Source organism: Typopeltis vanoorti, chromosome 17, assembly GCF_054136105.1.
Source record: "Typopeltis vanoorti isolate ZY-2024b chromosome 17, IOZ_Tvanoo_1.0, whole genome shotgun sequence".
NCBI lineage: Eukaryota > Metazoa > Arthropoda > Arachnida > Uropygi > Thelyphonidae > Typopeltis > Typopeltis vanoorti.
In genome coordinates, this window is record NC_143565.1 from 57,214,684 (window position 1) to 57,358,862 (window position 144,179).

The following is a 144,179-nucleotide window of genomic DNA, read 5'->3' on the forward strand; positions in this document are numbered from 1 at the left end:
GAATCGTTAAAACATTTAAGATACGAATGATTCCGAAATTTAGGGGAGGGTTCCGACCTCCTAGTTCAAACTATTTGAAATTAAGCTTTTAATGCAATGACTGGAACGCGATCATGCCTTCAGCGTAGTCGCAGTCGTTATATTACAGGAAGTCAGAAGAAGAAGATACATGCCAAGAGTTCTAGGACAAAATGTGCGTATCCTTTTATTTTCAAGATGTGAGTAGAAAAAGCTCCGTTGTAACTGTATGAACTCGATTCTTTCAGAAGATTTCAAGGCAATGTCAGATGTATTCTTGAGGAAACTGCGAATCTTTAAATATTTTTTATTCTGGGAATATTTAAAATCATGAAAAAATTAACTATTTCTCGAACTTCGTGCACAATACACAACACGTGATCTTTCTTTATTTTCGAAATCAGTAATAAGTTTTTCTTTGATATCATTTCAGTGTATTTTCGGTTACATCGTGCTTCGCTCAAATCGTTGCAATGTCCCGAGTTGTTTGTGAGCATGACGTCGTCTCTTCTCGAAAGACACGATTCAACCTCACGAAAAGGAAGATTACTTTAAAGAAGGAGTCACCAATCAGTTCTTTGCAGAACATGCGACAGCGTACTTTTTTTTTTTTTTTTTTTTGAAGTGAGTCTTCTTGTGTAGATGTGACAGACAGAAGAGATATCGTGTTATCTTACAGATCTTGAAATTCTCTTTTGATAGCAAAATTTTCCAAGCATCGCTACTGCTTCAAAGAAATCCCAGACTGCAATAAGGGATATTCCGAGCCAGACACCTATATAGCCGCCAATGTAACCAAGGAATTCAACTGGCTGTAAATAAATATAGTAATCAGATGAACAGATAAGATATATTCTAAAATTACGAACAAAGTAACAAACCAGAATTCATAAAGTTCGCTTTAAAGTATTAAAAAAGTAAACAAAAATAAAGTGGATTTTCGGGACACATGAGTGCCCATGCAAGCGTGCGAACCACCCTCCAATCATACACTAGTGGCTAGTAAAGCAACTAGCGTAACAGTTGGCAACATGCCAAAAATGTTGTAATTATTATTTCAAGTTCTCTCTCTCTCTCTCTCTCTCTTTCTTGCATCAACAACCAATCCCAACTGTGTTTTTTAATAAAATTTCGCTAATATTATTATATGTTTACTAAACTTATACTAAACACATAAACTCGATATTATTAGATCTATTAAAGTGTTACAACAATAGCAATGATAAGCTCACACTTTAATCGAAAATATGTTGCTAGCTGAATCAATAATAAAACATAGTAAATGAATAATTTAACTTTGTTCATTATGCAAGATTATGGTTGACGTTGTTTCTAGGGGATGGTCATCTATTTTTTAATATAAATAAATAATTTTTATTTGCATTGTAATACTAATAGTCATATTTGATATTATTTATAGAATTATATCTCGATTTATTATATATTATCCAACTATATCATATAAATATAATTATATATCGAATTATTACACATTATCCAATTATATCATATAAATATAATTATATATCGATTTATTATATATAAAGATCCAATTAGAAAATCCAAACATAGAGCAACTGCTGTCTAGTTGGATTTTATTTTTTATTTATTAGTTGAAGTTTTTATTATTATTATTATTATTATTCCTGATACCTCCAAGGAGTCCGAAGACTCATCGCGGGAGGACATCTTCAACTGTCTCTACATCTTACCTCTACTACGAATCAACGCCATCTACCGCCCACCTCCAACACTACCACAACTAGTAATTTTTGTCTGTAAATTGCGTGTGTTCTGAAGGGCCGATTTGTATGTATGCGGGATGAAAAACCCGAGTTTCCGGGAGAAAAAACCCTGCTACCTCCGTATGAGATCGGCTAACTCACCATCGATTGAAATCGACCAGATAAAGATTCCTCCCGTCGCGACGAGAATCGAACTTAGGCCTATTCCAATCGAAGGGCGCAATGTACCGTCGTTCTTCCAATTGCGCTACGGAGGCGCTTAGTTTGATATTTGGAATCTTTACTAAACGTTTTAGACTCTTCTCAATTTGATTTCAGTTTTTTTTTGTTTATTTTTAAATTTCATATTATTTTTTTTCATAATTGTTAGATTTTCTAAAATGACCGTATAATTATCTACAAATCTAAAAATCTTAGATAATTTGTTTAATTGACTTTAGTATATTTTGCTATCCTCTATAGTTATTTGTTTTGGTATACATGTGGCGCCATCTCTTGGCAACACCTACAGTACAGAAATATTTCAACATGTACAGATTAGATTAGTTCGCAATAGAAAAAGCATTTAGTAGCTTCTTTACGTCTGCCCGTTACCCATTAAACGACTCCAGAATGGTAAGGAATTTAATATTTAAGACTCTGAATAAAAATTTCTCATGAATTTTAATTTTTATTAAAATTTGACAGTAAATGGACTCGATGAATCCTTGACTCCCTGGAGGTCGCTCTAATAATAATAATAATAATAATAATAATAATAATAATAATAATATATTATTATTATTATTATTATTATTATTATATGATGTGGATATATTATATCCGCATCATCATCGTCATCATCATCTAACACTCATTAAGACGAAGCACAAGTATAAAGAGGGAGAGAGAGGAGAGAGATTATAAATGCTACTAACTTAAACGAATTCACCTGCTTGACTGTATTTAGGCCTAATAGCACTTTGTGTATTAATGACAGTAACAAAAATTTGAAATATCCATGCAGACAAATGTACAAATGTCTAAACTCACCTCATACTGTGGCTTGTAATTATACACGATGACATTGGGATCTATTATAATATTGATTACGGAGACATCCGGAATTCTACAAGAGGAAAATGGAAGACTGTAATATTGTTACTACTAAGAGGTTTTGTTTTTTAATTATCGTAAAATGGAAAAGAAAACAGAATATTTTAGGAGAAACATAGGAATAAAGGGAACATTAAGAAATAAAAATCTTATAATTAAATACTTTAGTATTATCACTCATGTAATCAATTTTTGAAATCATTATAATGTGTTGCCAATCACGTATCTCCATCAAAACACAATTCATGTGAACATAAATTTTACGAAATATATTTCACATATCTCATGAAGTGGAGTAACTAGGGTGAGTAATGACTATCATATTTTAAAATATCTAAACCTGTACACACATGCATATTTCTGAAATAATTATCTATGATCTAATCTACTCCCTCTCCACTGTAGTTGATTATTTCGTTATTTGGTTTTTTTTTTTTAAATAGAGTGGAGTGATCTGATTTATGTATACTTACTTTTTAGCCTCGCTCAAAAACATTTCTTCTGTGTCCACAATAGCCTGTGTGAAGAATATTACAATGAAAACATTAAAATAGACACCCCCATACATTATTACATGAATTTACAAATGCATCCATATCGAATAACGTTTGCTTATTGTGGACAATACTTACCGAGCTGTTTATCAACTGAGTTGCTTGCATTTGGACATCATACGCTACAGAACTGTAGAAGAACAAGGACGAGTAATTATGATAAAAAAAGGCATTGAAATATTTATTACAAATTCATTAATTTTATTTTGTTTTGATATATGGATTGACTTTCATAGATAAGAGATTTTATTCAAGAAAATAAAACAAAAAATTTAATTAAATAAAAAAAGAAAGAAAAAGTATTTATATTTCAATTTATATTTCATCTATCTGAATGTAGAAGGTGCAGGGGTAACATACAAAAGTGAAAAAAAAAAACAAAAAAAAAAACATGTTCGGTCACATTTTGGATGGCGCAGTTCGTATAAAAGATACTCCTAACGAAATAATGCGCCATATTCTGAGGAATTGCATTGCATGCTAAGAACGACGGTATGATTTCTAAAATAAATTAAATAATTAATATAAATTAAAATAAATGTTATCATCTTATTCTGGTGTTCTGCCTTATAAACTCTCACTTACATACTCATTAATCATACATACAAATATATCAAATATATATATATATATATATATATATATATATATATATATATATATATATATATATATATATATATATATATATATATATTCGAAAAAGAAACTGCCGGAAAGAATTCACTCAGAAAACAAAAACTAGCTGCAAAGATCTCACAGGAGTTAATGATAAGGCTAATTAATGTACTGGTAGCAACACCCAGTAAAAGCAGGGACTCAGGAAATGAGAAACGGCAATTGACCAGATAGGACTTAATAATGGCCTTTCTAATTAAGCATTTTTATTTCAGGAATCATGGGCGTCTTGAGTCATATTGAGTTTCATATGGTAGAGGCGCCTTTGTTCCCAAGGACAAACTTTTATTTTTCTTTTGCCTGTTTCTTCTTCCTTATAATGTGTGGGTTGAAGAGAAAACCCGATATTCACAGATCTCCTCGTCCTAGAGCTAAGTCTCGTTACCGAATCGAATAAGTGTCACACACACACACACACACACACACACACACACACACACACACACACACACACACACACACACACACACACACACACACACACACACACACACACACACACACACACACACACACACACAAAATTCTTCAGTTCTGGTATGAGGGGGTGTTCTAACTGCGCGTCCACACAATTGTTAGAATTTAAGTGGCTTTAAAAAAACATCCTGTTTTGTTTCCTTCATCCAGCTGTTTCATTTTTAGTGAACTGTAGAATATTGTATATATATATATATATATATACAATATTCTACTACGGGTTATTGCATAATAATGGAAAAAAAAACAGCGATCAGTCACAGAATTTTTTGAAGTATGAGCGTTTGAGTGTATTGACATCACAACCGATTATAAGGTGTCTATGGTCACTGGACAGGAAGAACAAAACACAGTGATAGCAAAGTCGACATTAGTAATCCATCAAGAAGTGGGCGGACAAAAACCGGAATTGATGATTTCTGTAAGGCAAAAAACTGAACTTTTAATAGAATAATTCAGAGATCACAAACCATGAAATTGGATATTTAATTAGATTGAACAAATTTAGTCGTTACAGAATTGGGCTACAATAAAGTAGGGCAGTTCTCTAAATAAAGCCGGCCAAAAATAATTCAATATTTATTACATGACACCTCCAGGGAGGGCACTTACTCCACAACTCTCTGTCTCCACCACTCAATCCACTCTATTTTCATCATCTACACTAACGCTATCTACTGCCCACCCCCACCACTAGTATTTTCACAGACAATCACAAACATCCACTGTCACGGTGGGATTCGAACCTGCAGCCTTTTGGCTGGAAAGCAGATACGCTAACCACTCGGCCAATCAGGCCAGCAATATCAAAATGAATATCCAAGAGACATATCATGGAACCCATTTTGAAATTAGAAAAGCCGTGTAATAAAGTATCCCAATTTAAAAATGGACATCTGTAAATTACATCAAGGATATCCCTTTTCAATATGTGCATTCTATACCACCCATTCAATCCCCTCCCCCCCTCCCCCAAGAAGCCGTTATCCATTTTTTAACCGCTTGAATCTCACTGAGGCACGGATGTTTCCAAAGCTTGAGGTTTTGAACGATTTTTAAGCCAGTCACTTAATGTGATTCCACTAGCTTCTTTACCGGAGGCACAGGAAAATAGGATTTTTTTAAGTACTGGAAACTCAAAGTTCCAAAAACTTTTACTATGGAATATTTTGATTCTACCTGAAATCACACTATTTCAGTCAACAATATATATCTGTTAGGCTTCAAGGCTAACAAATGGTGGCCATCGTCTGTCACACTCTCTCCCCTAACATCTTTGAAATCATCAACAGCCTTAGGTTGGGCCATTTGGTGAGAAGTTAGGTGAGTATTGGATCAGTCTTCAAAATGTTAGTTACTGGTGAAAGAGCTTCGCCTTCTCTCTTTGGAGAATTGGTGTAAAATTAATTTTATAAAATCCCCACTCTCATTTTCATTTTTGTGAACAGTAAAAATGAAAATAAATTTCTTTATTTCTTGGGTCTTAATAATGAAATAATGGGGGAATATACTCACTAGCATGGCTGAGGACAATTTGTTAAGCAATCGATATCTTCCTCATTTAACTGAGTCAAACATATATCTTCATCTATGGTTCTATCTGTTAAAAGAACGAATGATAAAGGAAAAGGTTTTATTAACTTAAATCAGCAAAAAAATATTAACAAAATACTTTTAATATAAAATTCATTCTAAGTTAAGTTGCAGAATGAAAATGATATAGACAACATCTATAAAAGACAATGTTGTTCGCTGATGTCACGCGTTAGTTTCTTGTTACCAAAATATGCATAAAGCTATTTATCTATAAAAAATAACAACATAATTTTAAAATCGGTTTTAGATGGCGCGAGTGGTTTTGTCTGAAGCAGATTTCTTTTCTGTCATTTCCCCCCTTTCTCTGCGCTAATGTTGACAACTATGATTGTCTCTAAACTACATCCGTAACACACATTAAATATTTAGACCTTTATACTGGCCGCCACCTTAAATGGACCAAACAATGTGATGTCTCTTATTAAATACCTTTATAAGAGACATCACATTATCTACCACCAAACTGTTTTATATATAATCATATACGAGGAGGGCTGAAAAGTTCTTAGAACTTAGAACAAAAACGACTAGTACTTTTTTTTTCTCTCAGAGGATTGCAAATGATGCAGCAGCGTTGTAACAAGTGTATAACACTTCGTGGGGAATGCAGAATAATGCGTAAGTTACATGGTTCTATCCCAATTACTTCATGGTGATTATCACAACTTTTCAGCACACCTTCGTATATATCGTACATACGACGGTGATCTGAAATGTTCTCGGCCTCGACCACAGATGGCAACACTATCGGCAACATTTTTTTCTCTAAGTTGGTACATCTGTCATAAGCATCCGTGGGAAATTGCAAGTCATTCTATCAAGTAGTTTGTTTTATACAGCTGTCTGAAGCAAAAGTGTCGTCTCTATCCCCTGAAATGGATAAAATTGAGTGTCGTGCGGTTATGAAATTCTTTGCAAAAAAAAAAGGTTTAACGCCAAAAGAAATTCATTCGAAGTTCATAAAAGTTTATGGGCACTCTTCTCTTTCGTTTTCAACAATAAAAATGGGCTACCGAGTTTAAACGTGATCGTACCAGCCTTGAAGATGATCCACGTGAAGGACGTCCAAAAAGTGTAACGCCAGAAATCATTCATCAAGTACACGATATGGTATTGGATGACCGGCAAGCCAAAGTGCGTGAAATTACTTAGACTATAGGCATTTCAAAAGAACGTGTAGGATATCTTTGGCATGAAGAATTGCATATGAAATAGCTTTGCGCAAGATATGCCTCGCTTGCTCACTGCAGATCAAAAACGCACTCGCACGAAATTCTCTGAACAGTTCTTGGAGCATTTTAACAAGAATAAAACTAATGTTTTGCATCGATTTATTACTATGGATGAGAACTGGATTCACCATAACACACCAGAATCCAAACAGCAGTCAAAGCAGTGGACAGAAACCGGTTGTTCAGCGCCAAAGAAGACAAAGTCGGTTTCTAGTATTAAGGAAAGGTCATGACGACGGTGTTTTGGGATGCTAAAGGTATTTTGTTTACTAATTATATTGAAAAGGGTAAAACAATAACCGAGAAATATTATTCAGATCTTTTAACCAGATTAGACGAAAAAATTCGTGAGAAAACACCCGATTTGCAGAAAAAAAAATTCATTTTTCATCAGGACAATGCACCTGTCCACAAAGTTTTTTTTGCAATGGGAAAATTAAGGGTCACTCTGATTTCTATCTCTTCCCAAAACTAAAACTCTTCCTCGCTGGTCAGCGTTTTTCTTCGAATCAAGAGGTGATTACAGCTGTAGAGCTGTATATATATATATATATATATATATATAATGTTCGATGGGATAAGGTCAGGTCTCTGCGCATGCCACGTCAGTCGTTTAACAGTCGTTATGGAATGGTAGCATGGTATGCTACCATTCCATAACAGCTGCAGCTTTGTGGCATGGGGCATTGTCGTCTTGATAGTAGCATGCGTCCGTTCCATAAAAACTCCACAGAGTAGGCGGCACCTGGTTATTTAGAATATCAAGGTACTGAGCTACCTTCATGGATCCACGGACAACGACCAGTGGTCGCCCTCCAAACCAGCTGAATGCACCCTACACCATTACTTCTCCACCACCAAGCTTTACTGTGGGTACAACACACTGTGATAACAAGCGTTCACTAGGCTGCCTCAACACCCTGCCATCAGACTGGAAACAGGTGAATCTTGATTCATCGCTCCAGCGTACCGTTTTCTAATGGTCAATTGTCCAGTTCACACGCTCTTTGCACCACGCCAGACGAGCCACATTGTTCGTTGTTGTGGTGTTGGCTTGTGTGCTGCTGCTCTTCCGTGGAAATCCAGTAAATGGAGTTCTTTTAGTACAGTATCCCGAGCACTAGTAATTAATGTTACTGGCGCTCGGGATGATCTGTGCAGATTGTAGTCGTTTTTTGCATGCCACCTGTTTTAACACCCTTCTGTCAGTCATTTTTGGCTGACGCCATGGGTGCTTTTCTGCACTAGTGATGCCAGAGCGTCTCCGCTTGTTGATCACATCGCCCACCGTTGATTTCGGATGCTCCAGTTGAGCGGCAATGGTACTTATGGACTTGCCACCAATGTGACAGCCCATGATGACACACTGTAGTAGTTGAATACCACCTGTATTCAACTTCTGCGATGAAGTACTGGTTCCTACTATCAGTACATCGGCTTTTCTGTTATGAACAAACCTGGAATGTTCCATTACTTCAAATAACAGCGATGTCCTGACAGTTATTGGTAGATTGTGTATGTGATTCACAGTACTCTCTGGGATGAGTGTTTACACTTACTGGAGGTGTCACACAACAGTAATAATTATAGTAATATTTTTTAAAATCACACAAACTTTATTATTCATACCTACTATTTGCATTATAGTAGGTATGAATAATAAAGAACATAAAGAACATAAAGCATAAGTCATATACAGTACATCTATATTGTAATCAGAGCCGGTGCTAGGGTCTTTGACGCCCGCATGCAATTTCCATCTAAGCGTCCCTGTAACGATCCGGGAGTGTGTGGTTCTTTTACGATAATAAAAATTTAAATTATTTGAAATTTCTTAAATAAATTTTGACAGAACAGCCACACGTTGGTTCGCTAAATGTAACGAACCGGGAGTGTTGACTAGAGAGGATAATCGTTAAAAACCCGTATATTCAAAAAATTCTCAAAAGTTAAAGCAAATTTTGATAAAGTCACTTCACTTTAATCGTTGAATATAATCTCACCGACCCGAATCGCTAACAAAATTAAAATGAATTTTAATTAAAATTAAAATTTATTTGAACTAAAGTTTAAAAAATTCTTGCATTTTACAAGTTACTAAATTCTTAGTGACTTGTAATAATTTTTATAAGTGGAACTATCGTTTAGGAAATTAAGAGAAACTCAATATAGATGAGAAAATAATAAAAGAATTCAGAAATAATTAGAACATTTAATAAGCATTCAAAAAATAATATCTTTACAGATTAAAAGAAAATAAATTAAATTACACAAATATACTTGAAATTTTTTTAAATAACATTTTAGGGTTTTTGATTTCATATTCCAAAATTAGAAATAATGGTCTTAACGTCTAATTCCGCACATATATAATTTTCAATAGCTATTAACGCCAAACTAACAAGCCTTTTTTGTGACATACTTCTTCTTAAGTAGGTTTTAATCAATTCCAACTTGGAAAAGGAAAGTTCACCACTCGCTAACAGTTAAGGTTAATAGTATTCTTAAAGCAATTTAAAAGTTAGGGAATTATAAATTATTGGACACAATAAAATTAAGAATATCGAAAGGGCTTTTGAATATTTAAATTATCCTTCCGAAAAATATCCCGGAAAGTACATAACTCGTCATATAGTTCTATTGCATTTACGTTTTTATTGTCGCAGTCCTTCTAGAGAATCTCTAAATCGTCACAAATTTTTCGTAAATCTTCGTTATTAATTTGTAGTAATCTATACAAGAAATTGAAATTATCATATCTTTTAGTTATTCAAAATTTTCTATTAACGAACACATTGCAACGTCTAGAAGTATATAAAACACATTCACTCTAGATTTATCTTCTGGCGATTGTGGCGTTTTGTCATGATGCTCGTAGTCAAATTGTCGTGTCTTCTTTCGTCGTCGGACTTCCGTACCAGTTTTAAATTCTTGTTGTCCGTCCACCTCTTCACTCAGTTCTTTTTTTAGAACTTCTTTAAAATTTGTATCTGATCGATACTCTTGTAAGAATATTTTTAAGTTTTCGATAGATTCTCGAACAAGTGTAATGTTCATATTTTTGTCTTGAAGCATTTTACTCACAGGGTTTATTCTGTTAAGTAAATCATGCCAAATTATAAGACAGCAAATAAATTTGTAGTCCTTTATTTTAGCACATAATGTTTGTGCTTCATGCTGAGTTTCTTTATTAAAATTTTCATTATTTAAAATTTCAAAAAGTGCATCATAAATTTCTCGTAACTGATATCGTAGAGGGCGGATTGCATTAATTTTACTTTCCCATCGCGTTTCTGATGGTTGTTTCAATGTTAATTTTTTAAAACTTTTAAAGGATTGCCCAACGTTTCTAAGGGAATGAAAAGAATTGTATATTTCTTGAATAATTGCAAAGAAACTGATTGTATCTGCATTCACTTTAGCTGCATCGTTAATGATTAAATTTAGCAGCACATGGCACGTAAAAAGCTAGAGGAGTTTTCCAAAATATGGATTCCAAAATTTGTTCGAAAGCAAATTTTGGAACCCATATTTGCTCCATTGTTATACCCTTGACCTCGCATATCTTCAATGGGAATGTTCCATTATTCCAGTTGTTCCATTATTGTTGCACATAAACCACGTCCTGTGGAATCTGATATATCTGCAAAACCTAAAACGTTTTCCCTTGACAATTCCATTGTCACAGGAAACAAGCGAATAATAATGGTCATTTGTGTTGTTTTACTTGCATCAGGTGTGCAGTCTGAAATTATGGAATAATATTTAGATTTTCGAATTTATAATAAAATTGCATCCCTGATTGCGTTACTTAAAGTTTCCAATATTTCATTTTGACTGTCTTTACTCAAATAGTGTACCCTATTGTATTCGTTGTAGGGCCCTTTCAACATGAGTTTCCATAGCGGGATCAAACATAGCAAACAGTTCGACTAATTTTAAAAATTTGTCGTTACTCCTTTCTGTTAATTTATCAGATGATCCGCGAAAAGCTAAATTTCGACTACCAAGGAATTTTATAATTTCAATCAAGCGTTCTAAAACACTCGTTTAATGTTTCTTTTCCATTTCATACAAGCTTTGAATCTAGCAATCAATAGTAGTTTTCTTTGTTTTTAATTTTTATCAGGTTCCTTCCATTTAAAGAAATTTTTCATGTGAGTTAAACTAGTCTCATGTCTATGTAAAGTTGTACTTACATTTCTCAAATCGTCATAACCTTCGACAAGACTCAGTAGGTGCAGAAACGAAAATTCGTTTCTGCACATAAAAACTGTTCACCGTTTCACTTTAGATAGACTGCAGTAGAAACAACATTCTGCAGGCAAGCATTTAGCCTGCTCTAGCTGCAAAATTTTGTAAACAGCCAGCTGATCAAAGAGGCGGCAATATACATTTTTTTAAAAATTTTTATTCTGTGTATACGGCCTCATTTATTTTAATATTGATCATTCTAAGAATTATTTTGTTTTTATGATAAAAATTTTGTTTCTTAAAAATTAACTTATGAACCGTTCCCTGGCGGCGGCGCCCGCATGCACCGCATGCTCTGCATGCCCGCTTCCGTCGGCCCTGATTGTAATCATGTATCATCATCATCATCATCAGCAGCAACAGCATTTTCTGTTCACTGCTGCAGGAAGGCTTCCCGCAAAGTTCTGTTTGGTAATGTATTTATTATGCATTATTTTTGTTTTGCCTTTGTTTGTCTGTTTGTGTTTGTAATCGTGTATGTAAACAATGAAACTTGAGTAAAATTCTACTGTTTACAATGTCTGTGCTAAACATGATTAGATACTGCGTATATGTTATGTATCTACAGCTTATATTTTACTCATATAACATTATGATATTAAAAATGATAATTCTACAGAATTTTTTTTAACAAATTTCAGTGCTGATAAGTAATTCATTCTCTCTCTCTCTCTCACCCACCCACCCACCCAACACACACACACGCGCGCGCGCTCGAGCTAATTTGGAACGCCACGATGCGTCACTGAACTGAAAAGCCTAAACTAATATATTGCATTTCGTTAAGTTTCTAAGGTATGTAGGGTGGATATTTTTCGTTCATAGTATTAAGGCTGCAGTAGTTTGTTCCTGTATTCAAAAGGTAGTTAATTTAGCATATCTGGGATGTAGAAGCTTCGAGTGGCCTTTCTGTAGTGATTATCATATTTATGCGTGATATAATCAGTTGTCTGAAGTCTTGTCTGAGTTCTGTCACAGATTTTGTTCATGTTGATATGACTTACCGTTTGAGGTTTGAGCCTCTGTAGCTCATTTGGTTTCGACCGATCCCATTTGTTGGAAATACCTCGGTTCGAATGCGGTATATGGTGCGAAGAAATTTTATGAGGTTTTATTTAAAGGGTCAATTAGTCGGTCTCATACGGTCGTGGAGGATTGTCGTCCTTCAAAACAGGCAACAAATCTTCACTGCTAACACACACACACACACACACACACACACACACACACACACACACACACACACACACACACACACACACACACACACACACACACACACACACACACACACACACACACACACACACACACACACACACACACACACACACACACGATTAATGAAAACTGCAAATTATTATTATTATTATTATTAATCTCGTGACACGTGGTATTGTTGTCTAAATTTTTGCATGTAATTTACCAGAAAGAGATAAATTGTTAAAAATTCAAAAATGAAACTAAAAAAGACAAAGAAATAAAATAATGCTTGGAGATACGTGAATTAAGTTGATAATATATAATAATAAAAAAACGAAATTCTCCAGGAGATACTTACTAGGAAGACAGCGTTTTTCCGTGTAATGAAATAATTGTCTAAGTCCAATACATCCACATGCTTTTACGTAGAGATCTACGAAACATTGATAAATGCAGGTCTGCCAAAAAAAAAAATAACAAGAGAACATTAGAAATGCCGATGATAATTAAACTGAGTTCAGTATAGTAAGTAAATAATATTAAGTAATGATATCAAATACAATAAACTTATTGACTATGCTCCGTTGATAAGGAGCAAGAAGGGTCAGTGAGTTCATTTTTAAAATGAATTTTTCAGGATACGTACGGAACACGTTTCAATATAAATTAAAATCAAGTAATGTTTTTTCTTTCCTCAGAAGGATGTAGAAGTCACTGTTTTAGTCCTAAATTTTTGCAAGTCGTTTTGGCAGCCCACCCATATCGTTCAATCGCCGCTGTCAAGCACATTTCTACTAAAATAAGTGAAAAATAAAATATGAAAAACAGACTTTATTTTCCGCATTTAATAATAAGGAGTTTTGCCTTTAGACGCAATTACTATTTCGATGTGTTGAGAAAGTCTGCACTAATTTCTATCGAAATTGCATCAGACTATTCGTCAATCTGTGGCTTTGTCACCATTGCAATGATCTGGTGTTATTCTTTGTGATGTGGAAGATTTCTGTTCCTCGGACCAGATGTTATATGTTTTGAAATATGCTATTCATCGATACGTATTTGTTGCTGTTAACTTGTAGGCTGCAGCTTTTCCATGAAATTCATGGCAAGCAGCTCAGTTATGTGATGAAATCACTCGTTTGCAGCGTTTGCATCTTCAAACACAGTTGTTGTTATTGTTTTTGTTTTTTTGCTGGGGAGTAAACAGGCTTTCTAAGGGAGTATCGGTGTCTACAAGTCAGTATTTTAGGACTATCAGGTGTTTAAGCATATGCCATTTGTGGATTTTAATTTCGTCAGCATGTTTCTAATTATAAATTGGGAATTTCATTTTCTGTCCAATAGCCGATGCAGATAATTTCGCCCAAACGACATCTGATTACCAATCCTTTCGAAATGCTGTTATTTCTTTCCACTTACTCATCGTTTGACGTATCGAATCAAAACGAAGACCACCGATATCGCCAATGTCATTTATAAACCACAAAAATTATAATCGGGAAGGATTACATGACTTTTATTAGGTATATATTGTGGTATATTTGATAGAGTATATATTGTCTTTGATTTAAAAATTTTGTTTCCATGAAGAGTATAAGAATAGCTTTTAAATAAGCCCTGCACTGGTCCAGCAAACAGAACCTACTTCTGCTGATAGGGGTCCTTTTCCTCCACGCTGCTTCCACAGTTTCCTATAATCCATGCAATTTGAGTCGTAAGGAGAAGAAAGTAGCTTCTGCTGTCTCTGAAACGAAAAATAAAAGAAAACAATGTATTAGATTATATCAATGACTTTTAAAGTGAGGCTCTTTAGATAAGTAAAAATAATAAGAAGAAATTCGAGAAATAATGTACTTCAAATGGGACTGTGAAATCTAGTCTCCAGTCAACATTCGGATACTTTTCGTACATCGAAATGTAGAAAAAATTATCCAGATTAGATATACATAGAAATGACCAACTAATATGGATAATGTTTGAATGGGTTTCATAAAATAGTTCAAAAACTTTCCCGGAGAGAGAACTCTCTCCTACTTACTGGAGGTTCAACGTGGATTGAAAAAGTACCATCTTTGATCTCAAAGTGTTATCTGAGTCTCCAGTTTATCCTTACCCTTAGCCAACCCTTGTTACTAATGCACTCTAGATTAGCAACCTTTCATGGGTGTAATTATAATAAAAAATCAGCTGCTAGTGTGGCTGATCAAGAAGTTAAAGTTAGTTTTGAAAATAAAAAATCCCAGTGTGAATTAATGAATATTATTATATTAAAATGTAAGCCAAACTTATTATATTAACATTTTTTAAATTATAAATCCATTTAGTAGAAAATAGGTGGACAATAAGCATAAATACTAACCGTAGGACGAACTGTACATGTGTTGTTTATAATTGTACAATTATAAATTGTATAATTTATAATTGTACAATGCACACGAATTTAACTATTTCTTCAGGATACATCTCAGTTTCTTTAGGAATTTCTCTTGTTTTATGGCAGTACAAGATATATTATAGTTTATCATTTAGTGCTTTTGCAGCAGAACGATATTTCGACGTTTTTATTTTATTTTATTTTTTACGTGTTTCTCACCTATAAAAGCCTGCAGCCTTTAATTTCCACATGGGTTTGGCAAAGGATAGATAACCCAGAAACCCAAATCTAGAGACTGGTACTTTTTCAAGCGACTTTAGGCCTCCAATGCATAGGGTGTAATGGATGAGATGAGATGAGATGAAATGCATCACCAAATTCACTCTGTAATTAGAGCAAATAAGTGTCAGTAAAGCTAATATCAATCATTACCAGTTCTAGAGATGTTTCCTATATCGCAAATGAATAAGTTTGTAAAAGCTTGAGAGAATATACTTACAACTTTCAGAGTCAACGAATATATTTTTCCAGGATAAATTGTATGGCCAACAATGAAAGGGTTAACAAGCATATAAGGAGAATGGATGGCAATTGCTGCAGAGACATCTCTATCTGGACGGAAATAGTCGTCTCCAGAAAATTTAATGCCCATTCCGAATAGGCGGCTAGCAACTGGTAAAAAAACAAACAAAAAACAAACTTGTTTTATGATTAATTTCAATGATCTACTTAATACATTGCAAATGTCTGATAACTATATAACTATTGCTAAGTTTTAAGAAAAGATATACAAATATAGAGTAGGATAATGGCAAGAATTAAACAAACATAAATTTGCATATTATATTACAATAACATGTGTATTTTTTATATTGCTTACATTTGTACACCCCAACATAGTTCTTCTTAATTGTGGAAGCATTCATTTTTGAGAAGAGAGTATAACAGTTTCTTAATTCCTCGGTGGTAGGTGCAAAAGTTGTTCGGTAATATTCGCTGAAAGAATAAAAATGTTTAAAGAATTTTGCATTTATCAAGATACGCGAACGGGCGCGTATACACACGCACGCATACACACGCACACATACACACATATATTTATGCACGCCACACTATTTCTTAGACAACCATGCAACTGAGAGCACACTTACTTTATTTAAATGTTAATTTTAATTGATTTTTTATACTTATTGACAAATTCTTGTTTTATACCTTAGATTTTTGCGATTATGTGTGTACATAATGTTTAAATAAGAATGAATAACTGTATTTCCGAAAGACTTAAGCAGCGAGAGATTCTCCTTTGGGTCTGATCACCATTTCCACCCTTTCTTACATATTCATCCACCAGTTTGTGATAATACGAACCAGTTATATTAGAGAATTACTCTTTCTATATTACCATTACACTATTGTTGGATTCAGTGGTCTGGTGTTACTAAGCTCAATTTTACTCCGAAAGTGTTTCATTGGTTTTGGACAGGAACTTGCGCTAACCACTCTAGTTTTTCCCACATCTAAAACCCTAAAACCATGTTGTTTTAGTTCTGTATAGCTTTGTACCTTGCCGTGTTTAAAAGGAAATGGATTATGTGCCATAAAACCGCCACAAAGTGAGACACTGCATTATCTAAAATGTTGTATTGATGGTCATTCATTCTGGAACCACAACCAAAAGTCCATACCATGAGAAACTGTCCCACTCCATTTTGTCTACACCATAAAATTTGTCAGTTGTGGTGGCGCACTTGTGCTTATGTCCCAAGAGACACATATGATAAAAAACACCCATATTCGCTCATCCAGTAGGAAAATGATCAGTGTGATTTATAGCTTCTTACCACGGACTTCCAAAGTTCTTTTGCAAGCCACATCCAGTTTAGTTGGTCGGTAGGTACTGTTGATTGCTGAATGGTGATTGGCTTACGTGCAACTATCTTTCGAAGAAATCGAGGGAGACGCTCTTTAATTTTATATCACCAACGTGAGTTCCTGCTGACTTCTTTGAACTGGCTAATCCATTTCCACATCGGGATGCCGAGATTTCCCAAACTCCCTTCCGAGAGTCCTTTAGTCCTTAGGTGTTCCATTCCGTTAGTTTTATGAAAAGGCGCCTTCACATGTTCATCGCTAGTTGATAATATTGCCTGCAGTTGACTTTGGGCGCTGAAGTATTTTTATAGTATTAAAAACGAATAGACCATTCATATAATATATGATAACACCTCTTTCAAAATAATTAATTTTTTACGCCCTTCAGTAGCTCATTTTAGAGAATCCTTAGCTTGAATCCGTATGGGAGGTGAAAAGCCGTTGAGTGAGCTAATTTCATAAGAAGGTGACAGAGGTTCTTTTCGTTCTGCAAAATAGGCAAAGCGGAGAGAACAAAGTTGTAATAACAACCAACCCACCCACATGGAGGCTGGATGTTATCCCTAACTGGGTGGATGGGTGTTCGTTGTTTATACCGTAATTTTGTTTAAAGTAAACTAAATCACCTCCCTGTGCTATTGATAGTGCACCGGTGCAAAGTGGACTCAATGCAATACACATGTTTTGTCTTTTTTTTTAACAGTCCAGTCCACGTGTGAAGAGAGAAATATACATATGCATGCTTAAAATTTCCCCAGAGAGTGCACTACATATTATTTCAATGTATGTAGTGCCCATTTAAGTGGGGTCACTGATATAATCCAATTCTTGTTAAAGAAATTTCCGAGCTATCTTACGATACTAAGCAAACTTCTTAGTAGTTAGTGCATTTAGTTAACATATGCTTTTAGGAGAAATATATCGAAACAGGAATGATGATGTAGAACTAAGTAGCATCAGATCATTGTTCAATCAATCTGCAAGTAGGACTCAGATTTCAGTTTTTCCAATCTTTTTCCGAAAAGATTGCGCCAAACAAATTATCCGTGAGGTAGCCAAAATTTTTGAACTGACTGACATTTGAATTATAAAAAATAAAAATCATAAAAAATTAAAAGACAGTAATTAAAAATCATATGCACGAGTATACATTTTTAGCAAGTGTATATATATATATATATATATATATATATCCTGAGAAGACAGCACACTGATCTTTTTTCCAAAACCAAATATAAATTCAAAATTAATTAAATGTTTATTATTACAATGGTATTCTTCCAAAGGAAGAAAGGCAAACGTTTGAATATTTTTATCTCCATTAAAGTTACATCAAAATAAAATTAAAGTAAAATCAAAATAAAAGTCGAAATGTATCTGATTGCCATTTCTTGAAATAAACTTATAACTTTTCAGATTACAAAATTGCTTATTTGACAGCTATGTTTTATACAACCTAGACAGATCAGCTGCTAGAGCGGCTAATCTAGAATAAGTCTACTCAAACAGTAATCCAGTTTTAGATTTCATTATCGCAGGCATCGAAATACTGAGAAATATGGTCCTCTATTCTATAGAAGTGGCCCCGATTGTTCTTATAGAATAAGATTATTCTAGATTGCGAAATAAACATGCTATTTATGCAGAAAAAATGCTTGGAGTTTTAGTGTGTGGAGATAAAACTTTACCTCTCAATGAAGCTATCATTATCGAAAAACAACGTGACACCGATGTCGTCAGAGGTGTGACCAAGTTCCTCCATTTCGTCTGTCCACACTTCAGATTCGAAGTTCACGTAGGCCGGCAAAGGAAACTGCAAATTAACCAAAAAAAAAATGATATAGTGTATACTATCAACTCAGAACTTGTTTCATTAGTACGGTGGTTGCTCAAAATATCAGAACCAAAAGGGAGTCACAGAACAGATATCAATAATAACAGCTTTCAAAAATGTTCGACATCCTCATCATGCATGCATAAATCTTACCTGAAGCATTTAATAATTGCTCTGCAATTCTAACCTTTGATTTCATTTCCCTTTTTTATACATGAGCACTAGAAGAGCTCTACCCCATTCATCTCCTGTCCAACCATCTGACTGGGTCTTTTGAATTATGCAGTGTAGCAACTGTAAAACTTTTATACCTTCGGGTCGAATGTCGTCTAATCCAAATGCCTTTCCACATTCAGGTTTGTGATTGCTATTTCTATCTCAGGTATAGATATGTACCACTGATTGATTCAATAGGAATGCAACCGGGAGTACAGATCCCACGTTGGCTTACTTTCTAGAAATTTTTAGTATCCTTTCCTATTTTCCATAACTGCCTTCTTAATTTCCTGAGTGGACTATTTTTTATTTTTCCAGATATATTCTCCACTCCTCTGTGGCTGAACAGCCAATGTTTTCTCCACTTTGCCACTCAAGGTGGTCTGAAAAGTTTTTGGCATCGACCATAGATACTATCGACAAGATTTTTTTTTCTTAAGTTGGTACATCTGTCATAAGCATCCAATTGCAAGTCAGTTTCACCAAGTAGTTTGTTTTATACAGCTGTCTGAAGCAAAAGTGTTGTCTGTATCCCTTGAAATGGGTAAAATTGAGTATCGTGCAGTTATGAAATTCTTTTTAAAAGAAGGTTTAACGCCAAAAGAAATTCATTCGAAGTTCATAAAAGTCTATGGGCGCTCTTCTCCTTCGTTTTTGACAATTTAGAAATGGGCTGTCGAGTCAAACGTGGCCGGAGCAGCCTTGCAGATGATCCACGCGAAGGACGTCAAAAAGTGTAACAACACCAGAAATCATCGATCGTGCGCGATATGTTATTGGATGACTGGCGAGTCAAAGTGCGTGAACTTGCTGAGACTATAGGCATTTCAAAAGAACGTATACAACATATTTTGCATGAAGAATTGCAAATGCTTTGCAATTCTTCATACACCCATCTTGCGCAAAACGCTTTACGCAAGATGAGTGCCACGCTTGCTCACATCAGATAAAAAACGCATTCTCATGAAAATCTCGGAATAGTGCTTGGAGAGTTTTAACAAGAATAAAACTGATTTTGTGCGTCGATTTATTACTATGGATGAGACTTGAATTATACACCATTAGGATTAGACACCATTATACTCCAGAATCCAAACAGCAGTGAAAACAGTGGACAAAAGCCGGTTGTTCAGCGCCAAAGAAGACAAAGTCGATTCCATCAGCAAGAGAGATCATGGCATCGGTGTTTTGTGATGCAAAAGGCATTTTGTTTGTTAATTGTCTCTTGAAAAGGGTAAACCAATAACCGGAGAATATAATTTCGATCTTTTAACCAGACTAGACGAAAAAATTTGTGAGAAAAGACCCGGTTTGCAGAAGAAAAAATCATCTTTCATCAGGACAATGCCCATAATGGTGGTTTGGCAATGGGAAAATTAAGGGATCTGCACTATGAATTGTTGGAAAAGCCACCCCATTCCCAGATTTGGCTCCCTCTGACTTCTATCCCTTCCCAAAACTAAAACTCTTTCTCGCTGGTCGGCGTTATTCTACGAATCAAGAGGTGATTGCAGCTGTAATGGGGTGTTTTGCAGATCTTACTGAGAACCACTACAGGGACAGGATAATGGCGCTGGAGCATCGCTGGAATGAATGTATTAGTCATAAGGGAGATTATGTTGAAAAATAAAAATAATTTTGAAATTATAAATTCGTTTTTTCATTGTTAGGCCGAGGACTTTTCAGATCCCCCTCGTATAAAGTTTAGTTAATGTCTCTGAGCTCTCATTTATTTTTGATTTGAGTTAACACTGCTGAAAACTGTTCGACTTTGATTATTTTGAAACTATCTTATACACTTTTCTTTTCAGTGTGATATCCGATTTTAACTTGCTCAACACTAAATGTGTGAACAATTCCTACACTTCTCGAAAAGTTTAACACAACTTGTGTAAGCGGTGTAACTTGTGTATTTTCAATGAAATAGGACAAAATTTGGTGTGGTGGTGGTGGTGGTGGTATACAATATGAGGTGACAGTAAGAAATGTCGGACAAGTATATAGGGTTATACGATTACCTAAAAAAGAGATGACATTACAGAAGTCGACACAGGTTGATCGAAAATATGGTCAAATAATATCATTACGGCGTATGATCACATCTAATGGCTAAAATTGCTGGTTTCCGTTAGCTGGTTTCCATTTCAACAGTGCCAAGATAGACGAATCGGCGCTCAAACTCCTGAGCAATCTCAGTCAGCCCATTCCCTGTCCTCTGTGCCTCATGGATAGCCTGAAACATCTCCTTATCACCTCGATGAAACTTTCTCCCGGAAAATCAACTCATTTGAAAGAAAACAAGAAACGATTCACAATTAGTGTCACGAAGATAACATGCTAACTTCCCACAAAGCCAGCAAGTTTCGCAACCTCATTACTTCGTCGGTCAACACGATTGAGGAAGAAAATGAAAAGTACAATGCAATCATGCAGAAGTTCCATTCCGAAACAGAAAATGTGCCAGGGGTATCAAAAGGGCCGAAGGCCGGATCTGGCCCGCAGCTCAATTTTATATAAAAAATTTATTATTTTTTTAATATTAAATTATTCTGTTAATATATACTTATAGAGGTTATGAAACAGTTTATATTTAACCCTTAATAGTTAAGGGTTAAAGATAAACTGTTTAAGGCTTAAACGTTCGCTGCGGAACTGTGTTTACATCGAGGAACGGACGCGCTAACTAACCTGCGTTAAACAAAGTATATAAGTATACACATGTATACTTGTCGGTGATAGTGTACTGCTTTCGCTAAAGATTATTTTAGTTTTACAAATTATTTTATGTAAAAATTTTCTACCTGCCTAACTTCATTGTGCCAAAGCAAAGAAAAGTTGTTGGTGAATGTAGAATAGTGCAAAAGAAAAAAAAAAGGACAGATTTATACTTATTTTTGTCAAATTGGACGGTAAATCAATCTATTTGATTTGTAATAATATAATCAACTTTCTGTTACTAAAGAGTACAATGTGCAAACGACATTATATAATTAATCATGAAAAGAAATTTAAAGATTATACTGGAAAGATTCGCGAACAAAAAATTGTTAAACTAAGCACTCGATTAGAGAATCAGCAGTTTTTATGTACTATGAATAGAGTTTTTAGGAATAATTATCCGTATCCGGCCCACGAGATCTAGTTTATGCTTCAATCCAGCCAGCAAAACTAAACGAGTTTGACACCCCTGCGCTATGCTAAATAACGACATTTGGAGGCTCGCTCGCTGAATGACGTAACTTTAAACCCAAGAAAATTGTCAGATATCACCACTTCGGGATCACGATTAAACGTAGAGACGGAACGAACATCCCGCTGGGTTGATTAATGGCCTATGATAACCAGATGAGCACATCTGCGTTTATATTGGCAGTAAACAACAAGTCGGAATTCCTATCCCGCATCATCACGTGTGTGAGCCCGGCCAGTTCTTACTTGCACCCAGCCAAGACCGGGGATTGTGACAAGAACTGGAAATGAAAACGACAAGGTCGAGACGAAACAGGATAACCAACTATAAAAAAATGAATATTAATGAGAAAAGAAAATTATATTAATAACCAGCGTGGAAATCGAGAACTCAGACACTGCACAGGGGACGTGTAGGATCCATGCAGTCAACGGAAAACTTCACAGATCGTTCCAAATCCATTTCACGTGGTCTTGGTTCAACTTCAATGATGTTCGCTTCCACCTTCACTCTGAAAAATCTCATTTGCATTTCCTAACAGAAACTTATACAGTATCTCAACCTTCTTAAGCAGTACTCATCTTTGCTTTCCCCAATTACACATTATTTGATTCCTTTTGCCTCAGAGGTGGGGTTTGTGCATATGATCGCTCCGGTTCACCATTATAAAGAGTATCCAACCTAGAAAAACCCGATTTTTCCCTCATTCGGTTGAAAAATTACTGTATTTCATTCTATGAAATTTATCTACATCTCTCTACTGCCCTCCTAATGCCAACAACTATTAAGAAATTTTCGGTTTTCTTTCAATAAATGTCGATTTTTCTTCAATCCATCTTTACTAACAGTAAAGCTATCTTTGATGGAGACTTTCAATGTTCATATGATCAGTGGACCTTCCTCTTCTAACTGCACAGATTAAACAAATAGAGAAAAAGAAACATTTACCCAAAGATCCAATGCAAATTGTTCACATGCCCAATAGAATATCAAACAACCACACCCACTCTTGATATCCCCTGGAACTTTTCCTTACTTGTAATCCATCTAAATTCGCAGTGAACGTTGTCACAACTAGTTCATATCTCCTCCATGGAGAAACATGTACACAATTACTTAAATGTATTCGTACACGTCGTATAGCATACACGAAAGCTAAGTGACATGATTTTCGCAACTTCTGCGCTTCATTTCCTTAGTCAGACTACTGTTTCCGACCACCCGACCAATACGTATGCGACAAACGAATCACCGAAATAATTCTTGTCACCATGGAAACATTTATTCTCCGTTCCACCCTAATTCCTGTCCCTTATCTAAGTACCACATATATCTCAAGGTGATGAAAGAGAAGAGTTAAGCATAGCGTAATCGGCTTGCACATCCAAAACTCCATGTACTTCAGGATACTAACTCCACTCTGAGTGCTTATTTTTCTGATGCTGCACGGATGGTTCTACTTTCTCTCCAAATCTCCAAATCTCCAAATATTCAAAATATATTTATAGCTCAAAATGAGACTCGTATGAGAACAGTACTGTATTGCATTTGTAAATGTTCCTGGTGAGGAGTTCAGCACCAGTGGTTTATGGTTAATGGTTTATAAGCAACTGACTTCCTTTCGCAGAATCTATTTGAACTGTTCGATTGAAAATGTTTTCACTTGTAGCCGCAACAACGTCAAGGGAGAGTTGGTGACAGGACATCGTAGAGTTTCGTTTTGCTGTTCTGTATCTAATAGTAAGATGTAGGGCTTCGTCTTTCTGTTAGACCTAGAACATGTTCTGTTCTGGTTGATGTAGTCCTGGGGCTACCATGGCTCAGTTCTTCTTGTAATGATTTCTGTTTCCAGATGTGACTAACCAACTAAGCAAACGAAAACATGGGAATGAAGTGATATGGTCGTAACCCTTATTTTTATGGCATGCGTAATTTGCATTGAGTGAGAGGCTGTCGAGGGTTATATCAATTTCTGTTGTAAAGTCGGAATCGCCAGAATGCCTATTATATCAAATATTCGCCTTTGGAAACAATGTTAAAGATAAAATGCTTATGAAAAACATTTATCCCTGCTATTTTGAGCAGACGTATCACGCGATCTCCTGTCTAATCTTGTGATCTGAACCATCGTGAAGATATCGCTATCAGCAATAACGTAGTCAATGGGACTTCTTATTTCTCCTGTTCTCTCTACGTGAATTATTGAACAGCTTTATGGCGCCACAAGAAGTTAGTAATAACTAGCCCATGTCCTGAACAGAAATCCAGCAAGACTTACTATTATTATTAGTTTTTCTCTTTAGATCTAGATCGTGGTCTAAGAACTTTTTCTAACACATGTTTATATGTTTACACAGTGTTCATTTCCTACTCTGCTGATTAGATCTCCAACAACGACCAACTTTTCCTTTCTTTCATTATGTCAACTCATCGCTGTTGAATCGAAAATTTTCTCCACTTCTTGGTAGAACCTTCTCTAGGACCATAGGCAAAAATAAACCTTATAGTCCAATTTCTCATTTTGGTGGTCATCCAGATCTCGCTACTTGATATTGCTTGCCATTTAAGAAGATTATCATCTTGTTTAGTGCTGAACACTGTAGTTACTCCTTACATTTTCTAATATGTTTCCTAATTATAGCCTCTTGATTTATTTGTTATTTAGAAAAATCTAACCTATTTTTCTCTTTACCAATTCGAGTACAATTGGACACCAATTATGTTTACGTGATACTTCTATAATTGTTTTGCAGTTCTACTTTTTTCCATTGATAATTCTTACATTATTGTGCCTGTCTTGAATTTGACTGTTTTTGTAGTAGGGTTTGTTCAAGTAGTTAGCTCTTTTATGTTTGTTCTAGTTACCTGGCGAAAACAATGAGATGAGGGAGGTCATTGTGTAGTCAAGCGACATCTCAACCAATATGGAATTTCAACGAGTCGTACCATTATTTTGTTTTCGTTTAAACCAATGCAGAACATAATTTAGTTGGCAAAATCATAAATTACCAGCCCGTCTTCGATCTAGGGGTAGGACAGAAACCTACTTACTGGGATCACCATGAGAGGATGAAGATTGGACTATAGATGAGTAGCTACGGTAGGTTATCCGCACGTATCTTGCTTCATCACTTATGCAACTCATCCAAAAAGATTTGAAAAGTAGAATGTTATAGTTTTCAGAGCGATTTACAGCCATTAGAGCTCTGGATGGGAGATTACAAATTTTTCGCGTTTAGAATAAAAGCATAACCATCTTTACTACAATAATTTGTAGTAATCCGTGACTCCGATCTACAAGACACTGTTAACCTATAGAGACACGTATAAACTTTTTTAACAAGCAGTCTCACGAAACCACTTATTACTTAACTAATGAATTAATTAAATACTCAGCAAAAATAACTGTAACATAATTCAATTATAGTAGCAATAACAGAATTAGTAAAAAAATGCATCATTTTTAACTTCTTTTACAATGTGTTGCAAGAGAACAGCAATGTTGCAACAAATATTGTAACAGAGGCGTCTTAACTCTCCTCAATAGTAAATTATGCAGTTGGTTTTAATGAAGGTACTTTGGTTTTGCTTCCCAATTTCACCGAATGGAAAAGTACCACTCCACCACACCATAAATAAACTTTTTGTAGAGAGGTATACGCAATATTTATTACATTTTATCAGAAAATGCAAGCATCAGACCTTAGCGTGTAATTTTTATTGATCAGTTTTCATTAAATATTCAAAACGTCAAGTTCAGATCATTGAGAGATGCTATTAGAAATTCTGTAGGTGATTAATTGTCGTATATCATCCCAAAGGAAATCAGTAACTCTACTTTCATGGTACACTTACAGGCACGAAAATTATTAGTTAGGGAAATGGAACAAGATCAATTTCCTGATACACATCAGTGAACATCATCTTGACATAAGGAAAAGAAACTATTAACTTTTTTTTATATTACATAGTTCGGATTTATACAATATGAGAAATTTCCTTAAAGAGATGTCTACTTTAAAATTCTTTTGTCAAAATTATTAAAGTAATTTGAATTACTTATTTCCTAAATATATTTTCATTTACATATATTATTCGAGTCTTTTACTACCAGGGTGAGACTGACATTTACTTTTAAAAGAGTACGACTCAACAACTTTTCTTTTTTCTTTCTATTTAAAAGAGTTCATTGTTTCACTGAGGGATTTTTACAAATGAAAATTTATATGTTATTATACATTAGAAAGAGAAACGATTATCAGTAGATATAGCTAAACAAAATAATAATTCACCACGTTTTAATTTATCATTTAATCAATACACTCAATCAGTTATAATAACGTTAATTAACAAATCAACTGTAATATTTATTGCTTGAAATAAGGCAGAATTGGGTTTTGGACCAATGAAGTTGACAAGTTTGTCCTAATCCCAATGGAAAAGATTGGTGTTTAAGGCATTACGGAAGATCTTATAGTTTGTGATATGGACACTGCAAGGTCTGTAAAAGAAGAAACGTACTTATTATTAACGGCGAAAATGAGGATAGGATACGAGATTAGTGATAGAAGGTTATTTATAAACAGGAGAAAGAGAGTTGTTGAATTTTCCTGTCCAATGCGAGTAGCATGGAAGAATTTATAGGTCAGTCTAGCTTAAGTAGACGCCTTATTTTCCAAAGGAAGTTAAATAAATAACCAGTCATTTTATGTAAAATGCTCACCTGAAGTGTTTCGGATTCATTGACACAGAAACGAGGGAACCGAGCACAGAAACGCTCTCTGTTTTCAACGGGACCACACCTATCGGGATATTTCTTGCAGAACTTGCTTCGACGAATTCTAAAAAAATAAGAAGTAAAAACTAACTTTATCTCTGTGCACGCGAGGAAAATCGCAACAATGTGAATTGTCTTAGTTATTATCATTAAATTTTTTTAAATTAATTAATATATCATTAAAAACTCGGTGGTCATTTCCCAAAATCTGTGTAAATTTTACTAGAAAATTGTGTGGGGAAAAAAACAAAGTATTAATGAATACTTCCTATTATTCGTTAGAATATTCAGGTGTATATAAATTATTTGGCAGAAATATAGATTTGATATTCATCTCAATACAGAGATGGTATTTTCTTCAAGAATATCGTTAAGGCATAGCCAATCGGACTAATTGAGTTACAGAGCAATTTATAGTATAGGAACTGAACAGTAACCAGCTGGAGTAAATTTGAAAAGAGCCTTTATTTATTTGATAATTAATTCCTAAAAGTGCAGGTTACTCGCTAAGCACCAAAGCAACGTCATTGAAGCCACCATCTCCTCTCCTTCTTTTAACACGGCAGTTAGGGATTGTTATTTGCACTGTGCTGCAAAAAACAGATATATTTCCATATACCAGTTATGAGCATATTTTTTGTTCATGAGCTAGATATCGAGTGTCCATTAAATACATAAAAGAGAATGTTTAAAGGAATTATGTCCTTCAATGGTTCTTTATTTGACTCAAAAACCAAAGAAATAGAGAGAGAGAGGACAGAGTTATGAGAAGAAGCGAAAAAATATTTAATGAAACGGTCTGATATTAGAGACTGGTGGATTTTGTATGAGAAAATTCGATTTCTTGCACTGCAAAAATATTGAAGTTGATAATAATAAATTGAGTTTAATCGTCTGTCCAAGTGTGAGCAAACAAAGTTTGCGAATGAAAATATCTTCAGGACTGGGGTAAGTTAGTACAACACCGGGCAACTCGTAGCCAAGGTGGACCAAGCTAACATCACTCCTATCTCAGTATCTCCCATAATGCGAAACATTGTTGTTGTACTACCTTACTCCAGTCCTGAAGATATTTTCAGGCGCAAACTTTGTTTGCTCACACCTGGATTTATTATAGTCTAACCAAGTGATAATTTCATCAACTTCAATATTGAAATAAACTTTCAATATTGAATTTGATGTTTTCATATGATTTATCTACACATGAGACTTACGTATGGGAAACATGGGACTTACTTATTCCCTGAATCAATTTTTTTTTAAAAAAAGCACTTTAAACTTATTTTTGCATGCCTCGTGGGGCTGCAATTCATTGTTTTATTCGTAATTTAGTCAGTATCGATCAAGTCTGGTAAGACCCCTATTCGATTCCCGTAGTCACGAGAACCTTAATTAGGGTTTTACAACCAAAGCGAGTTAACAGATTACATATGGATATGCTTTCATACGGAGAGGGATAAATGTACAGGAAACTCTCATCCAATGTCCGGAGTTTTTCACTCAGCGAAATACGTAAATAAGCCACAGAACACATGTACCGCAAACTAGGTTAAATCAAAATGCCATCATGTGATTCTCCCTGATTCATGATAGGTACATAAACAGCTCCGCCATCAGGATGCTTGTGGTAATGGCTAAGAGAAACTAAGGAAAACGAGAAAAGCAATAATATTAAGAATTTTTACAAGACTGACCAAACTAATGACAGCCTAGTTGATAGAGCAAACAACGTACTACCCACTCCTCAACCAACAGGTTACAGGTTTGAATCCGCCGTAGAATGGCTGCTTATGAATGAATGCTCGTAGCCAAGGTGGACTGTGTGATGAATCTGCGTGAACAATTCATATTATTAACTTAGCAGATGATTTTCATAATCTAGTGTGAAGCACCAATCTCTACTTATTGGAGACAAAGTACCTTGAAAAGAATAATCTTTGATTTTAAAGTAGTTAATCCCAGATCTATTAGCCCATTTCGCACATTTCGAGTAAATATATTACAAGTTTCCAATCGTGGGTTGGATTCTTATATAACGATTTATATTATTTTTTTAAAACAATGCTCTTATTTCCTCTTAATTATTTCTTTTGATTAATATTGTATTAGGAAACGGTAATATTTTGACAATGGAAGTCAGTATTCTAACGGCATTTGCTTGCAAGTAGTAAGTACAACATCAGAAGTATTCCGGTTACGATTAGATCCGTAAAATCCGCCATTAGATCTTTCTGTAGAGACATATCTCTAAGAGTTCTTCGAATATTTTTCATAATGTGGTTCTAGGATTTTCTTTACTTCATTCTGTGAAATGTAGACCATTCTAAGAAGTCACCATATACGGGCAAATTATGATTATGTACTGAAATTAACCGTAATTGGGTCATTTGCTTAATTGTTGACCTTGTGTCTGAATATCTTGCTTTTTTCAGTGCCCTAATGAATTACCACATACTTCTGGTAAACTGAAGATGAGAGAGAGAGGAGAGATGAGAGAGAGAGAGAGAGAGAGAGAGAGAGAGAGAGAGAGAGAGAGAGAGAGAGAGAGAGAGAGAGAGAGAGAGAGAGAGAGAAATGGACATAATTACTTGTAATATTGTGCTTTGGCTCATTAGACGTTGATAGGTGGAATCATTGTCCACCCGAAAACGTAGCAGTAGTGTCTGTTGTATTATGGAAAAGAAGCATAGTATCGGACGTGGAATATTATTACACTATTATGAGATACTAGACTCTATTGCCTTTCTAGCGTAATATATATATTATGCATAATATATATACTCCGTCTTATCAAATGATGTTAAATTCAATTCTAAGCGATATTAACGTTGACTGTGCGATGAATCTGGGTGAACCCAATTGAAATTTTCTAAAATTTATAATTTTATCATTTAGTCTTGGTGGGTGGTTAGGAAATAAATATTTCTGATTTTATTTTTGATTTATTCAGTGACATAATGAGTTATTGGTACTTCTTTTAAACTGAACGAAAGAGAGAAAGAGAGAGAGAGAGAGAGAGAGAGAGAGAGAGAGACGAGAGAGAGAGAGAGAGAGAGAGAGAGAGAGAGAGAGAGAGAACACAGCTTGTTAATTTCTGCAAAAGCGCCCTCTTTTCATTAGAAGGAAATATAATTTTTAACAATAAACAATTCAGTAAGCAAAATGGATATTAGATCCAGCATTATTTCAAAGCCGAATGTAGAAACTATGAAAGTTTCGTACGGTAAGTTAACCAGTTGACCAGAGAGCGGGAATACACTCCCCTGCATTCCACTTTGCTTAAATAATTTACATCGTCGAACTGAACCCTTTTGGCTCTTTATTTTAGTAATTACTTTCACGTACCGACCGAGAGTTCGCTTATAAAAAATATATTTTTTAGCTGACATTTCAAGTTCCTTAGTACTGAACGGGAGGTTTTGCTCTCTTAAGGATTCTGCCTGGTCGCTGAGGAAAACCCACCAGTTCGAAACAGCTGTCAGGCCAGTGAAACTTTCTATTTGAGCACAGTAATAAAAAATTGGACTAATAAAAGACGAATATGTAGACGCTTGAACGGCGCCTACGTCTTTTAAGCAATCCACACTAAGGTAACTTGTGAATGCCGGGGAATGTATTCCAGTAAGCTCTCTGGTCAACGTACCTTACAAAACTTTCATAGTTTCTACATTCGGCTCTGAAATAATGCTGGATCTAATATCCCCTTTACTTATATAATTTTGCATTACCTAACTGAAGCCTTTTTGGCTCTTTATTTTAGTAATTACTTTTAAGCACCGAGTGAGAGTTCGCTTACGAAAATTACATCTCTTTAATATTTCAAGTTCCTTTGAACGAGAGTTCCTGCTCTCTTAGCGTTTCCCTTAATGTGGAAATTTGAATCTCCTGTTTTCCGGCGTGACCCGAGTGGGGCTTTGTCCGTGGATGCTTTTTCCTGGAATATGAGCGGTTATGCTCAGTGGTAGAGTGAACCTGTCACTAAGTGGAACCAACACTGAGATGGACGATCCTTCGGTGACTCGTTTAGAGTGATTTGAGAAATCGCATGATTTTTAGAGAGACCTTTACTTGTACAATGCCTGGTCTCTGAAGAGAACCAACAAGTTGGAAACAATTGTCAGGCCAGTGAAACCTTAATAAAATATACTAATAAAAGGCGAATATATATGCACTTGAACGCGCCTATGTCTTTTAAGTCGTCCACACTATAGCAACTCGTGAATGCTGGAGAGTGTATTCCCGTAAGCTCTCTCTGGCCAACTTACCTTACGAAACTTTCACAGTTTCTACATTTAGCCTTGAAATAATGCTGGGTATAATATCCACGTTGAAGCCTTTAGGAACTTTAGTTTAGTAATAAAAATTCGACTTTAATCTGGGAGTTAATAAAAAGATGGCAGCATGATCATTGTGTCAATATAATATCATTAAAAGAATATTGTACACATTTCTTCTTTCTTTATTACTAAATGGTCATCAGTCCTCAGTGGTTCAAAGTTTTTTCTTTTTTTTTTGCTTTGCGTTCAGATATCTTTATTATTATTATTATTATTATTATTGTCAGTATTATTATACAGGCATCCCTTAGAGTCCGAAGCATCATTGCATGGAACTCCAAACTATCCATACATTATCTACTGTACCTTTCCATAAACTCATCAGTAGCACTCAGTACTGTCTCCGGCAACTCATTACACTCATTCATTCATCCATTCACCACTCTCCAGTTGAAAAATCTAGTCCACACACCTTTGTTAACCACACATTAACTCAGGTTCCAGAGAAGACCTCTTGTTCTAGCACTTCTAGCCAGTGCTGAAACAATTTCCCTGCATCAATTCCATAAAACTCTTTTAGTTAACTTGCTTCTATCGTATCCCCGCTTTTCCGCATATCAGCGAACTTTTGCAACCCATAAACCCTCAATCTATCCTCATAGCGATTATTCAACAAACCACTCACCATCTTGGTCACTCGCCTCCGGATCCACTCTATTGCTGCTTCCTCATCCCCAAGAAACCCAGGGGACTAGATTTGAGCACAGTAATCTAGTTGTGGAGGTTTCAGGGCCTTATAAGGAGGAATTATAACTTCCTTGTCTGTCCTTATTAGTGTGTTCTTCAATAGCCAAGTAATCCTAAGAGGTACCTTGGAATCCTTAGACATACACTCTCTAAACTTCAACTTTTTTATACTACTACCCCGAAATCTTTAGTTTCATGTATTTCCTGAAGTATAGTTCCATCAATATAATACAACTTGTAATCTGTTTACCCCAAAATGCACATCTTTACATTTTCCCCCATTAAACTGATATCCATTATCTTTTGCGCATACTGTCAACCTATTGAAATGATTTTGCAAGCTCTCCATATCCTTTGATTAACCACCAGCCGTTGAATTTGAAACTTTTATTTCACGTACAAGTATGCTACTACAAATACTGATCCGTTTGAATTCCATGTTGGTAGAATGTAGGTTGGGAACAGCCTTCATTAAATGTTTCGGTCAATTGCTGCACGCCCCCCCCCCCACACACACGGCGTTCGTTTCTGATGATGAAAGCCTTGCGGCACAACACTTGTCATATGCTTTTTTTTTGGAATCTATCCATCAGTCACTCTCGTATCCATATCACCAGTTCCATATCCATTTCCATCCAGTTTGTATAACAGGGTTCCATGTGTCAAACTCTCTTTGCAAAACCAGCAGTATCATCATGTCACCTGTCACTACATAAAAGTAATTAAATTACTAAGCCATGTCCTTCCCTTGCTAAACTTCCCCCCAGAGTATATTATTATATCCATTTATTCCTGAATTCTGTCTTTAATTTACATTTCCAATAATTTTAGCACATCACTCCTGCTGATTGATCTATAATCTGCTGCAGCAGTCTTGGAGCCTCTTTTATGCAAAGGAACAATTTGCTCACCTTCTACTCCCATGAGGCTTTGCCATCTGTAAGTTAAACAACTTAATAAAACGAATTGCCAATTTCTTAGAACATTCGTGTAATACTTGAGCTGATATACCATTCAGTCTCACAGCGGTATTTGCGTTGAGATTCTGCAATATCTTAAGTACCTCAGATTCACTACCTCTATTCTCATATCAGTACTGTCCAAACGCTGAAATACTCTCTCGCTTGGGTGATATACCTTTTAAGATAATCACTCTGTAGCTCCACTATTTCATTTGCTTCTCTTACCTCGCTGCTATCAGCTTCCGCTAAAGTTATCCTTCCAAACTCATTCTTTCTTTTACTTTTCAAATAAAGAATGAACCATTTGGGATTTCGTTTGGCATGCTCGGCAAAGCTCTGCTCCTAATCTGATTTTTCCGACCTTACTATGTATTTGTCGCCTCTCTTACCAGAGCCTTTTACTGCTGGTGAGCTTGTTGATCACCTTTCTCCTTATCCTCGAGAACATTTTTTTTCTTTGCAGTTCCTGCTTAATGATATTATTCACCCATATGCTTCTTATCTGATTTATCCCCCTGACCTTTGTAATGCATTCTTGTATTGCTTCCTTCGGATACCCTTTGCCTATCTCCAATGCATTGCTGACAGCCTTCCCTGGCAGGGGTTTTATATCATGGTGCTGCTTCAAACTGCCTTCAAAGCTGGTCATAATCATCTGCCTTATGGTTCCGAATATACCTCTTCTTAACTGAAAATTCCATGTTTCGTGACCTGCCAAGTCATGATTACATTATCACTCTCACCCATTCGAAGGCAATGTGTCTTCCGCTTTAGTTAGGGAAAGATCTTCTGATCCTATGACCAATAAGATTTTGACAACTTGTACAGAATTTCGGTCATTTTCTTAAGTGAGATATAATGCAGCAGATAAATATATTAAATTTCTAAACAATTAAAAAGTACATGCGAGGTAGCAACCGTTTATTCAAATGGAAGTTCTAATATATAAAACTACCATTCTGGATTTTGTTTTTTATTTATCAATTAGGCTGAAAGTTCATAAATAAAAATGAAATAAATTTCCAAAATCAATTAAAAGCGCATTGCTGTTCACTTACCCGTTAGCATTGCAAAAGGTTATAGCTGGCATCTCCACATGTTTGGGGTAAACCAAATCGATGTCGACTATCGAAGGATATTTGAAGTAGATGCTGAAGTAAGTCACAGACTGATAGATGAATCCTGCTAGACATACCAATAACACTACCACTCTTACTATTCTTCTACAGACGCTGTTTGTACTGACTATTTCGGGAACGCCAGTTAGCATAGATTTTTCTAGAAGGTGCTTGGCATACTCCGTGGTTGTGTCTGCCTTCACTGAATTGGTGTCCTCTGAGGCCATCTGAAACACACCAAAGCTGAAAACGTTAAGTTCATAAGGAGTTTTATTCCGTTCTTCTCTTCTAGAATAGTGTTATCTCAATACCATGGAAAGAACTCTTATTACTCAAATATTAAGAAAAACATCTCAACGATTAAGGTTATTCTCTAAGAGAGATCTAAAACAACTTTCTCTGTGCTGTTCACACGCGAGCTTTTTTCTCTGAGATAACTCGCTAGAAAGAGTCATTTATTTTCCCCCTGTCGAACGCACTGACAGTTCTTGATGTGGTAGTGATAATATAAGCGGAATTTTTTTTTCATATTGCTCGGAATTGCCTTTCCGCCTCGCATTATTAATTCATACAGCTCAAGACGTCATTAATGAAATGACGTATTCTCATGGTGACTTTTTATCCACCCCTTACATTACGAATTTGGCAGCATTGTTTTTATTATAATTGAAGGTCTATTTTTTTTCCTGACATGCGTAAATTGTTCCTCCTTGAAATCGTTGTCATGGTGACGAGCTACACCTAGAGGTCAGTCCTAGAACATGTACATATGGTTTAATCAGTAAGTGCATTTCCTGCCAACTTATCCTCTTCCTCTACGATGCTTTTTAAGAATTTTATTATTCATGTTACCATCTGCGTATTTGTAAACCGTTCTATGCTAGCAAAGTTTTTGTTTACCTTGATCTTAAATTTCTGCAGTTTGTCTCCAGCGATGTTTAACATTTATTTATTTATTTTTGGTACCGTTCTCATGTAAGTTTAGGATGGATTATGCCCAATGCATGTTGCTTTTTTTATGATGAAACCTTATATATATATACAGGGTGTTCGGGATAAATTTGACAGTTTCGTAAGGAAAAAGAAAATCTTCTTTGTATCTATTAAATTTAATGAATTGACAAAAAAACATTACAGGCAGAGTTAATTACAATACTATCAACAAGATTTACTCAAAATAACCACCATTAGCATCGATCACAGCTTCAATTCTGCTTCGGAACCTCGAACAAGCTGATGCTACAGTCTCCCTGGGAAGGGCCGCAAAAACTGTTTTAATTTTATCCATTAACTGGGCTTTTGTATTACTGGAAGTGCGATTGGTGTCTTTTTCAACTGCGCCCCATACAAAATAATCCATGGGGTTAAGGTCTGGGGAGTTTGGAGGCCAAACATTTGGACTGGTGAAGTCGTAGAAATTTTCAGACAACCATTTTTGACTTTTCCCAGAGGTGTGGCAAGGGGCCGAATCCTGCTGCCATACATACGGCCTACCATTGGCTACCCTTGTTATCCAGGGCTTGACTACAGTTAGCAACTCCACGAACAAAGCCCGAATTCCAATGCCAGGGTTCTTCAACACCTGTTCCTGCAGATTTGCGAGGAATTCTGCTGTACGAACGCAATCAGATCGTCTGCTAGGGATCTTTCTTCTTGCTACATCCTCGTAGTCACCATTGCAAGTCTCTAGTTCATGCCTGATTGTTTTTACTGTATTCAGGGAGCATTGGGCAGCAGTCGTAATATCCTTATTTTGATGGCGGGCACGAATCATCATGATACAAGTTATTCTCTTCCATGATTCAGGTGGGTTCCAGCTATCCATCCTTTCTGACATCTTGTATATGAATGAAGAAGGGTCCAAACTTTTAAATGAAGAGAAGTGTGTGTTAATACATGTAACTTACGGAAAAATATAATTAATTATAAATATGTCAAATTTATCCCGAACACCCTGTATATATATACAGGGTGTTCGGGATAAATTTGACAGTTTCGTAAGGAAAAAGAAAATCTTCTTTGTATCTATTAAATTTAATGAATTGACAAAAAAACATTACAGGCAGAGTTAATTACAATACTATCAACAAGATTTACTCAAAATAACCACCATTAGCATCGATCACAGCTTCAATTCTGCTTCGGAACCTCGAACAAGCTGATGCTACAGTCTCCCTGGGAAGGGCCGCAAAAACTGTTTTAATTTTATCCATTAACTGGGCTTTTGTATTACTGGAAGTGCGATTGGTGTCTTTTTCAACTGCGCCCCATACAAAATAATCCATGGGGTTAAGGTCTGGGGAGTTTGGAGGCCAAACATTTGGACTGGTGAAGTCGTAGAAATTTTCAGACAACCATTTTTGACTTTTCCCAGAGGTGTGGCAAGGGGCCGAATCCTGCTGCCATACATACGGCCTACCATTGGCTACCCTTGTTATCCAGGGCTTGACTACAGTTAGCAACTCCACGAACAAAGCCCGAATTCCAATGCCAGGGTTCTTCAACACCTGTTCCTGCAGATTTGCGAGGAATTCTGCTGTACGAACGCAATCAGATCGTCTGCTAGGGATCTTTCTTCTTGCTACATCCTCGTAGTCACCATTGCAAGTCTCTAGTTCATGCCTGATTGTTTTTACTGTATTCAGGGAGCATTGGGCAGCAGTCGTAATATCCTTATTTTGATGGCGGGCACGAATCATCATGATACAAGTTATTCTCTTCCATGATTCAGGTGGGTTCCAGCTATCCATCCTTTCTGACATCTTGTATATGAATGAAGAAGGGTCCAAACTTTTAAATGAAGAGAAGTGTGTGTTAATACATGTAACTTACGGAAAAATATAATTAATTATAAATATGTCAAATTTATCCCGAACACCCTGTATATCCCGGTATCTGTTATCCTGTAAAAAGGCAAACTAGCCATAAACACATATTTAATAGATTTAATATACTGGTATCATGGACTCAGCTGTTTCTGCTTAAATGAAAACTAAAGAATTCTAAATGGGATTCAATCCCAGGTCTTTCCAACTAAAGGGAAGAATTGTTCCGACACTGATCTCGTAAAAATAGTCCATTCAATGGGAGTTCATCTTAAAAACAATTAATATAAAAGTAAAATTAAAAATAAATGATTAAGAAGAATTTTTCGCTGAATTCCTTTTCATAAAATTCATCATTGAACGGTTATTTTCTTGAGAAATAGTTTCAACATTTTCACTGAAAACTGCGTGACCTTACTTAAGACCAGACGTAGATCTTAGATAAATGCTTTTAATGTTGCTTTTATTTTAGAATATTCTTCTGTGAGCTATACCTGCTGCTTCAGCGTAACACTGATGATTCTTCAATTCGTTTGGGAATGTTTCAACTAACGTGACAACAGTTGTTGTTGCCAGAGGAGAGAATATGACTTGCAATTGACTGGAAATTACCTTGTTAAGCATTCATTTAGTTGTTGTTTTTTTCTTTGTAATAATCTTAAGGCTTTTGAGAACTGCTAGTCATGAAGCCTACCCTATTCTGAATTACTTGCTCTTAGCTCTTTTAAAGGTACTTTATGTACTTTCAAAAGAGCTGGTGAGATGTAGGCCAATAAAGCTATCTGAGATGGAAAAAAGGCGACCGACCAAAGGATTCTGCTGTTCCTGGGGGATTTGTGCTACTCATAGGTGTTACTCATGGGTGCGTACGTATTATCGTGGAAAAAGAAACAAAAAACGTATTTACTTCCTAGTAACGCATTAACAGTGGTCAAGAGACTAGTGTTAGCTGCATTTACGTGTGTTATCGCTGATCACCAGGTTAACTAGTGAGGAAAATGTTTTTCACCAGGTAATTGCAATTTTTATATCGATGTTACCCATACATTATGAATACTTTTCCTTAGTTAAGTTGCATTTTAGATCTCAGGCAATGTTCTTGATGAAATTTCCCTTCAGTTCACTTTTTGCTTCAGTTTGATTTGTTTGATGGTTTGCTGTTTTGATGAATATCGATTTTCATTTAAGTTGATGATTTATCAATTTAATTAACTATATCTCGACGAATTATTTTCATTGGTTTTTCATATCCAAATACCATATTTTTTCCAAATCCATCTAGCAAAAGTAGTGCAGTAAAAGTATGGAAAGGATACAGTTACTTGGAATAATTTAAACCACTAAAATATTTTTTTATGAAGTGTGTTTAAAAACCAGAGTTTCAGTCAGCTTTGATTTTCCAGAAAAGTCTGTTTTTAACCAAGCATCTCAAAAATTGTGTCAATTCTCATCCGTAGAACTCATACTATTATTACATACGATGATGTTGGTATTAGGGTTTAGGCTCAGAAGATGGCGACAACTATGCATTGCTCTCCCCCCCCCAAAAAAAGCCTTGATTAATTGATAGCTCTGATTTATTATCAGTGAAGGCTTGAATGATGGCTTAGAGAGTCTAACTTATCTTTAAAAATAGGGTTGAAGAAGCTTAGCCTTCTCTCTCTCTTAGGAATAAATGGTGTTAGAATTGTTTTTATTTTTCATATTTCAATCCAAAATTCAGGTTACTCTTTTCACATAATTTACACATTTACAAGATCATATAATTTAATATTCTCTTTATTCGTTAAGCTTAATGTCCTGTGACTTGCTCACTGCCCAGTGACTTGGATTCGTGGAAACTTAATGCTCTGATAGGACGGGTAATCCTCTCTGCATAATATATTATGGCTGTTAATTTCGGTTCTGGCCTGTTTGCCAGGATCAAAAAAGAGGGTTTACGGGAGTCAGAACTCTGCCATCATCACTATAGAGAATGGGGAACTCGCCTTCAATTGAAACGCCATTCTGAAGGGTCTTTGCATCTTCGACAGGAGTCGAACTTTGATCTTTAGTACTTCAGGGCATCGTCGATAACGACTTAGCCATGGAAGATCTAAAAAAATTCCACGTACTGGAATAAATATCTTCCTTACAATAAAAGACATTTATCTTTCATTGAATAGGGTTTTACTTTTACGAAATGTTTGTTTACTCAAACATTTCGTTTGTAGTAAACAAAATAGAAAGGAACCATTTCTGTATTATCGTATGACTATTTCATATCACTTCATGATATAAAAGCACAGCGAAGAAAAGATTTAGAAACAATAAACATTCATATAAGCGGCGCCGCTTCACTTTTAATTTCTAATGTAATGATAGCGACTTAGGAAAACTATATTGAAATATATATATATATATAAATTAGACGAAACAGGAAAAAAAACATGGGTTTATATTTGTATAAGTTTCTTCTTTTTGAACTTACTTTATTTTCAGATTCATCGCTCCAAGCATCTCTTTTTACTAACACCCTTTTCTGTTTTAATTTCCTGTTCTGGTTGGTAGAGTGGATATCGCCTCTGCTTTCCATTTCGTTACTAATCGCCCCATCACTATTTACAAATTCTCTTCATCTCTTTTCTAGAAGTTATTTTCCCCTTCATCACAAACGGTATTGACAACGCTTTGTCGTGCTAGCTTTTTTTCGTTGTCTAGATAAGAACTGCCTTTTCTATTCTGTGTTTTTTCCCTCTTTTTCGTCTTTTAAACTGTAACAGTAGGCACAGATGGCTAGACAGTTATCATCAGAACATGTTTGATGATACACAATATTATTTTTGATCATTTCCATATATTTTTATAGGTACATTCATAACTAATGGGTATACATATCAGCCTGTGGTTTTTCGAAGTTAAAAGTGTCTACTTCAGCTCATGCGCATACTAACAGAAGATTAAACAGTTCACTATGAAAAGTAGAAATGCTTTCAAGAACACGTGACGTGATGTGACTATTCATTTAAAGAATCGAAGTTTTACGTGACGCAATAATCGCGCAACTATTCACTTACCAATGCTCAGCATGCACAGTCATAGGATCAGGAACTGGTTAACAAGAGAGTACTATGATGGATTTGTTACGTTTTCTGGTGAGATATAGGCCAATAAAGCTATCTGAGATAGAAAAGACATAAGTGATATATTGTAGAAATACGAAAAGATACACAATATTTAATCTAACTCCATAAATGCACTACTAGTAATCATGTTCTTCACTTAGAATAGATCTGAATGTACGTGACTCTCGAAGTGCGAGTGGCAGTTCCTTGAAGCGTGCGCAGTTACCAAGGACGAACGGGATGGAGCAGGTGTGAATATAAACAAGCACAGTTAGAAACGTTGGCAAAACGCTCTGAGGGGATACAACACTTTTTTTTTAACATGAAAATATATTTTTTAAAAAATCGAAGAAATCAACAACCCTTTTTCTTTTTGGTTTGTTCACGATTTTTAAACACAAGTATTTCGCTTATTTTCACAAGACATAATATCTTATTTTCCTTCATTGTTCAAGCTTGGATTTTAGTGTATGTTACGAAACACGCCACACACAAACACACAAGAGAAAGAGAGAGAGAGAGAGAGAGAGAGAGAGAGAGAGAGAGAGAGAGAGAGAGAGAGAGAGAGAGAGAGAGAGAGAGAGAGAGGCTCGCGAAAAGTAAGTATCAGTAATTGTTTTGAAGTTGCAAAAATGATTGCAAGTAGTACGTTTATTAAAACAGATCACTCATGTGAAATTTGTAGTAGACTTTTATTATTATTATCGGCCTTCTACTACGCGACTTAATTCAATTTAGGGTAGAAAAGACACACCCATAAATCACCCAATTCTTACATTCAGCCAAATTAACTTTCGTGTAATACTATAAAATATCTCCGAGAGATTTGTTTTATATTTGTGAGAGAGGAAACTGAAGTATCTTCTGAACTTTAAAAAAAATTCCTTCAGCCATGCAAGGACACACACACACACACACACACAAAATGTGCATTTTATTAAAACATTATGCTTTAATACATTAGCTTATAGCCATCAAATATTAGTTCATGTACTTGTGGTGAAATGCAAACAAGACGTAAGCTTCCATAGCTGAAGAAGAAACGAAAGTTAGAAAAGTAAAAGAAAAGAAAGCCATACCACGTAAACTTTTGTGAAGTTTACGCGGTGTAGCTAACAGCTGTCAAAGAAAATCGGTAAAGCTATTCCACAATGAATGCTATCGAATTGGTAATGAATGAGCAAATAATTTGCTGTTGATAGTAACTTAAAATATGAATAAAATGAGAGTGGAGGCTTCCTCTTATGAAGGTAACGGAAATGTGGAAAGAGTACAAAGAACTTGAGTTAACTCAAGCTCTTTCTACTCAAGATGCTGATTTATTAGTTGTTTTAAAACGGAATTCGGAATTTTATTTTACGTACTCATAATTCAACACCGATATGTATTCTTCTTTAATTTAACTGTGCATAAAAATACGGCATGGTATATTCTTTTATTTATTTAATTTCTCACTCAGAAGAATATCACTAATTACAATTGTATTGTTCAAGGTTACGTCGAATATTTAAACGAGATTTTTGTTTTCTGTCAATTTTATTGAAGCTTATTTTTAAAAGATTTTACAAAATTATGCACTTTAGAGGATAATGAGATTTTATGAGATTTTCCTTCCTTATAATTTCCAACTCAACATTTTCTTGATATTTTATATTTGCATTATTTAATATAAAATATGGGTTGATTTTTTTATTATATATAGAACATAGAAATGCAACTAATAGAGTTTAATATAAAATGTTAAAATAAACTAAATTTTCTGAGAAACCCTCTTTCTAAGAAAGGCAAGAAGAGAGTAATTCCATTATTGTGTAACATTTTTTCATTCCTTCATTGTGAATTAGTAGAAATAACGGATTTTTTTAAAAACATAATTTAATTTAAATAATCATGCATTCTCATACATTAAACATTTATTGAACTCCTTAAGCAGCTGTAGCAAAGATCTGCATTTTTTTCAAAATAAGATACAATTTCATATCACAAATGTAAGCAGGCATACTTTTTTTCCCGTTCAAGGAGGTCCTGTTATCTTAATAGACTGCAGGTGCCTTAAAGCAAGTAACGTTATGATTAGTAAAGAGTCCATTTAGATAAAGTACGCTCACGACACAGCAGCTATTTATAGAAGACTTTTTTAAAAGTAACTCGTAAACACACAAGAAAAATCTTCATCACTCTCATGAAAATTTCTTCGTACACCATAATCTCCCCAGAAGCACCACACTCTCTATGAAATCGCAAACAGCCACAAGAGATATTCCTAGCCATATTCCTATGTAACCTCCTATGCAGCCAAGGACTTCAACGGGCTGGAAAGAAATGAAAACACCTCGTAAGAAACTACAGAACTTGCATATTTTAACGATTGTCACTTAAACTCAATATTTTCTTGTAATATACTTCGCAAAGAAAAGAGACGGCAAATTAATATGTAATCACTTTAAGGCAATTTCCCTTAAATATCAAATTAATGGTATTAAATAGTCATAAGAATTAGGTAAGAAACTTACTTCCAAGTTTCCATTATTTAGATTACGAGAGGTTTAGTGGCTGCGAAAAGAATAGCCGTTATTTCAATAATAATATTCAATGAATATTAATGCTTTGTTGCCAAAATATAGCAGTACGTACTCTCAGCAAATAACATTTATTATTATTATTATTATTATTATTATTATTATTATTATTATTATTATTATTATTATTATTATTATTATTATTATTATTATTATTATTATTATATGTGGCAACTCCAGGTAGGCATACGAACGTATTAATTCCTTGGTGCTCATCATCATCATCATCATCAGCAGCAGCAGCAGCCATTTTCTGTCCACTTTATGGAACGAATATATGGACGAATGGTCTTCCCAAAGTCTTCTATTCGTTCCTGTCACGAGCCTTTCTATGCCACTGATTTCCTGATATCTCTTTAAATAATGTACCTACCATATTTTTCCTTAAAAATTTCTCGTTTCCCTGTCCAGACAAAAATACAATCCTCCACTTCTCACTAAAACTCGTTCAGATACAAACCATCCTAAGAAATTAATCACTTCATTTTAAACGTGCTTAATCACTTTTAAAAGTAAGGTAATTTGAAGAAGCAATATTTTCTCTATTCTGTCGAGGTAATTGGAGGTCAAGCTGTGTATAGCATGGTTTGACACCCAACTTATTAATGGAATCTTCCACTTTGCAGTGTCTATTAGGAGAGTGTTATAATACATTAATTTGAGGCTCGTGTGCATTTATGTGGTCCAGCAATTATTAGTGGAATATTCCACTTCCCTGTCTCACTTACTGAGGACCTGAATGAAGCAAGTTATGAATTGAGCCTACAACTTAACATTACATTTTTGACATTAAGATAAGCTACTTAAGGTCTTGTCACTCCATCAAAAGAAGATGAAAAAAAAAAAGAGAAGAAAACTGCCTTAGGATGTTTCTCTTAGCCATGAAGATTAAGTCATATCTAAAATCGTTTCTTCCGTTCTTTTGTGCATGACTGATTGCTTCGTGTAGGTGGATGTAAATAAGTTGTAGACGAACCGAAAAAAAAAGAAATTTATTTTTATTTTTAGCTCCTCCGTAGAGCAATTGAAATAAAGACGATGTATCGCACACACTTCGATTGGAAAAGGCCTGAGATTGAGTAGTAAGGGAGACCGTCAGATATGTGCGGTGGGTAGAGTAGAGCGCCCTCCGGCTATGAGTCCTTGGACTCCTTAAAGGTGTCATGTAATAATAATAATTTTAGTTGTCACCTATTAAAAAAGGCGACCTGGTCGAGAAGAGTTGTTTTTCTTCTTGATAATAGACATCACTATTTCGTGACGTCTATGAAATTTCACACGTCACGAAATATAAGGCTTAATAACAAAAAATAGTCCTTGGTGCTTGGCTGGATTTCATTAAACATAAAACAGTCTTAGTTTCCTGAATGGATTGCATACTCTCTCTTCAACCAATAGGCTGTAAGCTAGAATCCCACCGTCAGTATAGATATTGGTAAATATCTTTAATGGGAGATATATTTCGTCATCTGGTGATGGACTGAAACGCCAGCCTACTTATTTAGATGCGTGTAATAGTCTGAAAAGTTCCAAAACTTCAAGTTTTAGCCGCTCTATAGCTGAGTGTCCCGATACCGCATTATCTAATCCTTAGTCCACTCACGGTACAAATGCGAATCAGCTTAATGTGCTTTTGAAGATATTACCGATGATGTGTAAATATTCTACACACTATGCGAATTGCATTATCATGTGACTGTTTTTTTTGCACGAGACTCGAACCTGGTTTTTTACCAACTATAGGACACGTTCACTATTATTTCGACTACAAAAGTGGTATGATTTATTTTATTTTTTTAGAGATTTTCTCCATGTTTTGAAGGTTTATATATAACAATCATAATATCATAATATCAACGTGATATTATGATATTATAACAATCATAATATCACGTTGATATTATGATTTGTAATATGATCATCACTTTCTGCAGCAATACACTTCAGCATTAATATCACCACTGCTGTTGCTTATAATAGTGATTGCCACTGCGTATCATCATATCACTACGGCTGTAACAGCAATTGTGATATTACTGCTGAAGCTAATATTGCTGAAGAGATAACACTATGAACTGAAAAATAATAAGTTATGTCCCACTTAATATAAATGATGACATATCTAATTTGCAATGATTAGTAAAATCTGCAGTACTGTTATTTCTTTTCAAAAATAGTGTCAAGGGATATACCAGAGTTATAAAATATCAATCAATAGAAAATTTACAATTCAGCAACGTCTGCAAATTTAAATCTGAATTATTTTGAATAACTACGAAATACGTTTAATTGTAGAAATAATTTGAACTTTGAATTATATTATTTTAAAACAAATCGATGTGGAGAGAGCGTACCTGAAACTGTGGGGAATAGCTGTACAGAAATATATTTGGATCTATGTATATATTAATACTTGAGATGTCTGGCCATCTATAAAATAAATAATGAAAGAAGAAATATTGAATTTCTTTTTAATTACAAAAAAATAAAAATAAAATAAAATATTAAAATGACAACATTTACGTCATTATTGTAAATTATGCAAGAACAATCTCAAAATTACTGAATGAAATTTTTCATTTAAAATCAGAGGATACAGTTGTTGCCATTTAGGTGGCAATAATTGTATTCTCTGATTCCGATTTTCTGGAAATATTGAATTTTATGGTCTTCTAACTCCTTAGAAATCAATGTTCATTGGTATTTACATACACATTAATAGAATTTGTATTGAGTTTTATATTCTATCAGAAGAATGTATGCATTCCTGTTACAATGACCAGTATACAGAGATCGTAAAGTATTTGGGATCCCCTCTTTGATTTTTATTTTGATTTTATAATACTCACTTGTCATTAATGAAGTATATTTCTTCATCGTATTCATCTTCATTCTGTAAAGAAAAATAAAACATTACGTTTTCGAAAATAAACGAAAATTATATGCTTTAAAATTGCTTTCTTACCTGGTAGACATATCTTGAATTGTCCATTAGGTCATTTTCTTGAACATCATAATCGTATAATACAAAGCTATATATAAAAAAAACGGAAGTTAGAACCATTTCTTTATTCAAAAGAGAAATTCAGATTAATGGCTCCATTTTTTTAATTGAATTCCCGTGCGACTACTTCACCTTACATTTTACTTTGAAGATAAGTGTGTGTACTTCAACGGAACGTTCACTTACTAACATGGCTGGCGACAGTTTCTCAGACATTTGGCAGTGTCGTAAGTGGAACGGCAGATGGCGCTCTCATCTATAAAGAAACAAATGTGAAAAGTGATGAGTAAGTTTCAGCAATTTTCTGGAAAAAAAAATTAACTCTTGTTTTGCCGATTTTCCACCTCATTTTATCAAGAAAAATCTATATATTGCAAAGCACTCAAATATTTTGTTGTCAAAATTTATTTATTCATGTAATAAATAAAATAAAAATATATGAATCTTAAAACATCACACAACCATTTAATCTAATAAAGAAATTAATGAGTTAATATTTTAAATTTTACTGATAAATGATTCGTTGTTTAGCATAATTTTAATATTGAATATTATTAAGGCATATGTACTGTAACTTTAACGAAATTCTTTATCTTTTAATACCTCCCAATTTTGGGTTCAGCCTATATACCTTCTTTAAGTTTGGATTCTAAATTTTTTGGAAATTTTGCAGTTTGGAATGCGGATTTCTATTTGTCCAATGTAGAAAAGTTTTTAATATGACCATGTTTAATATGCAATGCAGCAGAAATACTATATTGTATATTCAGAGGAAGATGATAGGAGATGCCGATTAATTTCAAGTTACGCTCCAGTATTTATGACACACTTAATCAAATAGAAGGATAATTGGGCAACCATGGAAAAGTGTTTAATCCTGTTCCACTAAACAGTGAGTTAGTCATTATTATCTCTGATCTTAAGCATGATTATTTCTAACCTTTCCTTTTAAAAAACAAACCTTCCATTCTTGAAGCATTACCTTATGGTATCTAATAATAAATACTGTTCAGCAGAGCCAGAAAGCTTAGGTATTTAGCCTTTATAAGTTTACCGACTGGAAGAGGAAACCGATCTATTAGCTACTCTTTGTCACTGAAATAATCGGCTTTATACACTTTTCTGATCATATGGAAAAAGTTGGAGTTCTGTTATTATTAGTTTCAAAACTATGACGAAGTGTAAAATGTCATAATTATTATATTCAACTGAACGAATGTAAGAAATTTTCAGAAATTGTTCAGGGGATAAAAACCAATAAACTACTTCATTTACTAACGACATTTAATCGAGCATAGTAATATAATGAGTACTCACTAGGTGGACAATGGCGTTCTGTATAATGCAATACTGCTTGAAATCCGACACATCCACACTTAGCCAAAATCTGATTGACCACACACTCATAAATACATGCCTGAAATTAAATAATATCAGGTATATCAATTACAATTAAAAATAAAAGTTTTGTGAAATGTTACTTAAATATGACATCTTTTAACCACATCTGAACTACAAAGCAGGAAATTATGAACTCCTACTAAGAAGTATACTGGATTGAGCGAAATATTATCGTAAATGATACAATATCAGAATGTGACCTGAGAATTCGAAGAATAAATAGGGTAGGAGTCAAATGGATGCGTAATCATATCAAACTAGAGATTCGTAAGAAAATGATGATGTGGAAGGAATATAGGGTACATAAGGATGATGTCCGTTATGAAAATTATAATCAGAATTCTTATAATTCTGCTCATAATAATAAAATATTATAATTCTATTGTTATAATTCTTATAACGATATAATTCTTGGAGGCTGTCTTTAGCATGTAGAGCCAGTTTCTTTTCATACTGAGGCCTTTCCGTAGAGCGGTTGTGACTTTTCTGGGTTGAGTATGAAAAGAAACTGGCTCTGCAAGCTAAAGGCTAAAGATATCCATATCCTCAAAAAATTCTATCGTTATACTGCAAGTAAAAAAATGAATATTAAAGAATAACTCTACTGAATGCAGATGATGTGAGGGTGACAGATACAGAAAGCTATCAACCTGGTGTATAAAACATTGAGTTCACTTCCACTGCTTCACTGGATGAAGAAACTCAGGTGTATGAAGAGCAGGTATTAGTGCTGATGCACAAACTGAAAAAGAATTCATCAGTAGGGACTGATGGGATATCAGCACGGGTGCTAAAAGAGTGTTCAGCTGAACTGACTGTTCTTTAGAACAGTCTATATAATTTGAGTCTCAGAACAGGGAAGATTCCGCAGGAATGGAAATAACGTATGGTAATTCCATTGCATAAGGGTATTGCAAAGATTGATATATCCAACTATCTACGAATGAGTGTCTTAGGGGTGGTGGTGGTGAAGATTTTGGAAAAGTCAGTCATTGCTCGCATTCAGAAATGGGTTGACAGAGAATCTCCTTTGCAACGAACATCATGGGGTTTACTAAGGGAAGGTGATGTTTTGGCAACTTCCAACATTCTATAATAATGTTACCATTGAACTAGACAAGGGGATGGATACACTATGATACTTTTGGATTTTGCTGAAGCTTTTGAGAGAATACCTCATGGACGACTGTTGCAGAAATTAGAGAATATAGGTTTGGATTATAGAATATTAGCGTGGATAAGAAGATGGCTGATTGACAGATATCAAAAAAGTAGTATGTGTGTGTGTGGGGGGGGAAGGTGTGAGCCTGCAAGATTTCAGGTAACCGGCGGTGTACTACAAGCAGTGTAATAGTGTTCTTGGTCCACTGTTATTCAATCTATACATTAATGATATTGGGAAGGATTTGACAGGCGATATACAGTTATTTGCTGATGACTCAAAGATAGGTAGGGATAAACAGGAATGAGGCTGATATGCAGTGCTTCCAGAATGATTTTAATATGCTAAAATTGTGGGATTGGGAAAATGGCTATCAGTTCAATGTTAATAAATGTAAGGTGATGCATGCACTTTGGCGTGATATCCAATGTTGTATTAATTTGGTGGGATTATACTAGAAGGAGCTGATAAAGCTAGGGATCTTGGAGTGTTAGTAGATAACAAGTTGAAGTCAGGGGCTATGTATCAAATATTGCAAATACAACTCAGTGAATAATTGCAATGCTAAAACGAACGATGTCATCTTGCCTCTTTACATCTTGCTTCTTGAACTAATGTGAGCAGGTCTGCTCTCCTGGTTTCCATTGTGATTTTGATTCAGTGGAGAGAATGCAAAGGAGAGTGTTAAAATGATATCAGGATTGTGGAATACTGATTATTAGGAGAAATTGGGAATTTGTGGACTGCAGACACTAGCAAACAGGAGAAAAAGGGGTGATTGAGACTGAAAAACTGCTGAAGGGATCATACAGGATTTCAGTTGATGGAAAGTTTTATTTTATGTAGGGTGAGGAAGGACAAGAGGGCATTCTTAGAATCTGAAAATGAATCCCACCAAGAAAGGTGTGGAGATCTAGCTTTTTCTCTCATAGCGTGGTACGTGGTTGGAATGGATTGCCATTGGATGTTTTATGTACAAGTAGTGTGAATGAATTCAAGAACAAGTATGACAGCTGGTGCGTATAATATGGCCTCCCTCGATGAGTCCCAGACTTTCTAGAGGTCTCTCTTAATAATAAAATAATGTTAGATCTCTAAGGTATGATGGTCTAGCATTTTTCATTTTTTTCTTCTACGACTTTCTAGTCCGACAACAGGAGGAAGAGCTCTCGTTGGCAGACTGCTAAGAAGAGTCAATTCATGTTGAAGGGGAGAAATAGATAAGGCGATGAACGAATTGGTCAACAACACACGAAATTATTTGCTTTATAGTTAAAATTTTCCAACTGTTTTATACAAGGAAAATAGTTACCACTTTAAAAACTACAATGATCATAAAAGAGAAGTTAATTTTCCGACTTGTAATAATAAACAACTCATCCCAAAATACGGATTGATTTACTCTATTATCGGTTTGACATGCGCAGAAGTGTCAAAGGGCTCGTATCTGTGGGCGCACTATATTTATTTCTACATATTGATATTGTAAGAAACTACTGATATTACTTTAGACAGTGTTTTCGTTTGATTAACCAGATTGCTAATAAAATATTTTCATCTCTTGTGATTATGTTTATTATATAGCAGGGTAATTAAGGTAGTAAGTCAGTTTATGTTCGATTTTTCCCTTGATTTAATTTCGCAATCAGTAGATTTGCTGAGTAATATATGCATTACTAATATTCACAACTAATTTCCCTTCCGATTTTCAGCAGTCTTAGCTTTATTTCCCTATACGATGTTCAAAAATCCAGTAGTATTTACTTCAATTATGTAGGAAGTTCAATTTCTTATTAGAGTCAAGATCAAGGTAAAAGTCATTAAAGTATAAATTTGTCTCACATTAGAAAGAAATTTAGGTTCACGTTTAAAAGATACCAAACTCATATCACTGACTTCTTACCTCTGAAGTGAGAGGACCTTTTCCTCCACGTTCCCTCCACAGTTTTCTATAATCTAAACAGTCGCTATCATAGGGAGCAGGAAGCAATTTCTCTTCTGTCTGAAACAAGTTTGAACAGCTAAATTAAATTCAACAATTATACGGGATTATGCTAAAGTAACTTCAATATAATGCATATGTAACATAGAGAAAAGATAAAAATAATTAAAATAAAAAATAAAAGGAAGTTAATTCGAAAAATGTTATTAAACATTATTATCCTACTGCCACTCCATAATTTTTCCCCAACTAGTGACGACTAGGCAATGGCTGTTACGGTGCTTTAGAAGAGGCATATTAACACCACACATCTCTAATAGAAGAACATCGAATTCGTCTGCAATTTTCTGCATTTTTTTGCTGATTCATGAATGCCACATTACCCAGTATCCGAGATGGGCGGGATAAGAATGCGCTTTGCATCGAACGAGAAATTAGCGGTTCAAGTATTTCCTAATATCTATTCTCCATACTCCGTATTGGGGAATAAAATACATTATCAGATTTATTCATGTTTTATTTTATTCTTCAGTAGTATGGTCGGCATACCGTCGATTCAACGTACAAACGAACGATTTATCAAAACTCGAATCGTGTCTTAAATATAACTTTTAAGGTTTTCGTGGTGAGTTATCCATTATGGCTTATTTTGTATGAATCACGAATAATAAGAATCAAGACAAAAAATAAAGAAGAAATTGGTAAACGGCTCATTTACCACAACGTTAACACTGTAGGTAGAATGAACTTAAACTAAATGGTGCACATAACCTCGAGATGTCAGGCACATGACTCATTGTTGCGTTGTGTTGTATGACTATCCTATCCTATCCTAATTAACAGCAATGCAGGTCTTTGAAGTATATCGACTAAGAATGGCTTAAAATGAGGTCTTGGTTTTTGTCACACGAGATTCCACAACGTATCGTCAGTTCTCCATATTTAGCAAATATGTTTATGGAATCATTTAAAAGACAGACAGTCCTCAATAGATACCATACAAAAAGAATTAGCTTCGTAGAAGATATATTCATCATCTGACCATACTCTGAAAAATTTACAATTTTCCACAAACCACTTCACAGTGGGGTCGAATAAAACAAAATCATGTTTTTGTAAGTTCTTATTTCAGTAGTGAACCATGTCGCACTTTCGTTTGAAGTATACAGAAAAAAACTTGAACATCGGACGATACTTTACTTCCCACCATCATCCGGTGCAGAAGCAAGGTCTCATCAAAACACTCAAAGAAAGAGCATGCAAAATATCTAGTGATAAAAACAAAAGGAACAGGAAAAGAAGTATCTTAGCAAAGTACAACTAAATAATGGCTACAAATCTTAAAAAATCATTAGTAACATCTTACAAAGACCATTACTAATCTAATAAATATTCAGAAGCAAGACAATTACAGAGCTGCAGAGCAGACAGCGAAAGGGCGTGTTTGAACAGTAAAATTTAAAAGTTGCTTTCACATTTTAGTTTTACTGTTTAAACACATCCTTTGTTGCTTTCGCATTGAGAAAAGCGACTAAGAAAATGCTGCTACGATCACCCAAACAGTCTCATTCTTCTCTCAAAAGACAGGAGTATACAAACGTTTCTTGCGTGCAGTATCTACTACGTCGGACAGACAGGACAATATGGAGAGAGATCCGAATGAAAGAACATGTCGTAGAAACAAGCAGCGGGTGCAAATTGGGATATGATTCCACCGAAGAAAAACATTAGGTACTTTAGCAGCTCAACATGGATGTACGCATATTCAAAGAAACCACCGAAACGGTACATTGTCTCAACTCAGTGTAACAAAAACCAACGTGCCATTTTAAACCTGATTTGGTCAGCATCAAAGATCTGCATAGCTGGGAATTAGGATACAATAGTCGTAATATAACACAACGCAAAAATAAGCCACTCGTCTGACATTCGAGGCTATATTTGCAATTTAGTTTAAATTCATTCCATCTATGACAGTTGTTACTTTCGAGACTACCTTTTTTTTCTTTTTCTTTTTCCAACTTTAGCATCGACGTTATCGCAAATGACTTGGGTCTATGAAGTATTAAATCACAATAATTCTGGATCGTACATTTTAAATGTAGTTTTAGATTCAAGAGAACTTACTATTTTTAAATTAAAAGAATAATCTCTTCCAGGGTAGATGGTGGTGCCGTGTATGAAGGGGTTAATGATCTCATAAGGGGAATGAATAGCGACAACTGCTGCGACATCTCTATCGGGACGAAAGTACTCATCTCCAGAAAAGTTGAGGATCATCGTGTGCGCTTTCGCACGGACTACAAAATAAAGAAAGCATACAGAATGCATATCACACAACAACAATAACATGCTTCACACGAATGCACATTCTCTCCTATATTCAATAAAAACAAAAGAATTTGAATATGTTGAAATGACTTACATTTTTCCACTTTCACATAGTTTTTCGTAATTGAGGAGGAGTTCATCTTTGAGTAGACCGTATAACATTTCTTCAGACCTTTATAGGATACCAATGTACGGAAAATTTCCAGATTTTCACTAGAACAAAAAAAAAGTCCTAGGTGTTAAACTATAATTATCCATTTCGTATTGTAGGTTAAAAAGCAACAAACTCTTCGGTACATTTAAATTTCACAAATACTGTGAGTCATCTACATTCCTTTTTTATGAGATCTGTAACAATCACGCAATATTTCATTGTTACAGATATGCCATTTTCACAGATATCAGAAACGCGTCATTGCTTCTATCGATGATTCATTTATCATATAGAAGAACTTGCTCAGGCTGCATTGTAAAGTAGTGTTTTATTTATTTATTTATTACGTACTGGATAAATATTGCAACTCTGTTTTTACCTAACTTCATCCGACGGGTAGTGCTTCATTTCCTCAGTGGTGTGCCCCAATTCATCAAGATCCCCTTTCCAGGCATCAAGCTCAAAGTTTATGTAAGATGGCAAAGGAAACTGCAAATAAAATGACTTGTGATGGTCGATTTAATACACAAGAGCAAATATACATAAATATTTCATGAAAAAAATTAGTTTTGCAAATACTGCAACGTATAAAATTACATTGAAACAACAACAACAATAACAATAAAATGTAAGTGAAGTTTTTACCCTCCAACACTTCATGGTGTTATTTGCTTTGGCTAATTCCGATCTAGTCGAACCAAAAATATTGGTCAAGACTCCATACAAGCCGAAAGTGAAAGACCATGAAAGTCATTAAATTTTATTTCAAACATATCCGAATTATATAGCTATAACTCGTATTTCCTCTTTTTGATTTTTAATACATTACAGTTAATATATAGCAATATTTTAATTTTAGAATATAAGCGAATAACTTTATTGGCTAAATATTCAGCTGTTTTTCCCAAAAGTAAATGAAGAAACCTACCCACCTGTAACGTTTCTGAATTGTTGTTACAAAATCGTGGAAACTGACCACAGAAATGGTCTTTGTCTTTATCATGAAGAGGAGCACACCTTTCTGGATATTTGTTGCAGAACTTTCTTCGACTTATTCTACAAAGAACGATAATAATAATCAAATTTTATTTCAAACCTACATTTTAAAACCCATATTTATGAAAGGAATATCCAGATTATTGCATTGATTTAGATTGCCCAGTTAACATGTTCATTGCCAACCACGCGATATCGCGCGGTGCAAGTTCTCACCAGACGGCCGATCACGCGTTATCGCGTGGACGTCTCTAACTAAATAAAACAAATAAAAAAAGTTGGCAACCACACGAAATTCCAATTTTCAGCTTGGCAATGAACGATATCGCGCGATCACGCGATGCGAGTTCTCACCAAACGGCCGATCACGTGTTATCGCGTGGACGTCGCTAACTACATAAAAAAATAAAAAAAATTTGGCCACCACACGAAATTCCAATTTTCAGCTTGGCAATGAAAGTATTAAATGATATGTAATGATGAAATAATATATAAAATTTTCTTTGTCCACATTAAGAATAGAAGATATATTAAAGATGAAATTAAAATTCAACTTAAATTTGTCTCATTGAAATAAAATGTGTTAATTTCATCAGAAGAGGCCCATTTGTGCTTAAATAATGATTTCATCTGCATTTCAAATCATATTGTTGCGCTAATGATGAACGCATTTTAACGATCAACAGATAATTAATGCGGCTTTCTGAAATCAGCCATAAAATATTTCTATATCAATAATTGACAGTACTTCTTGGTGTCATTTCTTTGATGGAACACTCAATGATACGCTTAGGCTAACTTACCCATTAGCATTGCAGTAGGTGATTGCGGGCATCTCCACACGTTCAAGATAAACTAGATCGATGTCAGCCAAGCAAGGATATGTGAAGTAGATGTTAAAATAAGACACTGTTTGATAAATGAAACCAGCTAAACATCCTAACAAAACGAGAACTTTTATAACTCTTCTGTAAATGCATTTAGTTTTTACAATTTCAGGAACTCCTGTCAACATTGATTTTTCCATCAGAGCCTTTGCATAATCCTTCGTTGAAGCCATTATTAGAACTGATCTACAAAAATTACGCCTCTGGAACCTATTTAATTAATCACGTCGATTATTAAGGATTACGTGTAGCAGTTTAAACTTTGGAGTTTAGTTTTGGAACTAAAGTTGGTATGACATGTGATCACCTGTTTCTCCCCTTTAAGACAACTAACACAATGAAGCTCTACGGCAGTTTCATGAGCTACGCCAGCGACCGCTGGTCGGAAACTATACGTGTGCTTTTTCATGACTTAATTATGATAAGTAATTATTATAGAGTGGTATTCTTGGTTATTTTAGGCAAGGTTGAAGTACAGTGAATAAGTAAATCAGCAGAAGCGCCCAGTTTCTCATCATTTACATCATAAATTGTTTATTACCAGCGGAACATGTAGATGGAATACATTTTGCACCCATTAGTTTGTTTATTATATTTTATTCATTCGCAAATGGATTGCATTCGTTATCAATATGCATGCAAGACACATTCGGAAATGAGGCAAAATACTGGTATCTAGTAGAGCATTATGGGATTTTGCTTCTCATAGAACTAGCACAGCCATAAATTAGGAATTCTGCGAATTATCAAAGATGAATATTTGTCAATATTCTTAAAATCCTTGTTGTCTGTTTAAGATATCGATCTTTGAGGAGCCTTCTCTGAATACTGCACAAGGTTGTAACGTTATTTAATACCTGAATTAATCAATCAAGAAAAAAATAACATACATAAACATCTAGTATTCAACTCTGTCGAACGATATCAACTCTAACTCCGCACTGGCTCGGTTATACAGGCGAATCAAATAAATAAAAAAATAATGAAACCGTTCTATTCATTAACGGTTTGTTGGGTTTTATCCAGATATGCGTTTTATCATTTATATAAATAAGTAAATAATGCGCAATGCTATCTTCGAGCGGAATCACCTGGACTTGTTTAGAGTACAGGAAAGGATCTTCATATTTCAGCTGAGTGCATCCATGGGTAGATTTTAAATAGCGAATATCTACACAGCGAATAGATCCTGATATCCTGTACAGGATATAAACTCCAGGACTATAAATTGGTTTAGTTGAAAAAAAGAATTCGCCAGGCTTATACGTAGGCAGCAGCATTTGCGTCCGGAAAACTTCTGGTTTTATCTTTTGCAAAAGCGGTAATAAACTCACACAGTTGACAGACATAAATACTCCCATGGAAAGTTTAGATGTTTTGACATAATTAAAAAAAAAACACGTTGTTTCAGAATTTATAGAAAATTATTGCCATGTATGAGAGGGTTAAAAGAGAAGAAATTGGCTAATTTTATATTTGAACACTTGGAGGCAAATGTTATTTGAGAATACCTAAAGTGGAAGGTTGTTACCAGTTTTCCAATCAACAGGCTGCGGTTTCAATCCCACAGTAAGCGTGATGCTTGTAATTGCTTTGAAGTGGAAGATGGATTTCTTCGCTTTGTGTGAAATCTTCTTATTGGAGGCCTGAAGTGGCTTCCAAAGTATATGTTTGATCTTCGGAGTGGGGTTTCTGACTACAGAAAAAATAAAACGATAAAGCAAAATACGTAAACTGTTCGGTGTACTAACGCACTATACACTTATAACTTTTCATGGTTCTCGGAAGACACCTAAAAAGATGGAATGAAGAAAAGATAGAGAATCAGGATCGCCAAGTTAGTAGGTTTGGCAGAAATGAAAGGAACTATACATAGCAGTTCTGCTAAATACCTATGGAAGTATGAGTAGAAAACACACAGTGCAGAAATTGTTTCTGTGGGACAATGGATAGAGAGAGAGAGAGAGAGAGAGATTATTCATTTATTTTTATTAAAATAACAATCTTATATAGAAGGATCGCATTGATTCTCTGTAATGAGGCCCAGAGTTCACATGCTCATTGCTTATTGAAATAACGTATGATTACAGGTAACACTTATTCTCATGTAACTTGAGAACAAGTGTTACTCTCATGAGAATAACACTTATTATAAAACGATATTGCAGATTATATGCAAATAACAGTTATTGTAGGATAATATTATAACTTGCATGAGAATAACGCTTACTGTAAGACAATATTACAAATTTACGTGACAGTAATAGTAATATGATCATTATTTACATTGTTCCGTTAAATAGCAGGAAAATCGTTTACTGCCTCCTTTTTTAGGAGGGGATAATAATGCCGGTTTCAAGTTGAAAGGTGGATTGTGATGCAGTCGCCCTGCTCAGCCAGGAGTTGATTCCCTTGATCACGATCTTGATGGAAAAGATCTAGGGTGTTCTTCTTGTTGTGATGATGATGATGATATTAATGTAGGATACGACTTCTCACCTTTTTTTTAAAGGCTGCGATGAGATGGTCAGCTACCTCTCAGTGAAACTGTTTTGCTATCTTGTCTTCTGTGTCGAAGAGAGAAAGTGTATATCACTGCTTTCGCACTGATGAAGAGAGAGTTGCAGGTCTAATGGTTTTTTGACTGTACGTACAAGATTGAGATATTCCTCTTCTGAATAAGACAACTGCAGGTTAAGGTAGCCGTTTCCCCAAAGAGCAGATTAATTTGCTATTAAAGGGGCATTCTAAGTAGTTGTTCCAGACTGTTTCATCTTGGTAGAAGAAGCGACAGTTACCCGAAAAATCCAGGTTGAATTTGTGTAATATAGCAAGAATGGGAAGGGTATTGTACCACATTCTCCTTTGAATGTCAGCACATCGGATTTCGTGGCTCTGGTGCAACAAGGTAGGTCCAAGTGAAATGGTGTTTACTGGGATGACACGGGGTTTATACAATGAGATTATTTGGTTGGATTATTGTATTAGTGTTTTGTAGATTTTATTTACATTAGAGGGTGCAAATCTCTCCCATGCACTGCTGGCTTTCAGCAAAATGATAGGCACTGGATCTTCTGTCTCGGGAGGCCTGAACCTCTCTTTCGCTATTCTATCACGCATAGCTACTTGAAAAACAGATTTCAGAGTGTGTATCTGCTCGGTTTGATTAATGTATTCCACATTTGTGAGTGATTTTGGAGAGTGCCAGTAAGCCCAGGAGAAAGAATGTCACCCAAGATCTTCACGTCTTGCCAGAGGAAAGAAATTTCTCTCTCTCTCTCTCTCTCTCTCTCTCTCTCTCTCTCTCTCTCTCTCTCTCTCTCTCTCTCTCTCTCTTCCATCTTAGAAGGGCTTCTTTATAGAAATTTGTTAGACTCACTGCACGTGCGCTGTTGTCATTCTTAAGGTTGTGGAGAAAGATAGACCTGTAGGGGCAGAACTGAAAATACGTTCTGTGGTGAGTTTGTGTGCCACTTTCTGTTTGCTGGGTATTAAGGAAAAAGCGAGTGCGAAGGGTTTTAATCTTGATATGTTATGCTAAACTTGACTTCCATTAACCACACGCCTGTGGTCAATGGAAGTCAAGTTTTGTCCTCCTTCTTTAAGAAAGTACTTAGCTTGGAGTAGGAAAGCTAGTTTGTTTGGTTTCATATGAGTCGATAGATTGTTGACTGTATTTGTTTGACAGATTGCACTGGTGGCGCCAGAATCTTTAGTGTAAGCCAAAGGACACTGGTAGCTATTTGATTGACATTTATTCCTCTCCCTCGAAAGGAGGAAGAGGCTCGTATTGCTGCCCACTTTCCCAGTACTTGCTTGAAATGTTTGATGAGTGTAACGCCGTTTTTATCCACGTAAGAGGGTGTGTTTCCTATGTTTACATAGGAAACACGTGTTTACACACGCGAGTCGGTTTCGTTTTTTCCATTCGCCCCACCACAGTCCTGTGATTTTATGTGCATTTAGTTTGGCTCCTGAGGCCGCTTGATAGTGTTAATATGCTCTTTGTATGTTATGGAAATCTTCCTCTTTGCGGGTTATAACTGTACCATCATCAGCATAGACTGGTAGAGTTATGGCTTGGTGAAAAAGTGACCAGAAAGGGACCAGAAAGTAAGATAGATAAATAGGGAGAGACAGAGAGAGAGACATAGATGTACATTAGCTAAAAGGTCATTTTTTGGGATGACATCATAATTTTTTAGCTGCATTTAAGCTACATGTGATATATATTTAAGTCAGGAAAACTAGAGATAAATATCAGCCAGGAGGATTCTAGTCTTGACTGGTGATGTAGATATTATTAAAGGTAACTGGATGTGAACGTGCATCTTTTTTGTAAGAAAAAAGAAAGAAAGAGCTCTGAAGATGACCAGGATGCCTATCAGTCCACTTGAGGATGGTGTCACTATCAGTATTTAGGGCACTGGTAGCAGAAACTTGAAGCTTGGGATGCTTAAGCACAGCAAGGTTTTTCCAGTGAATAAGAATGCAAAGTCAGCAAAATTATAAGAAAGGTTAAAAGTAGTTTATGTAAATGAAAAGGACAGGTGATATAGCAGAAAACTGAGACCGTTATTTGCAGAGAAAGGGAAAACCGTCTGCTGTTATATACAAAGTGAACAACCAGAAAGAAAATACTGGTGTCGAATCGCGAACAGATTAACAGTTTTCCATTTTTCGTCATTTTTCCATTTTTGTATTACTGTGATTATTGGATTTCGAATTTTTTTAAATTTGGGTAATATATCTCCAGTTTTCATTCTTTATTGATAGATTATTGTAGGGTTTATCTTCATTGCAAAAATAAATGAAGATTAGCAAGAGTGTTAGCCATATATAGTCTGAAGTCGTGAGCGAAAGTTTTTATACTCACAAAGTACTCACAATATTGTTTTTTAAAATAAATAAAATTGAGATGTATTAAAGTCGCAGGTTAAAAATAAGTATTTTAACAAAATCCACCTTTACAAAAAAAAGTCAATTCTTCTTCACAGTTTGGAAAATTAATATTGCAGTTAGTTTGTTAGTTTTCAGAACAATTAGAGCTAATAATCTAATTATTGTTATCGTTTCTAGAGTAATAATGCTGAAAATAGGCAGAGGAAAATCTGGAAAAATAGAGAAATCTAGATTCGTTGATACCCTTATCTAAAATCAGTGGTGTTATTATGCTATAGATTCTTAATAAAAAAAAGGAGAATAACAGATATCCATTTTTATTTTATAGCAAGAAAGAAGAAGATATTTGGCCACGAAAACTCCAGAAGTTAAGAGAGCATTCAATCACAAAGTCCTTTCTGGAACCTCAGTGGTTTTACTCTGATAATATTATTCTAAATCTTACTTCCAAATGGCAACATTAGGTGCTTCTGTAAGTCATACCAAAATTTGTTTCCTTCTCGGCATTTGTAATCGCTCGTTCAAATAGTATTTTGAACCTCATGAGGGTGTGTATGTGGTGGTGGGGGGTCATGTGGTCCTAATTTAGTTAAAAGTTAAAGTTTCTAATACCTTGGGAAGGCATTTATTTGTTTACGGAACATAAATACAAGTTTTTGAAAGAAGACTGAGAGAGAGAGAGAGAGAGAGAGAGAGAGAGAGAGAGAGAGAGAGAGAGAGATTATTCAAATGACTGAATTCTGTAATATTAATGAAGAGTATGTGGTGCAAATCAATTTGTATCTTCCAATGACATTTCTAGAATTACCATTACCAACTAGGAAGTTCATTTAGGCAAATCAGTTATTCAAACTGTGGACACGCCCATACAGTTGCGAGACATACTAGCTGAAAATCATCACTATTTGATGTTGCTAATGGAAGCAATTGAAATCCGGCATTATGAACAGTGGCAGCCGACGGAGAAGCAGAGAAGCGGAATCTTCTGCTATAAGGTGAGTTAGCGAGATTTGGTTTACATGTTTTTATCGAAGCAGTGGATAAGCAGTTAAAGCAACGGTCCGTAATGTCTACTAACTTTATAGAACACAAATAAGTAGTAATACATCAGTACTATGGACCTAACTATTTAATAAACGGAACTGTGGTATTTCTTTTGGAGTAGGGACGACGTGAAAAAATTACTGACACTAAGGGAACCAGCCATGAACCGATGAAGTTTGGGAACCTTTGTGTTACTGGGAGAGCACTGTATTTTCAGAGAAACTTAAATTGCAAACATGTGAGCAATGTAGGGCCTTCCTTTAGTTCTAATTCACATTTTCATCCTTCAATGCATACTATTCAAAAGTTTTGTTTAATAGTATCACTCAGGTATTTTGGAGCATTGTTTTCATTACCATGACCTGTTAATTCACCATTGTTAGAAGAACTGGTGTAGCTCCTCGTCAGACGTTATATTGTTTTTTCCAGGAGTGCACTATTAGGCTATGATCGTGATTCTCTCCGATAGTTAAACTTTTTCATATTATTTTCCTTTATCGTAATGGTATCTGAGGAATAATATGCTGAATTTTTGTATTGGCAAAACCATGGGTCTTTTGCACAATTTAGAAAGCGTTCCACTGTCAAGACATTTCGAATATTCCTTGATTCCGTTCATTAAGCGCTATAACGAGTGGTCTGAGTCTATTTCTGGAGAATCAGCGCCATATCATTACATTTTTGCAACCAATCTTGACATTTAAAGGGCTGAATTCTAGACTTAAAGCATTCCAAAGCTGCCTGTCACAATCATACACACCGATTCCAATTGGAAAAGGATATATAGGGCGATTTCTTGCTCCACCACAGAATTCTGATATTGTTTGTATATATCAATGCTCTTTGCTCTAGTGTAGAGCCTTCATAGCTCAGTCGACATAGACGAAGCTCTTTAGTCAGAAAGACCTGGGTTCGATTCTCATACGGTGGTACGGAGTTTTTTCGCCGGGAAACTCTGATATTTCGTCCCTCAGAACAGGCAAACTGGCTCCGTGAACACATACGAATTACACTCAGGAATATTTAACACCCAGCCATAGGACTGATTCGTCAGCTATGCGGGGTTTGAGCCCGGATAAAATTAGAGGGAGGGGGAAATTGAGATGGTGCCGTACCTCCCCGTAACAGGGCTCCCGGCCGTTGTATCATTATACGAAAACTCCTCTTACATTTTCCTCTTCCTGTCTCCACCTAAAAAGGTATACACACACACACACACACATATATATATATATATATATATATATATATATATATATATATATATATATATATATACAGAGAGAGAGAGAGAGAGAGAAAAAGCGATTGCTTAAAAATTTAGAAAATTCGAGTATATAATCATCTGGTATCTAAAATGATATATTTAAATATTTATAAAACGCTTTTGTTTAAATAAATAATTTACTTTTTTTTTCAAGTTAAGTAGCACACCTATTTTTTTCTAATCACAGATTTATTCATGAATGGTGACAATTATAGTAATAATAATCACGGGTGGAGAATCAATCGACCGTGAGATGCGATGATTGATTCATTAATGCCCTTGGGGATGATGGATAGCAACGCAAAGCTGTACCAATGAAGTTTCACTGAGGTTCGGCTGTTGCTGTTACCCACTTGGGCGATGAGTTTTTGAGTTCGCTCTCTTAAGGTTTTTGCCTTAAGGGAGCACTTTGAGTCTCCGGGGAAGGTGTTCTCCGGCACGGCCCGCTGAGGGGCTTTGTCGGTGAATTATTTTCCTCGGAATTTGAGCGGTTCTGCTCGGTAATCGAGTTTCACTGAGTAGAACCAACGCTGAGATTTGGACGGTCTTTCGCCCACGAATGAGTGGCCTAGAGATCGTCCGATATTTTTGAGATTGAACCTTTACTTACATAGTCGATTGATTCATTCAATCCAATACCCTTGGAGGGTAATGGATAGCAATGCTGTAGCTAATGAAGCTCTAACTGAGGCTCGGCTATTGCTGTTATCCTCCTGCCATGATCAGAGCTTTAATAATAGCTCAATAACCTTATCCCTACACTGTCCGCTACAGATAACTGGCAATATGAAAAGCATTTTTGATTCGCCCCTTTAAGCCAGTCCTTATAAGGACTATAATAATAATCACTGTCATTTGCAGTTGATTAGTTACGGCTGAAACTTTTTTTTTTTGCCGCGAAGTCATGAAACATCTATATCACAGAAAATACAATTTTTTATACTAGCATAGAGTTTTTGATCATGGAGATATATATTTTGTGTTCATTACAATTAAATATGATTTGTTGTTATTAACGGTTCCAGATATGCAATCTGACTTAATATTCTGGAAACGAATTGCTGAAGATGGCGACAACCAAAGAATACATCATAACCCGTTTCACAGATTCCATGATCACTGGGGTTCCTCAACTAGTGACCACCAGAAATAATTTCCGTAAAGCTCTGAAGATTTTTATTCTCTTTTCTTGTATATCAGGATTCATCTATCAAACCACAACTTTTCTCTCACTGTACTGGGCATATCCTTGCTATCCAGATATCGAGTTTGTATTTGTGAAAGAGATCGAACTTCCGGCTATTACAGTGTGCAACATGAACGGGTAGGTAATTTACCTTGATCAATAATTCTTGAAAAACAATCAACTAAATTATCGCACTTCATTATAGGATTGCTTCTCAAGATATATTTCTAATTCGATACAAATATTTGCGTTAAAGTTACCCCTCTAATCGCATGACTTTTACATGACAAAAGAAAATTAACAAACTCTTCTTTCAGTTTGAAACAGAAGTATTCTATGATCGACGGGTATTCGAAAAGCTGTAATTATTTCATTAATGTAATCGATATTTTTTTAGCTAATATAATTTTTCATTAGTGCTCTTGATCAAATCCATAGGCAATGTTATGTTCATGGACTACCATAGCAACACGAACAGTGTTGTTTGCTGTTTGTAATAAACATCGATCCAATCTGAACGTTAAAACATTCTTCGATTCTGTTAAACAACCGAATATTTCAGTGTGTTGCTTAACAAAACATAACACACCCATCCACGTAGCGCCTACTTAATAAATCCAGAAATATATTATTAGGATAGTTGTTTATAGACCAAATACCTTCCTGTCAAAAGTTGTATTATATATTTATAGTAGAGCAACAGATGGTGACAAAATTTAACAGAAATTAAATGAAACATAGTTCTCTTGCCATGAGAAGGAAACATGAGCCATTGAACTACGTTAAGGACATGATTTCGGATATCGTTATTAAAATAGAGATAAATTTAAATATATTTTTGGATAGCTAACCCATTGAGCCACTTTCATTTTACGCACGTAATTACTAAAAATATTATTAAGAATTAGCGATAACTTTTTCATTCGTCGTCGTCCGGCGGCATCCTCTAGCAAGAGGGTTGCAGCAGATGAGCAGCTCTTCTCCATTTCTCTCTGTCTGTCGCCTCCGTCATTCTTAAACCAGTCCATTCCACGATGTCATTGAACCACTCTCTAGTTGGTCTTCCAGGTCTTCTCTTCCCCTCAACTTTCCCTTGTAATATAGTTCTTGTCAGGTGTCCCGAAGAACCTCTCAGAACACGTCCTACAAATCTGGTCTTTCTTTGCATAATATTCTTTAGCAGTGTTCTTTAAATCCCAACTCTTCTTAAAACGTTTTGATTTGATATTATCTCTGTATAGCTAATATTTTCCATCTTTCTATAACACCACATTTCCAATGCAATAATTCTTTCCATATCTCTCTTTCTGAGTGTCCAAGACTCATTTCCATAACTTGCAATACTCCAAACTGTTGCTTTAACTATTGCAATTCTAACACCTATTTTAATATTATTGTTTATTAAAATTCCATAAATGTCGATTTAGCTTTGCTTATTCTGTTTCTAATGTCCAACTTTAAAGTTCCTTTCTCTGAGATCCAGCTACCTAAATATTGAAATCTTTCCACTTCTTCTAAAATCTTTCCTCCACATCTTTACAGTATCTCCTATTTTTCTGCCCATTATCATTATTTTGGTCTTATTTGTGTTAATCCTTAGTCCGTACTACTCTTTACAAGAGCTCAATTCTTTGAACAATTTGTTGTAATCCATTTTTACTTCTGCCATCACCACTACATCATCTGCATATTTTAAGTTATTAATGATTCTTCCATTTATTTTTATTCCTTCTTCTACATCTTCGAGTGCCTCTCTAAGCATCTCCATCTGTTCACTATAAAGGTTAAACAATAATGGTGAAAAGTTGCAACCGTGTCTAACTCCTCTCTCCAACGGAAATTCTCCTGTTTCCCTCTCTATTTACACATACAGACGCTCTTTAAAATTTCCAAGTCATAAGAGTCAATATTAATATTTTCTAGAATGTCAAAAATCTTTTTATGTTTCACTGTATCAAATGCCTTTTCAAAATCTAGAAATCCCCAAAACAACTTTCTACCATGGTTTAGTGTTTTCTCCCCAATAATGTTTAGACAAGTTCCATAGCCACTCTAGCTCCTTTGTTGGTTCGGAATCCAAACTGTTCCTCATTCATTTCTTTTTCTATTTTATTCTTAATTCTCTCTAAAATTATTTGTGCCAAAATTTTTGCTGTGTGAGTTATAAGACTTATCGTTCTAAAATTGTTACAGTCTAAAACTCCTGTCTTTTTTGGAATGGGGATAAAATTGATCTTCTAAACTCCTCTGGTAATTCTTGTCCCTCATAAATTCCGTTAATAATTTGCCATAACACTACCATACCTTTTTCTCCTATATTCCTTATAAGTTCTATCTGTATACCATGTATTCCAGGGAATTTTCCTTCTTTTATCTTTTGAATTGCTAGATTCAATTCCTCCCTCATGATGTACAGCCTCTGCCCACTATGATCTTTCATTTGATTTTCTCCTCTTCCTTTGTCTTCATAAAGTTTACTTACATATTCTTCCCATCTCTGTAATATCTTCTCTTTTTCTATCAGAATCCCACCTCTTTCATTCTTGACTGCTCCAGTCCCTTGCATCTCTCTCCTTCCTGTCATCATATTAATGTTTTTATAAACACCTTTTATGTCCTTTCTTTCTGCCTTTACTGTTGTATCTAACTTGTATGTTAACTTATTTCATCTAACCACTCTTCCTTTTTCCTTCTTATCTCTCTTTGTATCTCCCTACTCAAGTCTTTATACTGCTTTTTGTCTCTCCGCTGTTTTATTGTTAACTGACTTTCTTCATTGTGATATTTTCCTCAAAATATTGTCCGTCATCCACGGCTTCTTTCTTTTCTCTCTTTCTTCTTCTGTTTTGGCTAAATGTAATTCTGTAGCAATAATTATGCTTTCCTTCAGAATCTTCCATTTTTGACTTACATCATTACTTTCTTGTATATTTCTCTCATTCATTTCTTCTTCTACTTTCTTTGCGAATTCATTCGCCGTACTTGGTATCTTCAGCCGCTCCATGTTCCATGATTTGTTCCGTTTCCCTGCAGTTACCTTTTTTAGATTAATCCTTATCTTAGTTGAAAACAATATATGATCTGTATCACAGTCTGTTCCTGGATATATTGTCACATCTTTTATAATGTTTCTCTATCTTTTGTTTATCAAAACATAATCTATCTGATTTCTTCTACTATTCATATCCTTCCCTGGGGTTTTCCATGTATACAATCTTCTTGGCTGTTTCTTAAACCAAGTGTTCATAATTGCTAAATCATGTTTTCTACAGAAATCCAACAACACATCTCTTTAATTTCTTACTCCCAATCCATATAGCCCAACAATATCTTCCTCCCTTACTTATCCGATTTTTGTATTCATATCGCCCTTTTTCAACTTTTTCCAACTTTTTTCATTAAGTCTCAAAAAAACTCTTTTTGAAATTTACAAATCGAACTTGATAAGTTCTGCATGCATTTTTGTGATTTCTTTTTACGTAGAGTTTTCATATAAAGGATGGTTCTGCTTCCTTATACAGGTTAGCCTGTATTACAAAACGTGGATAAATAAAAAGGTATTAAATTACGCATATCGTAGTTAGAATAAGTAGTTATTTAGATTATATTTCAATTGTTAAAAATTAAAAATGAATGTTTATATACTTCTGTCCCAGAATACAACGAAATCTTCTTTGCCAACAAGTTCCAGATAAATGTAGCACAGTTTACAACTTAGAACATTATTGTGAATCTCATCCCCACATCTGTACGAATTTCGATCATGAAAAGGACCAGTTGATAGTGAGTTCTTCAGTTTACAGATAATTAAATTATTTAGATAAAAATGATATTTTTATTTTATTACCTAAGATTTGTGAACAGTCTTCTGTACTTGTCAACCATTAAACGATTTTTTAACAATAAAGTATTCTGTGCCCCCTCTTTGTTAAAATACGATTGTATTTTAACAAAGAGGGGGCACAGGCTACATAGTTACAAGAACGTCCTGGAAACTCTTTAATTACAACTAGTTAACACATCCTCCATAAATATATATAATATATATATATATATATATATATATATAATAAAATTACCCACCTTTACAATGGGTTGCCCTGGTGTTGTACCATCTTTAGACTTGAAATTTGTTTCAGGTGCAAACTTTGCAAACTTAATTGTTTGCATACTTGGGATTAGCAGTTAAAATAACCAAGTTTATAAAATTCCTTGGTTATCCTAATATATATATATATATATATATATATGGGGGATACATGTTAAAGATACCAAGCTATTTTAAATCTAGTTTTACTCCATTTCCCAAGTAAGCAAACAGACAAACAAGCAAAGTTTGCGCCTGCACGTATTGGAAGTCTAGCTAACCCTGAAAGTAGTGCAAGTCAAGGCAACTGATTGTAATGAGACCTCAATAAAGGTCGAAACCGGTCTGGGTAGTAGCCCCTTGCCTTTAACACACAGCATCACACATCTCCTCAAGGAGATGGGCTGTGCATTAAGGGTAAATATTAAGAATAGTGATCAGAGCTTATTCTATTTTTACCATGAGTTGCCTTGACTTGCACTACTTTGAGGGTCAGCTAGACTTCCAATACGCGCAGGGCAAACTTGACTTGTTTGTCTGTAGCTTACTTGGGAAATGGAGTAAAACCATGTTTAAAATAGCTTGGTATCTTTAACAGTTATTATAACAAAAGTAAAATACTTTCTCATATATATATATATATGTTAAAGATACCAAAGCAAACAGACAAAGAAGTCAAGTTTGCGCCTGCAAGTGTTGCAAGTCTAGCTGATCCTGCACCTAGTACAAGATCAAGGCAATTCATGGTAAAAGTAGAATAAGCTCTGATCACTATTTTTAATATTTATACTTAATGCAAAGCACATCTCCTGGAGGAGATGTATGATGCTTTGAGGTCTCATCAGTGGGAGCCAGGCTAGAAATACCAAGATTTTAGTAATACAGAGCTTATAAGTATTTTACCAGAACAAGTTACCCTAAGGTGTTTTAACCTTATTAAATAAAAATCTTAGGAGGAGATATATAAATGGAAAGTATTTTACCTTGGGTATAATAAATGTTAAAGATACCAAGCTATTTTAAACCTGGATTTACTCCATTTCCCAAGTAAGCAAACAGACATAGAAGTCAAGTTTGCACCTGCAAGTCTATAAACTCTGTATTACTAAAATCTTGGTATTTCTAGCCTTGCTCCCACTGATGAGACCTCAATAAAGGTCGAAATCAGTTTGGGTAGTGGCCCCTTGCCTTTAATACAAAGCATCACACATCTCCTCCAGGACCAGGAGATATATATATATGTTGCCTTGGTCTTGCACTACCTGTAGGATCAGCTAAACTTGCATCACTTGCAGGCGCAAACTTAACTTGTTTGTCTGTTTGCTTACTTGGGAAATGGAGTAAAACCAGGTTTAAAATTGCTTGGTATTTTTAACATATATATATATATATATATATATATATATATATATATATATATATATATATATATATATATATATATATATATATATATACATATATATATATATATATATATATGTATATACATGTATATTAGGGTTGCCAAGTAATTTTATAAGCTTGGTTATTTAACTCCTAATCCCAAGTATGCAAACAATTAAGTTTCGCCTGAAACATAGTTCAAGTCTAAAGATGGTCTCCTCAATGAGTAGCTAGACCCTAAATACCAAGGTTTAGGGTATTTATTGGTATTTAGGGTCTAGCTACTCACTGAGAAGACCTCAAAAAAGGTTGAAACCAGTCTGGGTAGTGACCCCACCCATAATGTATTGCAGTATACATCTTTTAGTGAGATGTGCTAAAAATAGTGAAAATACTAAGAATAGTGATCAGAGCTTTACCCACCTTTACAATGAGTTGCCCTGGTGTTGTATCATCTTTAGACTTGAACTATTTTTAAGGCGCAAACTTGATTGTTTACATACTTGGGTTTAGGAGTTAAGTAACAAAGGTTATAAAATTACTTGGTAACCCTAATATGCAGTATCCTCAAGTTAAAAAATTAATTATATATATATATATATATATATATATATATATATATATATATATATATATATATATATATATATATATATATATATATATATATATATATATATACAGGGTGTTCGGGATAAATTTGACAGTTTCGTAAGGAAAAAGAAAATCTTCTTTGTATCTATTAAATTTAATGAATTGACAAAAAACATTACAGGCAGAGTTAATTACAATACTATCAACAAGATTTACTCAAAATAACCACCATTAGCATCGATCACAGCTTCAATTCTGCTTCGGAACCTCGAACAAGCTGATGCTACAGTCTCCCTGGGAAGGGCCGCAAAAACTGTTTTAATTTTATCCATTAACTGGGCTTTTGTATTACTGGAAGTGCGATTGGTGTCTTTTTCAACTGCGCCCCATACAAAATAATCCATGGGGTTAAGGTCTGGGGAGTTTGGAGGCCAAACATTTGGACTGGTGAAGTCGTAGAAATTTTCAGACAACCATTTTTGACTTTTCCCAGAGGTGTGGCAAGGGGCCGAATCCTGCTGCCATACATACGGCCTACCATTGGCTACCCTTGTTATCCAGGGCTTGACTACAGTTAGCAACTCCACGAACAAAGCCCGAATTCCAATGCCAGGGTTCTTCAACACCTGTTCCTGCAGATTTGCGAGGAATTCTGCTGTACGAACGCAATCAGATCGTCTGCTAGGGATCTTTCTTCTTGCTACATCCTCGTAGTCACCATTGCAAGTCTCTAGTTCATGCCTGATTGTTTTTACTGTATTCAGGGAGCATTGGGCAGCAGTCGTAATATCCTTATTTTGATGGCGGGCACGAATCATCATGATACAAGTTATTCTCTTCCATGATTCAGGTGGGTTCCAGCTATCCATCCTTTCTGACATCTTGTATATGAATGAAGAAGGGTCCAAACTTTTAAATGAAGAGAAGTGTGTGTTAATACATGTAACTTACGGAAAAATATAATTAATTATAAATATGTCAAATTTATCCCGAACACCCTGTATATATATTATACACACTTTTTAGTTAGCGCATGAGAGACTCCAGGATACCAGAATTGACATTTTGGATTCCAGATGAAGTATTGTCAGAAGTTATTGCTTCCTACCCAGGTCCAGACTGCCAGTGCAGTCTACCATCATTCTCCGAAGTGCTCAATCTCTGTAGATCTGTGTGTCTGTTTTGAGGGATGAAAAACACGATTTCCCCGGAGAAAAAAATTCTTCACCTCTGTACGAGACAAGATAACTCACCTTTAGGGGAAAGAGACCAGATGAAGGTTCCTCAAGTCATAGACTGGAATCAAACTCAGGTATTTGTGACCAAAGGACTCATCTATACTGACTGAGCTACGGAGGTTCCAAATATTCCTTTATGGCCTTAGCTGCATTGTACAAATTCATAAGATATTCAGAAATATTTACTTATCTTTTGTTTTAATTTTAACATTTTTTAAAAATTTTTCTAACAATTTCAGAAACGTTCATTTAAAGAAACCTTTAATCTGAAATCTTCTTACCAATTCATCTATTTAGTTTTTTTTGGTGATAGGAAGTACTTTGGGAAACCATGATCCAGAAAATTATCTTTGAGGGAGCTGGATTTTGAAACACATGGTGCGAAATTTGGATTAAAATAATTGCTTTTGGGAAATCAAACAAATACCATGATCTCTCGTAGTTTTTTATGGTTAATGCTGAATTTAATTCTTATAATACGAACTAATTCGCAATTGCAAAATGTTAATAATGCAACGAAAAATGTTACCAGAAAACTAATCTTTTTGTTTTTATCTTAGATTCCGTGGAGAATGACTGCATATGCGAGCTATGAAGAGGCAGAAGAGTTTGGACATGCAATTAACGATACAATTACAGGTTGCTGGACTCTTTATAAGAAGTTCGAATACTGCAAGTAAGTACAAAAAGTTTTGAAATAGAGACAAGATATATAAAATAGGATATAAATATTCTACACAGGGAATAATGAAAGCCTAGATCATGTTCTGCATTAGTACTATGATAGCTGCACAATTAGGTACGTCGGAAACCTTGCCTGGAGATCAAACATAGAACTTTTTCTCTAGCCACTCAAGGCTTCAAATAAGTAGGATTGTGGTGTCACACATTCGGATGAAATCCATTTAACTCTAAGATTGTTCACAAATATCTATTCCCGCAGTAAGTTCTGAATCCACGACCTATTGGTAGGAGAACAGAAACGCTTTCCATTCAGCAAATGAGTCGCCATGTGTCACACAGTCCAAGAAAAAAAATATTCTGTAAATGGTAATTGTGATTTTTATCATATAAATGTATATTTTTAATTTATCAATTTAGTGGTCGGAATGGCTAGCCGTTTCCACTCGCAAGTCAGTTGTAGTGGATTCAAATCCTGCACGCAAGAATGTTTCAGAATGACCGTAGGTGGTGGAGGTGAATTGTATATCATCCAGTGAGACCTCTGTCCTGCTTAATTTCTTTAAGCAAGTACTACAGATTTCCTTTCTTGAGTGTAATTCACCTATAAGTATTCATTACTGTTTGTATTCCTTCCATACGTCAAGTATGTGTTCCAAATCTGTTCAGTAATATATATATATATATATATATATATATATATAGAGAGAGAGAGAGAGAGAGAGAGAGAGAGAAAGAGCTTTTTTTTCTTCTTGAGGGCTTACAGTGACCATCTGAAACTCCTTATCTGATTTCAATAACAAAGTTTCTGACTTAGCTAACTTTATCTCATCCACTGTACTAATTTGGAATGGGTTTATCATTTATAATCGGTTCAATCACTTAAAACAATTAGCAGCATTGCTTTATATAATATTCTTAAAATGAATTCATTAACTATATAATTTCTTCTTTTTTTAACGATTCTTTTTTCACAGAATCGTTATATAAACACAAATGTTTATACAGAACCAGAAATTCATTTTCACCATTTTGTTACTAAGAAAATGAAGCTCTGAAATTAGAAGGTTCTTGGGCTTTGAGTCAAGATCTCAAGATTACTATAGAATTCTTCGGTATGTACTAAATCTCTCATCAGAATCACTTAATATACACCGTGTGAACTGTGATTCCCAAGTTGCATCACAAAGTAACATTTCCAACAAATTCAGTAACATTTTGCTTATTCTTTATTATAAACTACCATATAAAATGTGTCTGGAATATTTCTACAAGTGCTTGATGATACAAATATTGACTGAAAATCTTGTGTACATCTCTGTTAAGAGTAATAGAGAAGATGTACACAACAGGAAACGGTACTCACTACACTTTCTAATGATGGCATTAAATACCACACTTATATAAAAGATTTAAAAAATATTGTTTTATTTAGTTGTTTCTATCATATTCCCAGAACATTAGTTATTATTATTTATATTCCAGCAAACGTTTCAAGGAAAATATAGTATCAGCTCTTGATCACGGACTCAGAAAATGTGGCACCTTATTTTCCCAACTACACACTAATGTTGAAGAAACGATCACTATCAAGCCCACAGAAGGTAAAAATAAGAATGAAAAACCTGAAATGAATTTATTTAATAAGTATAAAATTATTATTTGTAATTACAAAATTTTTATTAATAGAATATCAACAACATTTTAAAAAAATCTTAACGCAGTTCGTATTTCGAAGAACAGTAAGTACACAGGTTCAGTTTCAAGGCTTTAAAACCTTCGCTATCTGAGATATTATTTCCTCAATGCACATTTTGTTTCTCATAAAGCATTCTTCTGAGTAATCGAGGTCCAGCATATAATTCACATCTTGATTATCAGCCACAAAATATTTCACAAAATTTTGTGAATATTTCACTTCTACCGCTTTTATATTAAAGAGATGTACAATTCATTTAGTTATTAGTTAACACATCATCTTTGTCTAGTTTAGTAAAATAAAAAAAAATATATCATTTTAGATGTTCAGCAGATAACACAATTTTCTGCGGTTAAAATTCCCTGAGAATAATTTTTTTTTTCCCTGAGAAAATACTGTTTTTTTTCCAGCCCTGAGAATATGTTTGTTTGTTTTTTTCCTAAGAAAATGCTGCTTTCCTTTTGGAATCCCTGATTAGCACATTCTTCACTTACATTTAGATAAAAGTATAATTTTCCGTGATAAGTTTTGAAGAGTAAAACAACTTAAGAACAGGCGGAAACTTGACCCTGTTTTTAAATCAGTATTCGCGGTTGAATTCCCAGTTCAGATAGATCTTTATAGTCTATTATTATACAGAAACAAATCAGGTAGAGAGATCGGGTGGTATGCGGGCACAAATGCTAAATTAGTTATAAAACCTAATAACATTCTTTGATTCACATGTTTTGTTTAGCGAAGGTTAGAGATAGCTTTTCTTTTCTACTGATAATAGAATAGTCAAAAGAATAAGAAATTCGCGGAGTGAAAATAATTATCGAATAATAAAGACTGGAATATGTTTAACACTAATTTGAATATGATATTAAAATGTTTGTGAAACCGCACTTCAAGATATCTCAAGAGCGCATGGCCTAAATGGATGAAATGCATTAATTTTTCAACTATGAAGTAACAAAGCTGGCTTTATTGGGTACTTGCTCATATATGTGACGATGTGAGCACCTGGAGCACAGAGACTTGTTTTGACCCGCACTTAACAGTTGCGTATTAATCATCTGAGTCTTATTCCCTCAATTCAACCCCAAGCAACATAACTGAGTTTCTTCCTTTTTGTTTTTCTGAATTTGATTTGCATAACTGGGGATGCTTATTGGTCAATGTTGACATGCATATGAAAGGAATATGATAATGATAGATGACCGGATGTTGAGGGACTATACTGCTAAGGTGATGAAGCTATCATAGGGAATAGTTGTAACTTTGAAGAGAGCATTAACTTACAAGGATACGAAAGTCATTCTTCCTCTTTATGAGATCTTAATATGACAGCACTGATGCCAGTCTGTACTAGTCGGGTTTCAACTGGCATTCGGAAAGTTGGTGTTAAATTTAGTTAAGGATAACTTATGAAAACGCAACTAATTCGACAGAAGTGCGCACACGCGTAGGAGAAAACTTGTAGTACGTTAGTGCCATGTGTGAGATAAGATTTTTTTATTTTTTAATTTACTTTTTAGATACCCGGAAACCTCCGCTTACTAGCTGCCTATGAATCATCATGAATATACGATAGGTATGAAGTACTATTTATTACTATGAATCATATCTTTGAATTTTTACGATTCATTATGGATCCAAGTTTTAAATAATTATAATCCATGATGAATCATAAGTAGGTATCATAATATATAATTAAGCATGAAACCGTATGCCTGCATGCATGTGTGTGTGTGTGTGTGTGTGTACTTCTCGAATGGATGGGATGAATAATAATAATAATAATAATAATAATAATAATAATAATAATAAAAATACTTCACTAATACATTTTAGTGTTCAAGCGGCAATCTTTCAGGTTTTTTTTCTCAAAATCAGTAGGTAGCCGACCCTTTGTGATCATTGAGTAGTTTTATATGCAGCAGTCTCACAGCCGTTTAGTTTACCTCTATGGATGATTTGCTGACTAAACGGTTGATGAGAATGCTTGCATATTACTGCCACCAGTTTGGAAGTTCCTAACCGAAGTTGTAATAGGGAGGTGGGGAAAACAGTTCCCAGAGCCAAAGATCAGCCAACGCGAGAACCAGCTGCCGTGAGTGACTAGAATAGAATCTATAAAGACTTTTCCTCTGCCACTTGCATCACCGAAGTTACACAGACACACCAGCTGATAAACATTGAATTGCTAATTTTTTTACAAGCATTCATACATTCAAATGAAGAACTCAAGTATTGCATAGTTCTTAATTTTTAATAATGCCTGAAGGTGTGTTTCTTACTATGCAATTTTTAATTTCTTACCTATGCTTTGAATATTTCGATTTAATCAGAGAAATTAATAGAAGATTAACTTAAAACTATGATTCAGGATAATTTCGCAGGTTCATCATGAGATTAGAAAATGTTTTTTTATGAGGATACTTTTTATGTCACGTTATTTTCAAATTTCATAATGGCTGCACTTGAATAAAAAGTTTTGATTAAGCTTCTGGTGTTGTTCGAAATTACGACAGCAGCAACTAAATCCACCAGGTCAGTATTAGCTCTGATATTTCAGTGTGCTTTTCTTGCCAATTTGCCTGTTTTGGGGGATGATGGTAAAGTTTTTGCTTATATCATCGATGCTTCTGTTAGGTTAGTTCAATATACTTTGTATATAGTTCAGTTATACATGGTTTAACTAGTTAGTTTAGTTATTGATGACTTTATATAATAATAATAATAATAATAATAATAATAATAATAATAATAATAATAATAATAATAATGTAACTGGATCATTGTTTTTATTGTTTTTTCGGTCTTAAAATTCTAGTAACTGAATTTTTTCTGACGTTTGGTGTCGAGTATCTCGAACATGAATATTTCCACCACGATATGGATGTTGCCATTGCTATTGATATTCATTCACAGTTCTCCCATCCAGAACCCTTCACTCACGGGCATGTAATTTATCCTGGAAAACACTATTCTTTCATAATACAAGCGGTAAGTGACTTAATACATGCTCTAAAATAGTCAGTGTTTGCTTTTAAAATTGGTCTTTTTCATCAGCAATTCCTCGCTTCCTTTGTAGATCAAGGAACGATTGCTTCCATCCCCTTACGAAACGAACTGCACAGATTACATCGCCCAGAGAAAAACAGCAGGTTCCGGACCATTAACATTTGAGGTAATTTTGAAGTTTTCAGATTAATATATTTGGGTAGCCGGGGTTGATTATCATAATCTTAGAATGAATTGTAATCATAAACCATTTGATTTTTTCCCCAATAATGAGTACTGTTTAGCTTGCTCTTAATTTTAGATATGACGAAATAAACGATATTTTAGTGCCAACGTAGCGTTGTAGCATGCAATATGACAGATCGTTCTATTCTACTCACGGAGTAGGAGAACATGTGTAATTCTATTTTTCAGACAGTTCCAGTGTTCTCTTAGCAGGTAATTGTTTTTTTTTTTCTTGCAACAAAATTCTGCTTTTTTCAGCACACTATTGTGCTACACACAGGAGTGCATATTAATAAATAAAAGAAAACAAAATCAGGAACATCCCCTCATCCACATTTAGAAAACATGTTCAGCTATGGCTCATGAACAGGTAACAAGTGAAGGTCGGCTGAATATATAAATTTTTGTGAAGGGAGTGCAAAAGCGCGAACTTCCTTTGTGGGGGAAAGAAAAAGAGTCGTGATAGGATTTAATTTTGCAATCTGCTCACGAGCGGTTGCAAAACAATAACATATCGGTGCTATGTGGGAACAAATAATTACGGAGGAGGAAAATTTTGGTGATGTTTCATGAATAGCTTGGTAGAGGGAGAGGTTTGGAGAATGAGTTTGGATTTCAAAAGGACACCCACTACTGTAGAAAGCAATTGACGTGATCTTGTTTTTTCTGGACAGGAATTAGGAATTGTCGAAATTAGCGAAAAATAAAATAAAACTATTATTAGACTTGCCAGATTTGAGTATTATCACAGGTAAGGGAGAGATATTGAAATTATTCTTGGGAAAAACACAACAACAAAATCTCGTTGTTTTAATCTTGGGAAAAAGGCAGCTGAGAGAGAGAGAGAGAGAGAGAGAGAGAGAGAGAGAGAGAGAGAGAGAGAGAGAGAGAGAGAGAGAGAGAGAGAGAGAGCATGTAATTAAAGGCATAATGTACTGGCTTATGGCCCTTGTTGTCTTTGCTGTAATTTCATCATAACCAAGCAAGATAAAGCACTTATCAAGGTTCTTATTCCTCAAAGAATCTCTGGCTCTTCTTTCTACTAAAAATTCGTAGCTAAAGCTGGAAATTGAATGTTCTTATCCCTTTGTTCTTGTCATTTAAAACCGATTTTCATTATTATGAAAAAACAAAATTATGAAAATCTCATAAAAATGCGTCATCTAAGAACATAAAACGCGATACACTAATGTGCATAAATGTAAGTTTGTATTTACATTTCTAATAGAAAGAAACCTTTTTGATAATATTAAAAATAATTTTAAGTTCTCTTAAATTTTGTTTGACATGTTTTTTTCAGGAATGTTTGAAGACCTGTGTGGCGGATATGGTTGTGGCTACTTGCGAACATAAATGCGTTTCATCTCCATTTCTCCACCCGTATACCAATAGTCGATGTCCTGAAGGTAAAACAAAAGTGCACGTTCTATAGATATGTTAACTTACCACTTAAATAGTACAATACCAGTATGACATCACCGGATCTTCATTTTGTTTTAAAAATTACTTTCAATTTTCGGCATTCTGTTTTTCTTACTTCCATTGCAGATATTTCTAATTGCTATCCCACGCCGAAGCATTGGACAGCTTGTTCAGACAGATGCAAACCACAATGCGAGTAAGTATTTCTTCCTTTCATAAGTTCTATAAATACGCACAAAACTAATGTTTGACTTATGGACTAAGCGTGCATAACATACCAGTTACGCTTACTCTACTTAATTTTGTGCAATTCTGAGTAATAAATATTATCTGTTTATTGTAGAACTACTAAATATACGTATACCGTTAAGGATGAGCAGCAACTTTCAGGCCAGGTAAGAATATTATTATTTTTTAAAAATATTGAAATCAGATGTAATCTAATAACGGAACAAAGCAATTAGTTTAAAAATGGCAGGGCTATGAACATAATCATCATCATCACCAGCAGCAGTATTAACCTTCCACATAATTATAACTCCGTGTGTAGAGTGAAATAGTGTACTTTTATATTTCAGGGACACACTGGAGCACCGGGAGGTCGACCAATACAGTATATATAGATAGTATACACTGGCAAGAAAATACTTTCCGCGAGCATTTTTATATTATATATTATTTTTCGCTCCTTAATTATTTACTTTCATGTTTTGAAAATTGCTGTTGTTAAGTAGTATTCAATGTCAATATTTACGAATACGTTAACTTTAAAATGTGTTTTTAGAAATCCATCACAATTTAGAACATTTTAGGATTATTCAGACGTGAGGTGATAGGATGTTGTGGAAGGGAAAAAACTACAAATATACTTGTGGTTTTTTCCTTCCACAACATCTTATGAAACTTAAATGTTCATAATACAAGAAGTGAAGGTAATATTTTATTTCTAACAGTTTTTATCTTGTATTTTTCATATTACATTTGCATATTTATAACAATAATAAGCTTCAGAATGATTTGATAATTTCAAGATTTATTTAAGTAATTTAAATATGACACATTTCGTATTATTTATTACAGAGTTCTTATAGTGAAACGAAATCAGTGTAAGTACCATCATTTCTAACAGTATGAAAAGTAAAGTGTTTTACAATTTTAATTAGAATTAAAGCAGTTACTTTTTACCGGTCTTTGTGTCATACATCTGCAATAATAAAGAAATCGTATTATATTTATTTTAGATCATTTAAAATATGGTATATGAAGGCTATTAATTTTAGAGCACTGTTAGTTGGAAGCTGATATTTTCCTAGAGAAAAATCAACGATAGGCTCGCACCTGTCGTTGCTTTTCGTTACATGAGCAAAATACAACAAACGGACCTTCTCGTGTTAAGTAGGATCTCTGTTTAGGCATTTAAGAGGAAAAGAATAACTGTCTTAACTTTCTTGGCATTCTGGTCACGACCACCCAATGAATCCATATCCTTTTCTTCTGCGGAAAATGTACTCACACTGGAAAATACATCATCTGTCACATCACTACCCCTCCCGGCAATGTGCTTTTTTTATTTTTAAAGAAAGAGGATCTTAGCTAATCGAGATAGAACCATATACTCGGACCATACTAGACTCTACACAGAAATCTTTCGTATCTGCGATACCTTTTTGGCCAAAGGCTTTACTCTCTCACAAAAGTAATACCACACACTGACCATTTCCCCAAATTCAACTACCAGCCCAAAATCCATTGCCGTTCACTACAACGTTGTATCTGAGAAAAAAATCTGATAGGCTTTTAAGAAGGCACGGCACATAGCCTTCCTTCAGGCCATAAACTTAGCTGTGTTTATATGTTCGCTAAAGATCGTCTCCATCACTTAGACCCTCTTGGTCTCTACAGCATCCAATCTCCTGAAAGCGTTCGTAATTTGGACAACCAGAAAGTACCCCCAATATCTTTCTGATGGAGAAATTACATCCATTACCTGCACTATAGCCGTTATGGATTAGACCATGCCATAAATACAAATTACAGTTCCAATGAACAGATATAAATCGGAGTGATTATTTCTAGAATCTATCGCTGCATTAAAAGTTTCACCAAATATGAAGAAATTTGGCTGCCACATTTTACCAAAATGTCACAGACAATTGTTTTGAGAACTTCAGAAAGTTGTCATCACTTTATCCATAGAAGGTGCAGTTAGAGCTATAGGATCTTGCCTTGCATACTCTATTTGTTTCTTGAAAGTATGCTGCGTGCACATGCTCAGTTGTATTTCTTTGTTCACATGAAGATGTTTTAATGACCAAGGCAAAATAATAATAACAGCGTAGTAATTTATTAGTAAATATATTTAGTTAGAAATTATTATACCAACAAGTGTGTTTTCTCCATTAAAAATCAATACGAGTGGTAATCTACGTCTAATTATCCACACTATTGTAGATTAGTGATATAACTTTTGACAATTTCAGTCTTACGTTTCATATTCTTGGATTTAATTTTATTTGAATGCATTCATTTTTTGTCCTACGTTTAACAACTGGTTGATAAAAACTATTTTTCTTCGCTATTATTGGCAAAAGATTCGAAATGATGGTAATTATTCTTCTCTGGCTGAAGAGAATTCAATGAAATTTTTTATTTAGGATATTGAATTTAAAATAATTGACTCATTTCAATTTTTGTTTCAAAATGAAGCAGATACTTCGAATTTCATATCTATCAAATGATTTGTAGTGGCAAAATTAGATACAAATGAAAATTATTATGAAACGCACCACTTTATGAAAATATTATGATAATTTTCGTACTTGTTCAAAATAATTCGGTGCTAGCACTTCTCTCAAACAAGTGTTTACTTATTATATTTTGCGTTCCTAATTACTATAATGAATTTTCCTTTCAGAAAAACCTTTTCACATTTGAAATTTTACTTGAACAGAAATGTAGAAATGCATTCTTACAAGCCTAAATTTGAGGTAAGAACTCTTTATTTATTTATTTTTTTCCCGCTGACATAGTTTTTATGGATAACAGACTAATTCGTATCATGACATACTAATAACATTGAAACGAATTAAAATTCAGAAATGTATATTAGAGTTAAAATTTTCAGCTACCATCGAGGCCATCTTCGGAGGAATAATAGGTTAATTAATCTAAAATAAACAGAGTGGAACAGATTATTTAAATTTAAGTACACAAAATAAGACACATGATGTGGTTCGCATGCATTACAAACAGCGAGCTGGATATCAAATCTCATTAGTGTTGAATGGGTTACTAATTGAGAAAAACAACAGGGTGTTAGGTGTTTAACAGAATCACATCCCTAAATTTCGAAAGCCCGAAACATCTTTTCTAATTATATTCGAGGAATGAGCAGAGCATCATGGCTTTATTTTAAGTTCTACGTATCCGATGCCCTCTTAGTGTTCTTCTATGAGAAAACTACATTCCTGTTTGGCCAAGCAAGAGAGGTTATCTATTCAGTAAATCCGCCTTAAAACATGTTTTAAGAAAAATGCATGAAGGAAGATAACTTACGAACAAGAAGATTTAATCCGGTATAACAAGTCACCATCTTCTTCGATGGATTTCTTTTCAACGAGATGTCTATTGAATTCATTTTCTTAATGAGGTTCAGAACGGTGTTGTAGATTTTTATTATTCTCTTCTATGAGACGGGATGCAATAGCCACGGAAATTTAGTGTGGCTATCATGAATTAAAAATAACAAACTGTGTTGTAATAGCGATTCTGTGGAACACAGGAGGGGATTAAGACTACGCGCATTTTTTCTTTTCTGTAGATGAGAACACTGGGACGTGTCGTCAGATTGATTAAGTATGAAATACGATATAGAAAAGGAGTTATTCGATTCGATATTCTGAAGAGAGATTGAAGTAAAGGTGTACCGATATTTATAGTTTTTCTTGACATGCACACCAAATTCAAATCGTTTTCAAATGTTCAGAGGGACTTTTTGCAGCGATTCTGACATATCACTCATCGGAAGCTGTATCAAGAGAGAAAATTATTACTTGAGACATTTGAAAATTAGTTATCTTGTTTCTAACATTCTCGGCATTTTTATATGAGAGGAGGAATAAGGGGGAGATAACAATGATAGTGGATTCTATAATGATGAGTGATTTATGCAATCTAATTCTGGTCTCTTGAAAAGGCACAGAATACTATGAATGTCGAATACACTTTTCAACTGAAAGAAGGTTATTCAATCTCATTCAATATCTGTCATACTCGGATATTCATTCCATAAAACAGGCACGCTGGACAGAAGAACACACACACTCAATTAATATGTATAATATTGACCTTATAAGCTTATCTGCTTCGGTCATAATTTCACTCAATCCTTTGATAAGATATTCAAGCATTTCTGGAAAAATAAGTCTAATTTTGTTTTAATTAAAAGAATTAAAATATCTCCAAAATATGAGATGCTACTTCATCTAACAGCTAATTCAATTTGGTCATTATTATTACTACTAATAGTCTCTTGAAATACGTTAATAAGTAGATTTATCTCTATCAGATACAATGATTTCTTTTATACCGAATAAGCCATTGTATTTTATTTGGAGATATCCTGTTTAAGAAAGAAGAGAGATTTAAATTCGAATAGATATATTTGATTTTTATTTATATAAAATGGGCGCAGCTTCAAAACACGTAATTCTAGTGGTGTCATACGAAAAGTGTGTAGAACTTTCTCGGTGCTAAAAATAAGTCCATAATTGGAACATGCTTAACTGCATAAGCGTAGCCTTTAAATGGACATTTTTTTCTCAATAAGAGGACGACTAGAGATAACAATATCTGTCTTTTAAGCGAACGATTATTTTATGATTAGAATATAGGATTAGAACAGAAGATCTAATTAGAATAGTTCATTATTTTCTCTGATGAGGAAGTGAGATTTTTTTTATTAGAGTGTGGTTAGGAAAACAAGGAGTTCAGATGACTCGAGTAAATAATTTAGAATTAGAAGAAGCAGGCTGATGGTTAATGTATACGAAAAGTCTTTCATGTGACTAGTTAATGGGAAGTGCTTTTCTAGATGACCTCGATATGAAGCCGAAAATCCAGCTGCTAATAAACATTCTGTTATAATGCTTATAATATAATAATTTTCATAAATAAAAATCGATAACCCTTTCAGTTATTTCACTATATAGACATTTCCTACCAATCTGAATACGAAACCTTTATTTCTGTAGAAGTTTAGAATAAAAATTAAAAAAAAAAGAATAAAGCATGCATTCCTTATTCAAAACCAAAGAAATGCAAGATAGGAATAGTTGCCATAAATGAGAAAGCGAAACAGGCCTTTCACTTTTCATGAAACTGGCTAACTCATTCTCGAATAAAAGCTCTTATAAGAGGTTTTTCACACGGGAGTGTGAATCACCTTTTATAATTGCCGAAGTCTTACGTGGGACTCGAATCTAGATCTTTCCAATGGAAAGACAAATGTTGACAGGTATTCGTGACTACTACACTTCGGAAGATTTCCATAAAGAAAGTCTGGAAGATGATACAATTCTGAATTTGCATCACTCACTGAATTTCAAAATTGTTTTAAAGAGAAACTTCAGAAAAAGATTCTAATGTAAAAATAATTCCCCATAGCAATTTTCTTATGTTTTGTAGTATAATTAAAATACTGCATTCAATAACAATAAAGGTATATTATTAAAATCCGTTTAACAATATTTTAAACGTTTTGTTTTGTTTTGTTTCTTTGCTAACTTCAATATTTGGTGTGTTTTTAGAGTGTCGAAGTGTTCAGTTATTTGGGCGGATACATTGGAATATGGTTGGGAGTATCACTGGTTGCCATCTGCGACTTTATAGAAAGTGCTGTGCTTATTGTAACGTACGTCTGCCGTCGATCCAAAGACTATCAAATTAACTGAGTTTGAATGGAAGTGAACACTCGGTTCTCATGAAACCTTCAAGAGCTCGAGGAATAAATTTCACATCCTAAAAACACTAGGATTGCTTTTGTATACATACGTTTTCATGATTTCCACTTTTCCTGTATTTAAAATATAATTTGCATTGCTTTTGAATTAAGTGTATGCCTTTTATACTGTTTAAATTAGTGATCAAAATAAAGGAGCTGCTACCTTAATAAAGAACAGAAATATTAATAAGATATTTTTGCACTATATGAATTCAATAATTCTGTCTAAATAGAAATTATTGGCAATTCAATACACATGCTATCACCTGGTAAGGGAAACTATCACCTTCTCATATATATATCTGTAGATTTGTGTTTTCACGAGGCGGGTTTTTCGGATTTGAAGGAGAAAAACTCCGAGTTTCCGGGAGAAAATCCTCCAACTTCATATGAGACCGGTGAATTCACCATCTGTTTGCAAAGACCTGATAAAGTTTCCTTACCTCATAGACGGGATTTGAACCGAGTCTTTCCAACAAAGGGCTCTCCTAAACTAACTGACCTGCGGAAGCTCCGACAGGAATGGTAGTCACTCACAAATTCAACTGAAAATGTTTTCTGGATAATTTTTAAATCCAGATTTGATACCAAAACATATTTTAATCTATTTTAAACAGTATTTCAAACTACTAAGTGGACGGATTAAAATGGAATGAAATGGGTTTTACTGTGTAATAATATTCAGTATTAAAGAATATTTTACCTAACCGTGAATATGGATTATAGTTTTCTGAATAACAAAACTAGATTGAAATAAATTATCTCCATCTAGATTGACTGAATGTATATAAGTAGAGGAATAACAAAAAATTTAAAATAGAGTAAGTTATCATTGTTATTGCCCTATTCTACGAAACATAAATCAGTACAGCTTAAATTTTAATTAAATTTTATATTAGATATTGCGAAATCTGAAAAGCAGTCTTGACCTATATTTACATGTTCATTTGTGAAATTTCAAAAGAAAGAGTTTCATGTTTTGCCACTTTGAGCAAAATAGCTAAATTATATTTGTTTACATTACTATCGAAGTAGCTAAAGACACAAAGAATCAGTTTTAGGAACTACATATTGCTGATTTGCACTGGTCTGTGAACAACATGCAATATCTAAAAGGAAAAAAAAGTGATTTCTTCCTCATTCCTTTTGGGTTATATCTCTTAAACGAATTCACAAATTAATTGAATACCTCCAAAACTTAAGAGCTAGCATATTTCTAGAAATCCAAAATTAGCATTTTTTTTGGCTTTCAAATAAACCAGACAAATAAACAAAATTAATTTTCATTTTTTTTTTTACTCAAATACCAATTACTGAACTTATTTATATATTCAGTAAGTGTGGTAATTCATATATCGGTAATTTATTCCAATTACTGAATTAATTTATTATTAAGTCAGTAAGTAAATACTGCTACTGATTTAATAAATATATTTGTTTGATCATCGAAATTAAAAATACGAATCTATTCTAGTGCCCTCTATATTTGTATAGAGGGCACCAGAATATGTATGGCGGACAGCACGGCTTTGCAAAAGATAGATCCTCTTTTAGTAGTTTAGTCACATTTTTGCAAAGCCAAATGACAGAATATTGCAGGGAAAACTATTGCAATAAGTTGGAACAAATGGGAATAGACATGCAGCTGGTGGAATGTACAGGAGGCGGCTGTCTTACAGACATCCAAGAGTAGTATATCGTGGAGTAGAGTGATGTTAACTAGTTGAGGGACTCAGGATTCTGTACTAGGACCGCTACTATTTAATTTGTATATCAATGATATAGGGATATATTTGGTTGGTTATTGGTTTTTCCCTTTCAGTCGTTTCCGACTAGGTGACTTTTAGGTATTGCCCACAAAGTGTTCCTGGCGAAGTTTTTACAGGGTAGTTCACCATTGTTTTCCCCAACCCCCCCAATTTTATCCGAGCTCGGGACCTGCATATGGCTGCAACGTATTCATGACTATAATCCATGTGTGTTCTCGGGATCGGTTTGCCTGTTCTGGGGAACGAAAAACTCGAGTTTCCGGGTGAAAAAACCTATTACCTCCATATGAGACTAGTTAACTCACTTTTAATCGAAAGATACCAGATAAAGTTTCCTAATGTCACTGATGGAATCGAACCCAGGTCTTTCCGACCAAAGGGCTTCATCTATATGGACTGAATCTACGGAGAATCTAGGGAAATATTTAAGGGTGGAGATATTCAGTTGTTTTCTGATGCAGAACTGGCGAAGGAAATAGTTAATAAAAAGGATGTAGGCATTCTGCAGCATGAAATATTAAAAGTGAAAACAAAAATCTGTGCATCTCAAAGTCATACGCTGTCATTAGTCATTGATAATTAATTCAAGTGTACTTACGAATAAACAAACTTTGACTATGTTAATTATTGATAATACTTCTCTCTCATAACACTTGAATGTATTTGAACGCATTTAAAGCAAAATTAAAGGATTAAAAGTTATAGATAATTCCTAATATGAGCCTTTGTCGTTATTGATTACAATTATCAATTTACTCATATACGCTATTAAAAATATTAAATACATCAGGCAGCTCTATTTAAAAAAAAAGATGACTATTACAATTTTATTCTATCTAAAAATGAACCAAATTTGCGCCAAAATTGAATTGAATAATTGAATATAGCATATATTTTTAGTAATGATTACTTTTATCATTCTTTGTCTAAAGCTAAGAAGAAATGTAGGAAAATTTGTGCCATTTATATATATATATATATATATATATATATATATATATATATATATATATATATATATATATATATATATATATATATATACAGGGTGTTCGGGATAAATTTGACAGTTTCGTAAGGAAAAAGAAAATCTTCTTTCTATCTATTAAATTTAATGAATTGACAAAAAAACATTACAGGCAGAGTTAATTACAATACTATCAACAAGATTTACTCAAAATAACCACCATTAGCATCGATCACAGCTTCAATTCTGCTTCGGAACCTCGAACAAGCTGATGCTACAGTCTCCCTGGGAAGGGCCGCAAAAACTGTTTTAATTTTATCCATTAACTGGGCTTTTGTATTACTGGAAGTGCGATTGGTGTCTTTTTCAACTGCGCCCCATACAAAATAATCCATGGGGTTAAGGTCTGGGGAGTTTGGAGGCCAAACATTTGGACTGGTGAAGTCGTAGAAATTTTCAGACAACCATTTTTGACTTTTCCCAGAGGTGTGGCAAGGGGCCGAATCCTGCTGCCATACATACGGCCTACCATTGGCTACCCTTGTTATCCAGGGCTTGACTACAGTTAGCAACTCCACGAACAAAGCCCGAATTCCAATGCCAGGGTTCTTCAACACCTGTTCCTGCAGATTTGCGAGGAATTCTGCTGTACGAACGCAATCAGATCGTCTGCTAGGGATCTTTCTTCTTGCTACATCCTCGTAGTCACCATTGCAAGTCTCTAGTTCATGCCTGATTGTTTTTACTGTATTCAGGGAGCATTGGGCAGCAGTCGTAATATCCTTATTTTGATGGCGGGCACGAATCATCATGATACAAGTTATTCTCTTCCATGATTCAGGTGGGTTCCAGCTATCCATCCTTTCTGACATCTTGTATATGAATGAAGAAGGGTCCAAACTTTTAAATGAAGAGAAGTGTGTGTTAAAACATGTAACTTACGGAAAAATATAATTAATTATAAATATGTCAAATTTATCCCGAACACCCTGTATATATATATATATATATATATATATATATATATATATATATATATATATATATATATATATATATATATATATATATATATATATATATATATAATATACACTCGTATAACAGACAGAAAGGTGTATTCGTAAGCATTATATATATATTAGCTTTGCTGGTAAAGAACACCCAAAGACAAACTAAATGACCTCAGTCTGTTTATTTAAAAAATCATTTGATTAGTTTATTTTGATTGCAAAAATTTAAAAAGTACATATTCTTAATGTATGTTAAGCCATATTTAAATACCAGACTTTATTAAAAAGGAGCACTTTTCTTATAGTCATCGTTATACAGAAAGTTTCATTTTATTTTATTAATTCCCATTTATTGTGATAGATTCACTATGTTCACTACTTTAAAATCTCCCGTCAGCTTGCTACTAAGACCTCTGTCTCATTAGCCAATGAAATCACTATTGATAAATACTGTGTAAAAATGCCTAATATATATTGCACACTAATCTCTAAGATGACTTATGAGAACTCAATAATGCTCACGAGATGGAGCCACCATGAGAGGGTAGTGATCGAAAGTACTGGGGCATAACGAAGTATTCATAAATATGCTTTAACAGACGCACCAATTTTAGGGCATGAGATTTAAGAACTACATAAACGACTACGAAGCATGGCATCGGTGGTTCAATGGTAGAATACTCGCCTGCCACGCGGGTGGTCCGGGTTCGATTCCCGGCCGATGCATTTTTTTTTATTTATAATATCTTTAATCCTGTTTTCGAGGGATATACTTGCAATACAGTTACAGGAATGTCTATGGAATCTTCGAACGTTTGATTAACAGATTCCTAGTTCATGTGCTTACCTAAGTTCATTTCGGTTGTATTTTTTTGGATTCTGAAATGGTGCGTTCTCTATTTATCTCTTCGTGATTGTTATTGAACCTTTATCAACTCCCACTTACGAGTATTACTACGTCATTGATTATAAACTTGTGCGTTAGAGACCTGGTGTACTGTTCGTCGAACATTTCGCTGTCGAAATAGGATTATATTAACAGGCGAAGGATAATCACGAATTGTGCACTGTGTTTCCCCTCATACACTGTATCAACACCTCTTTCGCTATTCATTATCCTCACTAATTCATATTCTAATCGTGTATCCCCACTTGTATTGTAAATTATTAAGAGATGAGTAGCAAGGACCACTGTGACATTTGCATCTTTTTCGTTCTGTTTCTTTTTCATTCTCTACTATTAAAAGTTTGGGGAAAGATTCAATTACAACCCCTGGACAGGCATATACACCGTCTTACCTGTAAAAGGCATTCTCCGAAGGTGTTTCTCTGTATACTATAATTCATAGTACGGTCGGTGGTGTTACGGTGTGTAATTCTAGTTTCTATTTTGTTGTGAGAAGGTGAAACAACGAAGTCTTAAGGCGACAGCTGCTCACTCTCTTAAGAACAGTCAAATCGACATTGACAAACTGATCTGCAGAAGACTCCTTTTGCAGTAGTTATCTGAGAGCCCTTCAAAGGGCTGGGTACTACAGATTACACAAATTAAAACCGTACAGAGACTCATACATTGAAAATGTCATTACTTGGATAGGAAGTCGAATCTTCACGTTTTATATCGAGAAGAAAAGAAGTAACAAGAAAATTCATACCTCCCCTCTTCAGACATTTTACTTCAGACTTCCAATAAGAATGACCATAGTCTAATGTGGAAAATGAAATTGATCTTCTGCTGATTGATATTTAGAAGCATCAGTACTCTGATAGGATTCTGATCTTCATTCTGTTGTATGGTTAGCAGGCACGCAAACCACTGGTCAGTGAGGTTGGCCGTTAAACCTATTACTTTTGTAGGAATAAGTAGGCATTGCAGACGAGTGTACCATCTCTCTAAATGCCAAAAAAAAAAGGATTTTAAAATAGACAGTGCTACACCGACACGCCACATTAAACTATTATCAAAAACATACCCACCCAAAACGCCAGTGCAGTACTGGTTTAATGATCACACACTGAAACTTCTATTAATGTTTATGAAGTTTGTGTTAATAAATAAACGGTATATAAAAAAGTCATTTTATTATTTAAAATTTAATTTATCTCTAAAACATTTTGCAGTATTTTCTAATATATAGCAAATAACTCATTTTTTATAAGTATATAATAAATAATCTTCTTCCTAGACTTACTCGTTTTTCATTTATAACTGACGTTTTAATTTTCATAATTGTTTCATTGTCAAAATTGACAGTTCAACAAGAGCTCGTGGTAAGCATATTAAAATGATAATTTCCCTTTATTTTAATGCATTTAAAGTTAAACTATATCATGCGTCAAAATTATACAGAAACCTAAGTTCTTGATGAACTCTTCATTTTTAAAACCTAAATACATTGTCATCTCACTTTAAGCCACGATTACTAATGGCTCTCTTTTGTATGCCATAAGTAATCAATAATTTAGGTAGAGGATAAAATTTTTCATCCGGTGTAAGATCAGCACCACTCTGCTTATGTGTGGCCTGAAGCAGCTTGAAAAAAATGTCATGTTTGGTCTCTTTTACACACACACACATGCAAATAGAAACCACATCACCTGCTGTAATCATGATTTTTGGTTAAAGCAGGTGATGGTGATGTGGTCACAAATAATGAAGAAGGTAATATTACGCTTTTATTTTTGATTAATATTTGGCTATTATTATTACAAGATGTGACATAATTTGAAAATGACTACAAAGTTGGCAAATTTGCAAATATTTCAAATGGAGTGGACAGTTATATTTTCACTGGAAACATAAATACCAAAATATAAAAAAATTATCAAAATTTTAAAAAGTATCAAAATGTAGTTCAACTACACCGTTTTAATAATATTTAAAGCTAAAAATTCAATTTTACTGTTTATTATTTAGTGGGTCCTCCTTTTGCCTTTATTACAGCTTAGCATCGGCCAGGCATTGAAAAAATCAATTTCCTAATGTATGCAATAAACTGTCAATTCTTGATTTCATACTCTTATAATCGCTTTTTTTAGAGCTCCTAAAGTGTTTCGGCTTCTTCTTACGTATTTCAATCATTTCAATGCGTATTTCATATGGTATCACAAACTCTCAATGGGATTGAGATCTGGGCTGTTTCCTGGCCACGATAGTCGCCGAAAATATCCTGCCAATTATTAACCTGTGACTAAAACTAAAGATTTTTTAAGTACTAAACTCAATTCGCATGGTACATTTTAGGGTTTTAATAGCATTACTTATACTTTTTACCCTATGACAAGGGGCAGAGTCATCCTCCTGAAAGATGTAGTTCGTCGTTACGGTAAAGTAGTCTCTGGTTGTAGGCAGCAATTTTTCTTCTAAAATTTTCTAGTACACTTGTGCATTCGCTGAACCTTTTGTGAAATGCAAGCGACCAACATCATGATACGGCATGCAGTCCCAAACCATCTGACTAGCTGAGAATTTGACTTTTGACACCAGACAGTCAGGGTCGAATTTTTTCCTTGATTGTCTTCGAAGTGATTGTCTGCTGTCGGTGCCCTGCTGGTTAAACGTTTTCTCGTCAGAAAATTGATTCTTTTGTGATATTCTTTGCACCAATTTAACCAAGGGAATCTCTCTCTCTCTCCTTTTTTTTTTGTAACAAGGGCTTCTTTTTAGAGCACCTGGATATCAGTCTCTGTGGAATGAGCCTTCTGACAGTTACAGAGCTTGCCACAACTTCCGTTTGTTCTTCCAGTCCCGTTTCAGTTCTCCGGACGACTCGTTAATACCAGAGCTTTTCAGAGATTACATTGCAATAAGCGCCATCTCTAGACAACGCAGTTGAACTTATCTGCACAGCAGCGTTACCTTCATAGAAATTAAGTTTCCATACATAATAAAAGATTTGTTTTGAAAAAAAATCAAGTGAAAGAAAGAAAAAGCTAGTTATTATAGAATAGATGGAGTTGAGTGGAGTTAAATCGGAAGAGAATATGGTTAACGAAAATCCCGAGATTTACTATTGTAAAAACCTTCCACCACTTTTGTATGAGACCAGCTAACTTTGGTTCGGTAGAAAAATCCTTATAATGGTTCTTCGCATCTTAGGATTCCACGCATCTTGCCAACTGAACGGCGACTTCCTTGCGATTGCTCTAATGCGATTAATACTATAGAATTAAGTAATTTAGAGTAATTAGAATAATGGAAATTATATACATATATATATACAGTATATTATGTGACTTAATAGCCGCTTTTCCGCGCGGTTAGCCTAGTGGCCTTTGCGCTTCGCAACCATATCCCTGGAGAAGGAGTGTCCTAGGTTCGATTCCCGTCGACGACGTGAAGAGCTCAAGTATTTTCTCAGTCATAGTCAAGTTAGCCAGTCTTGGGCGTGGATTGCAGGGTTTTTCCCCCATTTTATCTGGGGTTTTTCATCCCAGAAGCAGGCAAAGCGGCTCCGTGAACACACACACACAGATTACAGTCATAAATATCGCCCTTAGGAGATGCAGAAGAGGAGTGGCGAACCGGCTGCATTAATACGCCAGTAACCCCTTATTAGGAGGGGACTCAACCCGTCCTAGGACAGACGAAAAGGATAGGATAGGAATAGCCGTTTGTTATATGTGTGCTATCCCCTTCAGATTAGGAGATCAAGTAAGTCGTGTTTTCTTCTTTCCTTCTGTTCGAACCACACTCTGTTGTAGATCAGAATCTCAGTATGATTTGGACGTAATATGATTTCATCATTGGAGACGTGAATTGGCTTGAAAAGAATCAAATTTTGGGAATTCTTTTTATGAATAACAATACTACCCTCATGAAAGAACTCATTGCTGAAGGGGTTACTGCAATGTAACTAATCTGAAAGCAGAGCACGTGTCTGTACAAGACACTAGTAACTAGGAAATATATACACATATGTTTTTTCTTTTTCTATGACACCTTTATTATTACATTATTAAATTACTCCACCTTAATTTTCATATAAATGTTTGTCTGTTTAATATTAAAAACTCTAAATAAATAAAAAAAACTGATAATATTTCACGCGCGGTTAGCCTAGTGGTTGAAATGGAGAGAGAGAGAGAGAGAGAGAGAGAGAGAGAGAGAGAGAGAGAGTGAGAGAGAGAGAGTCCTGGGAGATTCATGGTGGCCAATGTCGTCACACCCATGTTGACAAGACGTCTGTAATTCGTCTTACTCAAAGTGGACACGGTTGTGTATGCAACCTTTCAATTTACCAGCGTTTACTTCTATAAACTGCTTCAGACGTTTTGCCAATCCCAAAATGGAAGTTCGGAAAATGTTTCAAGGTTATGAAGCTATGACAGAGGATACTCAGTTAAACTCTGACATTAACGAGGTCTGTTATTATTTGTCCATGCAGGAAGCACAATATTCTTGATAAGATTAATCTCTGTAATAACGAACTATTCCGTTTTGAAGCAGCCTGTCAAAACGTGGTTTAATGTTAGAACTACATAACTGATCAATCTTATAATTTCCGTTTGTCGAAAGAATTCTTAGTAGATTAGATAGAAAAATGGACTAAATGCTTAAGCATTTGAGGGAAAAAATTGACGGGCTTTTTTGTGAGGAGGGTATATACTGTGTCTTCAAAACCTATTTCATTTTTTTCTTCATTTTCTCTTAACGTTTTTCTGTTAACAATAAATAACTGAGACGAATTTTTCCTCCAGCCCTTTTACTCATTAAATCACTCACTATAGCTACAAGTGAGTAGTTTTTCATTTGTTTGGTTTTAATATTAAACAGATTTTATTTCTTCACTTTACTCACAGTTTTGTACCTCAAAAGTTGCTGAAATATCGTATCGCCAAGAAATTAAAGAAATTTAAAGAGGAACATCAGCTATTGATTTCCTTTATTGCCAAGCTCCATGCTTGTTTTGAAGGCTAAATTTTGTTTTTCGAAATTATTTATTTATTTATTGAATTCAGTGCTAGATGTATGGGTTCGTATCTGTTAGTGTGTTTTGACGATCGGTCGGAAAATGAGTTTCAAACAGAGAACTGCAATTGACTATCATATATGTCTTATACAAAACCTTTATTTGATTCAGCTTGAAAAAAATCAAGGTTTCTCTTTTACCTCTTCACACACTTTAGTCATTCAGTTCTACTTACATCTGAAGAACAACAAATGATAATAACACATAGTTTATTTTAAAGTTACCAATAAAGAAAATGATACTGTATAATGATTTTCAACATAATAAATGTTCCTACAGACATAAAATTTGCACATACCTTTCGTTTCGGTAAACCTTTTACCAAGTGTTAAACTTGATAAAAGGTTTACCGAAACGCATCAAATGCTTCAAAAAGCAAACGGGGATGAATGCTTATCCCGCACACTCAAGTTTACGAGTGGTTTAAGCGATTTCAAAGTTTTCGTGAGGCGCTTGAAGACGACGAAAAGCCGGGCCGTCCAAAAACTGGATTGAGCGAAGATACTATCCAAAAAGTGCGTGATTTCCTCAAAGAAAACCCGAAATCGTCCGTGAGATTGATTGAAGATGAATTGGGGATTCCAAAATGAACTGTGCACAACATTTTGACCGAGAGTTTGGGGCCTTCATAAATTGAATTCGCGATTTGTTCCTCACAAGTTGATCGACGACCAAAAAAATGTATCGAAATGAACACTGCAATGACCTCATTAAAACCGATCGTAAGAACTCAAACTTCTTTGAAACGATCGTTACTGGTGACGAAACGTGGTGTTTTGAGTATGAGCCCGAAACAAAGCGCCAGAGTGCTGATTGAAGACCACCAGGGGACATTCCAAAAAAAAGTCGTTTGGAGAATTCAAAAGTAAAGACAATGCTGATTTGTTACTATGATTCCACAAAGAATTCGTTCCGCCTGGCCAAATGGTCAATAGTGAGTTTTATCTCGAAGTTTTGAAGCGATTGATAGCGAGAATTCGTCGCGTACGACATGAATATCGTGACGAACGACCGTTCATCAAAACACACTTTCACTCTTAGCACTATAACTCGGCTTCTAATGAAACAAATGTCATAAACAGTTGACACAACACTAATGAAGGTTGCCGCTTTCGACAGCAAAAAGATACAACAGGTGACGCCACTAGTTTCTCCTATTTTCGAAAAGTTCGGTTTCTTTTTGGACAGAGGGTGTAGAACAAATTAATATTTTATTTTAAAATACTTTACTTTTCGGAATATAATCCACTATTAAAAGACTTGGACTACACTTTGAAATTTATGAAAATATATAACACCAGTCTACCATTTTTATTTTTTAATTTTCATTTATTTTGCAAATCAGTAACACGTTGTTTATTTTTTGGGTTACATCTTGCTTCATTCACATAGTTGCAATATCCCTAGATGTTTTTGAGCATGGTCATCCCTCTCGACTGACCTGATTCAAGCTCCCACAACAAGGAGGTTATTTCAAGGAAGGAGGCATCATTGAGTTCTTTGCAGGACATCTTTTCTAAAGTGCGTTTCAACTTTTATAGATGTTAAGGCTGAGGAATTATCAAATTACCTTTGAGATTCTGAAGCTCTTCTTTTTTGAATGCAAAATTTTCCAAACATCACTAATGCTTCGAAGAAATCCCAGACTGCAATAAGGGATATTCCGAGCCAGACTCCTATATAGCCACCAATGCAACCAAGGAATTCAACTGGCTGTAATGGAATAAAACAGTGGAATAAGAACTGAAGCAAATACTGTATATAATAATTATTTGAAGAAAATATTCCTCCGAATAAGGAATTTTACCACAGATCAATGTTAAAGCACTTCAAAAATGGTTAAAGGGATTAACTGTTTTTAGAAGGCTACTAAAGAGATTAACTGTTTTAATATAAGAAGTACTTTTCAGGGAGTTGTAATGCTGGTAGTTATTATCAATATGTATCATTCTGTAGCGTATTTAAAATAATCAATAAATTCTCTTTTAATAGTGAACGAGGCAGAAGCAAAATAAATCAGTCAATGAGAAGACGCAAAATAAGATAAGAATTATATTAATTTGGCTTAAATGACGTTAATCTGATATTTGTAATTTTACTCGGCTTTTATCGAGCCCACATCAATTTCTGTTTTCGTGGAGGTTGTTTTAGTAACAATTGAAATTACACGAAAACGATTGTAATTAACAAATAAGATATCTAATCGTAATAAGATATTTACATAATGGAAAACGTTTGTAGTTTCTTTTTTGTGAGATTTTATTTTATAATTTTCTTTTAAAATCTCATATCTTTTACACAATTGTAACATTTATCGACAATTATAAGATATGGTTCTTTCTTTCTTTTTTTAAATGATTCACTTTTCAAAACTGTTTCAATTTCACATTTCTTTTAAATGACAAATGTAAAGTTAAATCAATATCACAGAAAGAAAATTTCAACTGAAAATAAGTATTAATTAATTTAAGAATAATTTAATTACGTTATAGACAACTAATTAAAATGTAAAAAGATGTCAAAAAGCCCGTGATTTTCATAGTTTTAATTGCGATATAAATGTGATCCTGTTAGCCAGTGTACTCTCTTATTCTTGCACTAATCTTTCTACCTTTTATTTATTAACAGTTTTTATGTAGCATATTTTACTATAGTAAATACTCCTATAGTAATACGTTATACATACATTACATATTAACTATAAAATGCTAGTAAAAATAAATTAAAAGATATAAAAAAATATACACAATTAATAAAAATATAAAAGAAATCCTTAGCTCACCCACAGTACTAACGTGTACTATAGGTTTATAAAAAATGTGGGTGGAAGCCACATAAAAAAGCCCTATTATATTAACTTGAAATTTTAAATATCCAGTTTGATTATTGATCTTTCTATACAATCTCAATTAAGTAGAAAATATATTACGGGCGATGAAAAAACCAACTTACCTCATACTGTGGTTTGTAATTGTACAATATAATGTTGGGATCGATTGCAATATTGATAACGGCGGTATCTGGCGTTCTACAAGAGAAAAATGGAGGATTATTAAGATTATTATTACTATTTTTTATATTTACTAGAAATAAAAAAAAACTGTCTTTATATAATAGTCAGATAAGTATGAACTCTAAGTTAATTCAGTTAATATTATCAATTTAATCGATATTAAGTACAGAAAAAAAACAATATAAATTGTAAACGTTTCTTGTAGGAATGCTTATACAACGAAACCTAGATGAATTCTTTAACGTCTGGAGCTATCATGGCAGTTAATTAGCTGTTTTCGTAGCGATTTACATTAACCTCTTGGCCAACCAGGCAAGCGAAATTATTTACTGTAATGTTAAAATTATTTAGTTAAAACTTTTTTGTTGAAACAAACTAATAAAAGTGTTTTTCATTTACGATATGTACATCCAGTAGAGGGCACTTCAGATAACTGGTGCATTTTTGCATTTTGATTTTTTAAAAAAATAAACAATGTATATTTCAAATTATTTTCTATCAGAACCGTTAGGTTTTCTAACTTTAAATTTAAACATATGGGATTTCTAAGGTCTACGCAGCAACTAATACAAAATCTGTTGAAATCCATGATATCTGTTAATGCTATTGGGATTAACGTTTTAGAAGATTTTTTAAAATAATATTAGCACTTTTACATATACAATCGTTAAGGGCAAGACTTTTACGGTAGAAACATGTTTTTTCACATTTAATATAATTCTTTTAAAGATATTTCTTATTGCTTAAATTATTGTTATGTGCTAATTCTACTCTTCCCTCCTCGGTTACTATCTGTTTTCTCTCAAATCTTATAGAGTTTAGAGATATGATTAACGTACTCACATTTCAGCCTCACTCAAAAACTTTTCTTCAGTGTCTGAAACCTGTGTGAAGAATATCGAATAGTAACGTTAATGGATGATGCAACTTATATGAATTTTTTAAAGTATCCTATTAATTGCTTGTTTATTTATATGGACGACACTTACCGCGTTTGTTGTCAGTTGAGTAGCTTGCATTTTGGCGTCATAACTTACAGAACTACATAGGAAATAAAAAAAAAGAATAAATAAGTTTTAAATTCATTTCTAACTTCGTTAGTTTTAATTTACTTTGTTTTATATGTATTTAATCGCACGGATAATAAATTTCCCTTACATTGTTGCTTTACATGTTTTTCATAAATTACAAGCCCAGCATTCATATTTCAGCTGAGTTTCAGTTAAACAAGATTAATTGAGAGAGAAAAAAACATTATTGAGGCAATACATCAGAGTTTTCATGTCAATACGTGAGGAAGTTATATGGATTTTGATGTTTTCGGTTTATTTTTTCTTTGTTTTTAAGCTGAAGATGAGTTCGCTGGTCTCATGCTGATCTTATACTAATAAGAGCTGATTCAGAAATGCAAAGGTTTTTACCCCCGAGTTTCGCATAATCTCGTTAAACAGACAACACGAACTGGAAATCACAGAATAAGGAATATAATCTATCGAGTTTCAAAACCTCAATTTCAGTAATTCCAAAACATCTCGATCCATGTTATCCGTGAGATTATGTAGAATGTTGAATAAAGAAAATACTCATCGGTACAAGATATTCAGTAACTTGCATGTCTGATCAGAAATGAATCTGTGTGAAATAAATTAAGTAAATCAGACATAGTTGGTCCATTTTTAAGGTTGAAGATCATCTTACAGGTACCATTTATCTATGATTTCTGCAAGACGATTTTTGTTTACTGTTTGGCTTGTTACACGGCTTTATATGTCCCTTCAAACACAATAGAGATCTTCTGAATTTCCCGTGCAGTGAAATGCATCTCATTTATCGTTTACTTGGTGGTGGAGCGGTTTTGGTTGTCCACAAAACTAGCGATCTGAATCTCTGATGTAAACACGACACACATTGCTAATGCAAGCCACATGACTTGGCATTACTAATGAAAGCTATATGCAAACATGAACAGAAAATTCTATTATACACATGTGAGCATATATGTGCCTACTTATTCTTAGTTTTTACAGCTGAAACCCTCCATAGTCATTTTTTTTTATAATTTCAAATAATTAACTCAGCAGCTGCGTAGTATCAGCCCCATATCTGCATGAAGTTGTTTAATGAAAAAGACCTTCATATTAATCATCGTTATTCTCTCTGACATAATGACTGACCCTAATGCGCGGGCACACGCGCACACAAACACAAAAAAAATAAAATTAAAATAAAATAAAATAAAATAAAATAACAGAACTAAGTAGTAATACCGGTTAATTTGAAAAATAAGTGCAACAAAGCATTCAAAGTACTGGTAGCATCGAGCAGCAGTTAACTAGACGATTCTTAAAATGCTAATTGTAAATACCATTATCACCTCAGAAAATTAAAGGCTTCTGTATCGTGCCACCTACATTTTCATATTGCAAAGTCGCCTCATTGCTCCTGAGAATAAAATGTTAATCATAAGTTTTTCTTCCTTGCATGTGTGTGTAAGAAAGAAGGAAAAATCAAATATTCGCAGATGAACAAGTTCAGGCTGAATGCTTAATGAATGTCATGGTTCGCAAGTTTCTCTTGAATTTCAAGTAAATCTCTTTTCCTTTTTTAATTTTAATTTCCTCTTTGTGCAGCAAGGGAGATGAACATTAAGAATTTATATACTTTTCAAGAATAAAATTGTTCATTACCTTTCTTTTGAATCTATTGAACAGTAATAAGGACAACAAAAAGCTTTGCTTTTAACAGATTAATTGGAAATTGTTTGTGAACAACAGACAGACATAAGTTTATTCCAGTTCTGCTAATAATTACTTCTAAAATTAAAGTTCAAGTGCGGTTTTACAAATAAAATTATGTTACTTTTTATATAAACAAAAAAACATTAATTAAATTGTTTATAAAAATATTATATATATATATATATATATATATATATATATATATATATATATATATATATATATATAAAGTTCATTATTTTCATGTAATGTTCATTATATTCATGTTATTCATTATAATATAATGAAATCGAATGTAATTATCAGATATTGTATTTTCTTTTATGCTATCATATATTATAATCATCAAGAATATTATATTACAATACGTTTAATAAGATATTATATAACTGTAATAAATATATAATAATTATAACACACACACACACACACACACACACACACACACACACACACACACACACACACACACACACACTATAAATATAATATAAGAATATATTTAATAATACCATATTATATATTATCATAATATGATATTAAATTCATGAGATCGTTGATAATTTGGATTTTTTTCAAGAGTCGATAATTTTGACACTTATTTAAATACAAAAATGTATTCAAAATAAATAAAGAGAGAAAGTAAAATAAAATACTTAAATAATAATAAATATATATAAATACATAACAATAATAAAACAATTAAAAAATCGTTTTATTTTTCAGATTATTTAAAAAAAAAAGATGGAGGAAATTTAACTGAAAATCAAAATTGTAGCATTCTCTGAAAATCAATTCACAATTCCAACATATCCTTTAAATGGTTCAGTATTATGAGAATGCACAACAATTATTCGCTGTTTGTATGAAGAAAGATGATTGCTACTGAAAGGCTAAATCTTGGTATCAGATATTATTCTAAGATAATCCTAACACATGATCTATTAGATCAACATGAAGTAAGGCGTTGTGTGTAACTTTTTAAAGAAATGCACACTTTTAACATAATGACTTCTGTCTCATTTTCAAATATTCAACTAGCAGAACCAAATTATTTCTCTGTTCGGACATTTCCGTATCTAAGTGCTAAAGCAAATCGAATGAGAAAAGTAATCAGGAAATGCCTCCACTGCATTTCCTCCTGATGAAGTGCACCAGTAGGAAGCAGGCACACACACACACACACACACACACACACACACACACACACACACACACACACACACACACACACACACACACACACACACACACACACACACACACACACACACACACACACACACACACACACACACACACACACACGCAGCCGTTATCTGCCTTGGTTGTTTACCTTCTACTGTTGACGGCTGCGTGCGTGCGTGTGTAACAACAGAAAGGGAAATATAGGATGAAGTACAAAGCAAAAAAAAATTTTAATTAAAAAAAAGGCAATAAAATATATAAGACTATTAATTACATTTGTCGGAGAGCTGTTCGATAAACAGAATGCAAATATTATGAAATAATATTATTTTTCACTAACTAGAAAAATGCACTAATATAAATAATAATTTTTTTTCTGTAATAACATTTTATTTATCATCATACAGAGCATTTACATATATACACATATTTACATATATTTACATATTACATATATTTTTTACAGTGAATTTCATACACATTTTTGTATTCTATAATGCGTTAATAATAGTTACTATGAATGGTAATTAATAGTTTTCAATTGGATATGGTTACATTTTTAACAGCATTTATAGTATAACAGTAAGTTATATATATTTTACAATTTTTGCTTTATTAATGTTTTTAATCGCTCTAACTACAGCACTTCAATGTAATAAATAATTCTTTTTTTTTATTGTTGATCTCAGTTGAGATGTAATGTCTCTGCTTGCATCCTCGAAGCTATTTAATGAGCTTATCTGAGGATGACACTGGTTAGATATATGTATTGTTTTATTATTATTGATTTGATTGCTGTGTTGGAAGTAGACTGATGTTTGGGAGGTCAAATGAATGATCTGAAAGGTCTGATCAAAGTGAAATTGCCAGTATGTTCTGGTGTTATTGCACCTGTCTTGGTGGTTCACATTCATTTTTATTGTTGTCTTCTTTTTGAACTAATTAGGAGACTTTTTTTTCACTGCGTCAGACTTTCTATGTCTTCTGAGCTTTTAATTTGTATCGGTTTTGAAGTTTGTGACTTCCTCAAGAATATCTTGGCATCTCTGATCCACAAAAATTGGTAATTTGTTTCTGTTTTTGCTTTTACTGCTTGGTACAACAGATTCTGGTTGAATGGTATTAAATATTCGGATAGGAAGATTGGTGTGTTGTCTTGCAATGCGTTCAAGTCCTTGGCAACTGGTTTTTTCTGTTTGCTGGCTTTTATGAGATTGTCTCTTGGGGAGTTGCTTGTAAGACGAACTATGACTGGTACAGGTCGTGGCAAGCCTTGTTTTTTTGCTTTTCCTAAAAATCCGATTTACGGTCTGAATGTCGTTAAGCTGTAGGGGGATGGCAATTGCATGGCCTAATTTTAAAACTACGTCTCTGAGGTTCTCTGTAGGTGCAGTTTCAGGAAGACCATTTATGATAAGATCTTCTTTATGTTGTTACTGATTTAAACGTTCATATTGTAGTTTTAAGGAATTAAGTTTAATAATAATAATAATAATAATAATAATAATAATAATAATAATAATAATAATAATAATAATAATAATTTTGTTTATATAATTTTTTTAATTATAAGGATAATTTATTACATTATTTTTTCATGTTACATAAGAGTATTAATGATATTATCACATAATAATCAGTAATAAATAATATTTTTTATTGTTCTTTCAAATATTTACATATGTACAATGATCTTTCAGTATATTATTTTACAAGGTTCATCACTTTGTGCTACAAATAATGAGATTTAAATAGTAATGATGATAACAGTTTTTTTTAAATAACAATCATAATAATAATTTACAATTATATTGTTCAGAGTTACATAAGTTGTATAATATTACATGTTGTAGTTTACTATTTTATTTATTTTTCAAGTTTGAAAAGGTGTGATTATACAACAGTATTTACACATATGCAATTTAAATATTAATTTAAATTGCATATGTGTCTAATTCTCACAAACATACAGTGTAAACTCATGATTTACATTTAAAAGAATTTTTTTATTATATTGCATACATTTGTTACAGTTATTATATATATTACATATATTTGATTACATATGATACATTACTTACATTTGTTTACATGTGATACCTACATTACGTACATTTGTTTACATATAATACATACATTACATACAGGGGTGGAAGGGGTGGTGAAGCGCAATACATAGCCTCTCCCACTCAAATGTCAACCTCACCTTCCAGTGGTCCATCCTGTTCTAAAAGTACAAACGAGGCACTGGCGACCAAGTATGGGCGGTATAACCTTAACACCCTAACAGAGTAAATGCTGTTAGATCTGCCTGTCCAGAGGCATTAGGTAGCAGCCCTACCACTGGACTTACCCAGCGACAGGTTAGTAACCTGCCCTGGGGAAATTCAAAATACTTTCAAGTGTCCTGCAAAGAAAAGCCGGACGGACTGTCAGGGAAAAGACCACAACCCAGGAAACGGTAAACGAAATTGGAAAAATGAACACATAATGAAGATTGCAACATGGAATGTGAGAAGCATTGCACACAAAGAAGAACTTGATAAACAACTAAACCAAGCTAACATAAAGATATGTATAGTAACAGAAACAAATAAAAAACAAAAAGGTACAAAAGAAACAAACAACTATATACAAATCTACAGTGGGGTTAAAAAAGAAGAAAGAGCAAAAGCAGGTATAATGATTATGGTACATAAATCCCTAAAGAACAATATTGTATATTACAACTATTTGAATGAAAGACTAATAGAAATTAGACTCAAGACATTAAGAGGCCACATAACAATAATTGGTGCATATGCACCAGAAGAGGGAAAAGAAGAAGACAGTAATATATTTTATAAAGAATTACAGAATGCCATAGATAAAACAAACAAAACTGACTATTTACTGCTAGCAGGAGATTTAAATGCCAGAATAGGAAACAAAAAATACAAAACAAACACAGGTAAATTTGGCGAAGATACATGTAATCAAAATGGTGGCAGATTGCGCGATTTTGTCATTTATAATAATATGAGAATAATGAATTCAATGTTTAAACACAAGGAAATACATAAATATACTTGGTCTGCCAGAGGATACAAATCAGTAATTGACTACGTTATCACAAATTTTAAATTAGCGGAGTTAATTTTAGACGCATATCGAGGCTTTGAATTAAACTCTGATCATTATATGGTATCAGCAAAAATTCGTTTTAAACCAAAGTGGCTAAAAACACATAGAATTGAAAATTCTTACCAGCCAAGCTACAAAATTTCTTCATTACAGGATCCTCAAGTTAGACTACAATATCAAAAATGCACAAACTTAAAAACAGAAACCACACATGAATCAAGGGACATAGAAGATGAATGGGAAAATTTGAAACAAATTCTCTCAAAAGCAGCAACAGAAACCTTAGGAATAAAGCACAAATGAATTAGAAAAAGAGGACTACGAGACTGGAACAAAGAAATAGAAAATATAATAAAAACCAAAAAGGACAGTTACCAGAAATGGCTAAATTCCAAAACAATAGAAGCAGAAATAGAGTATAAAAGAAATAGTGCAATTGCAAAACGAGAAGTAAGGAAAAAACATAGAAAAAGATGGAACAATTTCGTAACAAAACTAGAAAAGGATTTATTTAAGCCACAACCCAAAACCTATAAAGTAATAAAATACATGAATAAAGAAATAAAAGAAAAGATAAAAATACAAACAATAGATTTAGAAAAATGGGTGACCTATTTCCAAAATCTCTGGACAGATGAGAACAATGAATTAAAATTTTATAAGACAAAGAATGACCTAATAGAAAATATCACAATCTTAGAACTGAAAAATATAATAAAGAAGACGAAAAATAGGAAAACGCCAAGAGAAGACAACATAAATATAGAACTATACAAAAATGCAGGTGAAAAATTTAATGAAAGACTTTTGAAATTTTTTAATATGGTTTGGATGTCCGGAAAAACCCCTAACTCTTGGAAAAAAGCACTGGTAATCCCAATCTATAAAAAAGGAAATAAAGACAATTGCAATAATTATAGGGGAATTAGCCTGCTGAATACAGGATATAAAATATATGCAGGAATATTAAAAGAGAAACTAAGCAGCATTGTAGAAAACAAATTACTAGAAGAACAAAATGGCTTCCGAAAAGGCTGATCCTGCATAGATCCAATTTTTACTTTAAAATTATTAATAGAAAAGAGAAGAGAATTTCAAAAAGAAACACATGTGGCGTTTATTGATTATGAAAAAGCTTTTGACAAAATTAGTCGACAAAAATTGTTCAAAATATTAACCAATTTAATCATACCAAACCAACTTTTACAATCTATTCAAGAAATATATACAGGAAATAAAATAACAGTTAAATTAGAACACACCTCAGAATGGAAAGATATATCAAGAGGAGTACGACAAGGATGTACCCTCTCACCTCTGCTTTTCAATATATACATGTATATAAATGAAATATTAACAATCTGGAAACAGCATAACCCATTTGGTATACAAATGACCCCGCAAATGAAGATAGATACACTACTATTTGCAGATGATCAAATAGTATTAGCTACATCAGAAGATGACTTACAAAGATCATTATAATCATTAAATGATATCTCAAAGCAATATAATATGACAATATCCAAAGAAAAAACAAAAATAATGGCATTCAAAGGAGAAAACCCAATAAGAAGTAAAATAGTGATAGATAATAAAATACTAGAACAAGTAAACTACTTGGGATGTGATCAATCATACGAAGAAGAAAAAGACATAGACACTAAAATATCAAACTTTGTCAAAGTAAATGGCATAATAAACAGTATATTTAAGCCATCCCTGGTACAAAAACACACTAGAATCAGACTATATAATGTCTTGTCAAAACCAACTCTACTATACGGAAGCGAAACATGGACCATGAAAAGGAAAGATGAAAAACGAATTCAAACAGCAGAAATGAAGTTCCTCAGAAAAACAGCTGGATATACCAAGTGGGACCACAAAACAAATGAAGAAATCTTACAATCCCTAAAAATCAAATCAATTAATTACTACATAAGACAGTATAAACAAAAATGGCTAGAACATTTAAATCGAATGGACAACAGCAGACTACCAAAAATATTATACAGATACAAAATAAGTGGAAAAAGAAGATTCGGAAGACCAAGAAAGAGATGGCATGAGACCGGAACAAGCCAAATGGCCTATATTCCATGTTAGGAAGAAGAAGAAGACATACATTGGTTTCATGTGATACATTACATGCATCTGGTTACATATGATACATCTTGTATGAGAACTATTTTCTTTGCTTTCATCCTCGAAGCTTATATGTAAACTTATCTGAGGATGACACCAGTTGGTTATTATGTATTGTTTTTTTTTGTTGGGAAGCTACGAAATCTATGATTGAGAAATTCGCGCGCGCGCGCGCGCGCACATACACACACACACACACACACACACACACACACACACACACACACACACACACACACACACACACACACACACACACACACACACACACACACACACACACACACACACACACACACACACACACACACACACACACACACACACACACACACACACACACACACACACACACACACACACACACACACACACACACACACACACACACACACACACACACACACACACACACACACACTAACTTGGAATGTATTGATGCGTCGCTGAACTGGAAGCCTGAACGAATATGTTGTGTTTCATTAAGTTTGTATGGTATTTTGAGTGTGTGTTTCTTGTTCGTAGTATATCCTTAGAGCTCTTTTCAGGCTATTGTAGTTTGTAAGGTTTCTGTATTCAAAAGGTAATTTGTTTATCATGTCTGGGATGTAGAAGTTTCGCGTGGCCTTTCCGTAGTGATTATTGTATAATTAGTAGTGTGAGCTCTTGTTATACGGTATGTATTTCTAACTGTCCTGTCCATCGAAATAATGTTTTAGCAAAGCTGCATAGTGGCATAAATGTTTTGCTGTCAGTATTTTGTGTTCTGACATTCCAATGTATATAAGGTCGTGATTTTCTCTTTGTTCCCAAAAGATCAGTTTTGTCATTTTGTATTGTAGCGACATTAATCTATTTAATTTGTAGGGTGCACAGAAAGCATACATTGTTATAGCGTATCTTAGTATATTTTGGCATAGTGCTTTGTATATTAGTGTTTTTAGGCGTATGGGAACTATGTCTTTTAACCTGTAGAGTTTGCCACTTATTGTTCAGAATTTGTTGTATAGATGGTTTATGTGGCTATTCCAGTTCATATCTGCATCGAAGTGAATTCCAAGGTATTATATTGTTTCAACCTGAGTTATTAGTGGTTTTGAGGTTCTGTGTGTTTTTTATGTTGGAAAGTGGATGTTGGATGGATATATATTTGTTATCAACTGGTCGAGTCAGTGGATTTCTGAATATCATTAATTTTGTCTTTTCTGAGTTTAGGTGTATGGAGTTTTTCGTAAGCCACTCTATGATCAGCTTTATGTAATGTTGCATATTTGTTTGGGCTACGCTTGCTTTATTATGGATGGGTATTATTGCTGTATCGTCTGCGTATTGGAATATCTTACCTTTGACTGGTAGCTGATTAATATCGTGCGTGTAAATGTTGAATAGAGTTGGGGAGAGTACAGCTCCCTGTGGCACTCCACAGGTTACTGGTAGCTCTCTGCTTCGGTTTGACCCGATACGTGTGATATGCTTTCTATTTTGAAGGTAGTTTGTAAACCACCTGTGAAGAGGCCCGTCTATTCCAACATGCCTCAGCTTTTCTAATAAGGTTTGATGTGTAAGTGTATCGAATGCTTTAGTTCGATCAATAAAGACTACCATGGTAATTTTGTTTTTGTCTAAGGCGGTATTAATTACATCTGTAAAGTCTTCCAAGAGAGATGTTGTTCCCTTATTTTTCTGAAAACCATATTGTGTTTTGGGGATAATATGAAAGATCTCAGTGTATGCTGTGAGTCTCTTCAGTATGATCCGCTCCATAACTTGATTGATAATTGGTAATGTTGCTATGGGTCTGTAATTGCTGATTAAATTTCTTTTTCCATATTTGTATATGGGTGTGATTATGTCGGTCTTTAGCATATTTGGTATCTGTCCTGTTTTGAATATTTTATTTATTAGTTTTAGTAGGATAGGACTTAAACTAGTTGCATGTTGCTTTATATCTTTAGGTCTGATACCATCTATTCCTGGGCCTTTGTTTGGTTTGATTTGATGTATTGCAGAGAGAAGTTCTGTTTCTTTTATGGTTGGGAACCATAATGTCTGTTTTGATTGTGGTCCAAGTGGACGGTCTCGTTTTGTGATTGGGGGAATATTTCTGTGCAGTTCTTGGATGGAGTCCGCAAAGTATTGGTTAAAGTAATTTTCTAGTTGTTGGATAGATTTTGCGTCTTTCATGAAGCTGTGTTTTATGGTTTCGGAGGCAGTAGTGTTGGGAACAAAATCTAGCATCTCATTGATCAGATGCCAGGTTTGTTTCATGTTGTTTTGTGTAGAGGTTAGTTTGTCTCTGTAGTAGCTTCTTTTTGCATTTCTGATTTGTGTTGTAAGGCGATTCCTTGTTATCTTATATTCAGTTTTTAAAGCTGTGTTATTTAGATATCGCTTTAATTCTTTCCATTAAGCGTCCTTTCTGTGTATTTCTAGGATTAAGTTTTGTGTTATCCAAGGATTTTGTGTTGTTTTTGAACGAATTCTGACTTTCTTTGTAGCTTTCTTATATATTTCCTCCAGTGTGCGTTTAATGTTGTTGTATAAGATATCTGCTGAATTTGATGCCAGGTGTTCCCAGTCTGTTTTTCTTATTTCGTGGTTGACTATTTCTTAGGCTATTATTGTTTTCTGTCGCTTTTATTCTGTGAGACATTGCATGGATATTGTCTTGGTTGCAGGTTTAGAGCGGTGAAGTAATGGTCTGCTGCTTTGCACTTTATGACTGATGCAGTGTAACTGTTTGGTGGTGCTCGGACGTTTATATGATCTAGACAAGAGGCAGTGATAGTATTTCCGAATATTTCTTCTCTAGTACATGATGTTATTGTTGGTATGAGATTATATATGGATAGCGAGTCTAGGTATTGTACAGTGCTGTTCTGGTTTTCATTTGCAATATTTATGTTTATGTCGCCAGTTATCATTAGGTATTCGGTTGAGCATATTTCTTGGCGTGAAAGCCAGCAATTGAGTTCGTGCAAGAATTTTATCATGTTTAGGTTTGGTGGCCTGTAAATAGCATTTAGTATTATGGGATGCTGTCCATTGGTGGTATTAATGATTCGAGGCAAAGGGTTTCAGCATGCTCAAACTGATAGGCCGTTTCTTTTGCTATTAATTTTTGTTTGATAAATATTAATATTCCACCATCTCTTTCTGTTTGGCGGCATGATCTGTGGTGTTGGAAGCCTGGAATTTGGAAAACAGTCGCTTCGTCATTAGTTATGGATACTTCTGTTAGAATCAATATATCAATAATATCAGTGTAATTCCTCAGATAAGCCTGTAACAATAACCAATGTTTTCGGATGGTTCTGATGTTAATATGCAAGATTGAGAGCCCTCTCGCTTGTACTATGTGTTGTTTCCATGCATCAAGCGATTCGAAAGTACAATTACTGATGTATTCTGGTGTAATTACATCTATCTGATAGTTCACATTCATTTTTGTTGTGTTGAGATACTAGATACATAGCTTCTTATTGAACTAAGTTGGAGTCTTTTTTTCTTTCACTCTGGCAACCTATCTATATCATCCGAGCTTTTTATTTGTATGGACTTTGAAGGCTGTGACTTTCTCAAGATTATTTTGCCGTCTTTGATCAATAAAAATTGGTACTTTTTTTCTGTTTTTTCTTTTTTTGCTTGGTTCAAAAGATTCTGATTGAAAAGATGTTAAATACTCAGATAGAAAGATTGGCGTATTGTCTTGCGATGCATTTAAATCCTTGACTACTGGTTTTTTGACTACTTGACTACTGGTTGTCTGCTGGCTTTTATGAGATTGTCTCTTGTAGCCTTGCTTGTCAGACGAACTATGGTGCGGGACGTGGCGAGCCTTGTTTTTTGTTCTTCCTGGGAAACCGATCTGAATATCATTATGCTGTAGGAGGATGTCAATTGCATGGCCTAACTTTAAAACTACGTCTCTGAGATTTTCTGTGGATTCAGTTTCTGGAAGACCGTTTATGACAAGGTCTTTATGTTGTTGTGGTTTAAAACTTCGTATTGTAGTTTCAGGGAATTAAATTCTTGACGGAGTTCCGATGTGTCTTTTATCAATTTGTGCTGCCTGTCAATTAGTGCGTTAATGCTGGTTTTAATGTCTTTTACCGTTTGTAATACTTCTTCGACTTTTGAGTTATTAAATTTAACAAACTCTTCATATTCGTTAATTTGTTTTGCTATTTGTTTATTCTGTTTATCAAATAGTTCTTGGACAAAATCTACTAAGCTGGATTTTATATTTTCTAAACCTTTTTCTAGTAATAAATTTACGGAAATCAAATTATAAGACTCACCAGTATTTTTTTGTCTGTTCAGTTCATCGTCCGATTCTGCCTCCTGCGTAATCAGTTGCGTCGTGGGTGGCAGCGTTTCTTTGTTCTCTCTGCAGTATAGACATTTCCATTCCTCTCGTTTGGCATTGGATTTGCGTTGCCATGTTGTTTCTGAAAGTCCGGAATATGTAAAGTGAAGATTCCTATGGCATTTCCTGCAAGTTATATGACTTCCGTCAGACGAGAATTCCTTCAGGCACTTGTTGCACTTCATGACTCACCTTTCTTCCCTTGGACAACTGTAAAGATGGCGACGTCCTTTGTTCTATGCTCATTAGTGACTACAGTGAACTCTGTTCAATTTTCAGGACGCTCAAAATTTGGGTTTCACTTGGTCGATTTCAGTGAATTATATATCACGGTCTTCAGCATGACAAGAAGAGTTACTTTGTGACAGTATTAAATTTACAACAGGAGTTTGAACCATATTAAAGTATAAAAACTGGACCAGCGATACAAATCATGCAACAGTTTGTATGCCTACACAGCGCCCTCTGTCTAATATAATAATAATAATAATAATAATAATAATAATAATAATAATAATAATAATAATAATAATAATAATAATAATAATAATAATAATATTATTATTATTATTATTATTATTATTATTATTATTATTATTATTATTATTATTATGAGGGTTTTACCTAATTTAAGAATAATTTAAACTACCTTAGCGACGGTCTCACGGAAATAACATCTATTAAAATTATAGAAACACTGTAGAAAAATTAAACCAGACACTAGGCATCCTTTTTGGACTAAAACACACCCAGGCCTAACTATCTGAATAAAAAGTTTACTGCCAGTTATTGCTGTATAAAATCCCAATCATCAATCTAATTCAATCTATACAATCATACACAAGGGAAGAAATAACCAGAAACACGACCACTGTGTCCTTGTTGACCTCATAAACATACACGCACGTACAAATAGCTACACTGCAGTTATCATAACAATAAAACCAGCGTATCATTACTTAATTAAGCCAACTCTACACTAATTTAGAACCCTTAAAACGCAACAAGTCTACAAGATAGTAATACAGTGTCATAAAATGAAATCTCGCAAAACATTAAATGAGAAACACCAACACGGGTCAGATGGCGGTGTCAAACTCTGTTGATACTCTAAGTTCTAATCTTAAAATCGCATTTAATAACATCTACGACAAAGCAATAATGAAAATAAAAATATCTATTTACTCCAGACAGATTACATGGATAATACAAGACATGTTAATAGAAAAGAAACCATGGCCTTTGGAATTGTTTGATATCTACATAGCGGAGACTTTGTGGAATCCCTCGGGGAGACTATTCTGTTCTTCAATTCAGTGTAACATATGTTGTCATATCCCCACGTGCCCTCGAGGGTACAGAGGTTTGACATACGTCAGTTTACAGGCCGAAGTTATCTCTGTGAGAAAGGCCAGTCCTCAGCAGAGTGCCAACAGCATCGAATGATAGGTCTCCATTCAGCTAATAGCCGCGCTCAGACTTGCTTAACTTGCGTGAGAATTCGTAGCGGAGACTCTACAAATAGACGACCCTTTGCTGGCAGTGTAACATATACATGCACATTAACTAAGTGCTGTTAAAAATTAGGATTGGATCTTCCGATATCTAGACTACACGGCCATGGTGTTAATCTACAATGACGCAAACACAGCCCACACAAAGACGTAACTAGATATTAAGCTGGCTAACGGAAAACGCCATACGCGTGAACTCTTGACAGAACAAAGGTTAATGATATTTAAAAGGTCAACAAAAAATACGATATATCCGACTTTGAACCAAAGTGGAATAGCCATGTATGCTACCTCAGATTCCTTAGTTCAATTGGCTTCGACGAAGTCCTTTTGGGTAGATAGATCTCGGTTGGAATCTCGTCTAGAGCCGAAGAAAGGTCATCAAGGACTTTCAACTGAAGGTCAGTTAGCGGGTCTTCTACGGTGGAGGAAAGATTTTCCTTTACATAAAAGTATTGTAAATATTTACATATTTTCAATTTATGTACTATTAATAAAAAAGAAAAACTTGGGTTTTCTTCCTTCTTAAAACATGACCAAGTCAGAAATTCTGATCCCAAAACAATAATACTTGTAAGCACAGAGTTGAAGACATAAAACAGAGTTGTTTTGGTTCATTGATTTTGGTGAAATTTTTCGGTTGAAATATTTACCGAAATGTTTCGACATAGTTCGCGTTAGTTTTAAAATGATCGAATAGTTGTGAATTATTGACCACTCAAAATCTCAGGGTATTTGAGAAGTTGGTATGCTTCAGTAATTTACTTACTTTTTTATAATAAAATAAGAGCTAAGTTAGATAGAAGGAATGAATTCGCGATGACACTTCAAAAGAATTTGACAGGATGCTGCAAGGACCTATCCTACATATGTGAATTGGAGCAAATTAGTCGATGAGAAGATGGTTAAGGGACAGACATCAGAGAGTAGTTTATGATACATAAACTACATAAAATATTCAGTTGTTTGCTGATATAAAACTGGGAAGAGTAACACAGTGAATAAAGATGATTTAAGTACATTAACATTATGGGGAAAGGAGAAAACGGCTATGAGTTTAATATGGGCAAAGTGTAATTTATATAATTTGGGATGAAAATATTACCTGTAACTACACTGATGGAACTAGATTGCAGTAAATTAACGAGACAAGAGATTTGGGAATAGTAATGGAATAGATAGTAAGTGAGAGCTCATATTTTAAAAGTGGCTAAAATAACTTAAAAGATTACTAGGATGTGTTTGAACAACATACTTATATGCAAAGTTAAGGAGGATATTATTCCCACTATAAAGTTTTGAAATGGACTGTTGTGCGCAGATCTGGTTGTTTGAGCTTCCTGGGAATGTGGAGGGAATCCAGATTATTTTGCAAGCGAAGTAAGGCCAGCCAGTATTGTGTGCAAATGATGTTACTGCTTGGTGAAATGTTAGCGGGTCTCTAGAGATTAGTCTACGGACATGACGGAAGTGGTCATATAATAATGATAATCTTAATAATTAGATGAGCTTTTATACATCAAGTGTCACTTCAATTCATAAAATTTCGACAGTTCGTAATAATTTATTATAACGACAATTGTGGAACAACAAATTTACTACCTAACTTGTCATATAATATTCTTCAGTTTTTTTAACAGCTGATGGAAGTCATAGTATAGTGAAAAGAACTTGCACACCGAATGTCTATCATACCTCTACAGTTAGAAGAATAATCTCAACAACAAATTGACAAGATCTGTTTATTATTTGCTTTTAGTGCAGCTAAAATATGATTTTTCGAACGACATGTTGTTTTCTTCGATCTGGCTTGAAAAGGATGCACAGAAAGCAATAATAGAAAAGGAGTTCTCTTTCTTGACTACGCATTCAAAGCACTTGTCAAAAACTCAATTTAAATCGATATCTTTCATTCATTCTATATTCTCCATTCTATAAAGATCGTTTAAAAACACTTTTTCAAAGCAGTAAAATATTTGAAATGAACTAAAAATTATACTCACTAACAAGGTTGAGGACATCTTGCGAGACAATCGAGATCATCAATACCATGCATACAGGTATCATTTTCACGTATGGTCTTATCTATCAAGAAGAAAAAAGTAAATCAGAAGATTATATTAAATTGAGTCGATAAACTCGAAGAATAGATTGTCACTGAAATTAATAACTTTATATGCAACAAGGAAATTTATCAAAGAACGTTACATTCACTCCACCTCTCAAACTGAAAAAAAAAAATAATTGCCAAAGACTTTCATGCGCATTTCCGAAGTTTTCTGAGCTTGACTTGTACCCACTGTTTTATTTTTTATACTGATTTATTCAGAAAAGCTATAACGATCTCTACTTTATCCATAGATGTTGGAAAGGATTTTGTCAAGAACAATTTGGTTATAAGGCCTAAAATCTCGGCTAGAACGAGAAACAGTTTTTCATCTCAATTTGAGTTAGCCATACCCATCCAGGAGATTGGTTTTCTTTCACGAAACTGAAGTGTAATTCCACAAAACAGGCAAGCTAGCCAGAAAACGCGATTAACAGACATGATATACCGAGAGACTGGTCTCATAACATTAGGGGACTCAGCACTAACCGAAAATATCGATAGCCATAGTCTGAAGCAATTTATTATTATTAATATTAGTATTACAGATTGCTTGGATAGACACGAATGAATGGTAAAACAAAATGAATCAGGGTATACTTACTCGGAGGGCAGTGTTCTTCAGTGTAATGAAAGAGAGTATGGTAGGAAACACATCCACATGAACTCACAATAAATTCTACGATGCATTGATAAATACAGGTCTGCAAAAAACAACATTAGAAATGTAAAATTTAATTAAACAAGAGTTAATAAATAAATTTAAATTATAATTCTTGAAAAACTAATAACTGGTATGAGATCTAACTCAGAGAGTCACGGAAACTAAATTATAATGGAAGGAATAGTGAAAATATGAGTTTAAGAGCGACAATACTATAGTATTGTCGCTCTTAAACTCATATTTTCATATGTTTATTTATTAAACTCATATTGCTTTTAAACTCATGTTGCCTTTTAAAGACAACCCACAAGAATTCTATCGATATGCTGCACGTAAAAGAAAGAATGAATATGAAATAATAACTTTTCTAAATGCAAATGTCATGAGGGTAACAGATGCAGAAGAGGTTGTTCAACTAATGAGTGCCCATTTTGTTAAAAGCTATCAACCTGGTGCACGCAACATTGAGCTCACTGCTACCTTTTCACTAGACGAAGAAACTGAGGTGTATGCTTCTTTAAAGAAGCATAATTATCCTTTGACCAGGTTGTATAATATGAATCTTAGAACAGGGAAGATTCCGTAGAAATGGAAACAATGTATGGTAATTCCATTGCACTAGGATGGTGCAAAGTCTAATATATCCAACTATCGACCAATCAGTATCTCAGGAATGGTGGTAAAGATTTTCAAAATATTGGTTACGACTCGTATTCGGAAATGGGTTGAGTGAATCTCTACTTTGCAATGAACATCATGGGTTTACTAAGGGAGGTCATGTTTTATAACTTGCTGACATTCTATAACAATGTTGCCATTAAACTAGACAAGGGGTATGGATAATACACCATGATACTTTTAGATTTTGCTAATACTTCTGACAGAATACAGCATGAAAGACTGTTGCATAAATTGGAGAATATGGGATTGGATTATAAACTACACATAGATAAGAGGATGGCTGACTGACAGATATTAAAAAGTGGTATATGTGCGATGTGAGTCTGCAAGATTTAAGGTAACGAGTGGTTACCTTAAAGTACCACAAAGATCAGTCCTTATTCCAATGTTATTCAATTTGTACATGGGAAGGATTTGACAGGCGACATACAGTTATTTGCTGATGATGCAAAGATAGGTAGGGTAATCAGGATTGCTGCTGATATGCATCGGGTCCCGTAGCTCATGGTACGCAGGGTACGCAGTACTGTTCTCTCGCTGACGCTGTTTGGCTGCGTTTCACTCTGCGCGGTAGATACCAGTGTCAACTTCTCATCACCCTCGCTCTAATGTTGTGCTCATTGAGTGTATGAAGTCTTTGAATTATAATTTCTGTTTAAGTAAAAAGTTTCAAAACAGCGTTTAAATATCGAACGAGTTGGTTTAGCAGTAAAACCTACCTCTGACGACAAGGGTCCTTTTCCTCCACGCTCCTTCCACAGTTTCTTATAATCCATGCAATTTGAGTCGTAAGGAGAAGGAAGTAGCTTCTGCTGTCTCTGAAACGATACAAAGGTTCGGTCACATGTTGTCAGCCAGCATCTAGAAAGAATTCATATATATAATTTATTACAAATTCTTGTAAGGCATACATACAATATTCAGAATTAAAGAGTATTCTTGTCCAGGATAAATAGTATGACCAAGAATGAAAGGATCTACGAGATGATAAGGTGAATGAATGGCAATTACAGCAGAGACATCTCTATCCGGACGAAAGTATTCGTTTCCAGAAAATGTTATTTCCATTGTCAATAGCTCGCTAGTATCTGAAAACGAAAACATTATATTACAAACTTTCGATGGGTAATTAAGTATCAGAATAAGCAAAGTCTGAGCAAAACATGTGCAAATATAGACAAAGCTAGTGGCAGGAATTAAGACAAACATACAAATTTCTGTAATTTGTTACATTGAAAATCTGAGATAATTATAGTGCTTACATGTTTCTACCTCAACGTAGTTCTTCTTAACTGTGGACGCATTCATTTTTGAAAAGAGAACATAACAGTTTCTTAATTCCTCTGTAGGTGAGAAAATTCGGAAAAATTCTCTGAAAGAAAAAAAGATCATTTTAAGATTTTTTTTTTTGGCCTACATCATTCATTGACATGCTATGAATTACTATGTTTTTTTTTTTAAATTTTGTTCAGTGATATAATTTTCAAGCTGTAATAAATTTATTTTTAGATACGTTTATGAGAAAGCTAAACAAAGGAATAATGGATTAATGATATGTATCATCTTTCTTAGTGAAGAAATTTCATCTTTCTATCAAGTAAGAAAACCAGATCGTTTGCATATGAGTATACGTTGTTTTATTAAGTGTATAAATTGAGTAGGAGATAGATTTATCTTGATTGTGAAACTTTGCTCTCAGTTTGGACCACTAATACGCCTGCTGTTGCCGTTATGGAATTACCACCGAAACAATCACGACTGTGAGTTCATATAGACCGGTGATGTGCAACATACAGTTTTTCCGGCTAAGTTAGTCCTGCTTTCTCAACGGATGGCCCGTTTCTGCCAAAAGGATTCTAGCGCTATCAGCCAGAGGCATTCCAAGTGTCAACGAACATTTCCTAGTTTTAGTTGGAGGAAATACCAACTAGTTCTACCAGGTGATAGATGACCTTCACGTTCAGAGCGGGTCTCCCCCAATCTTCTAACTGCATGTTAGAAGATTGGGGGAGAAAACCTTAGCATTAGCAGTATACCACACGTAATGAGAAGATTCAAAACCTCTTCCTTTTCCGAGGGTAGAGAAGTGTAGCAATTTCGCAGACTGGATGCCAGATAACGTACAGGACTAAACCTGATATATAGTAACGTTCGATGGCCTTCTGATCAGCTGGTACATACCCCTGCTGCCATCTGCACTGCTTTATGGTGCTTAGAAGACGGAAGGATCATTGTGGCCACATTATAGAATGGAGATGGGACATTCTCTGTATGGGGTCTACTACATCCATTTCATGTGCCAGTGCTATTTTTCTCTTCACTTCTGAAACATCAACATGGCAGTAAAATAAATAAAAAGCTCACTCAAATAATTACAGAAATTAGAAGACAATCGTAAATCTTACAAAAAAGAATCTTCTACCCACAGACATCCTAACACCATCTTCTGATTTTGACCGAACCACAAGTTACTGCCACAACCTCACAGCCATCTTAACTGGCTAAATTTAACTCTGTATATTCCACCACAAATGTAACACCTGGATTTTCACGTTGTCTGATATTTCTTGCCAAAGGATGCCTGATATTGCCATTGCTCTATTTTGATCTTTTGTGGTTTAAGGTTTCTTTGCCCATTGTTTCATTCATCTGTTGTGTCTACTTCTACCCTTAATTCTGAACTTCACTCTGATCTACAAGACTCATTTGCTTGGAGCTTGATTTTCACCAGTCAAAGTACTCTAATAGCGAATTCAAATTCCTTGATGATTTTAACGTCTAGAACTACCTCCCATTTTTCAATTCTAATGACCAAGTTAGAAACAGAGGAGAAGTGGAGATATTTGTTGTATCAGTGACCTAAAGAAAACTTTCATACACCACGCAGGATACTTGACAGTCCTCTCTATGCACCCACATAGTGGGTGCATAAAGAGGACTGTCAGACAATCTCTGACACTACAGTCCTTTTCCTGCTCGGATTGTGGATTTCCTGCTCGGATTCTGTTTTCTTCAATTTCACATTCTGGGGTTGAAATCGCGTTACAGAAATTATTCATGTTGGAATGAGGATCTTCATTTTCTACTCCATTGTAAATTCCCTCCTAAATTCAAACCATATGTTTCCAAGAAGTGTGCCAAGGAGGTCGAATGCAAAACACAGCATTCGCAGCTGCCTTGGAGTAGAAACTAGCTTAATAACAGCGTTTACTACGACATCGAAAGATATAAATCTAGAAAACTTGTTTCCTTCACCAAGCTTTATCAACAAAACTCTCTTCCTAGTTCCATTAACAGCTATCTGAACAGGCAGGCTTTCGAACCGAAAGAATAGGCAGGCTTTCGAAGTGGTTTCAGTACAATGGACCGTATCCAAGTTGTACAACAGATTATCGAAGTGCAATGAATGTGAGCTACCATTATGTCTTGGTTTTATTGATTATGAGAAAGCCTTTGATTCAGTAAAAACTTCTGTTCAATACTTAAAGCATTACAAAGCCAGCAAATGGAGAAGCCATACTTCAGGACCATCAAATCAGCATACCCCAATGCAATAGCAGCAATTAATTTCTATAGAAGCATCTCTATTGTGGAAATATAGAGAGGTATAAGACAGCAGAGTGATACAATATCTCCAAATTTATTCACCGTGTGCCTAGAAGAAATATCCAAACTTCTTGTTTGGGAAGAAAACGTCTGAAGATACTGTGCGACCACAGATGCGAGACTCCTCGACACTTCTGTCATAAGAAGGCGAATCCAATCCGATAATAGGGTAATCAATGCGTTTCATGGGATGAGTGTTTATTATTATACGTCAGAAAATTAGTTCTTCTTTTATGAAAATTCTAGGTTTTAAAGTGTACCTATTTTGCTTGTACAACAGTTGGAAAGTTTACAAATAAAGCTGGTGGTTTCGCGTGTTGTTAATTATTTCTTTCTCCCCTTCAACATGAAATGACTCTTCATTGCACATTGCCAGCCGAGAGTCTTGGATCTGTGGTAGGAGAGTAAAAAATATATTTAAACCATTTATGCTTTGCAGATGACATAGTTATCTTTACTTGAACTGCGCATGAATTACAGAATCGTATCCATGAACTCCAAATTGTTAGCAAATCAGCTGGCCTAAAGATGAACCGAAAGAAGACCCAATTTATTTTCAATAGCTATGTTCAACCAGAAATAATAAAAATTAATAATGATGAAGTAAACAAGTATTATTATATATACTTAAGACAACATATATAAATGGAACAAAATATCATGGACGAAATTAAAAGATGCATGATGCTTGGGTGGAAATCATTTGGAAAATTACATTCAATATTTAAAAGCTAACTACCATTATGCCTGAAGAGAAAAATTTTTAACCAATGTATTCTTCCTGTATTGACATATGGCTGTGAAACATGGACACTAAATGCAAAGGAAATTCTAAAATTAAGAACAACACAATTTAGTATGGAAAGAAGTATGCTTGGTATCACAAGACTAGATTACAAAAGGAATACGTAGATAAGAAATCACAGTCTCTGACATCATATGAAGAGTGAAACATCTGAAGTGGCAACGGTCTAAGCACATTGCTCGAAGACAACCGAATTGGATTCCACGAGAGGAAAAACTACCACGACGCCGACCTATATCAGATTGGTTGGTGATATCATCAGATATGCCGACTTGGGAAAGAAGACCCATGGACAGACGCTTTAGCGCTATGGTTCTTAACCGGTGTTCCCCGGAACACTTGTGTTCCGTGAACTGGTTTCAAGTGTTCCGCCGGTGAAAGATGTCATGTGACACAAACACATTACTGGCAATATTAAAACCTGTACTAGACAAAGTTGTGAATATGGTGAATTACATCAAGTCAAGAGACCTTTAAATGCTTGTCTTTTTTTAAAAAAACTTTGCATATCTATGGAAGCTAAGTACGAATCTTTGCTTTTGCACATTGAAATAAGATGGTTATCCAGGGGTAAAGTGCTATTCTGAATTTTATAAGAATGAATTATTGGCCTTTTTTAAAAATGAAGGTACAGATGCTTTTGTAAAATGTCTTAAAATGATATTTGGTATGCTAAAATGGCATGTTTAGCCGATGTTTTTAATTACCTAAATAGCGTTAATACAAGTATCAAAGGGAAAAATGAAAATATTTTAACATCCACTGAAAAATTGTCAGCTTTTCAGAAAAACGTATCTCTTTGGAAAAATCGCATATCAGAAAAAAGTACAGTAGCTATGTTTTCTTCGCCCCATAACAAAAATGTCGAGAGTATTATTTCCGTTATAACAGAACATTTAACAATGTTGGAAGAAAAGATTTCAAGTTACTTTCCTTCCTTAAATACACACAATTATGATTGGATACGAAATCCATTTGGTATACAGTTAATACATCGAGTTGTAAATTTTCGTTACAAGAACAATTAGTTACATTGTCAACGGATCGTACTCTAAAAATGAAATTCTCTGAAATGACTCTTGAGGAATTCTGGATTTTTGTCCAAGCCGAATACCACGCTCTCTCCACAGGGGCACTGAAAATTTTGTTACAGTTTTCAACAACATATTTGTGAGCTCGGTTTCTCAATATTAACCAATATAAAAACTAAAAAATGTGAAAGACGTACTAATATAGACAAAGAGATGAGGGTAGCCACATCGCATATTAGATCTGATATTGGCGAAATCTGCAAAAACCGACAAGCTCAAGTATCGCATTAAAATAAGTTCCATTTTTATAAAAGGCAAGTACATGCATATTTTTAGTGTTAGTTTTATGGCCATAATGCGTTTGGTGCTCCCCAAATTTTCCTTATAATGAAACGTGTTCCATGACTTCGAAAAGATTAAGAATCACTGCTTTAGAGTAATATTTACAAACTCCAAAAATGTGATCCTGATAATATTTTACCAACTGTGCTGAAAAGATATTCTTCTGGAGTACCATCTTATCATCTCTATACTGTATTATACTTAGCATCCATAGGCTCTACTCCTCACCTGCCAGAATACAGGCAAGACCATATACAGCTAACTCCGAAGGTGATGTGTCGACCATCAAACTATGGATTTATTACTCTTTCACCATTACTGTCTAAAATAATTGTGAAGATTATCCACAGTGAATTTTTTAATACTTGGAGTACAGTTAGTTAACCAGCTAACACAAATCTGAATTCCACCAATCACACCCCACAGAAGATCTCCTCGTCCACATCACATCACCAGCTTCTGTACACGTTAACATGGAAAGGTTTGGAGAAATCTGTGCTGTTGCACTCGACATTTCGAAGCGACTAGACAGGGTTTGGCATCGAGGGATACTCAAAAGGTTGCCATGTTATGGCCTCTCTCTTCCATCCTTCGTAATTGGATTGCTAGGTTTCACTAGTCTTTTACTACGAATAATGGTGGAGAGATTGCTTTCTTTTCAGAATTTCCTAAATACGCAGATGTTCCTCAAGGCGCTGTTATTTCACAATTACATTTCTCGTATACATAAACATCCATCTTTCACTGATCTTAAACCAAAACCTACGCATAGATTTGTTGATTATAGCACTCCTACAATAATTACAAACCATACGGTTTTCAAATATACAACGTTTGGTGATTGCAACACAATCAATGTGCTGATCTGTAATCACTGTGCGATACGGACTTCAATGTAGTTTTGAAAACCTAATCATCTTATGTTATAACAAAATTATGACAACTTAGTTTTAGGACGCAATTTGTGTTTTGCTTTTATCATAAAATATTTGAGATTTTATTGCTTGTGTTTGATAATAATTATCCAAACAAACCAGACCATATCTCCCCTTTTCAGCTGAAACTTACTTCAAGCCTTTTCTACATAAACACATCAATTTTCAATCATTATCAACCTCCAAAAAATTAGTATCTTTTTTTTCTCATACAAGACGTTATTTTACGACTGATGTATACAAATTCTAAATTTGTCCAACAGCAGAATGCTGCTGATATTTGAGATAGTGCTTGCAATATTATTATTATTATTATTATTATTATTATTATTATTATTATTATTATTCGTGAACTCTGTCCAAAAACTACAAGAAACAATCTTTTCTTACACAAAAAAACATTCTCCACTAGGTCCACGAGCAACCCAGTCGATGTGGTTCCCCACAGTAACAAAAGAAGAACTATCACTTGCAATTCAACAAATCAACCCTAACAAAGGGTCAGGAATAGACGGAATCAGACCAAAAGACATCAAGAAACACTAAACTAATCTATGTCCAATTATGCTAAACTGTTAAATGAAATCTTCGAAACGGGACACATACATGAAACACTAAAAACTGCATTAATCACATAAACATGGAAAAAGAAATATTATAAGTAATTACAGACCCATCACCACATTGTCTGCAATCAACCAAATCATGGAGCGCATCGCGCATTGCAAACTATCCGCATACGTTGAAAATTTTCATATCATACCCACAACACACTATGGTTTTCAAAAAAATAAAGGAACAGCAACACTCCTGGAAGATTTTACAGATTAATTAATGCTGCATTGGATAAAAACAGAATAGCATTAGTCGTTTTCATTGACCTAACAAAAGCGTTTGACACACTAACTCACAAAACTTTGTTAACGAAACAAACACATATCGGAATCGGAGGTCGCCTATTCCAGTGGTTTAAAGCATACATGAAAAACAGGAAGCACATCACACGTATAGGATCAGCGTACAGCAAAGAGGTACCGGTAACTTGTGGAACACAGCAAGGAGCTGTCCTGTCTCCCATTCTAATTAACATATACACACACACACACACGACATAAGCCATATTCCCGTAAAAAGTACAATCTTCCAGTACGCAGACGACACAGCGATGGTATCCATTCATACCAACGCAAATATCGCTCACACAAATATGCAACACGACATCAATCAAATCACTAACTGGCTAATAAAACAGCATATATATTAACCCTGGAAAAACAAAGCTAATGATATTCAAAAACCTCCAAACTCTACCCATAGAAACCAATCCAAGAATACAAAACCACAACCATCACACAGGTGAAAACAACACACTATCTCGGACTTCGATGCTGATCAAAGTTCGAACAGCCATATAAACTACCTACACAACAGACTCAGGATAATAGCAAGCAAACTATATCGATTGAAAGATACTGCGCCGATACAGACAAAAATACTAATCTATAAAACATTATGTGAAAACATTTTAAGTTACGCAATCACATCATATGCATTCTGCGCAGACTACAAACTTAACAAGTTACAATGGTTGCAAAATAAAATGGTAAAACTAATATTCTGACTTATGCGGGAAGCCTGGACAGAACACAAAATATTTAAGGTGAAGCACTTATGCTACTTCAGTCCAACCTACAGAGTAACCAGAACAACATACCAGATAAAAAGACCACAGTCAACAAACTGCATAACATATACAGTAAGTACAATAATCGCTACGAAAAAGCCACCCGAAACTTCTATGTAACTGACATGATAAGCAAACTGCCGTTCGACTGCAGAACCCCCCCCACACACACACACCTTCAACAGACTATTGCCCACATACTCTACGACTGTCAGCTACTGTACTCCATCCGGATGCCTATAATACAACATGTCATCACTTCCGGAAACAAGTGGCCAGTATTAAAACAGAGACTTATCGAAAAGTATTACTTAGAATTTATTAAATTTGACAATAAGATCAACTTCCAGTGCTTGTAATCTAATATAAAATACTGATATTGTGTGAATTATATGGTGTCAATATATAAAAATATAAATGTAAACATGAATATTGTTACAAAAATATAAATACAAATGTAAATCAGTATTTGTAAGCTAAATGTAATATAAGCATTGTATGCAATGGAGCAGGTAGGAATAAATTACCTCTTGGTAGGAAGGAAAATGCAAAACACACACACACACACACACTGGCAATTCATTCCAATCACACACCACACCACCCCATGTAAGAAAAATTTAGCCCTCACCCCCTTCTTAGCGGTATTCATTCCCAGCTTCCAAGGCTGCCCTCTTGTCCTTTCTCCACCCATCATAAAATGAAAATTCCATCAACCGAAATCCTGTATGACCCTTTCAGAAGTTAATAAGTCTTAATCATATCACCCCCTCTTTCTCCTGTTTACTAATGTCTGCAGTCTACAAATTCTCAATCTGTCTTCATAATCAGTATTCCCCAATCCTGATATCATTTTTAACACTCCCCTTTGCATTCTCTCTCTCTCTCTTTCTCTCTCTCTCTCTCTCTCTGCAGTGTATCAAAATCTTAACGGAAACCAGAAGACTAGACCCTCGCATAATAATCCACGTGAGGTCTTATCAATTCCTTGTAAAGTGACAAAATGACATCATTATCTTTATATATATAAAAGTTCGTTTCATCATTGCAATTATCTTTTGAGTTGTATTTGCAATCTTTGCTACATGTCCCCCGAACTTCAACTTTCTAACTACTAGCACTCCAAGATCACTAGCCCTATCAGTTTCTTCTAGCATAATCCCACCAATATAATATGACATCGGATATCTAATCACTCCAAAGCGAATGACTTTACGTTTACTGACATTGAACTGACACCCATTTTCCCATGCCCACAATTCCAGACTATTCAAATCATTCTACAAGCTGCATATCAGCATCATTCCTGATTACCCTACCTATCTTTGTATCACCAGAAAATAACTGTATATCGCCTGTCAAATCCTGCCAATATCATTAATAGTTACCAATAGTTACCTTAAATCTTTTGCAGACTCACATTCCCCGTATATTTATAATATTTTATAATCTAAACCATATTCTCCAATTTATTCTTCTATGCTGTATTCTCTCAAAGCCTTAGCAAAATTGAAAGGCATCATGATGTATCCATTCCGTCTAGTTTGTCTAGTTCAATAACATTGTTATTGATTTTGTCTAGTTCAATAACATTGTTATAGAATGTGAGCAAGTTGTTAAAACATAACCTTCCCTTAGTAAACCCATGTTGTTCCTTGCAATGTAGAGATTCACTCTCAGCTCATTTCTGAATGCGAGTCCTGACCAATTTTTCAAGAATCTTCACCACCAATCCTGAGATACTGATTGCTCCTATAATACTCTTCCTTCCTTCCTCGGACTCATACGACAAACCTTGTTGGGCTCAAATATCTCAATTCCTCCCACATTTTTGCCTTTCATCATCATCATCATCAAAGATTAAGGTCTAGAGCGGCCTTAGAAGTCGTCATTGAATCTCTTAAGAGGAAGTCCTGGTTTTATTTTTCTTAATGGTTTGTACTTTAAGGCTTGTTTTGGTAATCTTTCAGTTTTCATTCTTTTCTTTCAACGTGTTCCATCCATTTCTGTTTATATATTTTTAATTTTTTCTATTGCTGATTCCTGGTTTAATTCTTTCATAATTTCTTCGTTTCTTTTGTGATCAAATAGAGTATACGTTGCAGTTTTTCTCATAAACTTTATTTCTGCTGTTATTAATCCGGATTTCAACTTCCATACAATAGGACTGTGAGGTCTAATGCATTGTATACTTTTAGTCTGGTCTGTTTTTGTTGTAGGTTTGATTTAAATATAGAGTTAATTATACCTGTTATTTTAAAATATTTTGCAATTAAATATTTTGCAATTTTTAGGTTTATAATTTTTTTATATATAATCATACATCCTAGGTAGTTAAATGAATTCACGTTCTAAAATCTTGTTATCTATTTCTATTCTTACTGGATCTTGTCCTTTAATGGCCATCGTGTTTGATTTTTCTGTTGATATTATCATTCCATAATCTTTGTCTATCTCATTTAAATTTAAATGAGATTTAAATAAATACCTTTCTGTAAGTTATCTTCAGAATTTGCAATTATTATTTGGTCGTCGGCAAAAAAGGAGAGTGTTTAATTTCACAGTAGGAGAAAGTTTAATACCTTGATGAAAATTTTTATTCCATTTTATTATTATTTCATTTAAGTAAATATTAAAAAGTGTTGCTGAGAGGGGACATCCCTGTCGGATTCCTTGGTTTATCTCTCTCGTATATGATAGCTCGTGATTTAATCTTATTTGTCTTTGATTATTTTCATATATACTTATGGTAGCTTTTAGGATATTATTTGGTATTTGTCATTCTTTTAATATGTTAAATAAAACGCTTCTTTAAACTTTGTCAAATGCTTTTTCAAAGACAATAAATGTAACATGTGTTTCTAAATTGTATTCTATTCTTTTCTCTATTATTAATTTTAGGCAGAAGGCCGGGCTTATAGATGATCGTCCTTTTCTAAATCCATTCTGTACTTCTAAAATAACGTCATCAGAATATTTTATTAGTTTGTTATTTAAAATTCTGCTATATATTTTGTAACAGCAATTTAGTATGCCTCTATAGTTTTTAGGGTGATCGCCTAACTTTTATTCAAAGATGGTGATCACAATTGCTTTTTTCCATTCTATTGGGGGGGGGATTACCGGTTGAATAGATTTTATTTAAATATAATATGAGTCTTTCTTTGAACCGTGTTCTTGCATATTTATATAATTCTGAAACTAACTTATCTTCTCTATGTGATTTTCCGTTTCTTGTTTCTTTCAGGCTGATTTCTAATTCTTCTTTAGTTATTTCCTTCTCATTTTCATTAAATGTTTGCCAGTTATTTTTTTTTAAATATTTATCTGGTCACAATTCTTGCCTTTATTCTCAGAAAACAAAAGATAAATTCTTATTTCTTAAAGCTCAACCTTAAATTCGAGATGCGATCTCTCTTTTAGGCCTCACACTTACCTCCACTTCTTCCCATCTAAAAGCACATCACTGAAACCCAATCATAATGACATGCAATGCCTTTGCATTGCATGTCATTGTGATTGGGTTTATTATTATTATTATTAATATTATATTATCGATAAACCCAATATAATATCATTATATTATATTGGGTTTATTATCATTATTATTAATATTATTATTAATAATAATATTAATAATAATGATGATGAATAAATAGCTATGGAGGTTATATATTAACAACATGTAGTAATCACTTGCCAGAAGTTCCTACGGGCATATCATTTGATGACTATTTAACTGTCATCATTTATAATTAATAGAAAAAGAGAGGAGGAAGGGAAATATCAATTAATATTTCATGTGGTGACTACTGCTCAGGATTTTAATATTAAGAAACAAACAGAATAATATATATATATATTATTTATAATAAATTTAAAAATAAACATATGTATAACAAAAATGTTAGCGAATTTAGATTAATGATTTTCGAACATACATTCTGATATTGGAATTTAGAGATTCAAATGAATTGACATTCATTTGAATCTCGCAGATTGAAATTTTGACAGTGAATAAATTTTTCTTGGGTCTTCTGGAAAATGCGATCAAATTTCAGTTGACTTTTTATTTTTCTATCTTCATTTGGTTCAATGTAAACTTTACTCTATCTAGTGTTGATGGCATAGGAGCGAGGTCACATTTGTAGGTATTCTGGTGTTTTGATCATGTTCTTTAATTCACATTTCAGCTGATAGTTTAGTTTGTCCGAAATAAATATCAATAAATATCATTATAAAAAGAGGTATTTTTTTCTTTGAGGAATAATCATTATGTTTAGTGAGAAATTGTATTCTTAAAATTCAAGTATGCTATACGATGAAATTTAAATGAACGTCGTCGAAACACACACACACACACACACACACACACACACACACACACACACACACACACACACACACACACACACACACACACACACACACACACACACACACACACACACACACACACACACACACACACACACACACACACACACAGTGGACAGAAGTTAACCTCCTTCGCCCATCCCAACTGCTGCCACTGGGGGGTACAAAGGACACAAGAAACAACCCTCTGAAGCCTAATTCAACGGAAGGGTCACACTAGCAACAAGCAAAAAACTGTAAGTACACTATCTTAAACTTTGTATCTTAGAAAGCGTAGCAGTTCAACGGAAAGCTATAATACACAACTTTAAGTAACATTAAGATGGGGAGTAACATTAAGGGACGAATTAGAGTTCGAAAAGCCCTAGATCTGCTGCTTAACGTTGCCAAAGTAAGCGGCAATCTAAGAAATTATATTTAAAAAAGGACATATTAATTGCAGCGAGCGAACTAACAAAGGTATTTAATAAAATGAAAAATGCAACTCAAGTATCGATAGAACAACAGACTACTACAAACAACCAGGGACATGCTAACTTAGCTCAGCCTACTCAGCTATACTCGCAAGTCGTTAAATACAACGCTAAAAACAAAGACGAATCCGAAAAATCCTTGCTATAAATTAAAATTAAAACTGATAGCTCAACTAAATAGCGAAGAAACCAAAAATCTTATAAAAGAAAAAAAATAGACCGAAGAAAAATAAAAAATCGGAATCACAAAAATGAAAAGTATTAATAATGAAGGAGTGTTAATTAAATCCAGAGAAAAGACCGATATAGACTTGCTACATAACGAAATATATAAGGAATGCAAAGACACATTAGTTGCAAATCCCAGTAAGAAACATCTTCCAAGGCTGATAATATATGATATTCCCAGTGAAATTGATACGAACAACGCAACAGACTCAATCCTCATGCGAAACGAAAAACTCTTCATCGGCGACACAATGATGACACAGAAATTTATCATGACAGATAAAAAATACGAACAAAAGAAACCTGATTATAGAAGTCTATCCAACGGTGAGTACCAAACTGCTGAAAACCGGTGTTAAAATGTTATGGAGAATTTGCCATTGTGCAGACTATGTAAGCGTTCTGAGATGCTTTAACGGAAATAAATTTCACCATCATACACGAGACTGCAGTGGAAAACCACCTGTCTATTCTGCTCTAAAAAACATAAGTTCAGCGAATGCCCACGAAATAAGTCCGAGATGAATTGCATAAATTCCCAAAATCACAACAAGTATGCCAAAAACTAAAAACGACTGCAAACACATGGCACTAAGCAAAGACTGCCATACAGACAGCTCAAAATTCAAAATAAATTATGGAAAGCAAAAATAAATCTTGTAGAAACAGCACTACTTCCCTGGTATGTCTTAAAATAAATCTACAGTGCTCTATCAAGGCTGTTAATAACATAACAGAACTCATAAACAGAAAAAATATAGGACTGGCATTAATACAATAACCCTACAACATCAATAACAAAATATGCAGCTTTCCAAGTAATTATAAAATATTTTCCGAATGATCTGAAAGAAAGAGAGCTGCAATACTCGTGGTCAACCCTAAAGTCGAGGCAATATTAATTTCTCAGCACAGCAACGAGGACTCGGTACTTATTGAAATTACGTACAGAGGAATCAAAACTTTTGCTGCAAGTATGTATCTAAACTATCGCACTGACATAAAATAGGACTTAGAAAAAATGGGCAACATCGTGGATTTTACCATCAATCACGGCTTAATTATGGGAATAGATAGCAACGCCCATTCAGTTTTATGGTTTAACGAGAGCACAAACAATAGAGGTAAAAATTTGCAAGAGTTCCTAGCATCAAACTCACTACACATACTAAACGACGACAGTAACACTCCATCATTTGAAAATACAAGAGGAAGCAGATTCATTGATCTGACACTGGCAAACAAAGCTATTTTACCCCGGGATTTCTGAATGCAAATACGAAGAAGAGGAAAGCTATTCTGATCATCGCATTTTAAGTTTTAATATCAGTAACAAAAATATAAACGGAATAAACGACTCAAACCATCGCATTAACATCAAGTACTTCACTAATAAAACCAATCTAGAGATATTTGCTAAAGAAATAAAAACCGAATTTTCATGCCTAATCTCAGAACATCACTTTAATGGGATAAGCAAACAACAGCTCAGCTTAGACAAGAACCTAGCCATCTGGGCATCAGAACAAGCCGATATAGTCTTCCTTGCTTATGTGCTTTCATCAGGTCTGAAAAAATCTAGCGACCAAACACTCAGAACAACCAAGAAGCTAAACATCGAAGGAAGAAAATCACCTTGGTGGAACGCCGAACTAACAGTCCTAAGAAAACGTGTTAACGCACTCAGGCGACTATATCAAAGAACATACAATAACCAAGATTTAAGAGAGAGCAGAAGACAGAACTACTATAAAGCCAAATACAGCTATCAGTCCAAAATTACAAACGCGAAAACAAAATCATGGAAAAAATTCTGTACTGTTTCAGCCGTATCGAATCCTTGGAATTGCATATATAAATTAGGAGCAAGCAAGAATAAGTCAACACTTATATTATCAACCATCAAGAAAACAGACGGCACCTACACTAAAAACTTAGCAGAAACTGCAGCTATCATGATCAACAAGTTTATTGCCGATGACGATGAATCAACAGGTGAAGAAATCCACAAAACCTACAGACAAAGAATGAAAACAGACATAATACTTCTAACGACGACTTATTTACAACTAAAGAAATCGAGTCGGTATTAAGATCAATGGATCCGAGTAAAACTCCTGGAGAGGACGGAATAACCAGCGATATACTACTAAGAGCGTTTGTCAAATTCCCCGAATTCATAACAACAGTTTACAACGAATGCCTAAAAAGAGGGCGATTTTCTTTAAAATTGAAACGTTCTAAAATTATACCCATAATAAAACCAGGAAAAGAAACATCTGACGAAATTAGGAAATACAGGCCAATTAGTCTCATAAACGTTGCTGGTAAGGTGCTAGAAAAACTTCTGATAAACCGAATAACGTACAATGTCTACTCAAGAAACCTATTAAGCAGCAATCAATACGCATTTAGATCTCAATCCAGCACAGTAGACGTAATTATGGAGGTAAAAGAGTTCACAGAAGACAGTCTACAGCAAAAAAAAGACGTACTACTGATCTCAATCGACGTACAAGGAGTTTTTTTGATGCTGCGTGGTGGCCAGCCATAATCAATCGATTAAGAGATTTAAAATGTCCAACCAACTTACACGATCTTACAAAAATTATTTTATAGACAGAAGAGCAACCATGCTATTAAAATCCACAGCTGTAAACGAAAGAAGTGAAACGAGGCTGCACTCAAGGCTCCTGCAGTGGACCAGGCTTCTGGAACACCCAGTACAGCTCGCTATTAAGACTTTCTTTCACTACTGAAACAAAAGTCATAGTTTTCGCCGATGATGCGATGATAATGATTCCGGGAAGGCGACGGCTTACAACTACAAGTAACGGCCAACGAAGAACTCTTTAAAATTGCAGAGTGGGCACGCGAGAAGAAAGTTACATTCAATAGCAGCAAGTCTAAAGTGCTTCATATCTCACGTAAAAAATCAAAACAACTTGTTATAGTCTTCCTAAACGGAGAAGTTCTCGAGGTAGCCAATGATCTAAAATACCTAGGGGTAATAATAGATGAAAGATTTACCTTCAACAAGCACATCTCATATGTTTGCTGAAAAAAGCTTACAAATTGTAAACCTTCTAGCAAAGTCGGCAAGGATTAAGTGGAGATTAGGCCAACGAGCCTTGAAAACAATATATACCGGAGCAATACCACCATTAATATCTTATGCTGCACCTGCCTGGAAACATTCACTAAAATCAAAGAAAAATCGATAAAAGTTAAATAGAGTTCAACGCCTTATAGCCATACGTATAATTAAAGGATACAGGTCAATATCTTTCGAGCCAGCTTGCGTTATTGCAGCTCTAACACCGATCTGCCTGAAAATACAAGAATTATCTCTAATATACGAAGTCATTTCCGGAAGATATAACGAAAATTCTAACATTGATCCAAATTGCTACGAACGTCCGCTTCACTACAGTAAGTGGCCTTACCCAGCAAAGAAAACAAATATTAAGCAGATGGAAAGCTCTGAAAGTGACGAATTCCATATATACACTGACGGAAGCAAAACTGGAGGGAATGTCAGCTGTTCTTTCGTTGCATATAACAGGCAGCCCATTATACAAGAACGCTGCTCTAGACTGCATCCTCTCTGTTCCAACAACCAAGCAGAACAACTTGCAATAGTTCATTCACTTACATATCTCCGGGAATTAAAAGCCAACACCTCTCATCAAAAGACAGCAACAATTTACAGTGACAGCAGAAGCACTATAGACCGCATAAAAAACCAGAACAACCATATAGCGTTAAGAACAGACAAGAAAGCTGATTTGGAATCTCACTCTATCGGGATGGGAAATCAAGTTCTGCAGGGTGAACGCACATACTGGGGTTGCAGGAAACAAGAGAGCGGATCAGTTGGCTAAAGAAGCAGCTAGAAACAAGTTTCCAAAAGTACTCGAAATCAGCTATAAAAACACTTGCAGAAGAAAGAAGCCTAGACTTGTGGGAAGAAGAATGGAAAACATCAAAAAACGGATCATCAACAGAAGAATTCTTTCCTAGCATCAGAAGCAGAGGCTGAAAAGACACGCCATTTCTTCAGGTTTAACAACACTACTAACGGGACATGGAAACCTAAGACACTACTTACACAGATTCCATATCCTGGAATCATCATCATGTATTTGTAGATCACAACTTCAACAGACTGTTGACCACATACTTTACGACTGCCAGCTACTGGACTCCATACGGATGCCTCTAATGCAACACGTCATTACACTATGGAGACAAGTGGCCAGTGTCAAAACAGAGACTTATCGAAAAGTATTACTCAGAACTAATTAAATTTGCCAATAAGATCAACTATCAGTCGTTGTAAAGTTAACATAATTTACTGATATTTTATGAATTATATAGTGTAAATATATGTATGTATATAAATATAAATATAAATATAGATGTAAAAGTCGGAATATTTACATATAGATGTAAAAATATAAATGTAAATATGAATATTGATAAAAAATTAGAAATGAAATGTTAATCAGTACTTCCAATGCATACCATTGTATGCATTGGAGCATGTAGGAATAAATTACCTCCTGGTAGGATTATTATTAGGAGGAATATGCAAAACACACACACACACACACACACACACACACACACACACACACACACACACACACACACACACACACACACACACACACACACACACACACACACACACACACACACACACACACACACGCACGCACGCACGCACGCACGCACGCACACACACACACGCACGCACACACGCACGCACACGCACACGCACACACACACGCACACACACACAATCCCCTATTTACTTAATTCAGATTCCCTTACAACAAATAGGCTGTTCTTCAAAGTCTGGTGAGAAATGTGGTCTGTTACTCTTTTCAGATGTCGACCATATTCCTCATATTTCTCATAGTAAGAATACGTATTCCATATCATGAAGTGTGCATTTCATTTATGTAGAAAAAATAATACGAGTACATGGTTTAAATTCTGGAGATAAGAATTTACCTCTTATTGAATTCCACGTCTTCGTCATAAAACTCTATATGAATAATTTCATCTGAGGTGTGGCCTAGCTCATCCATTTCCTCTTTCCCAACATTAAATTCAAAGTTCATGTAAGCTGGTAAAGGAAACTGTGATAGAAGAAAAAGCGATATATTGTAAGTTATAACTTTGTATATGAAGATCAGTTATTAAATATATTAGAACCATAAGTGCGTCATTATTCTTTCACTTTTCAATTTGTTTAATTGAAACCATTAGTTATAACTTCCAAAAAGTATAAACAGGAAAATGTTATGATATTCAGAGTAATTTACAGCAATTAGACGAAGTAGACTCCTTTTATATTATTCAGTGTAAAAAAAATCCTGCGAAACACAGATACTGTATAAACACAATGCACTAAATATCTTTGGAAATGCCTCCACTAATTCTTCTTAGCAACTGTCTTTAATCACTGTTTTTAGAAGAGTCTACGAACATTATTTATCATAATTTACTATTTCTAATTGTTATTAGAAATATGGTAACTAACGGTAATAGTTTCAACTAACAGCAGTCTTTTTTTAATATTATTAATGCTTTATCTATGTTTATTTGGATAATTTCTAACCTGTTTGCACCCAGTGAAATCCGTGATAGATCTCGAAACTAGTTCAGACGAATAATGTAATAGGAATAAGTACTCTACTTTTGTATACTTCGAAACAACATTGCGAATGAGAAAAGAATATACTGAGCATTTTTACAAATCCTGTAAAAATGTATCAAATAACCTGTATCAAATAAATCAGAGCATCTGTTTTAATTGCTTAATTCATATTATTAAAGTACCACATTATAACCTGAATACACAATCAGAGAATGACGAAATTAGTTGCTTAGTAAATCGATTGACAAGATAAGCTCAAGACGAAAATTAATCTACTTGATACAACAAGTTGCTCTACAGATCATGAATTTAAAATATGCCATTATGAGATTAAAATAAATATTAGTACTGACAAAGAACAAATTAACATGATTAGCACAACTAATTTTAAATAGAGCCTCTGCTACTAATGGCTCGCAAAAAGTTAAGCAAGTTTGAGCGCTGTTAGTAGTTGGAAGGGATTCAATCATTCGATGTTGTTGGCTCACTCTCCCTCGATGAGTCTTTGGACTCCCTGGAGGTATCGTCGAGGAAGCCAAGCGCTACCGGCTAGACTTAGTCGGGCTTTCTTCGACCAAGAGGAGAGGCTCTGGAACTGTCGACCTGTATAAGGGGTGGATGCTCTACTACTCTGGTATGAGCCCGACAATGTCTGCTCAGGCGGGTGTGGGGATACTCACAAGCCCCCAACTGTCAAACTGTGTTGCTGAGTGGATCCCATTGGGGGGACGGGATGTGTGTTAAGGCTTCAGATGAAAAACCATGATTTGGCTGTGGTGCAAGCCTATGCACCTAATCTGAAGTCAGAATGCTCTGCCTTCCTAGAGGAAGTGGATGCTGCTTTTGACAGGGTGGCAGACATGGAATCAGTCCTGCTAATGGGTGACTTCAATGCACATGGAGGGGTGTGGCTGGGAGGAACGGCGCCCCTGTCCTTAACGCGAGTGTGTTGAAATTATTGGACTTCTGCTGTACTAACAGCTTGTCCATAATGAATACCTTCTTCCAGCACTGAAAAGTCCATAAATATACCTGGTACAGGGATACACTAGAAAAAAGGTCTCTGATTGACTTCTTTATAGTCTCAGCAGACCTATTTTCCTCAGTGTTGGACGTTCGTGTGAGAAGAGGGGCAGAACTGTCAACTGACCACCACCTTGTTGTGTGCACTCTAAGGCTTCAGAAACCAGATGCTACCATCAACGCTGGTAGCCCTAAGCAGCTATACCGCGTGAAATGGGAGACATTGGAAAATGAGGCTGTGAGGAAGAATTTTGCAGATGACATTTCCTCCAGGTTCAAAGAGATTCTCAAGCATACTGCAGATGTTGTGGAGTAGTGGAAGCTGTTCAGAACAGCCGTCACTGCCTATGCACTCTCATGCTGTGGCAGAAAGCGGATTGGTGTGGCAACGGGCAGTGAGAAAAGGACACCTTGGTGGAACCTAGAAGTCCAAAACACTGTACGGGCAAAACAAAAGTCCTACCTAACATGGCGAAGGGTCAGGTCACCTGAGATGCGTTTGCGGTATGCTGAGGCACGAAAGGCTGCTGCTGAGGCAGTAAAGACAGCAAAGCAGAAGGCTTGGGAATCCTTTGGAGAAAGATTAGACTTATCCTATGCAAATGCAAACAAAGCATTCTGGCAGACCATCCGTCGCCTTCGAGGGAGGAAATCGTGCACAGCAAGGGCAATTAAGGCCTCTGATGGTGCACTTTTAACAACCGAGAAGGATGTCCTCTGCATATGGAGGGAATACTTTGAGAGCCTTCTTAACCCGGGTGGCCCAGCCGTTGTGGACATCTAAGAGGTGCAGATTGGGGCAATGACTAATCTCACAGCAGAAAAGGTCCATTTAGGAATAAAATCGCTAAAATCGGGCAAGGCTGCTGGCGATGATGAAATTCGGCTCGAAATGCTAAAAGCCTTAAATCGAGACGGTGTTCTCTGGCTGACTCGAGTCTGTCAGGCTGCTTGGATATCAGGGCGACCACCAAAGCAATGGCAGACAGGCATAATAATACCAGTCTTCATGAAGAGACACCAGATGGATTGCAGTAACTATTGTGGCATCTGTATGCTTAGCCTGCATGGGAAAGTGTATGCTAAGTGCTTGGAAAGACGGTGCAGGCGTATAGTTGAGTCAAAGCTTCAGGAAGAACAATGTGGCTTTCGTCCTGGTAGAAGCACAACTGACCAAATCTTCACTTTAAGGAAAGTCTTTGAGAAATCTTGGGAATATGCCAAGAATGTTTACACATTTTTTGTGGACTTGGAGAAGGCATATGACCGGGCTCCTCGAGATAAGCTTTGGCAAGTAGTACAGGAGTATGGAGTGGATGGCCAACTATTAGCTGCCATCAAGTCCCTGTATGAATGCCCAGAGTTTTGTGTCAGGGTAAACAGCACAAAGTCTGAATCTTTCACAGTCTCCGTTGGCCTCTGCCAAGGGCGTGTTCTGTCACCCCTCCTTTTCATAATATTTATGGACTGGATTGATAGGCACAGCCGAGGCAGTGAGTGTGTCAGAATTGGAAGATGTAGCATTGGACGTCGGCTTTTTGCAGACGACCTAGTTCTGCTTAGCTCTTCCACAGGTGACCTCCAGCGGACCCTGTATAGGTTTGTAGCTGTTTGTGCAGACGCCGGAATGAGAATCAATGTGTCCAAAACTGAAACATTTGTGGTCTCAAGACAACCAACCCAGTGCACTCTACATGTAAGTGGAATCCCAATGAAGTAGGTGGAGAAGTTTAAATACCTTGGGTCCATATTCTCGAATGATGGAAAATGGTACGTAGAGTAGATACTCGAATTGGCTTAGCAAGATGAGTATTGCGGGAGCTTGGCCGTTCGGTAGTATTGAAGCGGGTGGTAAGCCAGAAGGCAAAGCTGGCTGTCTTCAATACAGTCTATGTCTCCATCCTCACCTATGGTCATGAGAGTTGGGTAATGACCGAAAGAATGCGGACACGAATCCAAGCGGCTGAAATGAGGTTCCTTCGAGGGGTTGCGGGGCTGACAAGACTCGACATTGTCAGAAGCTCTGCAATTCGGGGAACCCTCAATACTCAACCGCTGCTTCTCCGTGTTGAGAGATCATAGTTATGTTGGTACGGGCACCTGGTCAGAATGCCACAAGAGAAGTTCCCTCAGCATGCCCTCTTTGCCAAGCCAGAGGGTGGGAGGCCACGTGGAAGGCCAAGGACTCGCTGGATAGATTATATCCAAAACCTTAGGTGGACACGTTTGGGAATCCCACCAGAACACTTGAGTTTGGTGGCAGAAGATCGTGACCATTGGAATCTCCATTAGCTCTTTCCCCCACAACCGAATTAGGAAAGGTGGGCCTTGAAGATGTATGTATGTATGTATGTATGTATTATCCCAATTCTAACAGAATTTAAAAGGTGACGTCAGTGACGTAATAAATAGTGCAATAGAGGGCGTCCTCGTCTACCTGACAAAAAACAAACATCACCATTGCAGTTTTAATGAAAATCTTCTTTTATATTAGTCAAACACATAACCGATAAGTCGTCTGCCACTCTTCTACATATAAATAAAGAAAATTTTCTCTGTTTATGAATTTGATAATGTGTGCGTGTTCATTTAATATGCCACGCAAGGGACGTATAATCTGAACATACACACACCTAAACCATTTGGCGTGTAATTGTCACAGATTCATTTTCATTAAATATTCAATAGAGCATCGAGTGTCAAGTTCGAATAGTTGTTAAAAGTTGTTAAAAATGCTGGAGGTGATCTGTAATAGTAGTATATGATCCAATAAAATCGTTAAATCTCTTTTTCTTTGCGTATAGTGAAAACATATTGCTTATTCATGCTAGGTACTAGTTAACTTCTTGGAAAAGGACTAAGTTTAATTCGCTGATAAGAATGAATGCACACATCATCCTTTAAATTAGGAAAACAAGCTATCCATTTTTTAAAAATTATATAGTCTGATATAATCAATATAGTAAATCGATTCACAAAATCGATTTTTAGTTGTGTCTAATTTTTTTTTCATCGAAGTTTTTTTTTTTTTTTTTTTTGTCAGCATTATTGAACTCATATAATTTTTTTACATATTGTACACAGTTTTTCATTACCGGAGTAAGATTGAAATTTATAATTCTGTATGTAAAACTAATTTTTATTAACTTCTTTCGATCTTTTTCTTTTCGATTAAATAAAAATATAATTTCAATTAATTGTGAAATGATTCATTGTGATTAAATAAATATAAAAGAATTCGTTGAAATTAAATAAATTTACTAAAAATAGCTACATGGTTTGTATAAACTCCATACGCGTATAAGACAAAGTCGATAATAAGAAACTCACTGAGCCCATCCAGTTGGAAATAGGTGCATAACAGTCTGACAATAAAACAATAATAAAATAAATTGAACTCCAACCACGGTACATCACTAGTAATCATTTTATGGAACTGCAATTGACTCACTTTTAGCATAGAATAAGAATTTGCATAATTTGTCGAATTGTGATTTAATAATAATAATAATAATCCCCCCCGAAGGAACATGGCCTTGTCGTGGCGATAGGGCTTGCTTGCTTCTTCAGTGATGTTGAGAGCTATTCTGGTGGTAGTATAGCTGCCAGCAGGGCCACCCTTGTCAGACAGGTGTCAACTAAGGATCCAGACTAACAGTGTTCCACCCCCCCCATCTTAATGGTGAAAAGGAAGAAGAGATGCATTCCGGATCAGCCGACGCCCGGGTCATCAAGGGCTGCGTTAGATGTTGGGGATCCTGGGCATCAGGCGGCAAGTGGGATACAGGACCCAGCTCTCCTTGCTGGGCAATCAGGGCAGGAAGCTAAAAAGAGACTGGAAGAAACCGGAAGAATTCCTAAATGTAATATTAAAATTTCCCATCTGTTGTATATGGATGACTAGAAGTTATATGGAAAATAGGCCAAGCAAATAGACTCTTTACTGAACACAGTTCGTAGTTTCAATCAGGACATCAAAATGGAATTCGATTTAGATAAACGCGCAGTTTTATCTAATAAACGAGGAAAAATGAATGACACTAGCGATTTTAAGTTTGATCGAGAGAAATATAAAAAAAGCAATTTTAGCTGTCGAACACTATAAATACCTAGGAATATTAGAAGCCAGTGACATTCTTCACTCGAAAGTTAAACAGGCAGCAGCAGAATACATCAAAATAGTTAGAAATATTCTGAAAACAAAACTAAATGGATTAAACACAATTAAAGCAATGAATGATTGGGTTATGCCAGTGATTCGATACACAGCTAGCATAATAGATTGGACAAAAGAAGATCTGGACCAATTGCACCGGAAAAGTAGAAAACTAATGATGATGCATCATGCATTACATCCAAGAAGTGATGTTGACCCGATGTACTTATCAAGGTGAATAGGTAGATGGGGTCTGCTGCAAGTGAGACAGACTGTGAAAGAAGAAGAAATTAGCTTAAAAAGTTATATCGACCATAGCACTGAGCAAAAGCTTCAAGCAGTTACACAAGAGGCAAGAGGGTTATCTGAATGCAACAGGAAACAAAAGCGATTACAAAAAGGACCAGCAAAATAATCGATATGTGAGCTTGAAAAATAAACCTAAAGTTACATGGCCAATTTCTTAGAGGGACTTAGAACAAAATTGACGTGAACAGGACGTGGCAATGGCTACAATATTATATATTAAAAAAAGTAGAAGAATTTATTCTAGCAGCTCAAGAACAGGCATTAGAAACTAATGCAATGAAAGCAAAAATTTTGAAAATCAATAATAACAGCAAATGCAGATTATGCAATCAGAAAGATGACACTGCAGAACATCTAATAGGTGCCTGCAGGAAGATAGCTGAAACTGACTATAAATACCGTCATGATCAAGCGGACAAAATAGTTTATTGGCATGTATGAAAAAAATATGGCTTTCCTACTTCTGATAACTGGTGGTAGCATAAAACAGAGACTGCATTGGAAAACGAAACAGCAATCATTCTCTGGGACTTTCGAATACAAACTGATCAACATTTGGAACACATAGACCGGACATCACAATTTTCAAACATCGACAGGTTTGCATTATCGATATCGCAGTACCCAGTGATAACAACATTAACAACAAAAAAACTGGAAAAATTACTAAATATCGAGATCTGGCAATCGAAGTTGGCAGGCTGTGGCTTAAGCACACTAAAGTTATCCTAATAGTTATCAGTGCACTTGATGCAATTTCAAAGTAGCTATCCAACTATTTAGAGCAATTAAACATCAACGAAGTGACCCCATATGACCCAAAAAACAGCATTACTTGAATTTTACGACGCAACTGGACAGACTATTCTTAGATTCTTGGGTAGAATCTGAATTGTTCTCTATCCCCAGTCAAATTGTTGTTTAAATCTTGTTTTGACTGTGTATCAATTATGTGAATAATGATAATAATAATGCCAAACCATCATATGCAATGAAGTGTTAAATCATAAAGCTGCTCTTTTAAATGACGCCAGAACATGGTATACTAACAGCTAAACCCTTAAGCCATTTTTCATTGATTTCATTTAAGCTAATAACACTGCTTTGATGACACGTAGAGAATTGTCAGATAACAACTCCTCACATAAATATTTAACGCATAAACATAATAATTACAATAATCATCAGATGCTTCTGATATATTTAGGAAACTGTCATGTGAAAAATCGATCTTGCGAAATGCAGTATCTAAATGACTTTAAGACACACTATAAAAGAGAAAGGTACTCTCCACATACTGTATATGCCAAAAGAAAAACACTACATTAGCTCTGGTTTAATAGTACACATCACATTCCTGTGATACTGTTGCCAAAGAAAAAATACTAAAAATAGCAAAATCTTAAAAATCAAGATATAGAAAAGAGCTAAAAAGGGGTTTAAAATAAAAATGTGAAGCGAAACGTTTAGAAGTAGTAGTAGATATTTTCAGTTACTTCACTCAAGATGAAGTGGTACTTGCATTTAAGTGGTTAAAGACATCTTCCAAATGGTTTTCTGCGTATTTCCAGTATTACTCAGTGGCGGTAAATGATAGTCTTTGTAGCATTATTATTACGCCTGAGGCCATACTTAATTGACAAAATAGCTGTCAGTATTGGGAATTCCATCTTGTTTCTTAATTTAGTTCTAACTACATTCATGGAAATAAAAATTCGTTTTCAATTTCCGCATTAGAATTTGTAGTATTAATAAATTTAACCCACAGTGAGCAATTTCTTTAAATGGATTCAATCCATATTCATCTTTTGTATTCTCGTACTTCACCCAGAATAGCTCAATGTTTTCTATATTTGTCCATTCATTTAAGTGAATAGTATTCTAATGGGATTCAGCAGCAACAACATATTCCTCTGTTTTCAGTATTAATTCTAAGACGAAAGTAACAGGTTCTTTTATATGTTTTAGTATTGTCAACAGAAAGGGAAGAGATCATTCTTAAAATATGCAAGTTTTCAGGCAACCTTTGCTTAAGCTGTTTGAAGAGACCAAGAAGAAACTGTCTTGCTATTTCTAAGATTGTGCTCATCATTTGTGTTATTTTTCTTTTGTATCATCAACTGAAATTTTTCTTTCAAATCTGTAACCAAGATTTGGTTGGGATCCAAATAGTCATCAATCTCTGGTCCTAGAGGATCGACTGGATGATGGTAGCACTAACGTATTAGCAATAGAGCGAATCAAACGAGAAAGGTCTTCAAAGAATCTCGTCTTATCCGCACTGTTAGATTCGAAAAATTTGTTAACTTGCTGAACTTGAACTATAACAGGATGCAAAAATAAAAGGTATAACAGATTCCTTTCATCTTTGTACATATTTGAAATGTGAGTTTTGTATCATCAACTCAGAATTTTTTTCTTTCTGAAAATTCTGTGTACTGCAGGTTCAATGGAGAGCCACTTCGTTGCACAGCTGCCTTAAAAATTTCAGATCAGTATCATTTTCGTCGATAGTTTGATACAGCTCTTTGTACGCTGCTTGTGTCGAAGAAGAATGTGAAAACAAAACCACTTATACGTGTTGGCAACTTAAAATTTCTAATTTTCTTAGGAGAGAGACTACACAAGTGTGAGACATTGCTAGTTGCAATGAATGGCATACACATCTAATTAAGATTAAGGAGGGAATATTTGCTTTCAGTTGTTCAGAAACACCAACCACTGGCGTTGTCTGTACCAATTGCAATGAGATTTTTAATGTCCAGTTTCTTGGTCAAGAGCTCTTTCTTCAGTTCATCCACAATACCACTAACATCACACTTTTCTAGAACCACTATGCTCATTAACATATGCAACATTTTGTTGAATTTCTGGAAATTCCTAAAATCTTATTCACTTTGATATCATTCGATTCATCCATTAGCAAGCTAAAATTTCTCTTTTCAATGTCCGTAATTAGATCTTCTTCAAAATGCTCACTTAGAATTTTCTTTACAATTGGGGAGCACTTGGTTCGGCGCATATTTACCTTTGGCATAATTTGACTACCTGGGATGATATTTTTGCAGAGATCTACTAGATCAAGGGTCGGCAACCAGCGGCTTGCGGCCCGAACGTGCATTTTTGTCGGCCCATAAAATGCTGACCATACTTACATGGCATGTAGCCCGTATGTTGAATTATTTAAATAATACATTTTATGATATGAATAATAAATTAAAAATAATTTTATCCCTATACTTCGTGATATCGCCGTGCAACTTGGCGCAAGTCATCATGAGTGGGGATAACAAAGGCGACTTCATCTGAAGACAACCGAGATTTTGGCACACTTTTGCAGTCGCGTTCCCTGATCCGTCTTTTAATATAATTCAATAACATCAACTGTTATTTTCAGAGGATATATATTTGTTAAAAATAATTTCAAAACTGGGTTCAAGAAAACATAAAATTGCAGATGAAGGAAGAAGGTTTAATGATGAATGGAACAACAAGTACATTTTTAACGAACCAGTATGATTGTAGTATAGCTTGTTTCCTGTATATATTTGTACGCTCCAGAAGATGACCTTGGCATAAAGGTCGAAACGTGGAATTGTAAAATTTTAGTAATAGTAAACTAAAGTTTTTATTCAAACACGGTAGTTGTCTCCATAATTTCCAAAAATGCATTCGGATCACCGTGCAAGCCTAAAAGAAAGGAACAACAAGTACTTCTTTATTGAAAATGGGGATAAACCTTCTTGTCTTATTTGTCATAAAAGTGTTGCTGTTATGAAAGAATATAATATCAGACATTATTACGAGAATGCCGCACTTTACTCGTACTTTAAATATTTCTGTGTTTTTTTATTGATATAAGAAAAATTGATAACTTTAGTATTTTTTCATCACTATTTTCTCTTAGTTAAACGCTTGCAGCCCAATTATTACAAATAAAAGTTGAATGTAGCCCGTGAGTCTGAAAAGGTTGCCGGCCCCTGTACCAGATAATCGCAGCTGTTCAATGACGAGGGACAACAAATAAATAATGCTAAGCTTCCTTCAAAGTTCGCTGTCTCATCAGATTTCTTCACAAGCATATTCGTAATAGGAACAGCCTTTATATGGAACTGCTGCAAGATGTTTCTTAGTTTCACTATGCTTTACAAGCTAACAATATTTAGTAGCTATATCACATCCACAAAACTTACAGTGGCCACCACTGTAAGTGTCGTCACCAGGAACTTCACACAGCCATTTACTAAACATTCCCATTTGCAACCACTCCCGCCTAAATTTTTGATTTTAAGCTTTATTCGTCTCTTTGCTCGTTTTTGAAAAAGGGTAGACAACTCTTTACTGCAACAAATTACGATCAGCCTAAAAACTTCCCATTCAGTATCGTAACTACCAACCAGAACTGTGCAACAGACTAACTTGTTGCAGCGCTATCAACTTCAAGGCGGAAAAACAGCAGACTATCGGGCCACGTGACTGGTGACATCATCGCGCGTTTGAAACGTGTATGATACTCGCACCAAACATACAATACAATTCTTTATCAATTGCGAACATCTGGAAAATTTTGAAAACAATATCTTTAAGAGTAGGTTATAAAAACAACTAAGAGCTGAAACAACTTCTGAAGCAGCCAGATTTGGAGCTAAGTGCGAGATCAGTGGTTATTAACCGGTGTTCCCCGGAACACTTGTTTCAGCGAACTGGTTACACGTGTTCCGCCAGTGAAAGATGTCACATGACACAGTTCTGAGTGAAAAAAAGTATCTCTTTGGAAAAATCACATATCAGAAAAAATACAGTATATATGTTTCCTTCACTCTATAATAAAAATGTCGAGGGAATTATTTCCGTTGTAACAGAACATTGAACAATATTGGAAGAAAAGATTCCAAGTTACTTTCCTTCCTTAAATACACACAATTATG

The 144,179-nt window shown here is 34.7% G+C and overlaps 4 protein-coding genes and 1 non-coding gene across 7 annotated transcripts in view; 2 read left to right on the forward strand and 3 right to left on the reverse strand.

The window, feature by feature from the left end:
* Nucleotides 1-382: 382 nt before the first annotated feature.
* LOC150097419 (epithelial sodium channel subunit gamma-like) lies at nucleotides 383-40,310 on the reverse strand. Of its 2 annotated transcripts, XM_090407402.1 has the most exons (13): nucleotides 39,515-40,310; nucleotides 34,160-34,446; nucleotides 27,062-27,179; nucleotides 18,787-18,911; nucleotides 16,107-16,222; nucleotides 15,726-15,898; nucleotides 14,498-14,596; nucleotides 13,211-13,310; nucleotides 6,083-6,167; nucleotides 3,491-3,542; nucleotides 3,332-3,375; nucleotides 2,796-2,871; nucleotides 383-830 (listed from the first exon to the last, which is right to left on the reverse strand). In XM_090407402.1, exons 1-13 carry the CDS (start codon nucleotides 39,617-39,619, stop codon nucleotides 687-689), a joined length of 1,524 nt encoding a protein of 507 aa, XP_090263528.1. In that variant the 5' UTR covers nucleotides 39,620-40,310; the 3' UTR covers nucleotides 383-686. The 2 variants fall into 2 exon arrangements, with proteins under 2 accessions (XP_090263528.1, XP_090263529.1); XM_090407403.1 differs by lacking the exon at nucleotides 34,160-34,446 and having other exon boundaries at nucleotides 39,515-39,637.
* A 2,018-nt stretch (nucleotides 40,311-42,328) lies between these two features.
* On the reverse strand, nucleotides 42,329-45,843 carry LOC150097420 (uncharacterized). Its single transcript, XM_090406911.1, has 4 exons — nucleotides 45,693-45,843; nucleotides 45,577-45,620; nucleotides 45,082-45,157; nucleotides 42,329-42,460 (listed from the first exon to the last, which is right to left on the reverse strand). Exons 1-4 carry the CDS (start codon nucleotides 45,789-45,791, stop codon nucleotides 42,329-42,331), a joined length of 351 nt encoding a protein of 116 aa, XP_090263037.1. The 5' UTR covers nucleotides 45,792-45,843.
* A 126-nt stretch (nucleotides 45,844-45,969) lies between these two features.
* Nucleotides 45,970-83,314, forward strand: LOC150097421 (bile acid-sensitive ion channel-like). Its single transcript, XM_090407563.1, has 13 exons — nucleotides 45,970-46,017; nucleotides 62,843-63,141; nucleotides 66,660-66,786; nucleotides 70,869-70,984; nucleotides 72,475-72,593; nucleotides 75,507-75,679; nucleotides 75,768-75,863; nucleotides 77,223-77,328; nucleotides 77,471-77,540; nucleotides 77,688-77,739; nucleotides 78,425-78,450; nucleotides 80,259-80,331; nucleotides 83,152-83,314. The coding sequence occupies exons 2-13, from the start codon at nucleotides 62,885-62,887 to the stop codon at nucleotides 83,293-83,295; spliced, it is 1,359 nt and encodes a 452-aa protein (XP_090263689.1). The 5' UTR covers nucleotides 45,970-46,017; nucleotides 62,843-62,884; the 3' UTR covers nucleotides 83,296-83,314.
* Nucleotides 83,315-87,749: 4,435 nt separating this feature from the next.
* Nucleotides 87,750-87,820, forward strand: TRNAG-GCC (transfer RNA glycine (anticodon GCC)). The gene has a single exon. It is a non-coding gene; the product is annotated as a tRNA-Gly (tRNA).
* Nucleotides 87,821-94,369: 6,549 nt separating this feature from the next.
* The window catches only part of LOC150097423 (bile acid-sensitive ion channel-like), a 71,501-nt gene continuing 21,691 nt past the window's right edge, over nucleotides 94,370-144,179 (reverse strand). For both annotated transcript variants that reach the window (XM_090407451.1, XM_090407450.1), the window contains exons 4-13: nucleotides 133,115-133,242; nucleotides 115,874-115,983; nucleotides 115,527-115,699; nucleotides 115,331-115,429; nucleotides 113,871-113,970; nucleotides 113,163-113,244; nucleotides 97,069-97,120; nucleotides 96,923-96,963; nucleotides 96,019-96,094; nucleotides 94,370-94,779 (exon numbers count right to left, since the gene is read on the reverse strand). In XM_090407451.1, the coding sequence (XP_090263577.1) occupies nucleotides 94,633-94,779; nucleotides 96,019-96,094; nucleotides 96,923-96,963; nucleotides 97,069-97,120; nucleotides 113,163-113,244; nucleotides 113,871-113,970; nucleotides 115,331-115,429; nucleotides 115,527-115,699; nucleotides 115,874-115,983; nucleotides 133,115-133,242 (1,008 nt within the window). In that variant the 3' untranslated portion in view covers nucleotides 94,370-94,632. The remainder of the gene's footprint in view (nucleotides 94,780-96,018; nucleotides 96,095-96,922; nucleotides 96,964-97,068; nucleotides 97,121-113,162; nucleotides 113,245-113,870; nucleotides 113,971-115,330; nucleotides 115,430-115,526; nucleotides 115,700-115,873; nucleotides 115,984-133,114; nucleotides 133,243-144,179) is intronic.

Coding starts and splice junctions, on each gene's coding strand:
- LOC150097419 (XM_090407402.1), bottom strand. CDS start 39,619: ATGGAAAGCAGAGGCGATATCCACTCTACCAACCAGAACAGGAAATTA. Junction 3,376..3,490: donor CTCAGTTGATAAACAGCTCG/GTAAGTATTGTC, acceptor TTCTTCACACAG/GCTATTGTGGACACAGAAGA. Junction 831..2,795: donor ATTACAAGCCACAGTATGAG/GTGAGTTTAGAC, acceptor ATTTATTTACAG/CCAGTTGAATTCCTTGGTTA.
- LOC150097420 (XM_090406911.1), bottom strand. CDS start 45,791: ATGGTTCTAACTTCCGTTTTTTTTATATATAGCTTTGTATTATACGAT. Junction 45,621..45,692: donor ATTCAAGATATGTCTACCAG/GTAAGAAAGCAA, acceptor TTTTCTTTACAG/AATGAAGATGAATACGATGA. Junction 42,461..45,081: donor GCTATTCCCCACAGTTTCAG/GTACGCTCTCTC, acceptor ATTTCTTTCCAG/CCCGTTGAAGTCCTTGGCTG.
- LOC150097421 (XM_090407563.1), top strand. CDS start 62,885: ATGGCGACAACCAAAGAATACATCATAACCCGTTTCACAGATTCCATG. Junction 72,594..75,506: donor CACTATCAAGCCCACAGAAG/GTAAAAATAAGA, acceptor TTAAAATTCTAG/TAACTGAATTTTTTCTGACG. Junction 75,680..75,767: donor ATTCTTTCATAATACAAGCG/GTAAGTGACTTA, acceptor CTTCCTTTGTAG/ATCAAGGAACGATTGCTTCC.